The sequence below is a fragment of the Macrotis lagotis genome, chromosome 1, assembly GCF_037893015.1.
Source record: "Macrotis lagotis isolate mMagLag1 chromosome 1, bilby.v1.9.chrom.fasta, whole genome shotgun sequence".
NCBI lineage: Eukaryota > Metazoa > Chordata > Mammalia > Peramelemorphia > Peramelidae > Macrotis > Macrotis lagotis.
Genome location: NC_133658.1, coordinates 184,700,082 through 184,815,960, shown reverse-complemented (window position 1 = coordinate 184,815,960; position 115,879 = coordinate 184,700,082). Strand labels below are relative to the sequence as shown.

Genomic DNA, 115,879 nt, shown 5'->3' with positions numbered 1-115,879 from the left:
GTACCCTCCCCAAATACTACAAAATTTCCCTTCTCATACTATATCAAAATTTCTATTTGTTCTTTCAGTTTCCTTGAACTTAGCCAAATGTTAAGAGAAACCAAGGTAATAAAAACAATTTATACTGAAGAGTGAATCATCTCATAGGGTAGCAAAGTGGTCCAGTGGATAGAGCACTGGATTTGAATCAAAAAACTCATCTTTCGGGGCAGCTTGGTGACTCGGTGGATAGAGCACTGACCCTGGAGTGAGGAGGACCTGAGTTCAAATCCAGCCTCAGACATTTAATAATTGCCTGGTTGTATGACCTTGGGGCAAGTCACCTAACCCCATTGCCTTAAATAAAAAGAAAAAAATTGTAAAAAAGACTCATCTTTGTGAGTTCAAATCTGGCCATAGACACTAGCTGGATGATCCTGGAGAAGTCACTTAACTCAGTTTCTTCATCTGTAGAATGAGCTGGAAAAGGAAATGGCAAAGCATTGCAATATCTTTGCTGAAAAAAAACAAACAAACCTTAAAGAGGGTCACAAAGACTCAGACACAACTGAAAAAAACACAAGAACAAGAATAAACCTCCCAGGGTCATTTGAATCAGTTGAATGGCAGTTAGTGGATAGAATGTAGGCTCTGGGAGTCAGGAAATCTCAAGTATAAAATTGTGCAGTGTTGGACAAGTAGGGATAATAACAGCACCTTCCAAGGCTCAAATAAATTAACACATATTTCTAAACCTTAAAGTGCAATGAAAATGCCCTTTATCTTCATCATCGTCATCAGTATTAATTATAGTAATAGTTGTAGTAACACTTTAAAGAAGGTAACATGCATTTATTAATCACTGTACTATGTTCTAACTAATTAAGAAGACATTAATTTACTCAAATGAATTTTTAATTGGTAAAATTCCAGGCAGGCTTATGAAGTAAATGGGGCAGATGTTTTGTGAGCAAACTACAACATAAATAATATACAACTGCCTATTAGAGTTGGAATGACTCTCGAAGATAATCTAATTTAACCCCTTCATTTTACAGAAGATGAAAATGAGGTGCAGAGAGTAGTAAATGACAAAGATGAGATTCAAACCCCTGGCTCAGAACTCTAAATCTAGAGTTCCCTCCATGATAAATTTAGTTAAAAACCCAAAACTATGAGTAGAATAGCAAAGGAGCTAGCGATTCTATTTTTCTGGCACAGAATATGTTGACATTTTTTTCCACAGATGATATATTTTCAACCTAGACAGGTAAGGAAAGACAACAAATCAAGCCTTGCTGGTGTATTTGAAATTGGCTGTGTTTACTCTATGACGACAAAGCAGTCACATAAAATGAGGAGATCAGTAGGATTTTGGTTACAATGGTTGTAGTGGTGTTGGGCCCTTGGTTGACCACTTTCTTTGTCTCAGGGAATTCTTCCAATGAACCCACTACTAAAGGATACTAGGATACTAGTCAAACCGTGTGATCAATACACTCTTAGAGTCTGAGGAAAGATAGAAAGATTAAATATGAAGGAATCCCTGCTCTCCTTGAGCTTGCAGTATGGTATGAGAGTTATGATGCAAATACATCCGTATAATACATAAGACTCCATCTGTGCTTGTGAACAACCACAGTAAGTTGAGTGTGTCTATAAAAGTCGCAAAGCTTAGCATTCTTTTTATTTTTATTTGCCCCAGGAAGAACAAGGGTGGTGACTTGCCATTTAGCAATCTGTTATCCTAATAGATAATATTTATAAAGACTTTAGTATATGCCTATATACAGTAAGTATTTAATAAATACTTCTTTTCTTTTCCCCTTTTTCCTTCCTTTTTCCTCTCCTTTCCTTCCTTCCCCTTTTCCCTTTCCCTTTCCTCCAATCTTCCTTTTCCTTCTTCCTTCTTCTCTCCCTCTTTCTTTTATTTCTTTTCTTTCATTTTTCCTTTCTTCCTTCCATCTTTCCTTCCTTTCCTTCTTCTGTCCGTCCATCCTTCCTTCCTTCCTTCCTTCCTTCCTTCCTTCCTTCCTTCCCTCCTTCCTTCCTTCCACAGTGGGGAAAAAAAGTTCTAGATTTGCAGTTTGAAGACCAGGGTTGGAATTCTGGCTCTGTCATGAATTACCTGTGGATCCTTGGCTAGTAAGTCATATAACCTCTTTATTTCCCTAAGGTAACATTCAGCTCTAAATCTAGGATTCACTAATTAGGGTTTATCATAAACAAAATACTAATGAGGCCTTTTAAGCAAGTACCAAAAATTCACTGGTCTACCAAATGTGCTAGTTCACCAGCCCATGTTCTCCCACAGAGATACTTGCATGATAAAAGAAGAACAGTGGTCATGGTGGTGGACTGCTAAACTTTGTCTCATTCAGTCACCAACTACATTTTCTTTAACCCTGACTTTCCCCCTTTGTGTGGGAGAAAGCAATGCCTTTATAGAGGGTGATGGTTGGGTTAGGGAGAAGAGGTAGGGTCCATCCAGTGGCTGGGGAAAACTTTTCCTTCTTCATTTGGCAGCTGTGGGAATCCATAAGTAACAAAGATTCTTCAGAGAATGATCCAATCTGTCACTGTGTCACTGTGAGAGGAAATCTTGATGTGTATGTATATACATATATATATATATATATATATATATATATATATATATATATGGGGGCAGGAGTAAATATGGGTGCAGTGCCAATAGTCTATGGACTTGATTCTAGGGCCACCTGCACATCCTGTTACTGCTGGCTAATGCTTAAACCTCCTTTCACAGGGGACAAAGACTTTGATTCCACAAGGAGTGATAAAACAAGTGCTCTCAGGAGCGGAAACAATTTCACTTCAATTTACTCTAAAAGGGACTAATATTGAGCCTTTCTTGAGAGCTAGTTTCAATAGCAGGAAGAGCATGAGGAACCTGAAAGTAGAGGGAGGGGAGTATACATAGGCACAGTACATACTATAGAGAAGGGAACACAGCCAAGATTAAGTTGGGGGCACTAAAGTCAAACTTTTCTCATTTCACAGTTTTGTTTAGAATTGATATTAGTACCCCCAGATTTGCTGGGTCCTGGAATTCAAAGATAGAATTTCATTTTATAAGGGGTGACACATTCCCAAACCCATGAATAGTTGGGTGGCATGTCATTCCTTCCTATTCTCACATCATCCTCCTTGCAACCCTGCATAGTCACTTTGGAGATAATCTTTTTCTCCCGCTTTGTAACGGTTTGATGAGAAAGGGGAACACAAAAATGATTTATTTAATGTCTTTTTGTCCTTAAAGAGACTCCTACTAAGATACAGACATAATAGCCTCAGAACAAAGGTAGAGAAAGGGTGCCTATCACTTCACCATGAGGTGGGATGATAATGAATTTAAAATTCAACCCTCCCATCTTCAACTTCAAATAATGTGACCATCTGGGCCCTTTGGTGAGAGAGGGTAAGGTACAGTAGCTTCACTCACTCTGACCTAAAAAGTCGATCCTCATTTATTTCATGGCAAGTAATTGACTGTGAGTCATTTCTAAAAATCACTGAAGACAGCCCAGAAAGAAAGCTGCATAGGGATTGCCAATTAAAAAACAAAGTAATATGTCTTATTACATGGACTGTATGTTACTGGCAGAACTGGAACTTGGAGATTTGATATTTAAAGTTCTGAAGAAGACATGTGTTTCATAAAAGGACAAGTTTTGCTTACCTCTGTGTTTGGCCATCTACCCAGCTGAAAAACAAACACTTTGTCTTCTAAACATTCCTCCCCCCCCCCCACATTAATTAGAAGACAGATGGAGGAAAAGAAATTGCAGCCAAACCTCATGAATTCAGACCACATTGTTTGGGAATTTGTGATAACTCAGACAAGGATGGACAAGAGATTTGCTAAACAATTAACAGTGTTGACAAAATTATATGGGGGCTTAGGGGTGGTATTTACTGTCCTTAAAAGAGAAACTATTTCTGAATTTTTTTTTTCTGACCGTTGTAGAATCACTTCCATGCTCAGTTGTAAGATCTTCAGGTCAAAAGATCTTAGTACAGCAGGAGGGGTTCAGGAAGATATGGTCCGGCAAACTTCTAGTTTTTCATTTTCATTATTTGAACTTAATTAAAAAAAAAGTATGTCTGTACAAGTGAAAAAGTTGAAAGAGACTTTAGAGATCATTAAGACTGAACTTATTTTGTTGATAAGGAAACTGAAGCCCTTGAAGTTTGACTTCCTCCAGAATCATTTAGTACCAGTGACAGAATCTGTACTGGAACCCAGGTCTCCTGACTCCTAGACCATTGCATTCCAGGATACACTTTGTCATTCTAATTGGTCATTAATTCAGACTTGCTTCCCTCCCTTCTCCCTCCCATTTATTTTTAATAACTGAGGCATAATAGTGTGTACCAGAGTTAAAGAATATGAGGACTTGGAAAGGGCTTTAGGGATCATTTACTGTAATTCTCTTACCTCATTTTTAAAATCAGAAAATTAAAACCCAGTAGCTAATTGTGTCTACTGGATCTCTTTGTAGGTAATTGTCACTTCATAATTGGCATAGTGAATATAGTACTTGAAGAACCCTAGGTTCTCAGTTCCATCACAGACATGGACTGGCTGTGTGACCCTTGGTAAATTGTTTAAGTAATTATTCAGTCTCAATTTTCTCATTTGCAAAATAAGAATAACAGAATTTAATCTCACAGGGTTGTAGTATCAAATGAGATGAAAATAAATAAATGAATGAATATATCAAAAATCACTTATTAAGAACCTAGCATGTTTCAGATAGGCATTGTGCTAAATCCTAGGGTTACAAAACTACGCAAGAAAAGTAGTTTTTGCCCTGAAGGGGTTTTATATTCTAAAAAGGAGAAGATAGCACATATTGGTATGGTAGTAAGGAAAGAGTGTTTCAGATAGGGAAGTCATATTGAATGGTTCCTAGAATCATAGAAAAATTGATGCAGTCTTAGCAGAGCTGGAAGAATTGATTTTTAGTTTTCTCAGGGATAGCATTGTAAAGGAGGGTGGGAAAAGTGTGTGTGTGCGTGCACACACACACACACACACACACACACACATATAAAAGACAACATGGTGGGAAGATAACCAAGTGGTGGTGTGTTACGGTGGGTCTGAGATGGAGGAAACTTCTCAAGGTCAGGTGAATTTTGAGCCCAGAGGTTGACCTTCAAGTAATATGTCTTTGTCACCCCTATCTAAATATTAGCAAGTTTTAATTTTTAGCTCCATTTTTCTAGGAACATAGTATAGCATAGTCTACAAATGCTGCTCTTATAGTTTTGTGTTTTGGCTACCTTTTCCTTTGAAATTCTAGGCAACTTAAAATTGCTCCGAACCTCAGTTTCTCCTTCTGTAAAATGAAGATTTGCAAGATTGCTGTGGGAAAAACATTTCATAAATTTTAAATAGAAATGTGAGTTATTATCATTTCCATTCTTCTCAAATCGAGGCTGTTCACATATCTCAGCAAGTTCCCTGCTACAAAGTAGAGAGGCCTCCAGGTTACAGTTGGGTAGAGTTATTCCAGATTCCATCATGTGTAACTTCTGACCTTAGCATTAGAATATGCAAAATGGACACATGAAGGCAAGCAGCCACAGAGATGCACAGCTGTTCCCAATTGCACAGGGAGAGCCGTGGGTTATAGTTTGGCTAAGGTAATAAGTAAGGTTTGCAGACTAACTTTCCCCCCCATCCAGTCCCCACTTGGGAAAATTGGCCCAGTATGTCATTTTGAGTTTGAGAGTCTATTTTCCAAGAATCTTTACATTGCACAGGTGCAGCCCCAGAAACACCTTGTTTGTATTAATAACTTTTGTGTTATCTATCATAACTAATGTGCTGCGAATATTGAACCGGGTAGCAGCTGGATAACTGCTAATATCTACCATAAACAAAGAACTAGTGTCTATGCAAAGAAAGGGCTCGATTCATGGGTTATACTTTTAATATAAGAAATTGAGCTGGTTGCAAAAGTATCTCTAGGATGGTGGACAGATTATACAAGTTTTGTAGGTGCCATAGGATTCATCCTCTCTAACTCTCCTCATGGAACCATTTTAAATTCGATGGACCTTTGGAAACAGCTGTGGCCTTTTCCTACATTCTGTAGGTCAGCCGCTTGACTGACAGCTGAGTCTTTGTCTGAGGCAATCAGAATGCAGGCTACACTGGTGCAGACAGGAGGGAAAAGGCCGAGGAGGCAAAACCTGCAAGGCGTCCTGAGACTGGGAGATTTGCCACCTGTCAAGTTTGGGGTTTGAGGATTTGAAGAGCACTGGGGCCAGAGGAAAAGAGCAAGGCTGAGGAAAAGAGGAGATGGGAGGTAGGAAGCCAGTTGCAGGAGGCCAGGGAGAGGGTCCTGAGGAATGGAAGGCCTTGATGGGGAGAGACAGAGCCTAATGTTCATGTCTGTATGCAAAGAAATCTGCCGAGTCTTAGTGTCGGAGCAGTCGGGGGAAATTCCCCAGAGGAAATTGTGAAGTAGATGAAAATGATTTTCAGTGCTGCTATAGCAACCCCGATACCCCCAATATACACATTGCTTAGCTCACCTTATAGGTAGCACTTTTATTGAGAGCCCCTCCCTCCCTCCTCCTCCACACACTCACACACACTCACACACACTTCCATACACCCCTTCAGTCTTCCACACCCACACCCATACCCACAAATACACACATACACCCACCCATGTACACACCCACACACCCCTCAGCCACACACACACACACACACACACACCCCACAAACACACACCCATACACCCCTCAGACACCCCCCAAACACACACACACACACACACACACACACAAACCTTACCCTCCAGGTCTGTACCCCAGATGTAGAACTCTTTTCTCCCTCATAAATGCTTGTCAGCAGCCCCCTTTCTTACAGTTAAGCTCTATTCCAGGGAAAAACTGAAAGTCAATGGATAGTAAAAGGGCTAGGGACTTGCTGAAATGAACTTCTTCATATAGATAGATATATTTATATATACACATATATACATGTATATAACCACACCAATACCTATATATATATATATATATATATGCATATGTATAAATGTGCTCACATACATAATCTATATGTATACATTCTAGTAGGGGTGACAACATAACATAACAGTATCTATGTGATATCTGTTTTATATATCATGTGTACTTGATTTTCTTATACATCTCACATATACTATGTGTGCTGAGATGTATATATACCACATATATAATATATGTATATACTACTTTTTTTGGATGTTGTCTCATATAATAGAATGTAAGCTCTTTAGGGACCATGTTTTTGCCTTTCATTATAACTCCTTCATTTAGAGTAGTATCTGCCTCAAACTAAAGGATTAAGTGGCTGCTTCACTGGATCTGTGATTCATATAAGGGTATGAGGAGGAGACTTCTTCTATCTTTGCTGCATAGCACCTTCTGGACACTTTAAAGGAGAAATGGCTTATAATGGGATAGGACATTACCTGTCTTGCTAACTTTTACATTTTCACGGTGATATTCTTGACTTGAGAATTTCAGTGCCCTTGTAGGGTTGATAGGAAAGGATATTTTTCAAGGCAGAAGCTTTTTCCAATGTCTCACAAATCACATAGCAAAGATAGCTGCATCTTCTACTTCTGTGCAGAGCCAATTTTTAGAACTATACTTCCTCAAGATTCAGCCCATGGTTATGAAAAAAAAAACCCTGGATCTGGAATATGATGACCTAAATTTGAATTTTGTTTCTGCCACTTACTCCCTATGTGATCTTTCCCCTATTCTAAGGCTCAATTTCCTTTTCTGTTAAAAAAAGGCCATTGGATAACAGTATCAAGTTCTTTTCCAGCTCTATGTCCTGAATTCTTATACTAGGGCAGGCATGGTTAAGAAAGATGGACATTGCTATAGCTAAAATTCTCTAGAGAATACATGTCAAGAAGTAATAGAACTTTTGTTTTTTGGTTTTTTTGCAAGGCAATGGGGTTAAGTGACTTGCCTAAGGTCACACAGCTAGGTAATTATTACGTGCCTGAGGTCAAATTTGAACTCAGGTCCTCCTAACTCCAGGGCTGGTACTCTATGCCCTGAACCACTTAGCTGCCCCAGTAATAGATCTTTTAAATAAACCATTTTAAGATAAAAAAACACTTTTTCTAGAACAACCCTTCAAAATTTTATTACCTTTTCATTGCAGATGAGGAAACTGAAGCTTATATATAGCAAGATATTTAGATACAATCAGATAACTAATGAATGATCAAAACCAAGTTTTGAACTCCAGTCTCAGTTTTCTTTCTACTACTTTCCAGTGCCCACCGTCGTTATTGAGAAGAGAACTAAAAGAGTTGGAGGACAGCATCAATTATTTATTATTTTTTTTCATGGGGGGTGGTGGTATGGAGCAGGGTTTAGACATGTAAGGAGTCCAAACATCATGATGAGTGATGAAAATAATCCTGAATTCTGTAATATTTCCTTTTCATCACAATCTGAATGAGGGGGGTTTCTCTAGGGTTGTACCCACCTAGAGACTGAGCTTCTGCCAGGAGAATCCAGCCTTCTTCAGTTCTGATGCTCATTGGTTCCGTTACTGAGTCTGGGGATGGAAGAGGTTGCTTAGGAGTCAGCCAAGGCACTCCCTCTGCTCTGGGGGGAGAGGGTGCTGCCAGCCCGTCTGCTTCCTGCCAGCTTAAGGAGCTCATGACTCAGATTCAAGCAAAACATTGAACTGTAGCAAAAGAGAGGGAGGGAACCTCAGCACAGATGAGGGATCTGGTGCCAAAGTGCATTACCGAAGCATTCAACTCAGGGGAACCCATCACGCCAGAAGGCTGTCTGAGCTAAGATGGTTTTATTTTTATTCTCTGTTTTGAAAAAAAAATCCCATCAGAAAAAAAAAATCTTCTCCCCCTCCCAAACACTTGCTTTCCTGCCCCTCTTGGGATTCCTCCGCTGTTGTAGCCCCCTCTACAAAAAGTTATTCCTGGCAGATTGTAAAATGATTAAGTATCTCTCAAGTTGCGTAATAGAAGAAAAGCTTGAGCCAGATGTTATGATTAAGCTGGTGTGTCTCTCTGGGCTCCTATGTCAGTTGTCCATCTTTGCTGTGTGTCACACTTGTTTCCATTCCTCATGTAGGGTGGTGGTGGGGAAGGGTTTCAGACATTTCAAATTGGGAGTAACACTGAACCCCAGAAGTGTGTGTGTTTCAAAGTACTTTGTGGCTCTGGTAGCTTCCTGGATATTGCCATGGTTCTTGAATTGCTGCCCATGTTGATCTTGTTGGTCATCATTTAGAAAATGTAGGGCCAAACTCTACCCTCTCAGCAAAGGTACTAAATGGGATAGAGAGACCTATGTTCTATGCTGACTTTTATCTAGTGCTAGTTAGTCATATTATTAAGTAATCTTGCTAAAGCACAAATCTGACCTTGTGACTCCCTTACTGAAGAACCCTCATCTGCCTCAGGGATAAAACCTCTCAGTTAGGTATTTGAAGTCCTTCACAATCTGGCCCCAATCTACTTTTCCAGGTTTATTTCATAATCCATATCTTGCACTGAATGCTCCAGTCAAACAGTCTACTGGATATTCCTTTAATTCAATATTCCATTTCTTTTTAATTTATGAGGCTGGTTCTCCCTATCATCCAGGCTGGAAGCATTTAGTACCCACTCAAAGAACCACTCTTGCTGCTGCTCAGCCTGGAAGCTTTGACCAGTTTCCTTTTAGATCTGAGCTCTCTCAAATCTGATTGATCAGCCTGTTGACCCCTTATACCTGGAAGCTCACCATCTAACATTCCATCTACTTTAGCATTGCTGCAGCTCAGAATTCTAAACTTCCAGAGATCTATCACCCTCAGCTTGCATAGTAACAAGGTTGACAGGGATGCTCCGCAACACCTGGCAGCAAGGTTGACAGGGATGTTCCACAACACCTGGCTCAGTATTTTGTCTTCCAGAGATTGGAATACCAGTCCTGCAGTGCCATTTCTTATTATTTATCTTATTTGTTTATTTACATATGCCCCACCCCATCAAGATTATAATCCTTTGTATTCCCATTGTCTAATATAATATTTTACTTAGTTGTGGTGGTTTAGTCCTTTCTGGCTCTTCATAACCACCATTTGGGATTTTCTGGTAAAAATACTGGAATGCAAAAAAAAAATAAAAAATAAAATAAAATAAAAATGAAGGACAAAAATACTGGAATGCTCTGTCATTTCCTTCTCAAGTTCATTTTGCAGATGAGGAAATTGAGGCAAGCAGAGTTAAGTGACATACCCAGGGTCACACAGCTAGTAATGTCTGAGATCAGATTTGAACTCAGGTCTTCTTTGATACCAAGCTGCATACTCTATCCACTGTGTCAGTTAGCTACTTAGTAGGTGATTAATAAATTCTGATGACTAGTTTGGATTTGATTGGAAGTTTCCCTGCAAGTGACTCCTCCTGTTGTTTTGACAGCTCTCAGCAAATGACATCAAGAGTCCTTTTGCCAGAGAAAATCCTTTACTCTTATGGGCCCCCAGCTACCACTGCAGAGGGAACGACATCAGAGTTTCCCTGCCTTGGCAGGAGACTCCCTGAGTCACATCCTTAATACAACTCCAGAGAAGACTCCCTCGCCCTCACCTCTGGAATTCTGCTTAGTGTTATGGTTCCCTGCTGTCCTCTTTTCTCCCAGAAGTTCATCAAGGATCAAGAATGCACTAGCCCACCCTCATGTCTGTGTAGTTCTTTGTCACTGATATCAGGTTCAAATAGTTATTTCAAAACTTGAAGTTCACTTTCTTTTGGACATCTACTGATTCAATGACAAAACACCCCTAATTTATCCTCTATTGCTTCTCAGATTTCATAAGTCTCTCTCTGACAATGACTGATTATCAAAGATTATCAAAATTACCTCTAGTACCCCACGTGCACCTAGGGTGGAAAGATGGGCCAGTAGTCTTCAAAAGGAAGGTCCAAGAAGTGAGTAGACTAAAAAAATCCTCCCCCCACAAAAAGATAAAATTGTCCAATCATTTACCTTGTATACATATGTGAATAATATATCAATCCAAAGTAAATGACCCTCTTAAAGAACTTGAGATCTTAAAAATATTTTGTTCCCTTAAGTATTTTCTACATGTTGCTTTCAATCTTGCTAATTTTTTGTGCTCTGAAAAGAAAGAAATAGATAGGTAAAGAAAACTTTGGCTACAATTCAAATCATCAAACCTTCCTTCCAAAAATTTAAACATGCATGTGATGAACATTCACACTATTGCCCCCTCTACTTCTCACACAGTACATAGACACATCATTCATACTCTTAGCAGCCCACTGGTTCACTCACTTCAATTTGGCCTAATACAAGCAAATATGGGGTATCCCAAAGAAAAACTATCACTATTCAGGTGTATTCATTCAGACACTTTTAGGGGCCTAACTATAACCCTGGTGCAGTGTGATTATTCTCCCCTTATTCGCCACTATTGTTATAAAATCTCCACCAGCATTCATTTATATAAACATAGCCATTCACAATGATTACCTATTAGATCTTAAACATAACCATTTACTTAAAATAATTTGAAAGTAATAATATGCATCAGAACATCACAGTTCCTCACAGTAAGGAAAATATCAGAATAATAATGCATTCATTGTCTATGGGGAAGAATATATATATATATATATATATATATATATATATATATATATATATTTAAGCAGAAAGATGGTAGGAAAGTACATGAGTGAGAAAAACCCATGGGTAACTCACAAATTGTAGAACTATAAATCTGGTATCTTCTTTCTGACTTAATGATTGTGTATAAAAGTTCCTTGATGAATATAGCATTTGTGTCCTGGGCATGAGGCCTAAGTCAAACTAATCAGTCCATTGTATGACTTCTGATTCTTTATTCCCCAGCTGTTCCTCTGCTGTTCACCTGAACTTACTCCTCAGTAACTACCAAAGCCATCATCACTACTGGCTTCAGTATTAGATAATACCTTCTGCATAAGTAGTACTATCCTAAAATTGGCAAAAACCTCTCAAACTCTGCAGGATTCTTCTTTTCCTTCTTCATCTCTTAGCAATAACAAGTGATGTATAGAGAATTTCACTCTCTCTTTAACATACCTCTGAAATCTCTCTTCACTTCTCTCTCTGTCTCTCTGTCTCTGTCTCTCTCTCTCTCTCTCTCTCTCTCTCTGTCTCTCACTCTCTCTCTCTCTCTCTCTCTCTCTCTCTCTCTCTCTCTCTCTCCCTCTCTCTCCTCTGTGTGTATGTATGTTTCTCTCTCTTCTCCTATTCTCCATCAATGTTTTCCTGGATTCTAACCCTTGCTCCTTTCCATGAATAACCACTTTAGTTTATGGTTAATAACTAAATTCTCAACTTCTGTCTATAATTAGGTAAATTACATTGTCACATGACCATAGAGCAATTCCCTAGGTTTTTACAAAGAGAATTATCCAGTTTTATACATAAATTATAAATTTCTGTTTGTTCTAGTAATTTATAGTCACTTCCAAAATAGCAATTGCTGTCTCAGAAAACTAAGTCAGAGTAACTGCTCATTTTATAATTTTGAGAATACTCATGCCCTAAATCAAAGGTCAACAAACTATGGCATATGGGTCATATGCCCTTTTCTTATTTTTATATGACCCTGAGAGCTAAGATTTAAAAAAAATGCTTAGCTCAAAGGCTATACAAAAATAGGTAGAAAATTAATTTGGTCCACATAAGAATCACTGCAACAGCATTGTCTTAGAAAAACATATGCTCCCATACAGAGGAAGAAAAACAAAACAAAACAAAAAAAATCTTTCAGAATCTGATGAACAGGTTATTTAAAAAAATCTCTTATGTATCTCTTTCACTTAATCCTAATTCCTCATACCAAAGATGATGAATATGTAAACATGTTTATCAAAAGTCTGTATATACAATACTAACCTGACTGTTCACCACTGAGGGGAAGGTGGTGGGAAGGGATGGTAGAAGGAAATTTTGTAACTAAAAAAATTTATGTGCATAAGGATGGAAATTTTTTTCAATTTAAAAAATGAAAAAAAGAAAAAATATATTAACATACTCTAACTACTATTATAGATACCTAGATGGTACAGTGAGTAGAGCACTAGGCTTGAAATTAGAAAGATATCCTCATGAGTTCCAATCTGGCCTTATACACATATCAGCTTTGGGTTCTTGGGCAAAACACTTAATTCTGTTTGCCTCGGTTTCCTCATCTATAAAATGAACTAGAGAAGAAAATGGAAATTCACTCCAGGTGCTTTGTCAAAAAATGGGGTCATGAACTGAAGCAAGTCAAAATCAAATACTATTGTAGTTTTTTCTTGTTTAAATTACTTTGCAATTTTATTTTAACCTGAGTGCTGAAAGTTAAATTACTTGACCAACTCTGAGCTAGGAGCATCAGGGTGGGTTTGAAGCATGAACCTTAGGTGGCTACAAAGGACTTTAAAAGATATTGAGCAAAATTCCTTGATCTTACAGATTAGGAAACTGAGGCCAATGAATGATATTCCTTGCCTAAGGATTAGAGGTGTACTGGAGCTAACTTGAATAAGCTCTAGAGAACCAAATGTTAAATTTTCAGAATAAACAGTTACACTTCAGAAATCAGCAAACACTATAAATCAGAGTTTGATTTATTGTTTAGATGATTGTCTAGACTAAAAAAGTGATGAGGAAAACATTAACAATGCAGGTTTAACTTAAAAGTGTGTCATGTGTTCATTTTTTTTTCCCCAGAGAGCCAATTGTTAAACATTTAACAACCTCAGCTAAAGTTACATGGCAAGTTAGTAGCTGATTTGGAACTTTAAGTTTAGTCCTTACTCTCTAGTAAGTGTTTTCCTTGGGACTTTCTGCTAAAGGGTATTAAATGAAAAATGGGGAAATATTTCAACCTTGCACTTTAAAATTTTAACTGATCTTATGAGAGAGAAGGGTCAGAAATAGGAAAGAGTCACTTTAAAAATTCTGCTTATAAACTTATCTACTTGTAATATCTGTTCTTTTTCCCCTTCACCAAGACATCCCTTCAGCTGCATCATATTCCTACAAAGATCACAAACTTGAATTCCTTCCTAATTAATTTGTAATTTTTTTATGTTTATTCCCTCACTATTCAATAAATTAGAGAAAATTGGTCCAACTACATGAAGAGGAAGGGAAAGTAAACTCTTCTTCTTCATAGAATCACAGATTTAGAAAAGAAAACACATTCAAAAAATCAAGTCTGATAGCCTAATTCTATGAATGGGGAGACCAAGGCCTGAAGGAGTAAGTTACGTCCATGTGATCTAAGTATAAGAGAGACTGATGAATTTGATGAGTCCCCCAAATCGGTATGAGAAAATTTTAATATTTCTTTAAATCTAAAGGAACAGAGGATAAAGCTTAGCTGTTGCTATTACCCACTATGTTGAACTTCTGTGTGGGGCCCTTCCAGATGAATGGAGCAGAAATGTTTTATGGCTATTGCTTGGCACTTATTTTATTTGGATCTCCTACCAGTCTCCGTTAAGAGGGGATTATGAACAAAAAAGGCATCAATAAAACATTTTTAATAAGTTGAAAATAAATTAAAAGATTTAAGTACTGTGCCACTTCTTATACCCTCTTATGTTTCTTACATTAGGTTTTTCTAATAGATGACATTCAAGGGAATAGAGGAAAAATATCCCTAATCTTTTGGTGCTTATGTCAGAGTGAAAAACTATACCCTCCTCCCACTACAACCTGGGCCTTTTGACTCATAGTTGAGTGATCTTTCCCTTATATCCTGGAGACCTGGGTCTTATAGGCAAAGAAGGATTGGAATGTGAAGAAGTAGCAGGAAAGGACATTCTGCCACAGAAGAAAACAAGATAGTGGGAACTGCCATACTATGTTTGCTCCATGGTTTTGCCAAACAAATATCCTGTCTCAAACAGAGGAAATATTTATGCTCCCTGAAATCACTATCAAAAGATTAAACATAAAAAAATCAAAATTTCTTTTATAGCTAATTTTGGAAGCATCTTTTTTAACAAATTTTGTAATGAAATCAAATTCATTTTACTAATATTTTTGGTTAAAATGATGTCAACTACAAGCATTTTAAGTGGTTACACAATGTTAAGCACCTGTGGTAAAAAAAAAGCTTTTGAATCTGACCTCAAAGAACTCATTTTAAAGGTATAAAAAATTATGCAACTTGGTGTGTGTCTATATACATATATATATATGCACATATATGTATATATATATATATATATATAGGCTATATGTGTAGGTAACCATTTAAGGTAGAATTTTTCAGACTATCCCACACAGTCCTAGGGACAGATAAACTCTTTCACAAGTACAATTGAGTTTTGGGCATTTTAATGAGTTTTTGAATTGTTTCAATTTTTTTTCAAAATTTTTCAACTTTATGTGTGAATATTAATTCTGAATTCAGTTTCCTTATCTTTTTTCTATCTCTAACTCTCATCCTGGAGTAGTTCATCCTAAAAGCAATCTAATATTTGCAAATAGTACAGATGTTTCTAACTATAGAAGAAAATGTGCTATTTTATAATCATACCCCACATAAGCAATGATATAGAAAGACATTTGTTCACAAATCCATCATGATACCGAGCTCCAACTTTACTTCCTTAATATTTTCAAATTATTGTCTATTTTATTAGTTATTTTCTATTATTGCTCTTTCTGCTCAAGTCCTATTCAGATGCCTCATCAAGGCATGAATAATCATGGAATCAACAGAATCTCAGAATCAGAAAAAGTCTCAAAAGCAATCTAGTCTAACCCTTACATGAACAAAAGTATCCTCTATATATAGCAGACCCAAAAAATGGTCATCCAATCTTTTGTCACTCATAGGTTAATGATCTCTAAGTTTTGTACTCAAATGCATTAGTTAAATGCTATTTGTTGACCTCAAAAGTATCAGCTCCTCTCTTTGACTCTTTCTTTTCTATATTTAATCATGGAAAATCTCCAAGATAAAGATTAAACATGACTAGTGATTAGATTTAACCAAATATAGATAACAATGTCTCCAGCTCCTCAGCATGCACGAAATGCTCAACAGAATCTTCAATTGCTATTTAACACTCCACAGCAAAGAACAAGAATATGATGAGATTATAGGTGTGCATTAATAGAGTCAGAAACATAAAGAACCCAAATGGCCCATTGATATTCTCCTGGAAGGTGAAGACACTTTCTCTTCATTTACCTTCTGCCTAAAATGACCAGCAATTCACAACATCATGAAAAGTCCCAAATATTCTACCCATCCTGATGATGCAGTTCTCCAGTTGTTGTAGTCTTCATTTTCCCTCTAGGAATCTAATGCTTAAATTATTAAATTCATCTCTTAAAACTCCTCAAATTGGCATGGAAAGTTGATTCTTAAATTCTAATCTACAATTAGAAAAGGAAACAGAAAGACATAATAAAGTGACCAGGAATTGGAGGTCTACAAACTCCCTTTTAAAGGCAGGATTAAAAGCATTAAAAATGTGTTAATTAAGTCTCACCCTTAAGTTCTGAACTTAAATTCTTCGGAAGGTCTTGGGAAGGTTTCTCTTCATCTGGGTTTTGCAATGCTAACAAAAGTTTGTTCCCTATGATTCTGAGTCATCAATCAGTTTGAAAAATATCCCGGGCAAAAGGAATTCCCTATGTCTTCTTAGCAAGATTCCAGGGTCTCTCATCTACCTCTACTGGAATGCCCAAGTTGATTCAAGGATTCATCAAATTCATTGAACATGAACACTTATATCAGCGACCCCTAGTGAAGAAGAATTTCTATTTCCCAAAGCAAACAATTCTACTTGTGTATAGTTCTAATTCTCAGGACATCTTTCCTCATTTAGGCCTAAATTTGTCTTTTTGAAAATTTTATTAGTTGCAAATTTAATACAAATTGCAAATTGTATTAATATAAATTATAAATTTACTAAAAATTTATTAATCACCCAAACTGCTCCTAATTTTGCATTCTGATAAGCAAGCAGAATAAATCTATTTAGTCAATCATAAGACAATCCATCAAAAATATAAAAACAATATTCATAGCCTCCCCAAATCTACAATTCATAATCAAGTATCACCATTCCCTTGCACTGAATCTTATATGACATGATAGGGAGGAGCTAGATGATAAAATGGATAGAAAACAAGGCCTGGAATCAGTAAGACATCTTCCTGAGTTCAAACTGGCCTCAGATGCTGTGTGACCCTGGGCAAGGCACTTAACTCTGCCTCAGTTCATGAGCTGGAGGAGAAAATGGCAAACCAATCCATTATCTTTGCCAAGAAAACTCCAAATGGGATCACAAAGAATTAGATATGTCTGAACACTATTGATCAACAAAATGACATGATATTCACTATTCTGGTTGTACCCTGAGCACTCTTCTGTTTATTGATGTCTTTCCTAAAATGTAGTAACCAAAATTTAATATAATATTTCAGATATAGTTTGTGTAGCATAATGCACTAGGACTATAACTTCCATGAACTATTTCAACTGTCATATCATGCTGTTGACTTACTGAGATAATCCACTAAAATCCTCAAATGCTTTTTTCAGATGAACTATTATCTAGCCAAGCCTCCCCCATTTTATCCCAACTATAAAACTATACAGTTCCATCTTCTTGGATATAGTCCAACATTCTAGCCTGTTAAGATCGTTTTTGGATCCTTGCTCTGTGATCCAATGTTTTGGATATTTTTCCTAGTTTTATATCATTTGAAAATTAGAAAAGTATATCATCTATTCCTTTATCCAAGGAATTATTTTTTTTTAAAGTTAAACAGTACAGTGCCAATCACTGATCACTATGGCACAACACTGGAATCTTCTTTCTAACATAACATCATTAATAATTGCTCTTAAGATTCCAACATTCAACTAGTATCAAATTCACCCAACTTTACAATTTTCTGGTCTAAATTATTTCATCTTTTCAATAAGAATGACACAGAAAACTGTGTCAAATGATATTTGACCCTAAAATGTAAGTTAAACTACATCTACAGAATTCCCCCGAACAGTTAGTAGAGTGGCCTTTTACATAATTAGACAAGATGAATCTGCTCTTGATGAAATCATGCTATTTCTTTAAGATGGCTGTTTCCTTATTCAGAACTAACCATCCACTAACCATTCCTTTATTAATGCATTCTAGAATATTTCCAGGCTTTAGATCAAGATTATTATAGTCTATAATTTCTATGTTCCACTCTCTTTGTTTTGGAAATTAGGAAATTTGCACATTTCTAGTCCTTTAGAACCACTTTCATTTTACATGATCTTTTAGAGATTGCTGATAATGGCTTAGAAATCACATCTGCTGATATTTAGAACCTTGGAATATATTATATCTGGTTTTGGGACTTGAACTCAACAAGTCAACTAAATATAGTGCAACAAAACAGACTGCTAAACTTGGAGTAAAGGGGAGTATGTGCTAATAGTATTTTGTTTGGTCTTCACAAGCCTGGGAAGTGGGTACTATTTTTATCTCCGTTTTGATGTTGGGACAGGTTAAATATGTCTAGTATCATACAGTATCATACAACTAATAGCCCAAGGCTAGATCTGAATTTGTCTTCTTAACAAGTTATGAACTACCTAGTTGCCTGACTAAAGAAAACCTATCCATTAACTAATTGTGTAATTCTGTGCAAATATTTTATCTCCTCTGAGTCTCACTTTCTTAACTATGAAATTGTAATAACACGATTGTTGCAAGGATCAGATAATAAATTATGTGTATAAGCATCCTATAAATATGAGCAATAATTATTGATATCTCCTTTTTTGTAAGGCAATAGGGTTAAGTGACTTGCTCAAGATCACACAGCTAGGTGATTATTAAGTTTCTGAGGCCAGTTGAATTCAGGTCCTCCTGATTCCAGGGCTGGTGCTCTATCCACTAGATAGAGCCAGCTAGCTGCCCCTTATTGATATCTCTTTACTAATCATGAACATGAACTACCTATTAATTATTTGTCCCCAGTTCAAAAATCATTTTCCTTGGCAGAGAAAAGAGAAACAAGACAAGACTATCAGTGGAATGTAAGCTATGGAAGGTCTTAATAAACTAAAAATGCTTCAACAATGAACTTGGTAATGGGCCACATGCCCTTTGTTTAAGGATTGTTAAGTCAGATGTTCATCACCTGGTTCAGTACAGAGTGATGGATTCAGTCATTTTCTTTTTTTTAGGTTTTTGCAAGGCAATGGGGTTAAGTGGCTTGCCCAAGGCCACACAGCTAGGTAATTATTAAGTGTCTGAGACCGGATTTGAACCCAAGTACTCCTGACTCCAAGGCTGGTGCTTTATCCACTATACCACCTAGCCACCCCATTTTAATTTTCTTAACAAGTTTTTGTCAAAATTCTTACCCCAATAACTGAAATCTTTGTGTTAGTTCAATACTAATCTACCAGAAACATTTATCCTGAGTATAAATTTTCCCATAAACCTTTTCTGCACTGAGTCATTCAGCTGGACATTTGAATAAATCATCTCCAAGCACCCATTTCCATGTAATGTACAACAAAATGTCTTCAGTGATCCTTTACTAAATAAATTGAGACAAAGGGGCCCAGGCATAAATTTCTAAGTCCCTTTATCATAGGACACCCAACCAAATGTAGCTTAGCCCTTACTAGGATAATCAAGTTATCTTAAAAGGAAAACAAATTCAGAAAAGCTCCAGAGCTTTTACCAAGGGGGTATCTAGTACAAATAGTTAATATAAAATATTCTCTTCAAGGGGCGGCTAGGTAGCATAGTGGATAAAGCACCGTCCCTGGAGTCAGGAGTACCTGGGTTTAAATCCGGTCTCAGACACTACGCCACCTAGCCACCCCTGGATTCAATCATTTTCAAAGACCCTTCAGAGACGGGTTTTATTCTGAACTGGTGGAGAAATAACCTACAATGTTGAAATCACAGAGCCTTGAAGTAATGAATTATTATCATCATTATTGTTATCATTATTAATAACTTGGTTTCTCCTTTTCTTCCCACTCACCTGATAGACCAGTGGCAAGTGGACGGGGGGAAGGAAAAAGCATTTTTAAGCACTTAATATGAGCCAGACACTTTACAAATATTATCTCAGTTTTCAGAGGTCAGTTTGTTTTGGTTAGTGTGTACAGTATATAAGGAATAAGTCATGTTGCAGAGATAGAAACAATAACTGACATATATATGCAAACTATATATATATATATGTACATATGTATATATATATATATATATATATATATATTCACACACCAGAAAATTAGGAACACTGTATATAGTGGGAACACTATATAGTGGGTGATACCAAGGTTCCAAACCTTGGAGACTGAAAGAATGGTGCTATTTTTGAAACACAGAATTTAGAGGCACGAAGGGTGAGTTTAGTGGGTTCAGTTTTGGATCTTTTGAATGAGTGATATCTAAGGGATATCTGAGTAGAGTCTTAGAACATAGTGATTGGAGATGTGGGATGAGGAGAAAAGAGAAAGTTAGATACCAAGATTAAGGAATCACCTTCATAGAGAGTATAATTGAATGCAACATCAGAGGAAATCAGCAAGAGAAAGAAGGAAAAGTGAGAAGTCTCAGGATAGAGCTGTAGTATATACCAAGCATAAGATTCAGAACACATATAGATATCCTTCAAAGGAGACATCCTGGTGAGTTCCCAGACCAAACACCAAGGTTGCTTCTCGGGGGAATACACCAATTAAAAAGATCATGGCCAAGACACTATTCTTGCTAACATTTGGAGAAATGTTTCAGAAGAAGCATTGAAAGGTCTACCCTGAGTATCTTCTTGATAAGCCAAGAAATGGTGGGGAAAACATCTTCCTCTCTTGTGAGACACTCCTATGATCATTTAGCCTAAAATGATTCCTTTTTGGTTTTGTTTCTCCAAGTGGTAAGGGAGCAGTAAACAATGTGCAATCTCTTCTGATAGTTGATTTGCTGTCTCAAGCAGAAAAGAGAATCCAGATAATAAGTCTTCTGCATAGCCATGCTTGACAAGAGCCTTGGAAAGTTAAATAGCTTTGAAGAAAAAAATTCCTAAGAAAAGTGGGAAAACTACTGAAGAACCAAGTGTAGAGTATTATGTAGTCATAGCAGACATACACAGTTAATATATTCACAGCACACACCAAGCATATCTGCCAAGGCTAAGAAATTTGCTGATTCTCTGCCTTTGCTCTATCTATGTCTCTCTTTTTCTCTCCCAATTCCACCCTCCCCAAACCAATAGAGAAACACCGGGAAAAATTTATAATTTTTTCAGATCTTTCTATATTTTCATTTCAGCATTCCTTATTGACTATGGAAAGTTAAATCAACAACACAAGCTTGAATTAGCTTCAAAAGATATTTGAAAATATAAATGTCTGTCTGCTCTCCTTCCCACCTCAGCCACTACCACCTGGCTGTCCACATACTGTCAGCTACACACTCTTGTAATAAGTAATGTGTTGGGGGGTGGGGAGAGGTGGGTAGGTTAAACAGATGCTTGGATTTCTATTTTCATTGGTGTACATTTTTAAAAAGTAGTTTTTTGATCCTTCCCATTCATCTTTAATCAAAAAGGCCATTCCTCATTCATTTTTTAGTTCATACACCAGAGAATTAGGATAACCATTTAATCAGTTCATTTTCTTTAGTGAAGTTAAATTGCACTAAGACTTTTAGAATTCTCTGTTATATTTGCAACTATATGTACAATTATCAATATTACAATATATAATACTATAATTATTTATTGTAATTGTTGTACTAAAATGACTATTTAAAATAAAGTGAAATGAAACATGGGTTCAAAATTTTCCTCTGACACTGGTTATGTGACTATGGAGACGTCATTTAACTTTTCTGAGTCTCAATTTCAATACCTGTAAAATGAGAATGATAATACCTTTAATATCTACCAAATGGGCTTGTTGTGAATGGAAAATGAAAAGTGTAAGTAAAACGTAAATTTTAAAACATGATACTAATATCAGGCTACTACTTTTTGCTTCCAGTATCATTTTCTATAGCATTTATGCTGAGTTGTTCTTGTCAACTTGATTTGGTCTTTGTTCTGACATGCTATCTTGACTTCTAAGATGCTAATCATCAGGCAACAAATGGCAGTGCCAGGCCCTGTGCACATTGGGGTTAGAAATATGAAAAAAGGGGCAGCTAGGTGGTGCAGTGGATAGAGCACCAACCCTGAAGTAAGGAGGACCTGAGTTCAAATCCAACTTCAGACACCTAATAATTACCTATGTGACCTTGGACAAGTCACTTAACCCCATTGCCTTACAAACCCCCCCCAAAAAATGAAAATGAAATATGGAAAAAAGATAGTCTCTGCCTCAAAATGCTTACTATCTAAAGAGAAAAATAATAATAAAAAAGGAAACAGAAAAAAGGAAGGTGGGAAGAAAAGAGAGGTATTCAATTTGAAGGCAAGATAGCAGTCCTCCTTAGGTGCCCTCCTTAAATGGAGGTTTGGGGAAAGTCACTATGTTCAACTCTCCAATTAGCCAGGCTAAGTGTACTGAGGGTACTTATGAGATGTGACTACCAAGGTTGAGACATAGAGAAGACAAAAGGGGTACAGCTGGGTGGTAAGTGAATAAGCTGATCATTGAAGAAAGTAAAGATTCTGAAAGAGAGAGCTGATGAAAGAATATATCCCAAAGAGAGGTTATCTCCTTTATGGAAGCACAAAGACCAAATCTGGCATGTTGAATTCAAAGAACAGCTGGCAGGAGAGATCATTAAGAAGAACACTGTGAAAAAATTTTGGAAATGTAAATTGAAAGCAAGTTATGAATGACCGGAAATCCCAGAAAAAATAGGCAGTAGGAAAGTACTCACTTTCTCAGCAAGAAAGGGCCGTGGTTGGCTTCTGAATTAAACTATATGAAAAATAGATTAGTTAGGGAAGAAATTATATACAGGTAGCTATTTTAATAATACATGCCAAAAAAATGAACAGCTGATCTTAGGTGTTAGCCCTGAAAATGGAAAGGAGGAGATAGATGAGAATGCTGTTTAGAATAGAATCTGCAATATTTGGCAACTGCTTTTCATTTCCTCTGAATAAACTGAAGAAGGAGGTCCTAGGGAATAGTGAAATAGGCAAAAGACAAGACAGTGAGAAAAACAAATAGAAACAAATAACTTGACGATTAAACCCCAAATGAATAAGATTTGATTATTCTTTCTCAATTTGACTTCAAGAAATAGTTTTGGTGTTTTGTTCTTATATCTGAATTGGGCCTGAAGTCTCTCAAGAAAAAAAACAGATCTTATGATTTTAATTGAGTTTCCTATTGCATATTCTTATAATGATTTCTTTGAAACTAACGTTTTACTAAAAATTAGCTTAGCCCATATATTCTCCTCATTTTACATTTTTTTTAAATGCTCCTTCATTGACTTGCTCTTTCTTTGAACCATTTAAGCTGCTATATGTTGAGGAGCAATTTGCAATAATTTTCTTTAAAAATATGGCTCTAGATACTGTGTGTTTGATTTCAGGAAAAGGGTTTCCCTTTCAGAACCCCATGAATGTACAAGGTTCAAACAAAGTACGAGGTGCTAATGAACAGACTTTGTTTTCCTGTGCAGGGTCCCGGCACATAATGATTTCATTCAGCAGCCGCTGCTCAAGCATGGAAAGTGTTGGTAAAGGAATCCCACAGAGTTCAGACGACCTTTTCCTAACTTTGGGGGGGGGGGGGGTTGTGTTTTTTTTTTCCTGTTTGCCTTTCGGGTCCATGCCAGGGATAATATAAATATTCATCAGCTGATATTTGCAGTAGCTATGAAGTTATGAATGGAGCCAAGCGGCTTTCCTCCTTCCTTGTGTGCAGAATGGGAGCTTCTCAACTGTGCTCACGGCCAAAGGACACTTTCTGAAATCCCCAAAGTGGACTCACAGGGCTTTTCAAATTCAGTCTTTTTTTTTTTAATGCTCAGAACCAGAAAGGTTGTCTGCCTAATGTTTACCATGGGATTACAGGAGCAAAAGACACACGTTGCTTTTCTGCGCTTTAAACGTTGAGATGCCTTGACGTAATAGGCAAAAGTGTTGGCAGCTCAGAGTGCGGGTTGGGTTATTTCGGTGGACAGGGCTGCTGCAGGCTTCCTCTCTGAATCAAAGACCAGACGGACACTTGAAGCATTCATTGTGCGGAGCGGAGAAGAGGAGGGGCAGGGGCTTGGGCAGCGGGGAAGGCAGCGCCTTTGATCCTTCAATGCTGCTTTTTTAACCACCTGGGTACTATCACATAGAACTACATCGTTGGGAAGCACTTTGAATAAGACTCCTTTGAGTTGCTCTCCCCTTCAGAGTCAGAAAAAAATGGAAATAGCGCTTGTCAGATGGGTTTCGGTCTCCAGCAGGGGGCTAGCTCGGGGTTATTCTTTAGCCCCAGAGAAGGGGGGTTTCACACACACACACACACACACACACACACACACACACACACACACCATGGGCTGCTAGATTTGGAGCCTCCTCCACTTCCAGAACTTTCAGATTCTATCCACCCATAAGAAACATAGTAAGAGCTGAGAGAGGCTTTAATGGTGATGAATGAATGAATGAATGAATGAATGAATGAATGAATGAATGAATATACTCCAATAGAGGCAGCTAGAGGAAACGAGAATGTGCTAACATTTTATTGACTGCCAATCCCTAAACTGAGAATGAGCTTTTTTAAAAAACCATTGAAGGTAAAAAAAATAAATAAAAATAGACGCAAGGTTCTTTTTACTTTTTTTAAGTATCAATGTACCATATTCACCTCTTTGTGCTTTTTATTGGGTTTTGTAGTCACCTTGATAATTCTTTTATGGAACTGAAGGCATGATTCATCCCTCTGTAAATTTTATCCATGTGAAACGATGCCCAAAGGGCTATAAAAGTGTGAGTACCCTCTGATCCTGCAATGCCACCATTAGGTCTGTAGCCCAAAGAGATCATAAAAAGTGTAAAAAAAATTCACATGTACAAGAATATCCGTAGCAGTTCTTTTTGTAGTGGCAAAGAATTGGAAACTGAGGGGATACCCATCAATTGGGGAAAGGTTGAACAAATTATGATATATGAATATGATGGACTACTGTTCTTTTTTTTAGGTTTTTGCAAGGCAACAGGGTTAAGTGACTTGCCCAGTTTCACACAACTAGGCAATTATTAAGTGTCTGAGGTCGGATTTGAACTCAGGTACTCCTGACTCCAGGGCCAGCGCTCTATTCACTGTGCCACCTACCCACCCGAGTACTATTGTTCTTTAAGAAATCTTGAGGGGGCAGCTAGTTGGGGCAACTAGTTGATGCAGCACTGACCCTGGAGTCAGCAATACCTGAGTTCAAATCTGACCTCAGACACTTAATAATTACCTAGTTGTGTGAAACTGAGCAAGTCACTTAACCCCATTGCCTTGCGAAAGAAAGAAAGAAAGAAAGAAAGAAAGAAAGAAAGAAAGAAAGAAAGAAAGAAAGAAAGAAAGAAAAAGAAATCTTGAGCAGATGAATTTCAAAAAAAAAAGCCTGGAAATTCTTCTGTGAACTGATGTTGAGTGAAGTGAGCAAAACCAGGAGATTATTGCACACATTAACAGCAACATTGTGTGGTGATCAGCTATGATGGACTTAGCTTTTCTCAGTAGTACAATGACCTAAGACAATTCTATAAGACTTGTGATAAAGCATATCATCCACATCCAGAAAAGAACTATCTACTGTTTTCACTTTTTACATTTTTTATGTTTTTTATTTCTCATGGTTTTTCCACTTTTGAGCTGATTCTTCTTTCATGGCATGACTGATATAGAAGTGTGTTTAACATGATTGTACATATTTAGATCACTCACTGTCAAGGAGAGTGGGGAGGATCAGGAGAAGGGTAGAACTATATGAAACTCAAAATCTTACAAAAATGAATGTTGAAAAGTATTTTTACATGCAATTGGAAAAATTTTTTAAGTTTAAATTTTTAAAAAAATTTTAAATGTGTCCATGTGGATTGAGTGAAATGTGTAACTTTAGGATGATTTTAAAGAAGTGTTCTCTTGCACCAGCAAATTTTAATCATTTCTCCTTGAAGATTATTACTGAAATGTACACAGTTAAACGTATGGGTCAAAATTCACCACATAAGTTATCTTCCCAAACAACAAAACAGAAAATGAGGAACAAGAGAATTAGGTTTAAAACAGGTGAAAAGTTCATTTGCCAGTTATTCCACTGTTTCAAACACTAGTCCCTGATGCACATGCAAAAGTTGGTCTTTTCTTACTCCAGCGATATCTGACAAGTAATTGGAAAGAATGTCAAAGGCAAATGTGACTGCATGGAATGACTTCCTTAGTAGATAGTGGCAAAAGATATCAGTTAGTGTAGACATGCTACAAATCATGTTATGTGCACATAGAATTACAAACTTCTCCCTCTCCCCTGGAGTTCTTATGCTGAACTCTGATGGGGAAGAATTCAATTTGATTAAACTCATTCATCTTAAAGTACTTTAACTCTAAAGTATTATTCCTGAAGATAAAACAAAACTATTCTTCAGTAGCAGCTCTTAGTTTCTTGGATTTCATTACCTAAGGTCACTCTGGATCCTGATGTCTTCTCCATTTGCTCTAACTTGGGATTCTTAACCTGTGACCAGTCAACTTTTCATTTTATTTTGTTTTCCAAAATTTTGATAACTGTGATTCATATAATTTATTTTCTTTGTAATCCTATGTATTTTGTGTAGTTCAGTTTAGTTTATACATTTTAAATTATTCTCTGAAGATATTCATAGTCTTCACTAGTTGCCAAAGGTTTCCATGACATAAAAAAGGTTAAGATCTGCTCCATGTACTCTTCTACACTCCATTTTCCACCTTGCATCCAACACATTCATTTGACTCAAGTGCACAAATAGATTTTACTACAGTGCAGAGGAATATCAGGGTACAAATTATTTATTCTATACAGAAGCTATTTGTAGATATTTGTTTGCATATTCTCTCATATTAGCAAACTTTCACTCTTTCAAACTTTTCACCCAAATAGATTGGGTCCATGGTACATAACTATTTGACCCCATGGTGCTTAAGAGTCATCTCCCTCTACACCTCAACTGGTATTCCTTTGGTTTATCATAAGAAATTCTGGTAAAGGGGGCCACTGGTTACTGTCACCTCGGAGCTGGTCGTCTCTGGTCTTGTGCAGGAGGGGAAAGTCTTGAATTTTTCTTGGTTCTGGTGGCAGCGGGATCCACTAGCCAACATGTCGAGCAAAAAAGGCAAAGATTAAGACCGCAAAGAAGTCCCCTCAGTGAGCAACTTCCAATGTATTCACTATGTTTGACCAGTCACAGATTCAAGAACTCAAGGAGGCTTTTAACGTGATTGATCAAAACAGAGATGGCTTCATTGACAAAGATTTGCATGACATGCTTGCTTCCTTAGGAAAGAATTCAACTGATGCATACCTAGATGCTATGATGAATGAAGCTCCAGGTCCAATAAATTTCAAGTTTCTTACTATGTTTGGTGAGAAATTAAATGGAACGGATCCAGAGGATGTGATTCAAAATGCTTTTGCTTGCTTTGATGAAGAAGCAATAGGCACCATTCTGGAAGATTACCTCAGAGAGCTGCTGATAACAATGGGGGACTGATTTACAGATGAAGAAGTAGATGAGCTATATAGAGAAGTGCCTATTAACAAAAAAAAAGGAAAAATTCAATTATATTGAGTTCACATGCATTCTTAAACATGGAGTAACAGACAAAGATGACTGAAAGGAATCTTATTCATGTCAATTATTCCTGTTTCATTTATGTTTCATTCCCAAGACTTTTTTTTTCTTGGTAGAATCTGCTGCATACACTTAGTTTCACAGTCTTGATTTTTTTCTTATATATTTATTCTAGGTCCTTCTACTATAATGTGTCTATGTAAGCAGACTAGAAATGGGGATGATGTTGTAAATTGTTTTGAAAACAGTTTGAGAATTTAAGAAAAATCAATGAATGTGAAAGCCCAGAAAAAAAATCTCAATATTTCTGGTTTTGCTGGGTTTTTGCATTTTTCTAATATAAATGCTATTTTGAAATAAAGATTATGTCAGTTCAAAAAAAATAAGAAATTCTGCTTTTTGCTATTACCCTTGCTGGACTTTCTGCTCCTTGCAAAGATATCACATATACATCCCTGTATATAATTGCATCTGGATGCTTCTTCCTTTGTCTCTGCTGCTGCTGCTACTTCTGAGAAATCACTACAGGATGCTACTGTTGCTTCCTTATTCATAAATGTGCCAGCTGACAGCAGTAGAATTAAGGGAAGTAACAAGGGAAGAAGGAGATTTACCTTGACCTCCACTGTTGCTGTTCCCTTAACAGTTATCATCTCCATCTGACAACATTAACATAGTTTCAGTGTCTAACAATGAGGACTGGTACCCCATTAGTACCAGTAGCAGACTGATAGATTCCAAGTAATGCATCATCATTAATCTGAAATCAGTGAGAGAAATGGAAAATCACTAAACTTGTGGCAAGAAAACCTGCCTTTGAAGTTACAAGTTTGATTAAGGGCAGCTGGGTGGTGCAGTATATAGAGCACCAGTCATGTATAGGAGGAACTAGTTCAAATGTGATCTCAAACACTTGATACTTAATAGCTTAGCTGTGTAACCTTGGGCAAATCACCTAACCCCTTTGCCTCTCAAAAAAAAAAAACAATTTTGATCACTGATTTGCTTGGTGTATGATGATTTTTTCATATTGAGAACCTGATGAATTTTTAAATTAGATGACTTTGGTTGCTTGTTGTCCATCATTCTCGAAGGGGATCAAAATGACTTCTCTATATTTGGGTCAAGTTGTGAGATTGTGAGTGATCAGAGCAATAACAAGCCTCAAAAGCTATTTCAGAAGTTGGGTACAAACAGTCTATGTGAATATTTGGAGATGTCTTTAAATTTGCGCATCTCACGTTTCTTTTGAGCTACTTCAATTCTGTTTTGCTTATAAGGCACAGGATCTTTTTAATGAGGACACCATGGTAGGTGGTCCTCTAACAGTAACTCCCATATCTCACAGTCAATTTGAAGGTTCTTCAGAAAACTTCTATTGCTTCTTGGAATTCCTTAACTGTGATAATAGCAAAAACAAAAGTGGCCTCTGTCATAGGAATTATGTCAGGAAACCAAGAAGCAGAAAGATTAAATATCTTTACTATGTCCATTTAGCTTGTCAGTGGCAAAAATAAAACTTTGTCAATATTATGGTTGCAATTCCATCATTCCAATAATGTAAGGGTCTCTTCCCATGCCAGGATATTAAAATATAATGGTTCCAATCTAGTGTTCTTTCTACCAGAATCACACAATTTTCTCTAGATCTTTAATAAGGATATATTTGCTAACATAATTAGGGAGGGAGGCATGGAGTTTTGAAAGAAAAGCAAGATTTCTTCTCCTACTAATTGTGAATTTGATAGTGAATTTGATAAAAATAAGAATGTCAGTGGAAATTTGAGCTCCCCTACTGGGTAACAGAAAAGAAAAATGATGCATTCAGTTGAGGATCCTGATTGCCTCCTTCCCTTCCTCAGTGGACTCAATCTGATTCCCCACTAACTTCCTGTTGGAACTGTCAAATAGATAATAGATGTGGATTAAATTTAAAATGTACTATATACTATACAGAATATAGTACATCTCCCAGAATCTACTTGAAATAAAGAACTCTATATAAGATGAGGAAAAGACTTTTGGCTTCAGTCAAAAACCTTGATGAACACTCAGAGAGACCTATCAAGGCCTAGGCTATGAAAGTATAGGTTCTTTGAGAAAGAAGATCTTTTTACTGAAGAAGAAAGAAGGAAGCAGTTAATTGTCGATTTCTATTCTTAATAGACATGTTCTATAGATGGGTTCTCTTCATGTATTTGTTGATGACTTTAATGAAGGCACAGATAATATGTTTATTAAATTTTTAGACACATAAACCTGGGAGGGACATCTGTTATTTGGGATGGTAGAACTGTGAAGCCTGTTGTCCAATTCAAATGCTCTTGGACTTGAAGTCAGCTTCTAAATTACAAAATTCCAAATCACCTGTATAACTAACTTTGCTCCTACTTGGTTAGAAAACTGGGAACTTCTAAATTTAGCTTTTTTTTTTAAAGCTTGGTCTTGGTATTCCAATAGCATTAGCTTAACATACTAATTACCCAGGCAAGGAATAGCACTGAAGAAGTAAAACTTTATCAAGAATAAAAGTTAATAATCAAGCAATAAATAATATAACATGTTTTCAGAACCAATATAATTTCATCATCCTTGATCAAAGAGAAATTTCAGAAGTAAGTTTAAATAAATTCCTAGCTGTGGAAGAGTCAAGGACAAGATCTCTGAAATGCAGAAGATGGGAAGGTTAAAGTGGGCAATCTTGGTTATCTGTTTAAATATGACACCTATCAATATATGCAACCTGGGTCTCTCATCAGGCTAATCTCAGTTCCCAAATAGCTCCCAATTTAACTATGTGCTCTACCCCTCCAGGTCAGAGACCTTCATCAATCCTCAATTCATTAACTCTCCTTGATCAGTTCTGCTTCATCCAGAGATCACAAAAAAACATAGGAATTAACAGAAAAATACTTTTAGACTGCAATCTACATTACAAAGCAATAATTATCCAAAGCATTTATTCCTGGTTTTAAAAAATAAAAAAGTTGTAAAAATGGAACAAACAAAAATATCAACAGCAACAAGAACAACTCTAAGCTAACAATTATATCTATAACTTGCTTTGTTTTATATAAATTGTCTCATTTCATCCTAATGACACTCATCTACATTTTACAGACAAGAAAGCCAAATCTAAGGAATTTAAGTGACTTGCCTAGGGTCAGATAGCTAGTAAAATATTGAGGCAAAATTAAAACTCCTTTCTTTCTGACTCCATGTCCAGCACTCTATGATTAAAAAAAAATAATAATAACAACTTAATGAAGCCTGTTCTATCAAAATAAAAAAACATAAATCAGCAGGAAAGATTTTTTTGACAAGAACAATGGAAAAATGTTCAGAAAAAATGGAAAGCATCTGACAGAAATTAGACTAGACCAGCACTTCAAATATACAACTATAATTTTAAGTGAATCTATGAATGAGATATTCCAGATCATACCTTTTAGGGGGCGTCTAGGTGGTGCAGTGGATAGAGCACCGGCCCTGGAGTCAGGAGTAACTGAGTTCAAATCAGGCCTCAGACACTTAATAATTACCTAGCTGTGTGGCCTGGGACAAGCCACTTAACCCCACTGCCTTGCAAAAACCTAAATAAAAACAAAAAAGATACCTTTTAAAATTTAAAAAAGAAACAGATCATATTCTTTTCACATTTATGGCTAAGAATTGAATTTTTTTAATCAAAGAACTGAATGCAAAAATAAAACAGATAACTTCAATTATATGAAATTGAAAAAATTGATGTATCTAGAAAAAAAGGAAAGAATTCTATTAGGAAAAATCTTTGAATCAGCTTTTTCCTCTCTGATAAGGGTCTAGTATTCAAGATATTTAAATAATCAAACAAAAACATGTGACCAAAAGTCAATAGATAAATGGTCAAAGTATGTAAATAAATAGTTTTCAAGAAAAGAATTGCAAACTATTAACAACCAAATGAAAGAATGTTCCATTGTGACCAAACAAAAGATAAAGGACATTATAAATTTCAAAATGGATGATTTTGATTATATTAAATTAAAAAGATTTTGTACAAATAAAACCAAGGCAGACAAGAACAGAAGGAATGCAAAAAACTGGGAAGCAATTTTCACAGTTGGAGTTTCTGATAAAGCACTCATTTGTAAAAAATATACAGAGGGGCAGCTAGGTGGCACAATGGATAGAGTACCAACCCTGGAGTCAGTAGTACCTGAGTTCAAATGCGATCTGAGACATTTAATAATTACCTAGCTGTATGACCTTGGGCAAGTCACTTAACCCCATTGCCTTGCAAAAACTAAAAAAAAAAAAATAGAGAATTGAATCAAAATTATAAAATTATAACTCATTCTCTGATTGATAAATAGTCAAAGTATATAAAGAGGACCCTTCAGATGAAGAAATTGAAGCTATTTATAGTCAAATAAAATGTCTCAAATAATTATTGATTAGAGAAATACAAAATAAAAAAACTGTGAGATATTACCTCACTTATCAAATTGGCTAAGATGACAAAAAAGGAAAATGATCAGCGTTGGAAGAGGATGTAGGAAAATTGGGACACAATGCATTATCTGGTAAAGTGGTAAACTGATCCAATCATTCTTGACAGCAATTTGGTATTATGCTCAAAAGGTATTCTCTATGTGTATACCCATCCTTTGATCTAACAAAACCACTACTAGGTTTGTATCTTGACAATATCATTAAAAACGGGAAAAGTTCCTCTTGTTCAAAAATACTTATAATAGTTCTTTTTGTAGTAGCAAAGAATTGGACATTGAGAGGATACAAATCAATTGGGGAATGGCTGAACAAGTTATGGTATATGAATGAACTGATGCTGAGTGAAATGAGCAGAACTAAGAGAGCATTATACATATTACCAACATTATGAGATGATCAGCTACGATGGATGCAGCTCCTCTCAGCAGTTCTGTGATCAAGACAATCCTGAGAGACTTGTTATGGAAAATCCATCCATATCCAGAGAAAAAGCTATGGAATCTGAATGCAGAGCATGGCATACTATGTTCACTTGTTAAAACATATGTTTTTTCTCATGTTTTTCCCCTTAGTTCTAATCCCTCCTTCACAACGTGACTCATATGGAAATATGTTAAACATGATTATACAGCTACAGTTTCTACCATGGGGAAGTGGGTAGGAAGGGGATGGTGGCAGAAAATGTGGAACTCATAAACTTGCAAATGGATGAATATTGAAGACTACTTTTGCATGTAATAGGAAAAAAAATTTTTTAAAGAATTTCCATAACAAAAATGCCAAATTCAAATAGATACAGGATCTACTAAGCCATAAATAAGGATCCATATAAGTTATATAAAACTACATACTGACATGATTTATGTGTTTCAATTATTTTTAAATACTACTTCTATTTTACTTTTTTTCAGGTACTCTTGGAAGTGTTGTCCATGGCATATTTGACACATCTGTTCCACATCAATATAATAATCAAAATTCAATATAAAAAACTCTGATATTTCCTCAGAATATCCAGAAAACTTAGAAAAAGAGCAAAAGATAGGAATAATCAGTGTTATTGGAGGGAATGCAGAAATACAGGGACACTATCATATTGTTGTTAGATTTGTGAATGTCTGTATTTTTGACTCAGATATTCCCAACTAGGAATATAATCAAAGAAGGTCAATGACCAAAAGCCTAATATGCACTGAATTTTTTATATCAACATTTTTACTTCCAGCAAAGTTCCTAGCAGGTAACTGGAATTGGTTGTGCAATGGTTAAATTGTGGTATATGTATGTAATGGAATATTACTATAATGTAAGAAATGAATTTCAATCAATAAATAAACATTTATTAAGTTCTTACTATATGCCAGTCATTACACTCAGTTTAGGGCAAAGAAAGGTGGCAAAAAACAGTCCCTGCCCACAAGAAGCTAACAATCTATGAAAATACATGGATGTATTAAAAAAGTTAAATGAACTTCTATATAATAAAATAAACAAAACCAAGAAAATAATATCCATAATAATTTTTAAAATGTAAACAGAAAAAAGAAGATAAAAAAATGAATGCCATGAGATTTTAATGACTAAACTGGATCCCAAAGAAGAATCATGAAAAGATTATTCTTCCTCTCTTTGCAGAAGTGAGGACCCTCTGTGTGTAATATCTGACTCTTTTCTTATATTTGTTTTTTGTTGATTTTTTCTGTTAAAAATTCTTTATTATAAGGTATGGCTCTTTGAGAGGAATTGGAGGAAAGGTATAGAAATGTAGGTTATATAATAGCAAAAGATAGCAATCAAATTTCCTTTTATGAAAAAGAGAATGCATACATTTGGGGGGAAGGGAAATAAAGACTAACTATAGGAGGCATGAAGAGTTTTGAAGCTAAGGATCTGAAAAGTAGATTTTAAAAAAAAAAAGGACATTCCAGACATATATTATAGTTTATGCAAAGACACAGAGATAGGAGACAGAATGCTATGTTCAGGAAACATATCATTAGACCAGTATGGCTAGAATGTAGAGTGCAATAAGGGGAGAATTATGAAATAACATTGGAGTTATGGATTGGGCCCGGATGTGAAGAACTCTAAAGATAAGGTTGAAAATTTTATCCTAGAGACCATAGAGAGGCATTAAAGCTTTTTTTTTTTAACAAAGAGTGATCTAAGTTGAAGAAATAGCCTTTTCATTGATAAATGGAAACTGTATTGGAGAGGGGGAGACACTGGAAGAATGGAAATAAATTAAGAAACTACTGTTCAAGTAAAAAGTGATGAGGGAATCAATTGCAGTAGTGATTTATATGCTTGTGTTTAAGTGTTGAAAATGAAAGATGGATGAAACATGAATGTAGGAAGAATTCAAGAAATATAATGAAGGGATATAAATAAGACTCAAGAACTGAAAGGATATTTAGGGTGATTCAAGGGTAATGATGATGTTGCAAAAAGTGATAAGATGTTGATGATGTCACCAATTGTAGAAGTTTGGGGAAGTGTTGGCTTGTGGAAAAAGCTACTGAGTTCTTTTTGAATATGAGCTACCAAAGAGGCAGCTCCACTACTGAGGTGGAGAGAACTAGAAGGCAACAATTGGTCCAAGACTATATAGAGTTCAAAAGAAATTGGGGAATGACTGTGTAGTGATGAAAGTTACTAGAAAAAGCATAAGTATTATGTCACGGAAATTCTCAAATATATTATTTATGGAGAACTTTCCTCATATACCTATGAAATAGACACTACATACATTATTATTATTCCCTCTTTCAAAGATAAGGAATGTGAAAGTCAGAAAGGTTTTGCTGTCTAATCAATCACATGACTTGTAAATTCTTAAATCAAGATTCAAGCCCAGATCTGCTAACTTAACCAAATCCTGTATTCTTTTGGCATTTTTAGTTGCTATTTTATAGCAAGCAAAATATAATATGTGCATACATACAAGATTTCTCAAATAGTTAAAATAGTTCCTTCCTGTTCCTATTATTTTCAGTAGGCAGAATGAATAAAAATGAATTTTAAAAATTGAAGGAAAAAATAATTCAAATTAAGGAATTAAGAGTTGTACTTTATATGTCTATTTTTAATCTTATCAAACACAAAAATGTCAGTCAACCAACCCAATTTTGTTATCTACATAAGCAAGCCTTGAGGATCACCCACAAAGCTTCAGCTACCATGGCAATATTGGAAGAAGCCAAAATTAGAATGGAAAGAGGGTTTTTGAAGAAACAGAAAGAGGAAAATAAATGATGGAATGAAAGGGATGGGAATAGTTTCTCTCCACTCCCAGTACTGCTAGTAAGACTATCCATCAATCCATCTGCAATAAACAAGCTGCTTTTTTTGAGCAATCAGATTTCATGTAGCCAACAAGAACCAGACATGAGAGGAAGAAGTCAGAAGCAGGATCAATTTGGCAAAAGAGAGTGATGAGTGAGGAAAAGCAGTCAGGCAGACACTTCATGTCCTGAGTTCACTAAATAACTTGACATTGACCATTCATTAGATCTGTCCAAGAGCCGAATAGCCTTGGGGATAACTCTCTCTCTCTGAGAAAGATATTGGGGGAGGATACTGTAGAAGGGGGCAGTAAATTTACTTTAAACTCCTATTTTGTTTTACCTATAATCTGATTTGGGACTTTTTGGAGTATGCTAGGAGTGCAGGAGGACAGTCTGCATGTTGACTGTTTTAATACAATTGGATTTTTTAATTCTTTTCCTTTCTATGGTTATTAATAAAGAATTGAATTCAGGGAGATTACACTAGTGTAACTGACTCCACGATGCTATCTGGATGGCTGAATCTAACTGAATCAGCAGCAAAGAGAAAAAGGCAGTGTTTTTCAGGGAATCAGGACACTATAAGACATGAAGTATGGGGTAGGGAAATGGGTGGGCATGACCTTAGATTAATTGATTTGCCTCCAGTCCAGTTGATGAAATTGCAGAAAATAAGGCTTAGGAAACAGAAACAATGAAGAGCGAAGATTTTTGTTTTTCTTTTTGTTTTGTTTTTTTTTTTTTGGTAGGTTTTTGCAAGGCAAATGGTGTTAAGAGGCTCGCCCAAGGCCACGCAACTAGGTAGTTATTAAGTGTCTGAGGTCACATTTGAACTCAGGTACTCCTGATTCCAGGGCTGGTGCCCCCAGTGAAGGTTTTAATGGAAAGCAAATGTGTTAACATTCTTATCTCTCTCTCTCTCTCTCTCTCTCTCTCTCTCTCTCTCTCTCTCTCTCTCTCTCTCTTAAGGTTTTTGCGAGGCAAATGGGGTTAAGTGGCTTGCCCAAGGCCACACAGCTAGGTAATTATTAAGTGTCTGAGACCGGATTTGAACCCAGGTACTCCTGACTCCAAGGCTGGTGCTTTATCCACTACGCCACCTAGCCACCCCTCTTATTCACTCTTTACAAAAAGTGAAGTTCTTAATTAAAATTGATGGAATTTATAAGCAACTAACCATTATGTGGACAAGGATTAGCCAAAAAAACCTGAAATTAATATTGCTAAATATAAATTCATGTATCAAATGAATCTTATGATTATATTATTTATCATTCTTCTATCATTTGGCAAAATAGAAGACTAAGAGATTTAAAAAGACTGGATTAATATGAACTTCCAGGGTTCTGGCACCCAGGATTGTTAAGGTCCTACTACCTACTTCTAACACAGGTATATCTTTAAGATGAAAAAGTGACTTTCAGAATATGCTCTAGGTGATGCAGCATTTGCTGACCTAGGTAAAGTTTTTCTCCACAACAACTCCTCTTAGGTACCGGCATCAGGGATACACACTCTAAATCCCCTGACACCATCCTGAAAGGGAAGGCAATCAGCAGAACACATAGCCATGCCCAGGCACAAAGAACATGCCCAGGAGGCCTTATTGCTCCTTCTGTAGTGCCTATTCATGCTTACAGGTCTCCCTTGGTAGCTTTTTATTCACATAAAATCTCTCTCGGATCTAAAGACTATAATAGTCAGCTTTGTCTAAGATACATCAATGACCTTCATTCTGTCGACTTTCTCTAAATACACTGGATACAATAGCCCTAGATGAAAGTGCCTGAGCTGTCAGCTGGCCTTGCCCCGATGGCCCTCATCAAGGTGAAATGCTTTCTCTGGGTAGAGTTCAGGAAGTTGGAGCAGTCCTACTACGCATTCTTTCTTGCCTCCATATCCCACTGGGCTTTTATTTTTCCCGCACTATACTTACAGCCACAAGGATGATTTTAAGTCGCAAAAAGAAATGGAACTTGTCTTCCAGGAACTACATTGGAAATAAATAGGTGATTAGTACTAAAGGTATTAATTATACTATAAAACGGGAGGTTTTTAAACTGTGGGTGGTCAAAAACTCTGTTTCACTAATTTGAAATCAAGGAATCTGTTGACAGGTTTATGAGTAAATGAGAAATGCAAAGGTTTGGTAACAGTGTTGTCAATAGTAGGTGTTGGGATGGGGAGAAATATGTCCTTATGAGCTGTCAATCAAGAGGTACTTTCCATATTAAAAAAAAAAAGTAGACATGGTGGCAGTTTCCAGATGAATTTCATCTCTCTCCTAAAAATACTTGCAAGGATGTGTGTGTGTGTGTGTGTGTGTGTGTGTGTGTGTGTGTGTGTGTGTATGTGTGTGTGTGTTGAAACCACATTTCGGGATCAATCATGTTGGACTCTAGAATCACAACTAATGACTCTGGGACCCCTATCCATTAGGTATACTTTAATGAACTCTCAATGATTCAGTTTCTTACTATCCAACTTATGAATTTTCCAAGATCTTTGTTTCTTTTTCACAGCCTGCCTTTGGGCAGGCTAGGCTTTGCATGAGAAGGTGGGTAGGAGAAGGGAAAAGAGATAAAGTTTAAACTAAACATTTTGACTTAATTGCTAGCAGCCCTGGTTAAAAAAAAAAGCTGAATGGAGAAAGTTGAAGTATTTATCTAAAATGAGGTTTGGGGATATTTTGTGAATTTCTTTTAGGCTAAGTTTACGTGACAACAAAACATCTGGTTGATTCAGTGGAAAGCATCAGCCAAACCAGTTAAACAGAATAGAACAGACAAAGTTACCAGTTTATGTAATTTTTCACTTTATTAACCTGTCCTCTGTCATCTTGTAGTCTTATACACATTAAGCTATCCTCTATTGCCATGCATAATCAACAGCTGAAAGAAATACAAGAATTGAATTATTATTATTATTATTATTACTATTATTTTGGATCATTCACTAACCACAAATTTCAATACCACTTACATTGAAATGTTATATTGTAATCCATGCTGGGTTCATGTCAAAAAAATAGCTTTTTATGGGTAAACCTTTGTTTTAGATTCAGTCAAATGATTTTAAAAATAAAACCATGAAAAAATTACCAAATAATTTGGGCTTTTCCTAACTACTATCACAAAACACCATTAAATCACTGAGGTAAATCAAGATAACATTGATGTCATAGTAATATACATTTCATCAATTTTTTCATTTATTAATATTCAGAAATTCTCTGAGTACAGTAGACACTTGACAAAATGTGTCAAGACCAAAGAATTTAAGATAGTTATTAATCAGGGAAGAAATAACTAGTACTCAAATATTACATAGAAATCTGTGAAATATTAAAATTGGTAGAGGATTGAGGTAGAGTGCATTGAATAGAGTATCTATAGAAGAAAACAGCACAGGATGAAGAGGTGTGATAGCTTACAATGTGAACTGTTAGATTTAATACAGACATCAATGAAAAAATAAATCTAACTACCGACATATCAAATTATCAATGGTATAAGGAAAATTAAAGTCATTTTTCATATCGATATTATTGAATATTTTCCTTTTCACAAAAATGAAACACGGACAGTAGAACCCAGATGGTAAGATGATTCAGAAAATGCTCTTGTTGATTTCCTACCACCATTTGGAAGATGCTGTCACTGGTCCTAGAACTATTAGCAGATATGTTGCAACTTGGGGAAGTTTGTTGTATTGATATGTGCATTAAAATGATCATCTTGTGATCTGCAAGAATTAATGAAAATAAATAGTACCATTCTAAATTGATTCCTTCTAAATAATGTAAAGTGCCCCCCTGTGTGCCATTACATTATATTACTGAAATATATATGCAAAGGAAATAAGGTGAATTATAACATACTCATTTTATATGTGAGATAATTATCTGATAGAGAGATTAGAAGATTTGTTCAAAATATAGTAACATCTTGATTTCCTAGTTCAGCAATCCATGAGATCACATTTTTGCCTTTCTAAATAGTTGTAATAAATGGAACTAGATAATTGAATGTATGTCTAACCATATATAATGGTGCCATATTATTAGGAATTAGGATGACTAAAGAAAATGGAAAAAGCTATTGTTTTTTCATAAATACATTGTAACTGCAAGGGTTTCTTTTAGCAATTACAAGGGTTTAGCTTTGTAGGCAACTGATTTTCCAAAAAAGTGGTCTCGAGTAACAAGTACAGGAAATGATTTAGTAAATCTTGTGGCTGCTTTTCTAGTACCCAGAATGGTTAGAGAATGCAGGTAAGAATCTAGGTTTAGTGAGGACTTATTGTGTTCTCTTTAGCTATTTAGCTAGGAAAGGAAATTCAAATTTATTACTCATTGAAACTTCAGGCTTATTTTAACCATCTCACTAGATTGTTTTTGATCTTTTTGAGTGTGAAAAGTGTGTACACATTCATAAATAAATCATTATTTTATTAGAAAAGAATAACAATTAAGCAACAATAAGTTTTCTTTTTCCCTAACTAGAGGAAGGAAGGTGCCTATTGCTCAAGTAGGATTGGGATAAGGACAGGAAATCCCATCTTTTAAACCATAGAAATAGTCCCCAACATGTAAACATGCGATATCATCCTTCTCTATCTTTTGAGTAACATTTATATTATCTAAAATAAACTATCATTCTGTTGTTGCTCCATAATTGACATGTGACACAGGCCATATTGTAGCAAATATAAGTTGAGTAAACAGAAAGTATTTGCTGTCTTTATGCTATGAGAAACATTCAGGTTTCCTTAAACAGACAAACTTTATTTTGTTGCTATGCAACTGTCATGCAACACAGTCCACTAGGCAGTAAATAAAGAAAAGAATTTTACAATGAAGAGGAAAGTCTTTTTTTCTCTGCTTGAGATCAAGCCACAACTTCCTTTCATGTTATACTATCCCATCACTGTGCTCAAGGCTATTTCACAAACTTCAATGTTTTGGCAAGATAAACAAATGAATGAATAACACAGTGCTGACATGGATACAGTTTGAATATTGCACGCGAGGAAACATCAATGCCAATTAGTTCAAGTCTTCCATACAGGCCAAGTAATTCATGTTCTCCAACAGGCAGGAAGGATTCCACCTCATAGTCCCCTTCCCATATTCTCCCTTGGAGTTCTGTTTATACAAGACTCCAAGGAAGGGTCAATCTCTCTCCCCTTCTAGTCTAGACAGTCATTCCTTAACAGTCTAGACAATCAAAACTTTAATGCAAGGTTTTCATAGGCACTAAAAGGTGTCAAGCAAAAACAACAATACTGTCTTTGGTCACAGAGCTGAAAGGGCAAAGTACCTATAGACTCTTACGAAGGTGTTAAAATATGGGAAGAGGGAGAACTAGAATAACTGAGTAGAATGCAAGTCCCTTGGGAAAGGATAGTTTTGTTTCTGTCTTTGAATCCTTCACACCTTTCAAATAGTAAGTGCCTATGAATACTTGTTGGTTTGGATTGGATTGGAAATAAAAAGGTAGAAAGAGCACTAGATTAGGAAAAAAAGAAACAGGACACATGCTCTAACCCTAATGCCATCATTACCTGGAAGTATGAGATTAGGGAAACCACTTTGATGTAGGAGAATGTTAGTTACCTCATTTGTAAAATGAAAGGTTTGATCAAGATAATCTCTAAGGTCCCTTCTAGCTCTAAGAATCTATGAGTCTAAATCCTACCTTAAATTGTGTTCATTAATTTATTTGTAGATTGTGACATTGATTTTAACACTTCACTAGACAAGATTTTCTCTTCCTATCATAAAGTTAAGTGTTAAGTGTTAAGTGTTAAGATTGAATAGCTTGTCAGAGGAAAGAACTGCTTATAGAAAGGAACAGAAATATAGAAACAATTGTTAATTTTCATTTATCCATTCTCTTCACATCTGCTCAGGTCACCATATGATTTTTTATATTAATATTGCTATAATAGAGCTTGAGAAAGCCAACTGTTAAATTTTCAGTGTGCTCAGTTATAACTTGGAAATTGAAAAATGTTACATATCAGACCTTGATTAATTTTTTTAAATTATCTACCTTCAAGAAAGTGATAGAGAAAATATAAATGACAAAGATTGAATTTAAAAGTTTTCTGCAAACATTTATTTTTCCTTATGGAGATCTAATTGTTAAACATTTACCAATACAACTTGTGGAAATATTCTCATGATGAAAATTTCTAAAAAAAATCTACATTGAAATAGAAGCATGAATCCACATGGTTCTTTGGGCTAAACAAAATAGAAATTCACATTTCATGAGCTAGTTCTCAATTTGCATAATTTTGAGGAAGTTCCTTGATCCTTCTGCTCAAGTTTCCAAGAAATAATTTATTGCTTAATTAGAACTAATCTAAAAAAAAGAGAGATAGTGAAGTTAAAAGATCTTGTTTGTAGTCATGGCCTTGCCATCAATAAGCTAGGAAACCTTGAACCAATCATTTAGTGTCTCTATTTTCTCATTTACACCAAAAAAAATAGCCCCTAACATTTTAGACACTAAAATTATATTTATTATTTAGTAAAAAATTAAAACTTTGTGCCACAGTAGGTATCACATTGGATACTTTTCTATCCAGTATAGTTCTTAGTATATAGTAGGAACCCAATAAATATCTTTTGCATAATAAATTTATTGATGTTGATTTACTCTATAACTCAATTTAAAAAAAATGAATTGGTATAATCTGAGCTCTGTTGCTTCCTTTCTGAGTGCCCTTGGCAAGTCATATAACCTTTCCAAGTCTCAGTTTCCTCAAACATAAAATTAGAGGGTTTCTGTAAAGTCCTGTCCAGTTTAAAATAAAAAGGGAAAAAAATCTTCTGATACAATCCTATAGTATACAGTATTTGCTCTACATGCTTAAAAACAAAATTCTCTAGGAATAGTCACTTTTTAAAATCAAGTACAGTAAATCTCTAAGATAGTGAATTTGTAAGGCTATGGGGCCATTCCAATTTGGAAAGTGGAGAAAACGTTGAAGGATTAACTACTACCTGAAAATATTGTAGACTTATCTATAATGCAAGGATACCTTGGGGGACTACAGCTAAGGGGAAAAAGTGACTTTTCTCAGGGAAAAAAATTTAAACTCATCATTTTGAAAAGTAATGAGTTTTCCTTTAATACACTTTTAAACTCAACATATATGACCACTTATCAAAAATATTATAGAAGATATTTCTATCCTCGGACAATATGGACTGGATGGCTTCTGATGCCCCTTCTAGTCTGGAGACTTTGGGGGTGTTCTCCAAGACTGTAATATTAACAGATACTTTGAAAATAAGAAAGCAACAAAGGTAGAGAAGTCATCAGAAAAGATCAAAAGGATTAGGATAATATAAATCTTTAGTACCCAGAAGGGACAAAAGGAAGGTAGATCATGGGCAAGGGAGGATTCAGTTGTTAAACCAGCAAATTCCTTATAATCTGCCATTAAGTGACACAATTTCAAATAATGCAAAGTCTGCTTTTTATTCATCAATCAGTATGACAGCCCTGGCTTTAATTTTTCTTAAACTCATGACCTCAATTTTAAGAGACACAATTTTTAGGTTATCTCCATCAGTTTGCTTGAGCAAACACCTCTGTTCAATCATTTGTTTGCCAAGGAACATCTCTTTTTACCTTTTTAGAGAACTGAGCTGTTTAAACTCATTTTGAAGGGTTTTTTTTAAAACAGTTAATGTATTCGTTGGGTACAAGTGCATTTTTCAATGATCCTGGGACACCCATTGAAAAGTCAATAGCAATGAACTAAAAGGGGTTTCTATTTTGTTGGAGAAGAACGACGCTCTTTGTATAGTGGCTCAAAATTACAGACTATGGTCACCCTCTGCACAGTGTCTCTTTGTCAAGAAACACATGCTGAAAGAAATAATACAGATGAGAAAAGAGTGTGCACTGTCAGATCTTGGAAACAACCAATGGATTTGTCCTCACCAATGTCTTGTCAATGTCTTTTACATTCCGGCACCCTGAAAAAATAAAACATACATTTAATATAAAATAAATGCAATAATAATCAGTCGGGTAATGGTTTTCCCAAGGAATGTAAAACTTGACTAATGTAAAGTTTATGGTTCAAGGTAGACCTGCCAACTCTTATGTGGCATGAGACCATTTTTATTACCTAAACAGTCCTTAACACGAAATGACTGGCACATATTTTTATTAACACAAAGAGTATATTCTTTCTGCCACATTTAATAGATATTTGGGGACTGAAAGCTTTCCTTTAGAATCTGTCTCTGTAGTAGAGGAAAACTCAGAGTGATGATTCACAGGGTGACATTCTTCCCTCGGAGACTATATCTACATAGGCAAAATGAAGTGGAGAGTGATGCAATCATGTCAAAAATTCAATTTATGTACGCAATCTGGGTCAAAAAGATAAAATTTTTAACTAATGTGTTTAACTAATGTTCCTTTTCCATTATTTACATGGTTTTGGAAATGGAATTATCTGAATAACTATCTCAATAATTCATTTCATCTTCCTTATTTAGATGCACACTGAACGTGTTCTGAATCATTAACTCAGTGTGATTCCAAAATGAAAGAAGAAAAGCAACAGCGGATCTAATAAGGGACCATGGAAGAAGCCATAGCTTGTCCCTTCTCTAGTTTCTGGTTATAGAAAAAATGATCATTCTTTAAGTATATTCAACCAGCATTTCATAAATTCTAATTGAATGTTTCATTATTTCCTTTACTTGAGTTCTACAGGAAACAGTCAACATATTACACCTTTAGGTAACCTACAGTTGCATGGTAGAAAACATTTATTCTATGCCAGAGATTCTTTACTCACCAGCTCTCATGTATTTAAATACTATCTCTATGTTGATGAATCTCAAATCTACATATCCTGCTACAAACTCTCTGCTTGCCTCTAATCTCAGTTTCAGACATCTCAAACTAGATATCCTATAGGCATCTTCAAGTCAGTATATATCCAAAATATTATCTTCCCCCCCCCAAACTCTCGCTTCTTCTTATCTTCCCTATAACTGAGGAGGGTATCACCATCATTTCAATCCCTCAGGCTCCTCAACCTAGTCAACATTCTTGACCCCTCATTCTCTCATTCCCCCATACACACCCATATCCAAAGTCTATCAATATCACCTTTGCATCATTGCTCGAATATGCCTCTTTCTCTTCTCTGATACTTCCACCATCCTGGGGGAAGCCATTATCACCTAATGCTATGGATTACTGCAATAACCTGCTGGTGGATCTTCCTGCCCAAAATCTTTTTCCAGTTCATTCCAACTTCTATTCAGCAACTAACATGATTTTCCTTAAGCACAAGTCTGATCATGTCACCCACCCCAACACCATAAATTCCATACATCTCCCATTACCCCTAGGATCCTCTAGGTGATGTTCAATGTCCTTCATAACCTAAATTCTCCTACCTTTCCAGTCTTATCACATTTTACTCCCCAACACAAATTCTTCAATCCAGTGACACTGGCCTCCTAGTCATTCCATGAGCAAGACACTCCATTGCTCAGCTCCAGGCAATTTCTCTGGTAGTCTTTTCTGTCCGGAATGCTCTTCCTCCTCACCTTCACCTCCTGACTGTCTTTAAATCCCAACTAAAATCCCAACTTCTTCAGAAAGCCTTCTCCAGCCCCTCTTAGATACAATGTTTTCCCTTTCTCATTTATTTCCACTTATCCTGTAAATGGTTTGTTTCTATACATTGTTTGCTTCTTGCCTCCTCCATTAGAATGTAAGCTCCTTGAGGGTATTGTCAAAATTTTGCCTCTTTTTTTGCATCCCCAGGGCTTACCATAACATAGTAGGTACTTCAAAAATTTTATAATATATTTTGACTCTTCTTTTTCTTTCCATTCCTGCTTTTACTATTTTACTTCAGGTCTTAATCACCTATACTACATCAACTGCCAGAGTAATATTCATTTTAAAAAACCATCTCAATCTTGTTCATAAGCTTAAATGAACTCCAATTTTTCTCATATTTTAGCTTATAATTATAGTTACCTTCCCCAGTTTAATTATCAACCAACTTTTCCAATCTTATTAACTATATCTCAAGCTATATTGATCTGCATGACCATGGTACCTGCTTTCTTTCTTCCTCAATTTTACACAAGCAACATTTCCTCCACTAAGTATGATACTTCTCCTTCCTTCTCCCTTCAGTATTCCTCCACTTTAAAGCCCAGATTCAAAGCCCACTTCTTTTATAGAACAACCCAAAATTTTTGAACTAATAAAGCTCATTTATTTTCTCCTGTTTTAAATTATCTCGTATTTTAGCTATTGTTTTATTTTTATGTATTAACTTCCTAACAATAGCAACAATCAGCATGAATGTTTGGAAAGTATTTTGCATAGATAGAGTCTCCCAAAAGGCTTTTGTGAGATTGTGTACTATTTCATTAAAGTCTTACAACTCTGAAATAGGTAACATAAGTATAATTATCCTCATCTCCAGATCATAGGTATAATGGAGAGAGACCTAAGCCTAGATTAAGGAAGAGGAGTTCAAATCTGGTCTCAGGAAATTACTAGTTAATGATACTTAGTAAATCATTTAACTTCCACATGCTTCAGTTTCCTCAATTGAAAATGAGGATAATAATAGTATCAACCTCATAGAGTTCTTGGAGGCATTAAATGAGATAGTATTTCTAAAGTGTTTATTGGTGGCTAAATAGTAAGTGCCGAATAAATTTTTAAATTACAAGTCCAAGATTACACAGCTAATATTAGAGGCATATTTTTAAGCCATTTCTTTGTGACTTCACATCTTGAAACCTCTCTGATAAGGTGTATCCATTCTCCCTCTCTCCTTCCTCCCAAAAAAAAAAGTGAAAAACTAACTAAAATGAAATTAAAGATAACTTCCCAAAAAGATTTTTTAAAAGACAAGTTCCTATTAAAATGAATTTCACTGAAAGGGGAAGTATTCCTAGGAAACTCCCATTTTTAGAGATTCTTGACCTCCTATTGGTTGGTTTGGTCTCTTTGTCTCACGTCTATCCCTATTTCAGTGCATTTTCTACTCATCTTATATACTGATCTTTCTTAAGTACAATTCTGAGGGGCAACTCAGATAGGGACAACAGTGGACAGAGTACAGGGCATTGAGTACAGGAAGCTGAGTTTCCTGAATTCAAATCTGGCCTCAGATACTTCCTAGCTTGTGTGATCCTGGATAAGTCACTTAACTGTTTGACTCAGTTTCCTATTCTGTCAAATGTGCTGAAGAGGAAATGGCAAACCACTCCAGTCTCTTTGCCAAGAAAACCCAAATGGGGCTGCAAAGAGTTGGACATTATTGAAAACAACTGAAACAACAAAAGTGCAATTTTGATCATGTCAGTTCCCTATTTAATCAGCTCTATTAGCTCCTCATTAGTGTCATGATTTGAAAAAACATCTCCAATTTGACTTTCAAAGCCTTTATATCCTAACTCCTTTCTATCTTTCAAGTATTCTCATATCTCAACTTTAACATGAAAGTCTATCTCTGAGCATTTTCATTGTTTGTCTTCCATGCCTGTGACACTCCCTCCTCATCTTTGCCTCTTGGCTTGTCTGGCTTCCTACAAATTTCAGCTAAAGTCCCATCAATTGCATGATACCTTCCTTCATGTTAGTGCCATTCCACAAAGACAACCCCTAGTTTTTCTTATATGTATCTTATCTTTATTTAATTATTTGCTTGTTATTTTTCCCCATAGGTTTAGACTATTTTTTGTCTTTCTTTGTATTCCTAGTGCTTCATATAGTGTCTGGCACAATAGTACACATTTAATAAATGTCTATTGATAAACTGATTGACTGACTACAGATCAGAATATTTATTTAAAAGGAATAGCAAGTTGAACATAATAGATTTGCAGTTTCACGTGCAATCATCTGTTTTATTATACTATATTGTGCCGTAATGAAAATGCTTATTTTATTCCATAAATTAAAACAAGAATACAGTTTGTGGATGTCCCTAAAAATGTAGGTCAAAAGGTCCCTGAATTCCAATACAAATGCAATTTGTGTATATAAATATATAAGTATAATATATATATATATATATATATATATATATATATATATATCTCAGGACAACCTGTACATGAGAGACAGTGATAGTGGATAGAGCATTGGACTTGGATTCATATTGGCTCTATAAGTCCATATATAGACATATATATGTATGCATATATATGCATACATAGATACATATATGCATATGGTAATATGTGCATGCACGTGGTAAAATACATATACATAAATCAGGACAACCTGTACATCTGAGGCAATGAGTTATAGTGGATAGAGCACTGGACTTAGATTCATATTGACTCTATGAGCCCAGACACTTCATTTAATTTTTCTGGTCCTCACCTTTCTTTTCTATAAAAGAAAGTTGTCAGATTACATGACCTGTACAGTCCTTTCCAGCTTTAAGTCTGTGAGGCAATAATCTTTATTTTACCCTAAATAAAAAATTCAAAACACACACACACACACACACACACACACACACACAGTGGAAGCTCAGGAGCCTAAAAACAACTAACACAACACCCCTTGCCACCCACCTTTCCCCAAGAGCAAGATTATTATAATGCCACTCTATTTTTGAGACTTTCCTTCAAGGGAAATTCACTTGGGGGAAATGCTAGAAAGTCAGCTGTCATCCCAATGGACCTGAACGATACAAATAAATCATAAGAGTTGTGAAGAAAAAAAAAACAAACAAAACTCCAGATTGCTCCTTTACCTTGTCATTCTTGCCATTCTTTCTCTCCAACAAAAACTCTCCGAGCTATTTATGAGCAGAGACTATATCTTGTATATGATTTTGGCACATGATTATCAAAGTATCTACCTACAGAAATCATTTGATATATAAATGGTCCTTTTTAGTCATAGGATTATGTTCTGTATTACAAATACATTACCAACTCCTAAAGGACAGAAACCATATATTTTTCCAAGATGATTACTATAGGGAAAGCAGCCTTCTTAGGTTCAAAATTCAGCAGGGGGTACAATAAATGCTACTGACTGCCTTGATGAAAGACTTAAGAGCTCACCAGTAAGAGCCATGGCCAACTGGAATTCTTCTTTCAGCATTTCCAGAACCTCCTTCACTCCTTTCTCTCCCTAGTAAAATGAGAGAGGGAAGTATTTGGCTTAGTCTAGCTCATTCTATACCAGACATTTGTTTATCTAATTACTCAATTACCTGATAAGCCAATCCCCAGATGATGGGTCTCCCCACAAATACAGCCTTGGCCCCAAGAGCTAGGGCTTTCAGCACATCCGTTCCTTTACGTACACCCCCATCCAAGAACACCTCCACCTTTCCCTCCACAGCCTCTACAATTTCAGGCAGGACATCAATCTGTAGAGGAAAAAGACAGAAACCATTATGTCATCTGTCCACTTAAAGGGAACTTTCCCAAGGCCACCCAAAGGCTGCTAATCTCACCAGACCAGGATTTTAGGTGAAAGCAGTAGGCCACAGGAATGCAGGTTTAGGGTCAAGAGTAAAACAATTTCCTTTAAAAAAAAAACAGAAGAGGAAGGGACTAGGAACTAAAAGCATCAACATTCCCTTTCCATTCAAGTTTGGGGTTGGTGGGATAATCTCTGGGAAAGTTTCCTGTAAGGAACCGAGGACTGAATTTGGCCACAGATTTCTACCATAGAGTGAATAAGGGTAGAATCTGGCCCATAGCCCTGAATGGTTTGGCATGTAATGTGAGTTTTTCTCCCTTCCCATTTGGTTTTTGCTACCTTGCCAAACATACTTTGGATCAATTTACATATACACAACTTTCTTCTTATATTCAAGCAAATTACATCAACATATAAGTGCTACAATTTCCAAACTATGATGCAAGCTGTAATTAAGCACATTTCCCCAATTTGTAAGGAGAAACGAGAAAAATATTAACCAGTTTGGGTTCAATGCACATTTTGAAAGCCTATCAAATCGTCTGTTTATGTTATTTCAAACACTGAATATGGCCTAAAAATGACCTAGGAAAGACATTTATGACATGAACCTTGTCCTGCAAAATTGAGTCCAGATTGGTGTCATGTATCTATAGGATAGAATTTTTTATCTATGGTCTGGCATTTTCAACTATAGAGATAGAGTTCGAATTCTACAAAATGTACCTTTCATTGCTGTGCTGTATAAGTTTCAGTGGATAGATTATATAAATAAATTCAACATAAGTCCACTATTTTATGCCCCTATTCTATTTCTTATTTACCAGGTACTGACAAGCTATGATAACAGTCTATTGTTATCTCAGCTTTCAATCCACAAAAAAGGAAAAACATTTTTTGAGTTTAGGTTTAAGATAATTACATATAGTATTTACACTATAGACTATCCAAGAAAATGCAGATATGTGATAGAGAGGAGCTCGGTGACTCAGTAGGTAGAGCCCTGGACTTGAAGTCAGGAGGACAGGAATCCAAAGCTGACCTCAGACACTTGAACTAACTAGCTGTGTGACCTTGGGCAGGTCACTTAACCCTGACTGACCCACATCCAGGTCCATCCATCTCCAGTCATCCTGATTCATATCTGACCACTGGACCCAGATGACTCCAGAGAAGAAAGTGAGGCTGGTGACTTAGCAGCATAACTGCCTGATGTCATAATCTTCTTTGAGAATGAAGGACAAACATCATCATCATCATCATCATCATTATCATTGTTATTGTTATTGTTATTGTTGTTATCATGCTAGATCTGGAAATCAGGAAGACCTGAGGTAGATTCACTCTCAGACACTTACTAGTTGTGTGACCCTAGGCAAGTTGCTTAAATTCAGTCTTCCTCAGTTTCACCTTCTTAAAAAGAAATGGAAGTAATTTAAAAAAAAAGAAATGGGAATAATCATCACAATCTCCCTGGGCTGTTGTGAGGATCCAATAAGATAATATAGATAGATAGATAGATAGATAGATAGATAGATAGATAGATAGATAGATAGATAGAGATAGCACTTTGTAAACCTTAAGACATTATCTATAAATGCTAGCAATTATTACAGTATAATTAAGGGGCACACAAATAGCATTCCTTCATCAAGAGACAACTCAAGTCTCACCCTTTAATGAAATCGTTAGCAATAATTTTTCCACTTCCTGACTTCCGTAGCAAAATATGTTCTCTGTATTGTACTTTTTTTCTTTTTTGTTGTTTTTTTTGGGGGGGTGGCAAGGCAGTGGGGTTAAGCGGCTTGCCCAAGGTCACACAGCTAAGTAATTATTAAGTGTCTGAGGCCAGATTTGAACTCAGGTACTCCTGACTTCAAGGCCGGTTCCCTATCCACTGAGCCACCTAGCCACCCCTGTATTGTACTTTTCAATCCAATTCAAGAAACATTTATTAATCATGTCTACAGGTCAAGCACTGGCTGGAACCTGCCCTAATTTAATCCTTGTTGTTATCTTTCATGATGTCATTTCCCTCACAAGATTATCAACTTCAGAGCAAGGACCAAACTCACAGAAGTACAGACTAATCTTAGAATTTGAGGAGATGTCACAATCCATCCATCTAATTCAACCATTACTTAATGTTTTTCTTTACAACATTCCTGACAAGTGGCACAGTGGATAAAGAGTTGGATATCTGCATTCAGCACAATCAGAGCTTAGATCCAGTGGGACACTTCCTAACTATGTGAACCTGTACAAGTCACTTAACCTTTGGTTGCCTCATTTTCCTCATCTGTATAAGGGGGATAATAATAGCAGTTACCTCCCAAGATTGTTGTAAGAATCAAATGAGATAATAATTGCAAAGACCTAACACAGTGTCTGGCACCTAGTAAGCATTATGTAAATGTTAATTATCATTATTATTATTAATTATTATTATTATACCTTAAGATTTTCAGTGCAGAAGAATTCATTACCTTCCATGGCAGCTGATTTCACCTTTAACAAACTATGATTTTTTCATCTCCCCACCCTTCCTATCCCTCTCCTTCATATAATCACTAAATTTGTCTCTTTGCAGCTTTCACCCATTACTCTTAGTTCTGTACTCTAGAACAAAAAAAAATGAATCTAAACATTCTTCCAGGTATTGGCTATTCCAATATCACACAATATTAGGCAGCACCTGTAAAGTACTTTACAACTATTTCATTTGATGCTCGTGACAACCTCAGATGGTGTGCTCTATTTTATGGTTGAGGAAACTGAGACAGATAGAGATTAAAGAACTTGCCCAGTCAGATAAATAATAATAAATATCTGAGGTTAGATTTGAACTCACATGTTCCTGATTCCAGAGCATTCAAGGATAAATCAAGTGGCCACTTAAGTGGTCATAAGCCTTTTCTAAGTTACATACTACCAGTTAGTTTCTTCTGTCTATCCTCATAGGAAATGATTTCTGGTTGCTTTCCTCTTAACACTCTCTAGGATATCAAGGTCCTTCCTAAAAGTTCACCAGGATGGGGACCAGCAGCTCCCTACTTCCAAATAGTTTATTTCTCTTAGCACAGCCTCAATGATATTAGCTTTTGTGAGTACCATAATCACACTTGGTAGCTATTGAGTTTGCAATCCATTGAAATACCTAGATCATTTTTGACATAGATTACTATCTACTTTGTCATGTACTTACAATGTCCATTTCTAGAACTTTCATTTATTCCTATTCAATTTCATTTTAACAGATTTTTCAGTTCATTCTAACCTATAAAAATATAGTTTGTAACATGAGATCTGTCAACTTTATTTTTAAAAATATTTTGATAACTATATTTCAATATGATTGTAATCCTCTGTATTTTATGTATTTAAAAGCATTATTCTGCAAAAGACTCCATAGGTTTCACCAGGCAGCCAAAGGGAACCATGAAACAGTAAAGATTAAGACTTTCTGATTTGCTTATAAGATTATTTTGGTTTCTATATTAATCATTCTACAAGCTCTGTTCTATATATAGCATAAGGCTGGACATAAAGTAGGCAGCAATCAATCAATAAACAAGATTTTATTAATCATTTATGACGCACCAGACACTGTGCTAAGTTCTGGGTGCTTTCTATTTACTAAGTACTCAATCAATATTAGAAGGTTACTAGATGGTTTAGCTAGGTGGCACAGTAGATAGAGTGCCAGACTTGGAGTCAGGAAGACTCATCTTCCTGAATTCAACTCTCTAGTTGTGTGTTCTTGGGCAACTCACAATCCTATTTGCCACAATTTTCTCCTCTAAAATCATTTGGAAAAAGAAAGGGCAAAACAACTCAGTATCTGCCAAGGAAACCCAGATGTAATAACAAAACTGAAACAACTAAACAATAACAATATCAATAAAAGACTTCCTGGCACTGAACCTCCATTTATTGAAAGAGAGCTCACAGTCCAACTATTTCATACCAGTTAAACTCCTAGATTCAACTTTACCTTTTCATGCCCTTCTACCTGGTACCTTTTCTCCCTGTCATCCCTCCTTAAGCTCCCCTTTGAGCTTCTCCCATTAGAATCTAAGCTCCTTGAGGACAGGGACTGTCTTTTTTTTTTCCTTATCTCTATCTCCAGAATTTAGCAGTAGGTGCTTAACTAATGTTTACTGATTTAAATTGAATTCTGGGGGCAGCTAGGTGGCACAGTGGATAGAGCACCAGTTCTGGAGTCAGGAGGACCTGAGTTCAAATTTGACCTCAGACTCTTAATAATTGCCTAGCTGTGTGGCCTTGGGCCAAGTCACTTAACCCCACTGCCTTAAATTAAATTAAATATTAAATATTAAATTAAATAAATTGAATTCTGCTAGATTTTATAGGGAGAGAAAAAATAAAAAGAATAAAACAATTGGGGCCTTCAAAGAGTTTATATTCAAGCTGGGGAATCTTATAATCTTATGATCTATACCAGAAATGTCAAACTTCAGTTCTGTCATTTTCCAGGCCATTATGACTCTTCATGACCCCATCTGGAGTTTTCTTGACAAAGATACTAGAGTAGTTTGCCATTTCCTTTTCCAAATTTTGCAGATAAGAAAACTGTGGCAGATTTTCCCAGGGTCACATAGTTATTTAGTTTCTAAAGATAGATTTGAATTCATGAAGATGAGTCTTCCTGAACCCAGGTCTGGTATTCTTTCCATTTCACTTCCTCTCTGCCCCCCAAAAAAGTCAAACTTGCAGCCTGTAAAGGGTACCAGTCAAACCAGAATAAAATGCAATTGGGAAATATTTAACAAAATAGTAATAAAACAAAACATAAATAATGACAATTTGTGGTTTTCTAAGTCAATATGTGCCTGAAGGGATCATTTCCTATGAGAGTCTGAAAAGTGATATATATCAAGGATCCTATAGGTCTTTTCCTAGTGGTTATAGCCTATTATCAGATAGATCCAGAATTAGATCTTTAGTATCCACATCTCAATTATCTCTGTGTTAAAAGATACTTGGGACCTTGACTCTGATCCCACAAACCACTGAGTGGGCCATTTTGACCAAATCAACTACTCAATTCATTTGTGAGGAATCAAATGCAACTTACTTGCTTACTAATTAAAGTTAATTCACTAGTCAGTAGTCAAACCATCAAATCACTAAGCACAGGAAAAGTGTTTAAAGAAAGGGTGAGAAGTGGATCATTTTCTTAACCCAGAGACCAATTTAAATTACTTAAGTAAAATAATCTAATCTAAGCATAAATCACAGAATTATAGAACTGAAAGGTACACAAGAAATAAAATAAGTCCCTCATTTTCACAGATGAGAGTATTGAAATATAGAAAATTAGGCAGTATACCTAAGATCACACAGTTGGTAGAATACGGGTCTCCTACCTCCCAGTTTAGTATTTAATTCACAAAGTAGTAAGTTAATCATATAGTACCTCAAAATTTTTGAGTGAGAATAAGCCTTAGAGATCAGCTGGTACATTCATTAAAAGTTGAGTAAATAGCCTGATGACATAATATTCTTACCAGTAAATGCTTGTTGAGTTTAAAAACCATTTGACATATGTTTATATGTGGATCATTATTTGATGGCTACATATACACACACATACACAAAAAAGACAGACCATGATCAAACCAGACATAGAAAAAATGGCTAAAAAGAAAGTGCAATAGAAATTTTGCCAGGAATACTTGAGTACATACTCAAATCACCTTGTTATCAGTACTCACAGTGGCAGGTACTCCATCCAGTTGGCGAGCACCATGATTGGACACCAATATCCCATTGACACCATATTTCACAGCTTCCCTGGCATCATCAGCTGGAAAAACATGATTCGGCAGTGCAGCAATTAAAGCTAAACTGTAGCAAATGTCTCGTGTCTATAAAAAGATCTAAATCCAAGTAGAATTTTTGAAAAATAGATTTTTAAATTTTTTTACCTTAAAATATAGATTTGAGGAATGTTTTTTAATGGATCTTGTATCCTTTCCCCTCTCTACCCCACCCCAGCAGAATGTATTTTTTTTTTAAATAAGGACTGAGAGCTAGGGCAACTGCATTAGACTGGCTGTTCAATTTTAGCCAATGATAGTTAATATAATATAATAAAATGCTCCAAATGAAAAATTCTAATAAATGATTAAATAAAAGAACATAGATCTATACATATACATACATATATATTTATAATTATGATCCCAATAAATTGACAAGATTACAAGTTTCAATTTAAATGAACAGAATTTAGGAGAATATGAAAATGATCTCCAAGTAGTTCAATGGAATTCAAATAGGAAGTAGGATTATACTTGCTTTGTTTGACCTCAAAGAACAAAACTAGTAGCAATGAATAAAATTTACAGAGATAAATTTAGGCTTGATCTAAGAGTAAGGTCGGACTGCCCCCATTGTTTATGGATATTTGTTTGCTAAAGAGGGCAGAAAAAATATTTGTGTAAAGAACACTGATAAAAAAAAAACCCAGTTTGATAAAAAACACAGTTCCACCCCCCACCTCACACCAGACAAATAAATGTTAGAGGAAAAATACAGACTATTCTGAGGACCTGAAAGAAAACTATTTTGAAGAAAAATGTTTTGACTGAGAGGACCTGTTTGAAAGAAAAGCACAGAATTCTGTGATAATGTACTCAATACATTGTAGTATATTGACTCATTAATTGTTTTTAGAGTTTTGAAAGTTAGAGCTGCAATACTGTAACTTCACTCTTTGAGAACTATGGGATAATGATAAGATCTACTCAAAGGCATTAGAAGACAGAGAAAGGTAATCAGAAGAGCACAGGAGATGAGAAGAAGCTGAGAGAGGAGTCAGATTAAACCAGAGATTAGAAGCCTGACAAACTAGAAGACTCCTAAAAGCTGATAGGCAGGCTCTTTAGATGTTTAAAGAGCTTTGTTGATTGGCAGAGAGACATAGCTTTACTGAAGCTGATTGTCTGAAGAAAAGAGGACTTGCTAATGTTATAAAGGCTCTGGAGCTACTGGAAGTTCACTCTAGGAGAGTTGTATTATGATACTCTGCGAAGAGCTCTCTGGGTTAATTTCTGCTAGTACCATGTACAACTTTAGAGAGCAGGAAAAACTCTCAATCTTTATTTTCCCTATAGTTTAAAAGAGGGGGAAAGGATAGAGGGAGGAGCAAGATCAGTTTTGCAGTCATTTTTCTTGAAGCTGTGATGCTATATGTTGCTAAAAGATTATAAGCTGTTTCAGGACCCTGCCAAAGGTGGCTTTGAGCTAAAAGAACTAAGCCAAACTTCAATGGTCTAAGAGTAACAGAGAAACAGTTTGGGTCAGGAAGTGATACATGATAGAGATACATTTTTTTAAAGAAACCAAGGATTTCCAAGTTTACCATTTAATATCATGCTTATATCAGGTCCATGAATTTCCCTATTCATATGTCTCCTTACTTGGTTTCAGTAAGTATGGACTCACTCATGCCCACAGTTATTGTGACTCAGGTTATTAGATAGATTGTTATATATCTTTTTATTATCCCTGATTTTGGTTTTCAGTGAGTAGATGTTATAATTGTTATTATTTGGGATCATTGCTTATTAAATGTTTTATATTTAAAATTCAAAGGTGTTGGGGGCAGCTTGATTGGCGCTATGGAGGACCTGAGTTCAAATTCAACTTCTGATACTATATGACCTTGGGCAACTCACTTAACCCCACTGACTTGCAGAAAAACAAAAAGAATCATTAATGTCTTTATGATTAATTTTACATAAATCGGGGGGCACATTAGTGACAGCCAAAGAGCTATGATGGCAAACAGTAGAAGTATAGTGCCTCCATGCCAAGATTAGCTGACCTATGGTTTAAGTAGTAGCCACATGATCAATCTGTGACCAACACTCTTCCCCAGGAAATCCTCCAGAACTATCATTATGAGTAGTAATTGGGAATAACCATAAGGATGGTATGGGAGCCATGTTGGAGGCCATATCAAAGCTACATCAGGAACAAGTTCCTAACAATTAGAGCTATCTAAAATTTAAAATGAATAGTAGCCTTTTAGGAAAGGAATAAATTTTCCCTCATTAAAGTTGTTCAAGAAAAGACTGAATGTTCATTCACATCAAAAATGTAGTGATGGGAGTTCCTGTTCAAGTATGGATTTGACTAGATGACCTCTGAGATCACTGAAGTATTCTTGATTGTATGATTCTGAATATTCCACATATTAAAACCTCTTTATATTACCCATATTCTCTCTGTCTTTGCTTCAAATTCAAATGATTGCCTAGGCTAATCCCTCCAGTCGTTCTCTTTTTTCCTAACCCATCTTCTCTCCTCCAGGAGATAGCCCCCATCCTTCATTTTTTTCATTGTCTTTTCTCCAGTTTCTCCTTACCCACTTGCTTCTTCCCTCCCTACTAAAACATATTTAAGTCCATGATTTAAAATACCTTCCATTCCCTAAGGCTATCATTCAAAATCTCTATTTACTTTCTCTACCAAACTCTCAGAGAGGACTACTTATGCTATTTCTACTCCTAACAATACACTTATTTCAAGAAGGTCATAAGACACAATCCAGTTGAAGGCCCTCATTTTACAGATAAACTAAGATCCAGTGCCACATAAGTAGTAAGCATAAGAGTCAGGATTCAGATATAAGTAGGTCTTTATAATAATTACAACAACTAGCATTTATATACTGCTTTCAGGTTTTTGCAAAGTATTTTATAAATGTTAATTCAATCAGTTCTCATAACCTTGTGTGATAGATAATATCTCAAGTTAGTTGAGGTAACAATTATTCTGTTTTCTTTTTGTCATTTGAATATTCTGGATCTACACAGTCTCTAGTATATGAAACCTGTTTTAAATGTTTGGCTTAATTTGAAAAGAATTGATTTTTTAAAAATTTTCTTTCTGTTTTATTTTCAGATACCTGGAGCACCATTGCATGGACCTAGAAATGATGAAACGTGGAAAAAATTGTTCACTAAAAGAGAAATATTTAGCTTAGAGAAGAGAAAAGTTGAGGTTAGAAGATAATGACACCCTTCAAATATTTGAAAAGGGCTGTCACACAGAAGAGGGCCTAAACCTTTCCTGCTCCTAAGGGCAGAACCAGGACGATGAGTAGGAATTATATATAAAAAAAGTAAATATTTATCTATTATAAGGAAAATTTTCAAAGTAATTAGCACTAAGTAAATATAATAGTCTGCTTAGGCAATAATGGAGTCCCATTCACTTAAGACTAAAGTCTTAAAGCAAGGTCTAGAGAGATGATCATGTGTCAGAGATGTTGCTGAGGGTATCTTGTTCCTGTGCGTGAGCCAGATTAGATGTTTTCTAAGATGTCCCTTTCAATTCAAAAATTCTGTGATTCTGTGTGTATATGTGTGTGTATAGAGACACACACATATATACACATTCATAAATTTAAAATATATACATATTAGAATGCAGAAAAGATTAATGCTTAAAAAGTGAATTCAAGAATTCATCAATTAACAAAAGTTGCTGGGAAAACTGGAAAACAGTTTGACAGAAACTAGGCTTAGACCAACATCTCACACCATATAGCAAAACAAGGCTAAAATGAGTAAATAATTTAGACTTAAAGGAAGCATGGGAAAATGTATCTGTCAGATCCATGACAAAAGAAAAAAAAAAGAGGATCATGAGATGAAAAAATGATTTCATGAAATGTAAATATTTTTTCAAAAACAAAACCAATGTGGCTAAAATTAGAACTAATGTAGGAAAAGGTTACAGGGGTTTGCAGCAATTTTCTCTAATAAAGATCTCATTTTTTCAAATACATATATAGAGAACTGAGTCAAATTTGTAAATAAAAATGCCATTCCTAATTGATAATTGTCAAAAGAATATAAATAGGCTGTTTTCAGAAGAAGAAATAAAAGCTATCAATAGTGTTCTAAAACACTATTAACAAGAGAAATGCAATTTAAAACAATTCTAACAATAGAAAAGGAAAATTATAAATGCTGGAGGGATTGTAAGAAAATAGGAACACTAATATATTATTGGTAGAATCGTGAAATGATGCAACAATTCTGGAGAATAGTTTGGAACTATGCTCAAAGAACTATAAAACTGTATATACCTTCTTTTCCCAGTAATACCACTAATAGGTTGTATCCCAAAGATTTCAAAGAAAAGGGGGAAAGTCCTGTTTGTAGTGGTAGTTAGGCCTAAAGTCAGGAAGACTTATCTTTTATATATTTAAATCTGGCCTTAGATACTAACTGTAAGACCCTGAGTAAGTCACTTAACCTTGTTTACTTCAGTTTACTCATCTGTAAAATGCACTAGAGAAGGAAATGACATTCAACTCCAGGAAATTTGCCAGGAAAACCCAAAAAGGGCTCTTGAAGAATTGGACACAAGTGAAACAACTGAACAATAACAGCATCTATAAATTAAAAAAATATTCATAGCAGCCCTTTTTGTGGTGGTAGAATATTAGAAACTGAGGGGATGACCATCAGATGAACAAGTTGTTGATGAGTATGATGGAATTCAACTGTACTATAAGAAATGATTAACAGGATGGTTTCAGCGAAACTTGGGAAGACATATAAAAACTTGTGCAAAATAAGGCAATCAAAACTAGGAGAATATTGTAAACAGTAACAGCAATAATGTAATGATTATCAACAGGGAAAGACAACTACCCTGATCAGGACAGATAATTCCAAAAGCCCCAAGATGAAAAACATTATCTTCCTCCTAAGAGAGAAATGAAGAACTCTGAATGCAGATTGAGCTTTTACCCAAAGAATGCAATATTTGTTAGCATGTGAACTAATGACGATCAAATCCTGTCCACATGTATATGTTTGGAGTTTGTTGAAGCTTTCAAAGAGCAGAATTTGACCATAGTAAGAGAGATTGTATCTCAAATTCCATGGTAATATAATGGTGGTAAGGAAACAATGTGTCTTATCCAGAACTCCCCAGCAATCATCCTATATTTCTATAAACATAATCTTCACCTTTATGTTTCAAAGTAAATTCAGAAAAAGATGAGCAACTTCTGGTCAATATAAGTGTAAATATGGATGAGGAGGATTTAATGAGACTAGAATAAATCTGTGAAATGTTGATTACTGAATTTCTAAGAACAGATTTCCTTAAGTCCAAAATTAGCATATGTGTTGCTTGATGCAATTGTTACTTTAAGAAATGCTTTTTGTTTATTAAATAAAAGAAACTAGTTATACAAAAATGCGGCAGAATTAATGGTATGTGTACAAATTGAATTTCCCTGAATTTCCTTAGTTTCACACACATTGTTTTTGAAATGTCTTTCATAGCACCAAATCCAATTTTCAAATGTCTTCTCCTCTCCCTGTCTGTCTGTCTGTCTCTCTCTGTCTCTCTCTGTCTCTCTCTCTCTCTCTCTCTCTCTCTCTCTCTCTCTCTCCTCCCTTATTTGCAAGGTTAAGAAACCCTTCTGAGGGGCAGCTAGGTGGTGCAGTGTATAGAGCACCAGCCCTGGAGTCAGGAGTACCTGAGTTCAAATAGGGTCTCAGACACTTAATAATTACCTAGCTGTGTGGCCTTGGGCAAGTCACTTAAGCCCATTTGCCTTGCAAAAACCTAAAAACAAAACAAAACAAAACAAAACCAAAAAAAAGAAACCCTTCTGATACTGAGCAAAGGGAGCTAAACCAAAAGAACAACATTGTTAATTGATCAACCTCCATAGATGCAACTCCTCTCAGCAGTTCAAAGAGCTGGGACAATTCTAGAAGACCTGCTAAGGGCAATGCTATCCACATCCAGAAGAAGAAAGAAGAAAACAAAACAAAATAAAAAATTTCTCTTTTTTTCTTTCCAATCTCAAGGTTTTCTTTCTTTTCCCTTAATCCTAATTCCTCATACAGAAAATGACTAATCTATAAAAATGTTAAACACAAATGTGTATGTACAATATTCCCCAGTCTGTTCGCTATTGAAGGAAGGAAGGTGGGAAGGGAGGGTTGAAGAAAATTATGTGACTTAAAAATATGCATAAGCATGTAGATGAATGCTGAAAAACTTTCATACATGTAGTTAATAAATAAAATATCAATTAGAAAAAAGAAAACTTTCTAGGTTCTAAGACATGCTGCTATTGTATAATTAATCAGTATTTCATATTCCTCAGTTCTGAATAAGCTGTGAGACCTATGAGAACAACTAAGATTTCTTGAAGTTTTAATGGCTTAATGCTTTAGATACTTGAAGATTAAATATTCTCCTTATTTAAGTCACCAATTCTCATTTAAAAAAAGATAAGGAAAAGAAAAAAGGTTGTCACTATGCTTTTCACACTTGCCTATTGGTTCTAGCTATTAGTTAACAGAACAAGTGGGAAAATTTGAGGCCAGAGGAGGGACAAGGCCTTGAAAATGATAGGGGAGCATGAGTTGGGAGAGAGCATCCAGGAAGGGTTGCGGGGGTTGGGGGGAGATAGCCATTTTATCTTAACAGGAATAAATCCTGTATTTTTAAAGAAACACACTGGATGTCTTTAAACAATAATACAATGACTTTACCATTTGGAGGTGATTTTCCTCCCCCCCCCCCCCATTAAGCATTTCTTTTCAGTTGTATAGATACTACCAATGTGAAGATTCTGTTTGTAGGAGTTTAATACTTCCTCTCTGTCTGACCTATCTTAACATTTAGTTCTAAAATACAGGCTAACCTGATTAATGATGTATGATCCTTCCCATAGTCTTTTGACTGGTCCTAAGTTTCATGACTTGGGGGGCTATAAAATAGTAATTTGCTAAATGAAATCATATATACCAATGTCTTTAAAATGTTCATCCTATGTACAGGAGCTGCTCAACTAATTCTTATGATGCTACTTTCCCACTGTGCAGATCAAGAACATTATATAGGCAAAGAATCTTTCATTAAATAGTAGGAGAGTGTCTTCTTGCTTTTATCTTCATTTTTCTATGTGCCAATCTCTCCATCAAAAAAATCAAATTACATTGCATAGTCATAAAGAGTATATATTTTGTAAAAGTTTTAAATGTTGTATGTTCATAAATGAAGAAATGAATGAACCTCGGAGGATGCCTTTGGCAACAATTGGGAGGGTTGTCAGGTTCTTCAGCCAAGTAATATCTTTCCAGTTAATTGAAGAATCAATCGCATTAGCTGTATACTCTGCAAGGCCACTGTTGTCTCCATAACCCTCCTCAGAAGAAAAGGCCAAATCATTGGTTTGAAAATTTTTCATCCTGAAATAGAGACATAAATCAACTTAAAGAATGGATTTATATTATTACAGAAAGGAACAATGATTCTTTGAATGAAATAAAAATTAATCTTCCTCCTGCATTGAGTTATTAATTTTTTGTCTTCTGTGGTATGCTCTGCCAAACGGTGGGTCAGATCTAACCATTTGGGCCTCTTATTTCAGTTCTGCCAAGTTCTTTCAACTATCTTATATCAATAGACTGCATCTGTACAAAAAAAAGTTATTTTTTGGAAAGGGAGTGAAATAGGCAAGTTGTAACTAATTAACTTGACCCATGTTTTCTTTTTAAAACTTGTTTGTCTATATAGATACAGCTTCTGTACCATAAACATGTCTTCATTAGTGAAAAACATACTGTGGTGGCAGATGACCAACAAATTTCCACCAACTTTTTCAACTATTTTGTCTTCTCTGTTAAGGCTAAAACTGCAGTAAACACGGCTATCTCCATTCACCAACCGACTTTGTACAAACCAAACATACTTCCCAGTAGTTATCATGAAAAAGTCTAATAATAGCAGGTATATAATTTTCCTTCTCCTGTCCTCTTCCCCAAAATTCCCCATATCTCTGTTTCTGCACTAAAATACCTACATTTTGCATCTTTTCTCTTTTTTTGGTGAACTTTCAAATACTCTTATATCCAATTAAATTGTGTATAATCTAATAGATTATTTTTATGAAGTGCTTTTCTACCAGACAAGCAACTGTAGGCCATAGAAAGGCATATGTATGGACTCTTAAGGACATAAATCATTCTAGCTGATTCTTGAGATAATGTTAACAATATTTCCCTGGTAGAAACTTACTATTTGGCACTGTAATTTTATGTACTTAGAAGACCACTGAAAATCATAAAAGAATACCACATTTATTTGTGTCAAAAGTGAAAGTCTTCATTCAGTTCATTAGCTTGCAATAAAGCTTTTTAGCTAACATGCTTAAAGTATTTGTTTTAATCAGAGCATTTGTTGGTTATATATATTATCATGTAGCCCCAGAACTGTGACCACAATAAATTCAATATGTTGATAGTGCAATATGGCAGCCAAAAATTATAATATGATCTAAAACTGCAACAAGAAAGGCATATTATCTAGGTCCAGTGGAGTTTAATCCTGCTATAATATGCCCTAGTCAAACCATAGCTGAAATATTGTATTCAATTGTGAGTATCTCATTTTAGGAAGCATATAGATAAACTGGGAGTCTTCCAGAGGAGGACCACAGGGATCATCCCAAATGAAGATTGGTTAAAGAAACTGAGAATATTTTACTTAGAAGAGAGAAGTCAGGGGGCAGCTAGGTGGCACAGTGGATAGAGCACCAGCCTTGGAGTCAGGAGTACCTGGGTTCAAATCGGACCTCAGAAACTTAATTATAATTACCTAGCTGTGTGGCCTTGGGCAAGCCACTTAACCCCATTTGCCTTGCAAAAATCTAAAAAAAGCAAAAAAAAAAAAAGAAAGAAAAGAGAAGTCAGGGTTGGTGTATATGGTGGTAGTGGTAGGGAGAGAAATAGCATTCTAGGTCTCTATAATCTTTTTAAACATTTGAAGTCTTATTATATGAATGTTTGGATTATTTTTGTGTTTTCAAGCTCTAGTGGGAAGAACAAGGTACAGTTGGTCAAAATTACAGAGAGGCATTTTAGGATGGATAAAAGGAAAGCTTTCTAATAAGCTATCTGAAAACAAAGATGCCTCTGGAGTCAATGAATCTTCCACTTCCCCATCTCTACTGCAAGTCTTCAAGCAAAATCTGGATGACTAGCCATCAGAAATGTTGTAAAAAGAATTCTTGGTCAGTTACCGATGGACTGAATGATCTTCGAGATATCTGTCAATTCTTAGATTCTGTGATTTAATTAATGGAACATTCCTTTAAATAAATGAATATTTTCATGTCCTACAGAAAATTATATGAAAATGATATTGGGAATATGAAACATGTAAATAATCCATTCTTTACAAAGAAGAGAAAGAGGGTGGGAGAAGAAGAAGAAGAAGAAGAAGAAGAAGAAGAAGAAGACAAGAAGAAGGAGGAGGAGGAGGACAAGAAGAAGAAGGAGGAGGAGGAGGACAAGAAGAAGAAGAAGGAGGAGGAGGAGGAGGACAAGAAGAAGAAGAAGAAGAAGAAGACAAGGAGGAGGAGGAGGAGGAGGAGGAGGAGGAGGAGAAGAAGAAGAAGAAGAAGAAGAAGAAGAAGAAGAAGAAGTGAAAAAACACTCTTGTCAATCTAGTTTCTGTCATGACACAAAGAAGGCAAAAGCATGTGTGTGTGTGCTACCCTCCCTTTACAAGCTCCAGGTTTTCAGCTGTAACTTTGTGGGAGGGTTTGATGGGGAGGGGGTACTCAGGGAGAGGGGGATGGATAGGAAAAAAACAGAAACATGGATAAAATTATATAAATAACTGTTGTTTTTCTTGGAATGTGAAATACAGATCAACACTTGAATGAATGTTGCCTTACAGAAATTTCTGTGCACAATGGGACCTTGTTGTTACTCTCAAACTTTGTTCAAAGTCAAGCCAAGAACAAGTTTTCAGATATCTTTTATAGAGATGATCAAGTATTTTGCTGATAGTTCTGCAGAAAGTCTCCATGAATGCCATTTTATTTGAATTATGGCATACATGAAGAACAGAAGAAATTGCAATTTTCAAGTATTTTATTTCATTAAGAAAGGACAAATATTAAAATAAATGACATAGTTTGGAGGGATCAGATTGCTCAAGAAACATTTGAAGTTTCAGATCACACAGGTCCTGCCTACTCTAAGACACAAAAGTAATAACATCCTTTGGCAAGACAATCCTCAGCATTGTTCTGAAAAATTATTATTTCCTTCAAATACAATGTTCACCTAATCCTTCCAAAGACATTGCCTTAATACTAAATAAACTTGTTAAAGAATAATTGCATGACAACAGCAATAGTGAAAGTGATAATTATGATTGTTTTGTTCTCTTTTTATGTAAGGATCTGAAACATCAGAGTAGGATACTCTTCATGAAGAAACCCCCTCCACCAATATGTCTGCAAATGTTCTGCAGTTTATAATTTTAGAGAGTTTTAGGGGTCACTAAGAAGTAAATGAATTATCCAGAGACACACAGTCAATTGTATTAAAGGCAAAATTTGAACCTAACTCCAAGACCAGTTCTCTCTCAACTACATTATGCTGCCTTTCAATAATGCACACTTCTGATGAATGAATGAATTAATGAACAAATGAATGACAACCATTTATGAAACACTTACTAGTATAGGCCCAGCACTGTACTAAGAACTAGGGATAAACATGCAAATGCAAACAATCCTAGCTCTCAAGGAGTTTACAACCCAGTAGGGGAAGTCAACATCTAAGAGGAAGTGGTAGCCAGGGAAGTGTGTTTTGATTTAGGAATTTACAGGAATGGTGAGTAGGGTAAATTGACACACCCTTTGCAAAAGAACTTGTAATATTGATTCCATTAATATCTTCACAAAAAAAAAAGTGGGAAAGGAGGGAAGAGATGCATGTGTGATATAGGAAAGATGTCAAGGAAATGGCTGGGGAGAATATTTGGTTGGGATAATTAATCATCTATTGAATATTGACAGACAGCATAGTATAGTAGATAGAAATCTGACCTTAAAACAGTGAAGACCTTGGTTGGAGTCTTTCCTCTTAGACATACTAGCTATCTTGGAAGTTAGGTGGTACAGTGAATAGAGAATTGGCACTGGAATCAGGAGGACCTGAGTTCAAATCTGGCCTCAGTCACTATACACTTACTACTGTGTGAACCTAAACAAGTCATTAAACCGCAAATCCTCACATCCAGGACCCTCTCCAGTCATCCTGATTCATATCTGGCTCCAGAGGAAAAAGTGAGTCTGGTTACTTAGCATAGCTCCCCCTCAACTCAGATCCATCTCATGTATTTGTCATGGCATCACTCCCTTGATGTTGTGGTCTTCTTTCAGAGTGAAGGACAAATAACATTGCCATGGGAAATTCATTTAACTTCTTGTTGGTCAAGGTAACTCTAAGACTAAATTAGAAATGAGTTGTGACCTGAATCAATGAAGTGGATTTCAAATTGGGAATCTGATGAAATCACAGATACAGATACTACCAAACCACCAAAACAAGTCACTGATATCAATTCAATGTACTACTAAAAAAAGATTTCTACACAGAAAGAGATAAAGCAAAAAATAATATAGAAGAGGTAACTAAAGACCCTAATTCCTCAATCTGTTGGTAAAGATAACTGTCACAACTTGTGGCAACTACTCAGGGTTTGTCTCCACTTAACCTTTTTCTAGGTTTGGTCATCATCAGAGTAAACTTAGAGTCACTCTCCCAATAAATACACATTTATGGAATAGTTGACAAAATGTAGTGATACATTTTCAGGCCAAGCCACTTAGTTTATCATTATTTTGTTGTTCAGTCATTTCACTTGTCTGACTCTTTGTGACCCATTTGGGATTTTCCTAATAGAGTAGTTTGCCATTTCTTTCACCTGATCATTTTTATAGATGAGGAATTAAGGCATAGTTAGGTGACTTACCCAGGGTCACACAGGAGGTTGGATTTGAACTCAGGAAGATGAGTCTTCCAGATTCTAGGCCCAGCACTTCATCTACTGTACTACCTATTCCCATTATACAACATTAAAGGTCAATGTTAAAACAGATGTGTCATTTTTCTCTTTATCTTAGTTATTTTTATGACTTTTTAATCTTCTTTAACCTTTCTGATGTTGGCTCAACAGCACGATCTCAACTCTGGATCTCTCAGACCTTGGACAATCTCCACAGGATGTAGAGAAAGAGGAGTTTTGCCTAAGGGCCTGAGGAATTAATTGGTTGAGCTGACTTCATTCTCCTTTCTTCCAAAAGCAGTTAAAACCCCTACTCTCCATTCTCAGGAACATGCTCCCATTCCAATTTCCACATGCCTATCGCATATGTATTCTACAGATCAGCATTAAAGAGAATCTCAAATGCTGTGAACCCTGCCACCCCACCCAGGTGCCAAGATGAGGCTTCTCTTCCTCTACCATGGGAGGTGGGGAGGTGGAGTGGAATGTAAGCAGCAAAGCCTGGAAGAAACCAGCTTTTTACAGACTCTTTCGTTCTCTTCTGGATTTCCTGTCTCCCCTGCCTGCCAAACCTCACATTTGAAAAGCCAGGCTTCACCCCCTGTGAATAAGGTCAGTAGCAGAAATAAGACAGATTTCATATCAGGTTGAAACGAATGTGCTCTTTGGGTGGATGGAACTTCAACGGAAGCCTGTGCCTCCCATTAGTAGAGTGAAGTCTGCCTGCGAGAGCGGGATGTGGTGTGATGAGTAGCTAAGCAGAAGGAGCTGGCCCTCCACGTCAGCCTGGAACAAACAGAGCCAGTGTTCCCTTCACGGGCCAGGGTGAAGGCGGCTACGGGGTGTTTCCTGTATTCCCTGTAACCTGGATGTGTTACTAATTATTCGGTCATCTTCAGATGGGAGATATGACAAGCTGCGGTGCCTTAGGTACTCTGGTAAAAACCTGAACATAAAAGGGGGCTTTGTCTCCAAGCTATTCACGTCATCTGGGCAGGAGCCCAAGAACAAAGTGAAAGGACAGAGAAGTAACCCTTCCAACTGCTCAGAGTGACCCTCCATAGATGAAAGGGAGCAAGAGTTACAGCCCAAACGCTTGATAAATACACTGTAATCTCTCTCTGTCTCTCTCTATCTCTCTCTCTCTGTCTCTGTCTCTGTCTCTATCTCTCTCCTCTCTTTCCTTCTCATTATTTCTCCCCCTCCCCTCCTTTCCCCTCCATCTCTATCACAACATCTGTCTCTGTCTGTCTTCTTTCCCCAGTCTCTCTCCTTCTCTCTGTCCTCCTCTCTCTGTCTCACTTTCCTTATCTCTGTCTCTGCCTCTTTCTCTCTTTCTTCTTCCTCCTCTCTCTTTCTCTTTCTTCATGTCCTCTCCCTGTTTCTCTCCCTCCCCACCTCCTTTCCTCTCTGTCTCCCTCTCTTTCTCTCTCTCTCTGTCTGCCTCCCTCCCTCTCTTTCTTGGTATATTTTTGTGTGTATATTTCTTTTTTTCATAATGCATTGTGCATTTATATATATGTGTGTATAATATTATACATAGTGTCTACATTAGAGGCAGCATGGCATAGATAGTAGACCAGTTTCAAGTCAAGAAGACACAGGTTCAAATTGACGATGATGAAGATGATGACAGCTAATATTTATAGTACTTACAATGTGCTATACATACATATATATAGAGATATAGATAGATAGATAGATAGATAGATAGATAGATAGATAGATAGATAGATAGATATAGTGCTAAGCACAGCAACCCTGGGAAGTAGGTGCAATTATTATCCTCATTTTATAAATGAGGAAACTGTAACAAACAGAGGTCAAGTGACTTTCCCAGGGTCACACAGTCAGTGTCTGAGGCTGAATGTAAAATCAGCTTCTCCTCACTCCAGGTCCAGTACTCTATTAACTCTATTAAACTCAGCTGCTCCTAACATGCCCTACCTGTGGTGACCCTGGACAAGTCACTTGACTTCGCAATGTTCTAGTCAGTCCTAAAAACATGAAGATGCACAATTTGGAGGTACTATCCTATACCTATTGGATTAATAGGACCAAAAGAGAAAATGACAAATGTTGGAAGGTATGTAAGGAAATTGAGACATTGATTCTCTGTTGGAGGAGTTGAGCAATAATTCAACAATCTGTAGAGCAATTTGGAAATTTGCCCCAAGGGCTATAAAACCGTATCCAACCTTTGGCCTAGTGGTGCCACTGCTAGGTCTATGTTCCAAAAAAGATGAAATACTAGAAGAAAAGAGTCTATATGTAAAGGGACATTTAAAGTAGTTCTTTTCTGGTGGAGGGGGGAGCTAGAGATTGAGGGAATGTCCAGTGGTTGTGGAATGGTTGAACAAATTGTGGTATATGATCAAAATGAAATGCTATTCTGTAATGGGAATGAACAGGATACTCTCAGTAAAAAAACTTACATGAGCAGATGTGATGTACTGTCTACAAATACCAGCAATATTATGGATGATCAGCTGTGAATGACTTTTCTTTTCTCAGTAATGCTGAGATCCAAAAGAACTCTGAAGGACTTATGATAAAGAATTCCAAAGACAGAACTGATGGTGTCTGAATACAGACTGAAACATATTTTTTCCCACTTTATTTTCTTGAGATTTCTCTTTTGGGGGGGGGAGGTGGGTTATGTTTACTTTTCCAACATGACTATTATAATAATGTTTTTCATGACTACATATTTTTAACCTATACCAAGTAACTTGCTTTCTCAATGAGGGGGGGGGGAGTCGGAGGGAGGAAGGGAGAGAATTTGAAACTAAAGGTTTTGGAAGTGAATGTTGAACTATGTTTTTGCATATTATGGGGAAAATAAAATAAAAAAGAGTAAATATAAATACACATACATATATATGTATTTTTTATATGTGTAGAAGGAATATGGTAAATTAGACAGCATACTATATTTGTTTAGCAGATAGGGTTCTAGGTTCATATTCAAGAAGACTTAAGTTCTTATCCTATCTCTTATTCTTAACCAGGCAGGCTGAGTGCCTTAACCTCTAGTTATCTTGGGCAGTTCTCTATGTCTTATCCCTTATAGAAGAGAAGAGGGGATTCCCACATATGAAGTTCCCAGTTAAATCACAGATCTTCTGACCACACATTCTTCTAAAATATGGGTGTTCAACCTTTTAGCTCTTTTGGGTTGCATCCTCCAACAAAAATGTGTCAAGGGCTGCATATAGAATTTAATATTTTTGACTACAATGTAACCCATATTACCATTGAGTATAATAATAAAATGCACTAACGGCACATGAATGGGCTTTGGGGGCCACATGCAGCCCTGCGAGTAGTGGGTAGAACACATTTGTTCTATGCAAAATGTTTTCTAATCTTTTTGGTTCCTAGTGCCAAACTCTCCAGATTACTTTGAATATATTTTATCTATATCAATAACAGAGATATACTAGGAAATATTTAACCACTGGCTCCCTAAAAGCTGCCAATAAATTTTTAGAGTTTATCTGAATTAACATTTTCTCTATTATTTTATGAAGTTCAAACAACCAAAAAAACCAATAAATCAAGTCCCAATTTGTCTCCTTAACAAATTTCCAAAATGTAGATGCTCATATTGAAATTAAAGATAATTTGGAATTATGTTTAGAAAGTAACTGCCTTTACACCTTTTTACCCAGACATACATCACCAGTAGAAATACAGCTCAAGGAAGTAAAAGAAAAAAAGGGGGGGGAAATGTCCCATATAAACCATAATATTCATAGTAGCATTTTATTCTTATTGTAGCACAGAAGTGAAAACAAAGTCAAGGTCCTTTGACTACAGAATAATTAAACTCTGAGACTTGAATATCATGAAAGAAGAGAGATACCTGAGATGTGGTGGTAATTGGAATCTGTTACGCACATCATCAAAGCGATTGCCCAAGTAAGGAGTATCTACAGTCAGAAATATGCCTTTGAAGCCATTCTTCTCAGCCCGATTTACAAGCTGTTTAGTGACTTCCCGGTCTTTGTAGATGTACAGCTGCATCCAGCGAATACCATCAGGGACAGCCTGACCAACTTCTTCAATGGAGGAGGTAGCCCAGGTACTTAACATCATACCTGTTCCCACAGAGTGGCATGCTGAGGAAGAAGATGAAAAGTCAAAGTGGCCATGATCTTAAGACCCAAGTCAAAAGGCAAAAAATAATAATAATAATTCAGATATTGACTAAGTACTCTAATTTGAGAACAAGGAAAAGATCCATTTTATTAAACAGTGGCAGAGAACATTAAATACACTGATTCATAAGCTTTCAATATTTTATCAAATGGAAGGTAAATAAAAACTGGGATGAGGTTGAATACATAATAAATCAGAAGAGCTGAAAACAACATCAGAGATTATCTAATCCAAGTTATTCATTCTATGGATAAAGAAACTGTAGACTAAACTGTTGACATCAAGATTACACAAAGGTGAGGCAGTTAAGTGGTGCAGTGGATAGAGCACCAGTCCTTGAGTCAAAAGGACCTGAGTTCAAATCCTGACATTAGAAACTTACTAATTACCTATTCATGTGACCCTGGGCAAGTCACTTAACCCCATTCATTGCCTTATTAAAAAAAGAAAAAAGATTACACAAAGGTCAAAATATGAATCTCATTCTTTTGATTCCATGGTTTACACACTACAGAGTCACAGATACTTGGATGATGCTCAGGGCATAAGGAGGTGTGATCTTGGGAAAGTAACAATCTCGTGGAGCCTCATTTCCATATCTATTAATTACTCATTCCCCAAGTTTATGAAAGGAATAAAATCAATGAATGCATGCATTTGCATCTCTCCGTCTTTTATCTCTTATTCAGGCAGTTAGGTGGTGGAGTAGATAGAGTGCTGGACCAGGAGTCAAAAGGATCTTAGTTCAAATTCGGTCCCAGATAATTATTAGCTATGTTCCTGGGTAATTTACTTGCCTTAGTTTCCTCATCTATTAAATGATCTGGAAAAGGCAACCATTCCAGTATTTTTTGTCAAGAAAACCCTAAATCAGATCACTAAGAGTCAGACGCAACTAAACAATAAGAATGTGCCTTTGTCACATTCCATATTAATTTATGCTTACTATTTGACAGTAATGTTCCATGAAGGAATAATTTCTTACCAAAGTCATATACTCTTCTAATAGACCAGTGCTCTGCATATACTATGCTTTAAATAATATTGTTAAACTCAATTAACTCGAAAGTACAAGTACAAGGCAAGAAAAACTAGGTTGACATTACTATCACAAGACCCTAGTTTGAATCCACTCTAATACTTCTTATCTATGCAACCCTCTGCAAATCAGATAAATCCTTTTTGTTCTTAATGTCAATGATTTTTTTAAACATTGTTGGCATTTCCCAATAACCTTCCTCCAATAGAACTTTGCCTTTTAAGGAGAAGTACAGTTAATCCAAGTAGTAACACATGGACCATTGACAATATCTGACCTTAATTCCTCAATAGTAAGAGTAATGCTTCCCTCCTTTCTCTGCTACTGAATCTTCCCTCTTTTAAACTAAAGAAAAAGTTAGCTAAGATCATGCAAAACAAGAACCATTTCTGTCCTTATTTGCCATTCTCCTCCCTCATAATGTCCCCCAACCTCATCTAGTAAGAAAAGGAAAGAATGTTTGATGATCTCATCTATGGAATGAATTTTTTTAAATTTCTTGTAGCCTAAGTTCAGTCACCTTTTTTACTTTGTTGTACACTTGTTCAGTTGCCTTTTTACTTTGTTGTATATTTTGTTCAGTTGCCTTTTTACTTTGTTGTATACTTGCATTGTATATATTGTTTTCCCATTTCTGCTTACCTTTCTCTGTATCAGTTCATTTAAGCCTTTTCTGAATTAATTATATCAATTATTTCTAATTGTTAAATAAAATTAAATTATTTTACTATGCCATGATTAATTTAGTCATTCCCCTTAAACAACAGGCATACCTTCATTTGTAGTTTATTGCTACCACAAAGGGCTGCTATTAATATTTGGGCAAGTGTGAGATTTTAATTTTTTAAACTTAGAGTACATGTTCAGTAGTAGGATTGTTAGATCAAAGGGTATGAATAATTTAGTAATTTTTACATAATCTCAAATTATTTTTTAGAATACCATAACAATTCAAGTTTCCTCCAACAGTGTATTCATGTGCCTATCTTCTCACAATCCCTCCAACATTATTTCAGTATTATCATCCTTATTAAATCGAAAGATATAAAATAAAACCTCAGGATTATTTTAATGTTCATTCCCCTTATTATTAAAGATTTGGAGATCCATGTGATTGGGGACAGTTTTAATTTCTCCTTTTGAAAGCTATCCATATTATTTGAACCAATTATCTACTGGGGAAATTGATTTTTATATCTGTACCAGTTCCCTATATAGCCTGGAAATTAGACTGTTATATTTGATGATAAAATTTTCCCTCACACATGCTCTATCAATTCACATTTTAGCTTTAGCAATTTCAATTCACCAAAAGTTTTTAAATGATATAAATAATCAAAAAATTGTCTATATTGGGTTCTTTTATCTCTTCTATACCTAATTTTGTCAAGAATTCTCTTCCAGTTGTATCTTTTAAGGTATCTCTTTCTAATCCCAGTTTCAAATCATTTAATTGTTCTGATTCTCAGTTTCCCCATCTATAGAGTAGAAGTAGTAACACCTGCAACTCCTTTCTCTCTGAGAGGGAACAATGACACATATCCCTTTTCTTCATTATAAAAATATTAACCATTTAGCAGCTGAGAAGGATAACAGTGTTAAACAATGTTTTAACTTCTCATAATATAAGTTTGATCTCCTTTAAATACCTACTATTGTCATTTTAGAAATGTTCGGCTTTGTTTGCTCCTTAAATCTAAGAAGTAGATATTTTCTGCCATTGCTTACTCTCTCTGTCTGTCTGTCTGTCTCCCTCTCTCTGTCTCTGCCTCTGTGTGTGTGTGTCTCTGTCTGTCTGTCTGTCTGTCTCTTTCTCTTTCTCTCTGTCTCTCTTTCTCTCTCTCTGTCTCTGTCTCTCTCTGTCTCTCTGTCTCTCTCTGTCTCTCTCTGTCTCTCTCTGTCTCTCTCTGTCTCTCTCTCTCTCTCTCTCTCTCTCTCTCTCTCTCTCTCTCTCTCTCTCTCTCTCTCTCTCTCTCTCTCTCTCTCTCTCTCTCTCTCTCTCTCTCTCTCTCTCTCTCTCTCTCCTTCTTGAATTGCCTTCCACAGGAAAGAAAATAGCTGCCCACCCCAGCAAGCATTAGCCTTATCTTGCCCAGAACTCTGACTCCACATTATTTCCTGGCCATTTCCAAAACCATGATGGATGGATTGTCTGCATATCCTCCTGTATAGTCTGTAAAAGAATGTATCCTGTTGTAAAGGAATTATTATTACTCTTTATAACATTAGAGGAGATCTCAATTCCCTTTCAAAAGAGAGAGGAAAAAACTATCATAAAACTTTGAATTTATGTGAGCGTAGGCAGATATGAATAAGAGAATGTCCTTTGCCTTTCATTGGTAGAAGCTATTCTATGGAACAGCTATGTTCTATGTTCACCAGTTTGTATAACTCTATTCATTCCCAGAGCAAAGAAAAACTAGAAAGTGGAAGAGCTTGGGCAAAAAACTCTTTTTACAAAAGTTCTGTTGAGTCATTCTGTTAATATTACATACTCCATGTTTTCAGCTTCCACTTGTCTTTAAAAAAATTATCAAAACTCTATGTACATAACTGCAATAGTATGAATGGAGAAGAGGAGAGAGAGAGAGAGAGAGAGAGAGAGAGAGAGAGAGAGAGAGAGAGAGAGAGGAGAGAGTCAGAGACACTGAGTGATACAGAAAGAGAAGGAATTGTTATGTTTGAGTGAACAAAACTACCATCCTTACAGAAGTTGATGATTATAGTATTAATCATTGTATATACTATAAGCTATACTATCTGTATATATTACACAGATTCAATTGATGAGTAATTATTCTTGAACACTTTTCTTCTTTTTTCTTCTATGTTTTGTAACAAAGCATAGCTCACTGGGTAAGTAGTTTAGGGGAATTATTTATTTAGAGATGGAATAGATGTGAAAGCAAAAAAATGAATAAAATTTTAAAAGTAATAAAACTTTAAAAATATTTACATATAAAGGGAAAATATCACTTAACTATATGAAAATAATAAAATGAGATTAACATCACTGACTGCTTACTTCAGTACTAGAAGGACCTGTGATTTACACAACTATATCCACAGTTTAGTTAGTAAATGGTATTTCTAGGATGCTCTGTCTGGGGGAAAAAAACGCATTACCAATCTTCCAAACTTCTAAGAATAGGCCTATACAAACTTAGCTATCCAGTTTCTTTGACCAGAAACAAGGGGATCTTGCACCAGACCTAAACTCAAAGGTTTTCTAAATATAGAGTACCAGAATGTGTTCCATTAGCCAACCTATTGTCATACCACCATCTGATTCTTGTCACACCATATATTAACACAGATATGAGAATGTGGGCTATCTACAAAGCTATATGCAGTTTATCCTAGCCTGATTTTTAGAAAGCAAAAATAGCAGTAATAATTCCTTCTAAGGTATTTTCTTCCTAACTCAGATTTGTACAGAATGCCAGTCAAATCAAACACTTTCAAATGTAATAAATTCATAAAGCAAAAATGTGGATATAACATGGTTAGCTTGGAAGCTGAATGTGAGTTCTTATCTCCCATGACTAATATTATAAAAGGGCTTTACTTAATTATGAAAACACCATGTTTTACATGTAGATCACGTTAGGCATTGCTGCAAATTACCTCTATAGTGAAAAATCAAATTGCATTGTGACTTAACAAGCCAAATGCACACATATTTCTTTCCAAAATAAGCTGAGCTGGCAAATCTCCACAAATGGCTTAGACCCATAATTATGCTCCTAGAGTTTGGCAAGGTTTTTCTTTACATCAAACCTTGATAAAAATGTTTATTTTCAATTCAGAAATATTGGATTAAGGAAAGTGGAAGGAAACCTAATGGAAGTTAAAATTTCAGGCCTCACCAATGAGTTTGCTAATCCTGATCCAATTTTGTTTTTTTCTTTTTGTTTGTTTGTTTGTTTGTTTGTTTGTTTGTTTGTTTGTTTTAACCAATTCTACCAGCCTTTATCTGGCACCTATTCAGTATAAAGTGCATACAGAGGGATACAGCAACCAAAATTTTTTTAATCAATCCTGCTTTTAAAGAACTTACCTGGGGAAGGAGTGGGGAAGGAGAGATATAGGGGAAGGTTATAATATGTACACTAAGTAAATAAAGGCATATCCCTAAGAAAAATTCAGGTTAGAAATCAGACAAGCAACTATTATACATTTATTATGTGTCACACTGTATTAGAAAGGCAAAGTCTCTGTCTTCAATGAGCTTATACTCTAATGGGAAAGAAAACAGGCAAACTATGAATCTATGAGATATATATAGTGTAAGTGAACAGTAATCTCAGGAAGGCATGGGGTGGAGGGGTGCTGTATGTGTTGGGGTTGGGGTGGGTTGGGGAAAAGTGTACCAAGAAAGATCTCTTGCAGAAGGTGAGATTTGAAAGTGGAGTTGCACGGGGTCAAACTGTTCTAGGAACAAGGTTAGGTAAGAGTTCCCAAGGATCATCTTACCAGCAAGGAAGTGATTCCCATAACTCATGATTTCCCTGCAGCAGGCAGAATGAGCCAAGATTCTACAAGTGTCACTTCCCTGGGAGCTCGTTCATGGTCCTTGGCAAGTTTAGGGCTGCCAGTGGATGATGGAAGTCCAAACAAGATAAGCTTCCCCTGCCTCCCCCCATAAAAAAGGGAAAAATGGAGGCAGAAACCAGTTTGAGGAAGAGAAAGAAATTCTCTATCTCCCATCCTGGAGGTGTTTTTAATATCTATAGAAGTAACTGTCTCTTTTATTGGAATTTAATATTGTTTTAAGCAATAACAAGCAATATTAAAATCATTTTTCTGTAGTGCCTGATTCTTCATGAGCCTGCACATATATTAAAAGAATTTAATTGGTGAATGAATGAATGAGTATATCTCTATATATACATATATATAATATGTTTGTGTATATGTTGTCTCCTCCATTAGATTTTAAGTTTCTTGAGAGAGAGAGAGAGACTATATTTTTGCATGCATATACACACACAGAGAATATATATATATATATATATATATATATATATATATATATATATGATCTGTGGTATATGATATAAAAACCATATTTTATATAATTATATGTAATTGTGTACTTTTGTAAATATCATCTCCTATGAGTGCAATAGACTCTCCCATATCTCCAACTAAAATTGTTTCCTTCTTTCAAAAGAAACCAAATTAGGTTATCACTGGAAATTTTCCCAGATCTCCCCAAGTATTTCATGCCTAACTCTTTGACCTCTCCTATGCACTTAAGTCAGGACAATTAATTTTGTCATCTGGGAGGTGGAAGAAAATGGGATTATATAAATAACAAAAGACATCACTAAAACTAGTGGTTCTATTTTTTTTCAGCTTTTATTAGTTATTTGTACATGTGACTCAGCCCCCTAGTAGATTTTATACTTCTTGAAGGCAGGAACTCTGTTTCAGTTTCCTCTTTGTACATTCAATGTTTAGCACAATGCACTACATCTAGTATTGGAAGCATATTAACTTGGCTGTGGTTAACACTGTTTCCTTCCTAGGATCTGAATTATGCCTTTGTGTGGGTGGGTCATAAATGACTTCCAGGCTAGTGCTCAGTTAACCCAACTTCACGTGGTGATACAACATTGCTCTGATTATTACAAAAGGGGAAAAGAGAAAAATGTTGAGATTCTTTATTCTTGGCATAAGTATTTTTTGTTCATCTATTAAGCTAATATCTAAACCAACACTTTCCTCTGACTCTACTCACATACTCCAAGGAAAATGGGGTCTGAGAACAATAAGAATGAGGACCAAAGAAAAATATCTATTTTTAATTTGGACCAAGATATGTTCTTTATTGTAATCCTGCCAATAATCTAAGCATAACATGGTTCAGAAATAAGAATATAGTGAAAGAGACACCAAAGGGCACAAGTTTAGAACAATAAGAATGGTTCATTTTGTGAAGGGACTTTGTTCTGCGTAGAAGTATGGAAAAACCCAACTAAGTGAAAGAACATCTTGTGATACATGGAAATATCACATAAACACCCAAAGAGAGAGAAGCTAGATCCCAGTCTAGAACTACACGACAAGAAAAAAGAAACTTCAACATTTGGGAGTTCCCTATGGCAAGGAATTAGAAATTTTCCCGATATCAATTGAGCTCTGTGACAGAGTAATAATGAGCTTAACATTGCTACCAGAAAGAATTTCATGAAAAAAGGGAGGAGGGGAGTAGTTGTGTCAACACACGCATCCTAAAACTTAAGAGATACCAGGAAAAGAAGAAATTTCCTTAACCAAGAAGTAGAGGAGTACTGACTAGACCTGAGGAGTAGAAAAGTATTCATTTGGGGGGCATGGAAAATAGAAAAAAAGGATCCAAGTCAAGGCCTTGGGTTTCCCCTTTAGCTTTTCCTGTGCTTTCCTGGATAATTGAATTCTAAGCCCTAAGTTGGGAAAGAGGAAAGAGGAGTTGATCAAAGCTGACATATGAAGGATTGACTACAAAGGAGGAAGCAAAAGAAAGCCTACTGCAAAAATGCTAGGGGCTATTTGGTGTACAGAACAAACAGTCCTCCACACTTCTGTATGACCCCCAAGTTTACAAAGAGAGGCCAAATTATGTGTGATAGGAAAAAGAGGACTAGTCTTTCAACAATCAATTAATCACCAAGTATTTATTAGACCTTCCCTTTGGTGCCAGACAATGTGCTTTGTATTTGGGCAACCAAATACAAAGAATAAAACAATTCCTATTCTAAAGGTGCTTGGAAGGAGTGCTAAAACCTTGGGTTATAAAGATGCTGCACCAGTACCCATAGAAAATTAGGAGATCTTGAGGAAAGCCTAGATGGATCCTCTATGTAAGATTTTTGATAAGTGGATAAATTATAATTTGCTCCTTTGGAGTGGCTGCCCACATTGATAAAATTACAGAGATATTTAAATATTGAGATGTACTTTAAATAAGCAAGGTGGTAGGTAATATGCAGGTTGTCTCAAAAGACTTAATAAAGTTTTGAGTTTTAGTAGCTTAAAACTGCACTAATACTTCTGGGACACTCTATTTGGAAAAAAAGTTCCCTTCAAAAATAAAGTACAATTTTTTGAGTCTTAGGGCTTAGAAGCATGAGCTCCTATGATGTGGAAAATTCACTTCTGTGAAACAACACCTCATAGTGATGCCAGGTAAATGAGGCAATACTGTATTTTGAGTTCACATGGTTTCTCTGGAAGGAGCCAACATTTATGGGAAAAGGGAGCCTCATTTCCAAAGTTGTGTTTTCTAAAGGGGGAGAAAAACAAACATGTTTGAAGTGCCTAAAGTTATTTTCTTGATGAAATACATTTGATCAAAAAACTCCTGCAATGACTTACTCACCAAAACAGCTGTGCCGAAAATAATTTTGTTGAGAAAATGCATTTTGTCATCTGTGCAGGAAGTCATTATGTAATGGGAAAAATATGTAATGACAAAGTACAAAATGGTTGTGTTGATCTAAACTAAGGGTCTGTCATTCTGGCTTGTTTGTATAAATGTTCACCTTAAAGTCCATTGAGTGTGTCAGCTTTTTTTTTTCCCTGCAGGAACTGTGATTATGAGGAGTAGCTCAAAACACAATTAACATTGTGTACTAAATGAATAAAATTGTGCTTGAGATTGCCCAGAAATAAAGTTCTGGAGTCAGTGACCTAATGGGAAGAACAAAACTTCCAACTATAATCATGCTTGAAATACTCAGAAATGGTCAGACAAATCCCAGTTTGAAATTTGGGGAACTTAATCAATTTAAACACTGCCAAGAATGGTCAGGAAGCCCGACATAATCTTTCCAGTAGCTTTCTGATGGTCCATTGTCTAAGGGTATAACAGCACAATCTGAAGCTGCCAGTAAAGCTCTAGGCCTGATTTCTTCCACTTGGGAAATATCCACTTAGAAGTGCACACCCAAATATAACTTTCTCCTCCCTTCTTTACCTTTAAATGGCACATCATTAACTGTGTTGGCCTTATTGTGCCCAGATCCTTGGAAGAGCTTCAACTGACATGCCCTGAGACAGATCAACAATAGGCATCTTTCTTTGGTCCTTGTTCTTTCTTCATGTATTTAAGATCCCTAAATCATGGCCAGAATTCTTTATCTTGGATTGTATATGTTGGATTAAGAATTAGGAGAGAGTGTTGGCTTAGATACCAGTTTAATAAATCAACCAAAAAATATTTAGGCAAAGATTATATAAATCAACACATGCTTTATATAATTATCAACATATTCTTTTTCCTCCTCCTATGGTATTCAGAGTAATGTTGTAATGTAACAACAATGGGTAAAGAGAGTAATAAGTGGTCCTCCTGGGCTGATATCCTACAGAATTATCTTTACAATTTATAATTGTAAAGTTGTAAGGAACTTACATAACTTGTTTGGAAATCACACCACAGTAAAATGCCTTTTAATTAGAGCTTTTAGATAGTATCAGGTTTATACATGACAGCCACAACCATCCTAACCTTTAATGTCTGAATTCTGATGGGAACTTCAGAATTTGCAGCATCATGGTATGTAATTAAGCACAATGATCATTCAGGAGTAAAGCAGTTTGATGACTTAGAGAAAGTATTAACAAGGGCTAAAAACTTGGAGATTAATACTAGAAAACTTGTTCTTTAAAGTTGGCCATTCACAATTCTTTTGATACTTAAGATTTTCTACTTATCACATGGTTTGCCCTCAATTTGTCACCTATTTGTTGTAATAGGCAACAAAGAAGACAAAAACTTGTACTAGTTTAAGAATATATTTGGCATTGAGAACCATTTAGAAGTTCTCATCTTCTCTAAACATGAACAGGAATAAATATTTGAACAAAAGTAAGAGGTGCAAAAACTGATTCTTTCTTCTGCCTGCAATGAACTATACCTCCTCATTATCATCTAAAATATACAGAAATTCTGAGTAAAACCCTTTCTTGATCTTCTTCTGGTTTGTTTTTAATCCAAAATAACAAAATCAAAAACAAACCTTCTTCTGTAGAAAAAGAGAATAATAGTCAAAGTATCTCAGAGGCAAAACATTAACTTGATCCAGTCTAGGCAAACTTGAAACTCACTGGGGTGTTCTCCATGGAAATTTAGGAATAGTAATGTATGTATGTATGTATGTATGCATATATATATATATACATATATTTCTATACCTGGTCACAGAGTGAAATAAATAAAAATATGTGTATACATATATGTATGCATGTATATACACATATATGTATATAACATATATAATTTTTAAAATACATTTTGCTGGTCTGAAGCAAAGGAAATTGCTTTTTTCCCCCCTTCATTTTAGCAGTCTTTTACTTGATGTTAAGTTTGAGCATTTAATCATGGAAAATCCAGAAAATTCGACAGCCAAAGGGTCTCACCTTCACCCTAACTCAGCACTTCAGTATCTGTATGGTTCTTTGTATGGCTCTACATACCCTCCCACCTGTGCCTTAATAGGTGGCCCACTCAATAGCTGTGTCTAGAGCTTTCACTTTGGAATGTCCTGGCCTTTTAGGTTTAAAAAGAAAGTGTTTGGATTTAATCATTTTATGGTCCATTCAATCCTGTGTGGTAATCTCTAATTGCATCCAGGGGCAAGAATTTCTTTAAAAATTTGACAGTTTAATAAGAATTTGCTAATGTCCCAAGGACTGCTGGAATGCATTATGTGGAATTCCCGTTTTTCATTTGAAGTCCCAGAGCTCCCTCATGTGGGACATTTCTATTGAACAATTCAAAAAGTACAAGATAAATGAGGCTATCTTTGATTTTTTAACATTTCTGTCCCTCTTTTTTTACCTACCTTCCCTCCCACCTTATTTTCCCCACTCCCTTTCTATTTTCCATTTTAATCAACTTTACCTTAGGCTATTCTATCTCTAAACTATTGAAGTAGTTTTCTCTCAGCTGACAAATTTTCTTAAATGCCCCCTTTCTAATAAAATCAAAAGAAATTTATATTTTAAGAGCCTGAGGTCCCTATTTATTCTTTTCTGAGAAAACGGCAGATTATTAATCTTTAGAAAGAAATGAAAATTGAGCTTACCAGGTGGAATAACACAAGAAATGCTGGTTTACATATTGATTATTATTGTTCTTTTCTTTCACATTTTGACTATTAAAATGAATGATTTTGTGTTCTTTCTCTGAAGCTTTCAATAAAAATAAACAAATTTAAAAATCCAATACATAATACTTAAGTTAGTATATATGAAAATCAAAATAAAGTAGTAATATAAATAGAGATAGGTTAGCCTTAGGGTGAGGGAGAACTGGGTTCAAGTATAATATCTGACAAAAGCTCTAATAATCTTTTTTTTTGGTAATGTCTGTAGCATTCATCACTTCTTACCAGTAACTTTTCCTGAATATTTTCTTTTCCTGGATTTTTCTACCACTCTTCTACTTTGAGATTCCTTAGCTGGTTCATCATCCATATAATGCCATTGACATGATTATAATCCAAGCCCCTGACTCAGACCCTCATATCTTCTCTCTAACTTTCAGTGATCTCATCAAGCCCTATGTATTTAATCAATATATCTGTGCTGATGATTCACAGATCTATGTATCCAGTCTCTCTTTTGAGGTCTGTCCTATATCACTAGGTGGACATTTTAAACTAGGTGATCTATAGACATCTCAAATGCAACATTTCCCAAGCTGAACTCATCTTCTTTCCTTAGTAACTTACACATCTATCAAATTTCTATTATTTTGAAGGTACCACCAATCTTTTAGGCTCCCACATTTGTAACTTCATTATTATACTTGACCCCTCACTCTGCCTTAACCTCAAATATACAATTAGATGTCAAAGAGATCTTTCACATCCATTCTCTTTTTAATTGCCTACCCAGACAACCCCTTAATTTGGGTGCTCAGGGCTCCTCATTTAACCTTTTGCAATGAAGTGGCTCCACTTGCAGACTCTCCCCCACTTCATCCTCCACTCAGATGATTAAAAAATTTTTCTTAAATGTAGATCTCCTCTACTTAATAAACTCCAGTGGCTTCCTAATTATTCCAGGAAAAATATAAATTCTTCTGGTTTCCCCAATTTATTCCAACTTATCTTATTTCTCTTCCAACACTCTGAATCCAACCGAATTCTATTTGGCCTTTCTATTCCTCATACATGTCTCATATGTGGGATGCACTTTGTCCTGACACTCATCACATAGAATCCCTTACTTCATTCAAGCACACTCAGGGACCATCTTGTACATGAAGTCTTTCCCGATCCCAACTGTTAGTGACATGATTCTCTAATTATCTTTTCTTTTTATATTTATTCTTCACATGTTTATTCTGGATACACACATATACATACTCACTTACATATGTGTAGGTGTGTGTATATATATAAATATATATATATACACACATAAATATATGTAATTGTGTATACAGACATGTTGAGATATAGTTAAATAATACATTAGACAGAGTGCTGGGCCCAGAGTCAAGAAGACCTGAGTTCAAATTTAGTCTCAGGTCCTTACTAGCTATATGACCCTAGGAAAAATCACTTAATCCTTCTCTGGCTCAGTTTCTTCAACTGTAAAAGGAGAATAATGATAGTACTTGCCTCCCAGTGTGGTAATAAATGAGATATTTGTAAAGTGCCTTATAAAGCTTAAATCATCTAAGAATGCTAGCTATGATAATGATTATGATGATGAATTGTTTCCCCTGAGATAATACAAGTTTCTTGAGCCTAGAAATAGCTTTATTCTTTGTCATATCAGAACCTAAAGTAGGTTGATAAAAAATTGTCAAATGATTGATGGTGCCTACTGAAACAATGACAAGATTCTTAGCCCAAATCACAAGGTGTTAAAAACCATAAAATGAACAATACATACAGATACTAGGTGAGAGTGAGAGGCATAGTCATTAATTCATAGAAGGGCAAGAAGTGGGGAGCAGGAGGCTAATGGTATTTTTCCTCCACTGCTCCAGTCTCTTCATAGTTGTTGACAATAACAGACACAGGAGGAAACTTGATCTTTGCACTGGAAGTGACAGAACAAAATTGGCTAAGGGAAATAGATACCCAAGATAAGTATTCATAGGAGTCATGGTGTTCATTCCTGGTCACAGGAAACATGACAAGGAAACAGCAAAGAAATGGGAAGCTGAGGTCCATGAAAATAGACTTAAAAATATTAACTAGAGAGTGAAATACAGGGATCTCAGAGAGTCTTCCTTGTCCTCCCAAAAACAGTATTTCCCTGATCTGCCTCAAAGTCTACAATTTTTACAGCTGAAGTCACTCTTGATTTTATAAAGTATTGTTTCCATGAAATTTTGATACAAGGAGTAGAAAAACATTATTGAAATAATCAATAACATCTTGGAAGAATGCATTGTTAAAACTAGTCTCCTGGGGAGGCTAGGTGGCATAGTGGATAAAACACCAGCCTTGGAGTCAGGAGTACCTGGGTTCAAATCCGGTCTCAGACACTTAATAATTACCTAGCCATGTGGCCTTGGGCAAGCCACTTAACCCCATTTGCCTTGAAAAAAACCTAAAAAAAAAAACTAGTCTCCTGATCAGGAGGGTAATTGGTCCTCTTTTGGACTCAGTGAAAAGTACCAAATGCAAGCTATCTAAGGGGTTTCTGAGATTTTCCCTAAATGAATATTTATGGTTTATATCAAATGTGATATTGATCTGGCTATAAACCTTTTCTGGTACCATAATCAGGAGAGAGATATCTCTGACATGGGGTACCAATGAGAGATGCCACGGAGTAGTCTTGATCCAGAAGAAAAATTGAATGGATGCAAAATTTTGTTCCATGCATGCTTCTGACTCTCTCTTCAATGTTTTCCAAGCATCACCCTCCCAGATGTTTAGTGTTCTCAGTTAGGCAGCAGTGTTTGACTGCTCCTGGCCCCACACTACAGATTTCCTTAGCCCTCTTAAAACTTCGGTCCTGCCCTGCCCTTCCCTACCCTATCTCTTTCCTTCAGGATTTCTATTCTCACACTTATCTAAAAAAAATTAACTTACCCAAGATATTATTGATTGAGTTTAATGTGCTTTTTCTTCCTAGGACAGAAGTTTGGAACACTAACACAACAGAAATTTCAGACACTGGGGCAGACCACACACATGTTTGATTTTGTCTTAGATCACTGTTGGTGAAACTATTCATTCCAACTTTTTGACCTTCTCTCTTCACTTTTTATCTTTTCTCTACAAACTTCTTTCTTTCTCTTTTCCTTCTTCCCTGTGTGTCATTTTTTTTCCTTTGACTCTTTTCTTTGTTTATTTTTCCCATTTCTGCTTTCTAAGTTTATGGTTTGAAATTTGTATTCATTGACCATTGAAAATAATTAACAATCAGATTTTAGAGCTAGAATCAACCAAATAAACATTTATTAAGTGCCTACTATGCTCCAAGCACAATACCAAATAGTCAAGATGCAAAAAGAGAACAGTCCTTGTCCTTAACAGCCTATCATCTAATAATGGAGACAACAAACAAATATGTATGAACAACTTAACTACAGGATAAATGGGGAATAATTATAAGGGGGAAGTCACTAGAATTAATAAGAGGTTGGGAAAGACTTCCCATAGAAAGTGGAATTTTATCTGGAAATTTAAACTAGTCAGTAGTCAGCGATAAAGAGGAAGAGTAGTCCAGGTGAGGGGAGACAGCCAGAGAAATGGAATGCCTTGCTTGTGGAACTGCTGGGAGATCAGTGTCACTTGTTTGAGGAAGTGGTGGGAAATAAGGCATAAGAAGACCAGAAAAGTATGAAGGGTTTTGAATGCCAAGCAGAAGATTTTTGTATTTGATCCTGAAGGTAATAGGGAGCTACTGGAATTTGTTGAGTAATGGAGATGACCTAGTCATATCAGCACTTTAAGAAAATCACTTTAGTGACTGAAAAGAATAGATTAGAGTAGAGTGAAGCTCAAGACAGGCAGACCAACCAGAAGGCTTTTTATCAAGTTGGCAATAATTACAATAATTATTGCAATCGTGGTAGATAAAGTGTGAGTTGATTAGGATCTCTACCAAGATAATGGCAGTGTCAGGGAGAAAGGAGCAGATGAAGAAATGTTGAAAGGGAAAAACTGGAAAACTTTGGCAATATATTGGATATGGGGAGGTTAACAGACAGTGAAAAGTCAGGGACAACTACTGAGTTGTAAACCAGAAGGACTGGGAAATTAGTGATGCCTTATACAATAAAAGGGAAGAAAGGAGTAGAAAAGAATATATTAAGTTTAAGATTTTTATTGGATGTCTAGCTTGAGATTTTTGAAAGTCAATTGGAAATGCAAGAATGAAGGTTAACAGAGAGATTTGGAAATCATCATCACAGAGATTCCATCAATCTATGGGAGCTGATAAGATTCCAAGTGAAGTAGTAAAGAGGGAGAAGAGAAGAGAGGAAATCTGTGGGATACACATTAGAGGACATGACCTGGATAATCATATAGCAAAGGAGAATCAGAAGGAACAATCAGATAATTAGGAAAAGAACCATGAGAAAGTAGTGTTGCAAAAGCCTAGAGAGAATGAAGTATGAAGGAAGAGAAAATAATAAAGAGTGCCAAAGGTTGCAGAGACGTAAAGAAGAACGCAAATTAAGAAAAGGCCAATGCATTTGACAACTAAGAGATTATTGGTATATTTGAAGAGAACAATTTTGGTGGAATGATGAAATCAAAACATGAATTGTAAGAGGTTAAAAAGAGACTGGGAAGAAAGAAAATGGAGGCATCTACTATTGATGATTTTTTCAAAGAGTTTAGCCCACAATGGGCAGGAAAATAAATATAGAATAGTAGTTAGCAGGCATGGAAGGATCAAGTGAGAGGTTTTTTCCGGTTGGGGCATATTTGAAGACATTTGAGAATGAGTCAGTAGATGTGGAGAAATTGAAAATAAGTGATGAGTGGGGATAATAGAGGGAAAAGTCTTGGAGGACATGGAAAGGCACTTGGGACAAATTATTTAATTTCTTGGAATTTCATTTTCCTAATCTATAAAAAGGGAATTAAACATATGTACTTTATCTCAGAAGGTAATTGTGAGCACAATATGAGAAAATGTTTATAAAGTGCTTTTGTAAATCAAAAAATAGTATATAAATGTTAACTATTGTTGTTTTTGTTGTTATTATTGCCTCTAAGCTCCTGTGACATGAATTTTGATGATGTGGGCAAATCAAACTACACTAGAAAGAATGGGAAGGAAAGTCCCCACCCGTTCTGATTCTCAGAATTAAGGCATTTTAAAATACAGTCTGGTTCCTGCTCCTTTGACCTTTATTTCCTGCCCTTTGGCATCAGTATATGTCAAAAGTACAAAATGTAAGTTCACAGGATCATATTTTCAAAATAATTAGGAACCTTAGAAGTCACCTGATCCAACCTATATCTGAAAGGAATCAATCAACCACTATAAAATACTCAAATGATTAACCCAACCTTGCTTGTAGAATTCCAGAGAGGACAAAAAAAAAATCGATCATTTCTCTAGGCATATTTCTAGTTTTGAAATGTCTTGCTAAAACTTTCCTGACATCAAGTTTAAATTTGACTCTTTGAAATTTCTACACATTACCCTTGTGGCCAAACAAAATTCTTCTAATTCATCTTACCCATGACAGACATTCAAAAACTTGAAGGCAATGTATCAAGCCACCACCTCTATCATTTCATTCCCCTGACCCAGGCTTCTCCAGGCTAAACATACCCAGTTCCTTCAACTAATCCTGAGATCACATAGATTCATAGTCTTTCATCATTTCAGTTGCCTTACAAAGTACAGAGATATTATCATTTCGTTATTCCTTTCTACAGAAGATTTGCCTCTCTGCAAAACCCAAAACTGAATTAACTTTATTAGTTGCCACATCATACTATTAACACGTTTTTTAAAACTTTATTGAGGGGCGGCTAGGTGGTGCAGTGGATAAAGCACCGGCCCTGGAGTCAGGAGTACCTGGGTTCAAATTGGGTCTCAGACACTTAATAATTACCTAGCTGTGTGGCCTGGGGCAAGCCACTTAACCCCATTTGCCTTGCCAAAATCTAAAAAAAAAAAAAAGCAAAAAAAACTTTATTGAGGTGTTTTTTTGTTTACATTATATACTTTTAAAAATTACTCACTTCATGAGAGGAAATCATTGCAAAGTGCATGCAATACTTAACTCCATAGCAGACTTCCATACCTTTATTTTTAATGAACAGAAATCTATTATATCTCTTTCCCATCCACTGGAAATAAAAAATTTCTTGTGACAAATACTGATAATCTAACCAAACAGATAATTAATGTGTGTTTGTGTGTAATATACACACATACATATATGTAAACATATATACATGTATATATACACATTACATACATAAAATTAAAATTCAATACTCATAACAAAGATATGATAGATTTAGGGCACAAAAAGAAACATGCATACTTATATAATTCAATATGTACATAGTACTTGTGAATATAGATATATATTTTATATATACTTATAATACATTCTTATAATAATGTATATAGTATATACTAGGGAGTATATATACTATAAAGATGCACATAGTCTCATTCTGTACACAATCTGTCATATCTCAATAATGTATATTAATTTTCATTATCTATATTCTGGAATCATTGTATTGCTCATAGTCTTTCAACTTTCAAAACTGTTTGCTTTTATAATATTTTCATTATTATATTTAAAAAATCTCCTATTCTGCTCATTGAGCTTGCAGTCCACACAAATCTGATCTTTTTTCTTTAGATACCCTAATATTTTGTGACTCCCTGTCCTATAGCTGTGAATCTGATTTTTTTGAAATTCAAGTATCCCTTATCCCTATTTCATTTCATCCTTTTAATCAGTCCAATCTGCTTGCCTGACTATCTTTTTGGATTTTAATTCTGGTATCCAATGTATTGGAATATACCATCTATATTTTTATCCAAATTATTGATTTAAAAAAATGTTAAATAACATAGGACTGATTATAGATCCCTGGCAGATTCCACTAGAAACCTCTTGCCACCATAACTTTTTTAGTCTTTCTACTCAACAACTTTCAAATCACAAATTATTATGTATTATTGTTGAGTCCAATTCTTACCATATTTTCCATAAGAATAGTATGAAAAACCTTGTTGAATACCTTAATATCATCTAGGTAAAATATGTTTATATTCCCTTGGTATGCTAATTTTATAACCCTGTCACAAAAATGAAATAAGATTAGTCTGCCATGACCTACTCTTGATGAAGGAATGCTGGCTCTTTATAGTTACCATTTTCTTTCTTTTAGCAGAGTAACTGGTGTGAGGATATTCCCCCCACTCCTTTCCCCAAAGTTGCTGCATCGTGGGAGTTCATTTGGAATATCTTGAATACCTTCTATTACAGGAACTCATTGCAGAAATTTTTTCACCCTATGCAATTGAATCCCTAGGGGAATTTTTCTCTGGAATTCCATTTGGAATACCTCATATTTTTGCAGGATTCATTGGAGTTTTTGGGTCTCTGTGTGCTAAAAAGATTTATGGAAGAATTTTTACCCAGGACAGTTTGTTTTCTCACCTGAAGATACAAGTGGAATCCAGTTGATTCCATGTCTCCAGTTCCTTTTGAAGAGTCCTATGAGCTCTAAGAGCTCTTTTGGGAACCAAGGTGAGATCTTTCATTCTTTTGGGGGTTTCTTCTGCCCCTGACTATTGTGAATTATTTCTCTATAATGTCCCTGCAGCCTTCCCCTCTTGCAGCCCCCTGATCTGATTATTCAATTTGTCCTTGAAATCTCCATTTTAAAGACAGTGCCTGTCAGTGATGTTCACATCTTTATTCTACTCCAGACTTCACTCCTGACTCCACAAATATCTTTCTCTACCCTGCCCAGGATGGGTATCTTCTTTTCCCTTTCCTCCTTTTTAGTTCTGCTTTATATGCTTTTCACCTATTTGAATTCAAGTTCCTTGAGGATAGAAACTTTCTTTTTACTTATATTTTCATTGCCAGTGCTTATCACAGTGCCTGGAACATACTAATTGCTCAATAAATGCTTGTTGACTTGTTTCACTTCTCCTGAAAGAGTAATATTTCTTTGGTATTTATTTATATTCATTTTCATTATTTTCTTTTCTAATTTTCTTTCATGAATCATGAAAGGTGGTAACTGGAAAATACTATAAAATTTTACTTATTTATTAAATTTGTATAATCATATTTTCGAGGGTCTTTGGACCCATCAGCTAAAATAGAAGGTCTAGACAAGGAGTTCTAGTCACTAACTATATTGAGTCTAGATCAGGATTGTGTCATGGACATCTTAGGCAATCTCACAAAATCTACGGACCTTTTTTATGGACAATTCTACCTAATTAAATTAATTGTTTCATGCCATATCAAATCAGAAAACCAAATAACTATTTTACTGAGCTGAAAAAATGGTAACAAAATTCATCTGGAGTAATAAAATGTCAAGAATATCAAGAGAACTGATTAAAAATGCAAAGGAGGGAAGCCTAGCTGTACCAGATCTAAAAATCAGCAGTCATCAAAACTGCCTGGTACTACTTAAGAAATAGAATAATGGACCATGGATTAGGATAGGTACAAAAGAAACATTAGTAAATGACTATAGTTATCTACTGTTTGACAAATCCAAAGACATTAGCTTCTGGCATGAGAACTCACTATTCAACAAAAATTTCTGGGAAAACTGGAAAATAGTATGGCAAAAACTAGACACAGACCCACATCTCATACCCTGTACTAAAATCAGGTAAAACAGGTACAGAATTTAAATATAAAGGACAATACCATAGACCAATTAACAAATCAAGAAATGCTCTATCTGAAAATTACCAAATCATTTTACTGATCTAGAAAAAAATAGTAACAAAATTCATATGGAACAACAAAAGGTCAAGAATATCAAGAGAACTGATGAAAAAAATTGTAAAGGAGGGTAGCCAAGCTCTACAAGATCTAAAACTAAAATATAATGCGGCATCTTCAAAACTGCCTGGTACTAATTAAGAAATAGAGTAATGAATCACTGGATTAGGATAGATTCAAAAGAAAGTAGCAAATGATCACAGTAATTTATTGTTTGACAATCCCAAAGACATCAGCTTCTAGGATAAGAACTCACTATTTGGCAAAAATTGTTGGAAAAACTAGAAAATAGCATGACAAAAATTAGGCACGGACCCACATCTCACACCCTATACCAAAATAAGATAAAATGGGTACAGGATTGACATCTTAGGATGACATCTTAGATAAATTAATAAACCAAGAAATACTATAGCCATCAGATCTATGGAAAGAGTACAAATTTATGACCAAGCAAGAAATAGAGTACATTATAAACTGCAAAATGAATGATTTTGATTATATTAAATTAAAAAGGTTTTGCATTAATAAAATCAATGCTGCCAAAATTAGAAGGAAAGCAGAAAGCTGGGAAACAATCTTCACAACTAGAAGTTCTGATAAAGGTCTCATTTCTAAAATGTATGGAGAATTGCATCTAATTTATAAAGTTGCAAGTCATTTCCCAATTGATAAATGGTCAAAAGGATATGAATAGACAATTTTCAAAAGAAAAAATTAAAGCTATAATATGATCATATAAAAAATGCTCCAAATCACTATTGATTAGAGAAATGAAAATTAAAATAACTCTGGTATTACTTCACATCTATCAGATTGGTCAAGATGACCAAAAAGGACGATGATTAATGTTGGAAAGATGGTAGGAGGATTGGGAGATTGATGTATTACTGGTGGAGTTGTGAACAGATCCAACCATTCTGGAGAGCAATAGGGAACTATGCCCAAAGAGTAATAAAATTGTTCCTATCCTTTGACTCAGCAATTCTAATTCTATGCCTATAGCCAGAAGAAATCATTAAAAATGAGAAAAGTATCACTTGTTCTAAAATATTCATGACAGGGGTGTCTAGGTGTTACAGTGGATAAAGCACTGGCCCTGGATTCAGGAGTACCTGGGTTCAAATCCTGTCTCAGATACTTAATAATTACCTAGCTGTGTGGCCTTGGGCAAGCCACTTAACCCCATTTTCCTTGCAAAAACCTAAAAAATAAAAATGAAATAAAATATTCATGGCAGTTCTTTTTTTAGTAGCAAAGAACTGGAAATTGAGGGGGATGTCCATCAATTGGGGAATGGCTAAACCAGTACATAAATGCAATGAAATATTATTGTTCTATAATAAACCATAAATTGTTGAACTCTAGAAAAGTATGGAATGAGTTACAGGATCTGATGCTGAGCAAAGGGAGCAGAACCAAAAGAACAATGTACACACCAACAACAACATTATGAGATGAACAACCTTGATGGAAGCAGCTCCTCTCAGAAGTTCAGAAAGCTAGGACAACTGTATTAGACCAGTTATAGACAATGTTATCCCCATCCAGAGGAAGAAAAACAAAACAAAACAAACAACAAATCCTCACTTTAAAAAAAATCTCTTACTTATTTCTTTCTCTTAATCCTAATTCCTCATACCAAAAATAGTTAATCTGTAAACATGCTTAACACAAATGCATTTGTACAATATTAACTTGACTGTTTGCAACTGAGGGGAGGGGATGAAAAGGGAAAATTGAAGGAAATTTTGTAACTTAAAAATACACATCATAAAATGTATTTGGAAAATTAAAATATCAATTAAAAAAGAAATTTCAGATCTATGAAAAAGGGAGATGTTTATGACCAAACATGAAATAGAGTACATTATAAATTGCAAAATGGATGATTTTGAGCATATTAAATTGAATATGCACTAATAAAGTCAATGCTGCCAAGATTAGAAGGAAAACAGAAATTTGAGAAACAATTTTCATAGCTAAAGGTAAATTGAATCAAATTTATAAAGTTACAAGTGATTCCCCAATTGATAAATGGTTGAAAAATATGAAGAAACAGTTTTCAAATGAAGAAATTAAAGCTATATGTAATTGCATGAAAAAATGTTCCAAATCATTATTGATAAGAGAAATGCAAATTAAAACAACTATGAGGCACCACCTTATACCTATCAGACTGGCTAAAATGGAAAAAGGGAAAACCATCAATGTTGGAGAGGTAGGAGAATTGGGGCATTAATACATAATTGGTGGAGTTGTGAACTAATCCAACCATTCTGTAAAGCAATATGGAACTATACTCAAAGAATAAAAAGATCATACCCTTTGATCCAGCAATACAATACTAGGCCTATGTCTAGAAGTAATCATAAAAAAATGGGAAAAGACCCACATGTCCCAAAATATTTATAGCAGCTCTTTTTGTAGTGGCAAAGAATTGGAAATGGAAGGGATACCCATTAATTGGGGAAATACTGAACAAGTTATGGTATATGAATGCTGTGGAGTACTATTATTCAATAAGAAACCATGAATGGTCAGACTTTAGAGAAGCATGGAAAGAATTATAGGACATGATGATGCTGAGTGAAGGGAGTAGAACCAAGAGAACAATGTGTACATTAATAACAGCATTGTGAGATCATCAACCTGATGGATGCAGCTGCTCTCAGCAAGTCAAAGAGCTAGGACAAATTTGGGAGACCTGACAGAGACAATGCCATCCACATTCAGATGAAGAATAAAAGCAAAATAAAACAAAAATAAAACTACAGAATCTTAATGAGCACTGTTCACCCTTTCAAAATTTCTCTTATGATTTCCTTCCTATCCCGTGATTTTCTTTCTTTCTTGTTTTCCCTTAGTCCTAATTCCCCTTACAGAAAATGACTAATATGTAAACATGTTTAATACAAATATACATGTATAACGCTCACCAGGCTGTTCAATGCTGAGGGACGGGGCTGGGAAGGGAGGTTGGAAGAAAATTATATAACTTATAAATATGCATGTGGATGAATATTGAAAAACTTTCATAACATGCAATTGGAAAAATAAAAAAGAATAATATTTTAAATGAACAAAATGAAATGCATAGAACTACAAAGGAAACAAATTGTATTAAATAAAGTTGATTTTTTTCCTCAATCAACTTCAAGGCACCTCTTGAAATCTATTCACAGACCACTTGATAACTGTGGACCCTAAGGAAGAACTCCTGGGCCTGACTAAACCAAAGACTATTGGTATTAATATTTTCTAAAAAGTGTACTTTTTGAACTTTCTTTTGTGAAAGGTAGAAGAGAGATATTTAACCAGATAATGCTTGAGCCTCTCCAACTCACCAGAGAGAAATAGAAAATTGAATATATTAATAAACATGATCAAAATACTCTAGTTTGTATGCTCAAAGGGCAACAAAAATGAGCATACTCTTTGATCCAGTAGTGGCACTAGGTCTATACCCTGAAGAGATGATGAAAAAGGGTAAAAACATTACTTGTACAAAAATATTCATAGCAGCCCTGTTTGTGGTGGCAAAGAATTGGAAATCAAGTAAATGTTCTTCAGTTGGGGAATGGCTTAGCAAACTGTGGTATATGTATGTCATGGAACACTATTGTTCTATTAGAAACAAGGAGGGATGGGAATTAAGGGAAGCCTGGAGGGATTTGCATGAACTGATGCTGAGTGAGATGAGCAGAACCAGAAAAACACTGTACACCCTATCAGCAACATGGGGGTGATATCACGTTCAACCTTGATGGACTTGCTCATTCCATCAGTGCAACAACCAGGGACAATTTTGGACTGTCTGCATTGGAGAATACCATCTGTATCCAGATAAAGAGCTGTGGAGTTTGAACAGATTTCAAGGACTATTCCCTTTAATTTAGAAAAAAAACAGATTATCTTATTGTCTGATCTTGTTATCTACAACATGGAAACAAAATAAAGAGGAACAGATTGCTTTCCGGGGGGGGGGGGGGGAGAAGTAAGATTGGGAGAAAAATTGTAAAACTCAAAACTCAAATAAAATCTCTAAAAATTAAAAGGAATAATCTAGTTCATTGCTAGGGTGAAAAAAATATTAAATTGAGAAGCTGGTGTAGTAAAGAGGGACTTCTGATTGAGTCACCAAATTTACTTGAGGAAGTTACTGAGTAAAACTAGAGTGATCAAGTTTGCATATGAAAGGGTAAGGACTCAAAAAGGGCATATTAATTTTGTCAGTGTTATGGGTGGTAGTTCATCTAGAACTAGGGGACTTGAATTAATCAAGAAAGACTTTGTGTTCTCTTAATATTTTCTTACTTATCTTGGATATCAATATCTCACTAACCATTTTTGTTCTATTTCCTTTGAGACCCAACTAAAATTCTGCCTTCTTTGGGAAATCTTCCCTAATCTTTCTTAATTCCAGTTTTTTCCACTTCTATTAATTAGTTTCTATTTATCCTAAATATAGCTTGCTTTGTTGTCTTTGCATGTTCTCTCCTTCATTAAATTGTAACTTCTTTGAGGACAGGGACTTTCTTTTGTCTCTTTTTGTATCCCCCAGTTCTTAGCATTTGGCAGAAATAAGACAATTAATAAATGTTTATTGATTAACTAGAAAAGAAAATATAAGCAAAATTAGTATTAGTTCTTCTTTCTATCATCAATTCAAATATGCTTCCCTTCTTGGAAACCATTTCTTCCTTTAATAAAGTCAAAAAGAAAACAGATAAACAAAAAACCCACAAACCAACAAAATATTTTGGAGTAGTGGATAGCTAGAGAAAAGCTTGAAGTCAGGAAGACTTGAGTTGAAATTCTACTTTGGCCACTTACAATTTGTGAGAATCTAGGCAAATCATTTAACTCTGTCTCAGTTTTTCTCATATGAAAATGGATGCTTTTAACACTTAACTCCTATGGTTGCTGTGAGGATAAAATGAGGCATCTGTAAAAACAACTTGTAAACCTGAAAGCACCATATGAATGGCTGCTATTATTTCATTATACTTCAACTATCTCTTGTTCTCAGCTGTAAGACTCCAAATAATATTTGGAATAGGACTATGTCATTATCATATTCTTCATATTTTACTTGCTTTTCCTTATATACTTTACATATTATAATTATATTACTTTTTTTAAATCTAGAGTAGATGAGAGAGTTTCTAGTGCATTCACACTGTTCCTTCTCTTCAGATTCTTCCTGGTTCTGTAAATATTACAATCAGCTAATGTTTCTAAAGAGGAAGTCTGTAAAACTCTACTGTTGAGTGGATGTCTCCCAGTCTCACACTACAAATACAATTGTTGCAGGTACAGAAAACAAAACTAGAGAAATTACTATATCAGGACTTAATAAGAAAGACTTTATATAATGGATTGAATTTCTCACCATTATTGTCTTAGTAAACAATAAAATCTATCTGTATATGAGAAGGAATCATGGAAAGAAGCTAGAGCAGACAATCATAAGCCCCATAGTTGAAATCATGACAGTTGTCTCTGTTTCCCCCCAAAGAAGTGCCGTGTACCTTTCACAGTAGCAATCTCCCCATCCACATGAGCCATGCATTGCATGGCTGTGGAGCCAGCACATATAGGCATGCTGATCCTCTGCCCCAAAACAGAGGTACTCAGGTCTATGTTAGCAACATTCCGGAGCATCCGGGGATATAGTTTCAATCTGGAAAATATAAAGAACAAAACAACAATGATATACATTTCATCATCATCATCATCATCATCATCATCATCATCATTATCAGCATTGTTACTATTATTATTACCCTCCCACTACTGCATTGAAAGTTGCAGAAAAGAAAGTTGTAATTGATGTGTGTAAGGATGTGGTATGGAAGACTGATTAAGAATTATGAACTCAAAGAGGTGGAGCCAAGATGGCAGCTTGAAGGCAGCATTTCCCAGAAACTCCTTCCCCAATAAATTCCAAAAGCCATCAAATTATGACTCCAGTCAAACTTTAGAGGGGCAGAACCCAAGAAAGACTGAGTGATACATTTTCTCAGTCCAAAGATAACTTAGAAGTTCTGCAGGAAAGGTATGTTTCACCAGGACTGGGGGGGGGGGTGGAAAAAAGCCCCAGTTGCAGCTCAGCACAGCCCAGAACAGCCCAACCCAGCTCAGAGATGAATGGGAACAGCTTGAGGGGAGGTGAGAGAACTCTGCTGCACCAGAATGAGTGTGGAATGAGGAGGGCCTCAGAGCAGCCCTGTGGTGAGAACCTACAGAGGGAATCTGAGGAAACCTACCTGCACCTCAGAGCACAGTCCATGGATGATAAGGGGGTCAGGGGACTAGAGAAATCTCTCTGCTCTCCCTGGGGCAGAACTCTGTTGTATGCCCACACTCAGATCCAGGTTGCAGTTTGGTCTTCCATACTAAGATAGCAGGGACCCTCCATACAAATCCAGGGCAGAGGAGAGTGCCTCTGGTCTTCTACACATCAAAGCACAGGCAAGAGAACATAAGACCTTGGAGGAATAAAGGACCCATTGAGGTGTCCCCCAAAAAACCCCAAAGCGGATGTCCCAACAATTCTCAAAAACTCAGGAAGCACCCCAAAACCAGGCATAGGCTGGAGAAATGAGTAAACAGAGAAAAAAAAGGAACACCATTGAGAAATTCTTTGTCTATGATCCCAAGAAGGATCAGAACACTTAATCTGAGGATGAGGTAGTACAAGCTCTTGCATCTAAAGACTCCAAGAAAAATGGAAGCTGGGCTCAGACTATGACAGAGCTCAAAAAGATTTTGAAAAATCAAGGGAGATAGCAGAAAAATTAGGAAAAGAAATGAGAGAGATGCAGGAAAAAAAATGAAAAAGAAGTCAGCAGCTTAGTCAAGGAGATTAATAAAAATGTTGAAAAAAATAACAAGTTAAAAACCAGCATACGTCAAATGAATAAAACAGTTCAAAAAGTTATTGAGGAGAACAATTGTTTAAAAAGTAGAACTGACCAGATGGAAAGGAGCTAAGAAAGCTCTCTGAGGAAAACAAATCCTTCAGATGTAGAATGGAGCTAAAGGAAGCTGATGACTTTACAAGAAGTCAAGACATAATACCTCAACACCAAAAGAATGAAAATTAGAAGAAAATGTGAAACATCTCATTGAAAAAACAACTGATCTGGAAAACAGATTCAGGAAAGATAATTTTAAAATTATTGTGATACTTCAGAGTCATGATCAGGAAAAGAGACTTGACCCCATTTTTAAAAGAAATCCTACAGGAAAATTGCCCTGCCATCCTAGAAGCAGAAGGTAAAATAGAAATTGAGAGAATTCATCAATCTCCCCTGGAAATAGATCCAAAAATCCAACCCCCCAGGAATATTATAGCCAAGTTCCAGAACTCCCAAGTCAAAGAGAAAATATTACAAGCAGCCAGAAGGACACAATTCAAATATCATGGAGCTGCAGTCAGGATCACCCAGGACTTAGCAGCAACTACATTAAGGGCTCATAGGGCTTGGAATATAATATTCCAGAAGGCAAAAGAGCTTGGAATGCAACTGAGAATCAACTACCCAGCAAAACTGAACATCCTCTTTCAGGGTAAAAGATGGACTTTCTGGAATCAGCAACAGCAACAGTGGGAAAATATGGAAGTAACTCTTATGATGGACTTATAAAGAATGTGACCCACCCAAGACAGAGCTGATGGTATCAGAACACAGACTGAAATACATTATTTTTCTCTTTACTTTATTTCTCATGAGGGTCTATATTTCTTGGGGGGAGGGGTATTATGTTTACTCTTAAACAAGAATATTTTAATAATGTATAAAAAATATCACTTGTACAAAAATATTCATAGCAACTCTGTTCCTAGTGGCAAAGAATTGGAAATTAAGTAAATGTCCTTCAATTGGGGAATGGCTTAACAAAATGTGGTATATGTATGTGATGGAACACTATTGTTCTATTGGAAACCAAGAGGGATGGAAATTCAGGGAAGCCTGGAAAGATTTGCATAGACTGATGCTGAGCGAGATGAGCAGAACCAGAGGGACAATGTGCACCCTAGCAACAATGTGGAGGTGATGATCAACCTTGATAGACTTGCTCATTCCATTAGTGCAACAATCAGGAACAATACTTTATTTTTCTTCCTTAAGGATATGATTTCTCTCTCATCACATCCAACTTAGATTAATGTACACCAGGAGAAACAATGTAAAGACCAACAGACTGCCTTCTGTGGGGGGTGTTGGGAAGGAAGCAAGATTAGGGGAAAAATTGTAAAAAGTTCAAAAAGAACTAATTATAAACTCCAATGGTTTACTATTTCCTCCAGGATTTAAAGTTTTTCATAATTGGGCCTTTTCTAATCTTTTTGTATATACTTTATTTTGCTCCACAAACTTTAAGATCCAGTTACACATTGGGGCAGCTAGGTGGTGTAGTGGATAAAGCACCGGCCCTGGAGTCAGGAGTACCTGAGTTCAAATCCAGCCTCAGACACTTAATAATTAACTAGCTGTGTGGCCTTGGGCAAGCCACTTAACCCCATTTGCCTTGCAAAATCCTAAAAAAAAAAAAAAAAAAGATCCAGTTACACAGGACCACTCCCTGCAAGCCTGGAATGCTCTCCCACCTCACTCTGATCCTAAGGACATTTTGCTCTCTTTCAAAACTCAGACCAAATCCCATCTTTCATAGAAAGTCTTTACCTCAAATATAGAATATACTTAACATAACTTTTCTTGATTAACTGACTTCCTTCAAGTCATTCTGAACTGATTCAGCTCTCCAGGACATAGTGAAGACTGAAAAAGATTTAGCCTGAGCATAATATGTATACATAAGTACATGTATATCTTCACTCTGCATCTGCTGCTCTGCCTTAGTTTCTTAGTTTCTTCATCCACTTAGTTTCTTCAGTTATTCTTTTATATCCTCTCATATTATTGTCGTTCTCTGAGGAATGTTTTAATTTTCTGAGGTTCAATGAAATTTATATGGAGTATGTTTCCTTTATCAGTAATTTTATATATGTGTGTATATATATATATATATATATATATATATATATATATAAAAATCATACTATCATATGCCCATTATAAGAGTGAGTTTATTTATAATGGGATTCTTATGCCAATGGAATAGAAGACTTGGTTAAAATAATGTACAAGGGACCATATTAGGTACTAAGTATAATACAAAAATGAATATAATATTATTCAATTTTCAAGAAATTTATGATAGAAGTCAGGGAAAAGCAATAGCCATTAACAAACAAGACATTAGGCTAGGGGTGATGTAAGGGAACAAACTTGACAATGAGTTTTAAGAAATTTGATGCATAAAGTACTACTTTCACAGACATAAAAATGAAAAGGTTTAGATTAGATTTACTCCAATGTCTTCCTGTAGCAATGCTTCTGTTTATTTTTTTAAGTATGTTATAATATATAAGTCTATATTCTCTTGATTATTTTTGAATTATAATATTCTTTTTCCTCCTTAGAATTTTACCCATAAATCATTTTCAAAGTTTTCAAATGATTGTTTTTTTTTACTGATTTTCTCCTTTCTTACTATCTTTTTTCTTTTAATAATTGTGAGGATGGTACTCTGAAGGGAAGAAAGAGGAATATGAAGGGGGGGACTTTTATCAATATAAAAATAAAACAAAAATAAAAAAATAAGGAATAGGGACAGGAGCAAAAAATAAAATAGAGGAAAAGTAAGAGAAAAGAATTTGATAAAGAAATCATCACTTTTATAAATACATTCATATAGATATATATATACACGTGTGTATATATATATATATGAGTGTATGTATGCATGTATGTGTATATAAGTATAGTAGTAGGTATGAAAGGAAATCATTTTCCATCCACAGATGATTTTTAGGGTGTATGCACAAAAGAGGAATCTTCTGGACAGAAAAAAAGACACAGACTGTGAGGTAAAATTTGAACTTGGGTCAAATAGCTTCACCTACAGTGCCTACCACATAGAAGTTGCTTAATAATTGTTTATTCATTGATTACTTATTGATTAATTTGATCCTCTAAACAATCCTATAAAATAGTACAGCTGTTCTTAGTCCCAATTTAAAGAAAACAGGGGCTATAAACTTGTCCAAAGTACCCCAGTTAGTAAATGACCTCAGTTTAAAAAATTAAAGTCCATGTCTTCAGATCCTAAGTTCAATGCTCTTTCAACTATGTCACAGTGCAAAAAGTCAAGATATTTCATTTCACCCCCAAAAAAATAATTTGATGGTTTATTATAAAGGACTGCATCTAGAAAAATCCCAAAGAATATGCATTCCCACCTAATGCAATTATGAACAGAACCATAGAATCTTTGAGTTGAACTTCAGAGATAATCTAACTCAGCCTCACAAATCTCCCCTATATTATCCCCAAAAGTATTCATTAAACCTCCACTTGTTCACTTTCAAAGATGGAGAACTCATCCCTTTGAAGCAGCACAATCTATTTTTGACAGCTCCAGATTTTATGAAGTTATTCTTCATCTTGAGTTAACATCATCTCCCTTTGACTTCTATCCATTTGGAAATGAACAACTCTCCCTCCATAAATAGAATGTCAAGGGCTTTCAATAACAGAGTCTACTGCCTTTCGGGAAATGTGGGCTCTTCTCCAGAGGAGATGGAATGAGAAGGAAGATTGATGAGGAGAAAGAGAAGGAACAGAACATATCTTCTTAAATTCAGAATAAGGTCCCCATTGTATTTCAATTTTTCCTTACCTATAATAGTAAATGTCCATGGATTTGGTTATTGAAAAATATAATAAATTTTCTTAAAATTTTTTCTTCTGTGATTTTTTAGAGTATTGCAATTTTCATTTTTTCTTGTCACCCTAAATGTCTTATGATAGTTTTTCCCCTTGAGAGACCTCCACAGCAAAGTTATTTGGAATCTTTTTAGAAGGGCAGAGGGAAAAGATATGGAGGGTTTTTCTTGTTTGTTTTTTGTCTTTTATGAAGATCATCTCTGAATTCATCATCAGAATAACCAAGAAAAGGCATCATAGCAGTTGAGATATGCCAAGGAATGTACTTATTATTTGCATATAGAATCATGAAACAATGAAGACCTTTATATGAATCTACAGAAAAAGTACTGTTCGTTGTTGTACAGATACTTAAATGTGCATGTAAGAGAATAGATTTTGGAGGGAGGAAAAGAAAAAAAACTCCACTTTAGGGAAGGCATAATTTAGTGAAAAGTCTCCTGGACCAGAGGTCAGTAGATTTGGGCTCTATTTGCAGCTTTGTCCTAAATAGCTGAGTGATCTTGTATAAAAGACTTTTTCATTTTTCTGATTCCTAGTTTCCTTATCTATAAAATGAGGTGACTGAGTTCAACATTCTCTCATTCCTGCCAGTCCTAATGTTCCACAATTTTTAGATACAGTAATGTCTTTTTGCATCAGGCTTAATGAAACCCTTGACCACTGGGTGGGACTGTTCCACTTACAACCTTGTGAGCAGCTACTCTTCACAAACACTTCATTTCCCTTCCTGAGCATGATGCCACAGAAGTTATGCCTTCGATGAATATGCTGGATAGTTTCAGATAAATTAATAGAACACAGGATAGAAAAAAACTAAATTCCCTTTTGTTATCTGAACTATGTAATTTTAACAGTATAAAGGGCTCCCAGTGGGGAAGCTTCCTCCCTCAGTTCAGATTGGCCCCTTGTACTGCAACTCAGTCTTTTAGAGAAAGGGTGATAAGACAGATAGTCAAAAGTCAAGATGGTACCTCCAATCCCATCACTGGTACATGTTGGCCATATGAATTCAGACAAGGTGCTTAACTTCTCAATTTTCAGTACAATTTTCCAAGACTATAAATACTTTAGTGACTACTAATATTCTTCGCAATATTTTCAGTATTGAGCTAAAACTGTTAACTCCAGATTTTTACACAGGCAGTTAGACAACTATATGGGACATCTTAAATGCTTCTTTTGGGGTAAGTTTTGAGTTTTTGTTAAATCTCATAAGTGATGTAAAAGATGAGTTAATCATATTTGTTTATCATATTTGAGAATGAAATAATTATGGCTTGCACTCCCTCTTTGAGTACAACAGGGAAACATGGCTAGTGTCAGGTATATCTTACATCCTATCCTCCAACAGTTTAAAGGATACTCAGTCAGAGAACTGAAGCAAATTTCTTACCTTTTAATCTTAAGTCTTGGACTTCCGGCCAAGATGGCGGAGAGAAGACAGGCACAGTTCTAAAGTCTCCTGATCTCTTCCCCATCTATCACATGAAACAAACCTCTTAAAAGAATTCTGAACCAGGAAACCCAGAAAGAAAATCCAGGAGAGGAAAATCTACCTCAGGATTTGTCTGCCGCAGCAGCCTTGGCTGAGTACCGGCAGGTGAGTCTGGGCTCCCAGGGAAGATCAGCCCGGGATCAGCCAGATAAACAGCTGAATTGGAACCAGGAGTCTGAGGGCCCAAGAGCCAGACCTGCTGCATCAGCAGTGGGGATGTACGAAGGGGGCTTGAGTCCACAGTGAAGCAGAGGTGCTGGTGTTGGTGCTGTCCCCCTGGAGCTTGGGGAAGGGGCTGCGGGGAGAGGTCTGGTGCAGGAGAGCTGTGGATGCCATCCCTGGGTGCCTCAGGGCTGAGAACCTCTGAGCCCATGCCTCTATTGCACAGAGGCCTCCTCCCAAACAAATGCAAACTACTTCTGCCTCAGGCCTAGGTGTGTGAGCAGAAGAACCAGCCCAGCTGAGGAATGACCTCAGGCCAGGGTAAAGCCCACCATTGATTGAAGGCAAAAGAATTCAATAGTTCCAATTCCTCCCTTTGGGAAAAGGGAGGCCTCCCAACCAAGGTCACAGACACCCCAGAGAGGGCAACCAGCACCTCCTACTGGCCAGCCAGAGAAACTGCACTCAGTAAAGCCTTCAGCGATCCCAAGCCCAGGTGAACCAGACCCCCCCACCTCCTTAGCATAATGAAGAAGGGTCACCGGAAAGGTGGATCCATAGAAAAATTCCTGGAAGGGAAAGACCCCAACTCAGAGAGACCTGGAACCTCTGAGAAGAATACAATCTCGTCTCCAGCACAGAAAGACTTCCTTGAAGAAATAAGAAAGGTGCTTAAAAATTTGGGAGAGACAATTAATACCTTTCAACAAGAAAACAAAACCTTAGAAAGTACAATTGGACAAACACAAAAGGAGAATAAATCTCTCAGATCCTCAAATGAGCAAATGCAAAAAGAAATTAATTCTCTCAAAACCTCAATTGGTCAAATGGAAAGCTCTTTCAAAAGCAGAATTGACCAATTGGAAAAGGAGTTGCAAAAGGTTAATGAAGAAAACTCCTCCCTCCAAAAAAGAACAGAGTCTACAGAAACTAATGACTCTATGAGACAGCAAGAGTCAGTTAAACAAAATCAAAAAATAGAAAAAATAGAAGCAAATGTAAAATACCTCATCAACAAAACCACTGACCTTGAGAATAGATCGAGGAGGGGCAACCTGAAAATTATAGGACTTCCTGAAAACATTGAAGAGAAAAAAAGCATGGACTTAATATTACAGGATCTAGTGATGGAAAACTGCCCTGATATCATGGAACCAGAGGGCAAAGTACTTATTGAAAAAATACATTGATCCCCTCCAGAAAAAGATCCTAAAATGAAAACACCAAGGAATGTTGTGGCCAAACTGCAGAACTATCAGATGAAAGAGAAAATCCTACAAGCAGCCAGAAAGAAGCAATTTAAATATCAAGGAGCCACAGTAAGGATCACACAGGACCTGGCTGCATCAACTTTAAGGGATCAAAGGGCCTGGAATGAGATATTTTGAAGAGCACAGGAGCTTGGAATACAGCCAAGAATCTACTTTCCTGCAAAGCTGAGCCTCCTCTTCCAGGGAAAAAGATCGACATTTAACGAAATGGAAGAATTCCAAAATTTTCTGATGAAAAGACCAGAGCTAAACAGAAAATTTGGATATCAAACAGGAGGTTCAAGAGACACATGAAAAGGTTAGGAAAAGGGGGGGGGGGGTGCTGTAAAAGGAAAAAATGCAATCCAGTAAGTTGAAACTGGCTATATTCCAGCACGGGGGGGGGGGGGGGGGGGGGGGGGACTCTCATAAATCCTGAGAAATGTAACTCTAACAGAGAGAATACACCTAGCCAGAAATGATGGACATCCATGACCTATCCATGAGACTGTTATCTAATGGGATGTAACTGGCTTTAACCCCACTTGGGAGACAGACTTTAATAACTCTCAGGAATTTTGACTCTATCCAATAGAATATACTGAACTAGAAGGGACAGACACTCAGAATTTTCTATGACCTAGATAGAATGATCTAAAAAAATACACTACCTCCCTAAAAAAGGGGACAGGAAAGAGATGGGAGGAGGGAGAGGATTGAATGGGACAAATCTTATTACATTAAGAGGTACAAAAAACCTATAGTAATAGAGGGGAAGAAGGGAGCAGAGGAGAAACACCTGAATCTTCTTCTCATCAGACTTGACTTAAAGTCAACCTACATATACTCAGTTAACTTATAAAACATCTAACCTTTCAAGTATTAAAAGGGGAAAAGGGGAGGAGGGATGGAGAAAGGGAAGGGGAGTGGAGGAAATAAGGGGAAATAACAAAAGGAAGGGAAAAGGGAAAAAAGGAAAAGGGGAAAGAAAGGGGGGTGTGATATAGGAGGGCAAACATACTGAAGGGGATGGTATTCAAAAACAAAATAGTGAGGAATATGGATAAAAAGGGGGGAAGGGGGAAAATACAAACAGAGGGAAGATAGCACAGAGGGCAATAAAGAATTAGTAATCATAACCTTGAATGTGAATGGGATGAACTCTCCCTTAAAACATAAGCAAATAGCAGAGTGGATTAAAAACCAGAATCCTACAATATGCTGCTTACAAGAAACTCATTTGAAGCAGAGAGATACATATAGAGTAAAGGTAAAAGGTTGGAGCAAAATATATTTTGCTTCAGCTGAAGTAAAAAAAAAAGCAGGGGTAGCAATCCTTATCTCAGACAAAGCAGCAGCAAAAATAGATAGCATTAAAAGAGATAAGGAAGGAAACTTTATCCTCCTAAAAGGTACCATAGACAATAAAGTAATTTCAATAATGAATGTATATGCAGCCAGTGGGACAGCACCCAAATTCTTAGAGGAGAGGCTGAAGGAATTACAGGAAGACATAGACAGCAAAACTCTACTAGTAGGAGACCTCAACTTCCCACTATCAGATCTAGATAAATCAAATCATAAAACAAACAAGAAAGAAATTAGGGATGTAAATAGATTGTTAGAAAAATTAGATATGGTAGACTTATGGAGGAAACTGAATGGGGATAGAAAGGAATATACCTTTTTCTCTACAGTACATGGAACTTATACAAAAATTGACCATGTACTAGGACATAAAAACCTAATGATCAACTGCAGAAAGGCAGAAATAGCGAATACATCTTTCTCAGATCACAATGCAATAAAAGTCATATGCAATACTGGGCCAAGAAGATACAGACCCAGAGCAAATTGGAAACTGAATAACCTCATTTTAAAAAATGAGTGGGCCAAAAAACAAATTATAGAAAGAATTAAGCATTTTATCCTAGATGATGATAATAATGAAACCACATACCAAAACCTATGGGATTCATTCAAAGCAACTCTCAGGGGATATATTATAGCTCTAAATGCTTATATGAATAAATTGGAGAAAGAGGAAATCAATGAACTAAAGATGCAACTAAAAAAATTAGAGAAAGAACAAATCAAAAATCCCCAATCAAATACCAAATTATAAATTTTAAAAATTAAAGGAGAAATTAATAAAATTGAAAGCAAAAAAATCTATTGAATTAATAAATAAAACCAAAAGTTGGTATTATGAAAAAAACCAATAAAATTGATAAACCTCTGGTCAATTTGATTAAAAAAAAGAAAGAAGAAAAAGCAAATTGCTAGTATTATAAATGAAAAAGGTGAACTCACCACCAATGAGGAGGAAATTGAAGTAATAATTCAAAATTATTTTGCCCAACTCTATGCCAATAAATTTGATAATGTAAGTGAAATGGATTAATATTTACAAAAATATAAGTTGCCCAGGTTAAATGAAGAAGAGATTAAATACCTAAACAACCCTATCTCAGAAAAAGAAATTCAACAAGCCATTATTGAACTCCCTAAAAACAAATCTCCAGGGCCTGATGGATTCACAAGTGACTTCTACCAAACATTTAAGGAACAATTGGTTCTAATCCTATATAAACTCTTTGGAAAAATAGGGAAAGTTGGAACTCTGCCTAACTCTTTCTATGAAACCAATATGGTACTGTTACCTAAACCAGGAAGAGTTAAAATAGAGAAAGAAAATTATAGACCTATTTCCCTGATGAATATAGATGCAAAAATCCTAAATAAAATCTTAGCAAAACTACTACAACAAGTCATCACTAGGATAATACATTATGATCAAGTAGGATTTATTCCAGGAATGCAGGGTTGGTTCAATATTAGGAAAACTGTTAGTATATTCAATTATATCAATAACAAACCTATCAGAAATCATATGATCATATCAATAGATGCTGAAAAAGCTTTTGACAAAATACAGCATCCATTCCTATTAAAAACACTAGAGAGTGTAGGAATAAATGGACTGTTCCTTAAAATAATTAGCAGTATCTATCTGAAACCATCAATAAGCATTATATTCAATGGGGAGAGGCTAGAGGCATTCCCAATAAGATCAGGGGTGAGACAAGTGTGCCCATTCTCACCACTACTATTCAATATTGTATTAGAAATGTTAGCATCAGCAATTAGAGAAGAAAAAGTAATTGAAGGAATTAGAATTGGGAAGGAAGAGACAAAACTCTCACTCTTCGAAGATGACATGATGATCTACCTAGAGAAGTCCAAGAAATCATCTAAAAAACTACTGGAAACAATTAGCAATTTTAGCAAAGTTGCAGGTTATAAAATAAACCCCCATAAATCCTCAATTTTTCTATATACGTCTAGCAAGAAACAGCAGGAAGAGCTAGAAAGAGAAATCCCATCCAAAGTAACCTCAGACAGTGTAAAATATTTGGGAGTCTACTTGCCAAGACAGACTCAGAATCTTTTTGAAAACAATTATAAAACACTTCTCACACAAATTAAATCAGATTTAAATAACTGAGCAAATATCAACTGCTCATGGATAGGGAGAGCTAATATAATAAAAATGACAATTCTACCAAAACTAAACTATCTGTTTAGTGCCCTACCAATCAAAATTCCAAAAAATTACTTTAATGAGTTAGAAAAAATTGTAAGTAAATTTATATGGAGAAATAAAAAGTTAAGAATTGCCAGGAGCTTAATGAAAAAAAAATGCAAACGAAGGTGGCTTAGCACTACCCGATCTAAAATTATATTATAAAGCATCAGTCATCAAAACTGTTTGGTAGTGGCTAAAAAACAGAGTGGTGGACCAGTGGAATAGACTAGGTGTAAAAGCAGGAGAGGAGTATAGTAATCTGCTGTTTGATAAACCATAAATCATTAATTATTAGAGAACTGCAAATTGAAGCTTCTCTGAGGTACCAGCTCACACCTTTCAGATTGGCCAGTATGACCAGGAAGGATAATGATCATTGTTGGAAGGGTTGTGGGAAATCTGGGACACTATTACACTGTTGGTGGAGTTGTGAACTCATCCAACCTTTCTGGAGAGCTATTTGGAACTATACCCAAAGGGCAACAAAAATGTGCATACCCTTTGACCCAGCAATACCACTACTGGGTCTATACCCTGAAGAGATGAGGAAAAAGGGTAAAAACATTACTTGTACAAAAATATTTATAGCAGCCCTGTTTGTGGTGGCAAAGAATTGGAAATCCAGTAAATGTCCTTCAGTTGGGGAATGGCTTAGCAAACTGTGGTATATGTATGTCATGGAACACTATTGCTCTATTAGAAACCAGGAGGGATGGGATTTTAAGGAAACCTGGAGGGATTTGCATGAACTGATGCTGAGTGAGATGAGCAGAACCAGAAAAACACTGTACACCCTAACAGCAACATGGGAGTGATGTTCAACTTTGAAGGACTTGCTCATTCCATCAGTGCAACAATTGGGAACAATTTTGGGCTGTCTGCAAAGGAGAGTACCATCTGTATCCAGATAAGGAGCTGTGGAGTTTGAACAAAGTACAAGGACTATTCTCTTTAATTTGGAAAAAAAACAGATATCTTATTGTCTGATCTGGTTACCTCTGAGAATTCTGTTCTCTTTAAGGATATGATTTCTCTCTCATCACACCCAATTTGGATGAAGGTACAACATGGAAACAAAGTAAAGACTGATGGAGTGCTATCTGTGGGGCGGGGGTGGGGGAGGGAAGCAAGATTGGGAGAAAATTGTAAAACTCAAATAATATCTTTAATAAAAATAAATAAATAAATAAATCTCTCTCTCTCTCTCTCTCTCACACACACACACACACACACACACACACAAGCTATTCCAATAGTTTTCATGTTGTTTTATGTTATTAAATTTTATATAATGTATATTTATAAACATATGTAATGTATAAAGTATTTGCCCATGTCTCTATGCCACCCAGATATAGTGGCTTTGAACACTGGATAGGTCAGTTAACTTGAAGTCAAAAAGGATCTAGGTTCAAATCAGTCAGATATTAATTGTGTGACCTTAGACAAGATGCTTGGCCTTAATGTTCCTCACTAAATCTCAGATCCTATGGCCTTCTTGTTGGGCTAGCATTTCTGATCTAATTCTGCTAAGCCAGATTTCCTCTTGTGGATGTCTAATTGAATTCTTGAACAGCCCCTTTTGTCCCTTATGATAATGGATGGCTTCTGAATGTTTTTAGAGAGTCATATACTACATTAACCCCTGGCACTGATCTTTTGGTACTTCTATCACCTAATTTTTTTCCTCATAAACTGAAAAAGATGCCTTCTTTCCATCATTTCTCAGTTTGCACTCAAGAATTCTTTCAACCATTCTGATCCTGGCATCTCTCCTAGATTGGACAGAAAAAAAGCAGACAATACTAATTTTAATAAGTTCATTGACTCCACTTTGGACTACTTTGTCTTGTTCCATGAAATTAAAAATCAAACATTTTCGGAAAAGGAAACTGAGTCCCAGAGAAGTTAAATTACTTGTTCAACATTATTCAACTAATGAAGTCAAAATTATAGTCCAATAGTCTTTTAAGGAAGCATGTTTCAAAACCCATATGCCAAAACTGCAAAATAACCAATGACAATCAAATGAATTTAAAGGGTAGACAATAAAACCTACGAAGAAAGGTACATGGAATTCAAATTTTTTAAACCTGGGTAAAGAATACTCATATTAGATCAGTAAGATATTTAAGAGTGTCCTATTATGCTGGAAGAATTATTTCAGCTTTCTAAATGCATTGGTACCACCAATATAGCATCTGAATATATCTTAAATTTGGAAATGATTCACAGATGGAGATTGCAAAACATCTTTCCACTTGTATTTTTTTTAAAATAGAAGATAGGTTACTGTCTTTGCTGGCAAAAAGTTGAAAAGCAAGGGGTTCAAGGGATCATCTGGTTACCTATTTCTTTGTATCTAAGTGAGAAAAATACTGAAATGTCACTGCATAAGTTCAAATCACCTCCTGAATAATAACTTGAGAGTTTTTTCCTACTCACCTGTTATTTAGAAGAACGAGAAAACCATATCCACTGTAAAAGGCACTATGTAATGTGGTAGGAAAGAGTTTCATAATTCTTTATAAGCATAGGTTGTATTCTTAAATATCTCTCCTCTAGAATTACCTTCCATCAATGACCCTTCAGTTCTGAGAAAACCACAAAAGACGCAAGAGAGTGATGATTGAAAAGGGCACTTTGTCTACATTAATGTGCCATAGCAATAAATTACCATTAGTTCTAAATGTAGCACAGAGAAGGGAATGTGATGCAAATGCTAACAACCTGATATTTGCCCTCTGTAAAGTCCTGGCTTCAGTAGACCACTTTCCTGTGAGTTTGCAGATGAAAAACAAACATCCTTATCCATATTGGCTTTGATCCCTGAACTGAAACTAGATTAAGAGGGTGTCCCAATCAGTAAAAGGGAATGACCTGTACCTGGAGAGCCATGAGGATGACCTGAATGTTTCTGTCTGACTGAATAAATAGGAGTTATGACAGTTGGAGGCCAATCTGTACCAACAAGGGAAATTTTCCTTTTTTGAATACCTTTGCAGTATTTATGGTAGAGAGTCTCACCTTAAACCATATGGTTTAATTTTTTTTCTAATCTTAATTTGAATTTTGGAAAGAAAAAATTACTTATTGATTTCATAGAAGCTATCAACCTAAATGCACCTGATGTTGATGGAAAATTCATTCTTAATGTTTCATGGTCAGTTATTTCTAAAAATGTACCGAGAAAAATAAGAATCATCAAATATTTTATAAGGTTTATAAAAAGCACTTGAAAAAAAGAAATCTCAACTATAAGGCACAACATAGGCTGCATCTTCTGATCATTAATAGCCCCTAAAACTTAAAATAGAAAGAAAAATCTCTAAATAAACTATGACTTCAGTGGGGAGAATTCAAATCTCTCTGTCACTGTTTCTTTATCTATCTCTGCTGCTCACTCAGTAAGCAAAAAAAATCATCTATAGCTGGAGAACAAGTGTATGGATGAATGAATGAAAAAAATAACATACTTAGCAGTTACTTTGTATTGTCACACTGTGCTAAGTACTGGAGGTACAAATTGATGGTCCTCTCAAAATATTGCCTGCCAACATTGCGAAGTAACCAATGATAACCAAAGCAATTTATAGAGTAGATAATAAGATCTATAAATAAAGATGCTTTTAATTGGAATTTTGTAAACCTCTCAAGCATCTGAAGGCCCCATAGTAAATAGGGTACAATGGTGAAATATTTGATACCAGTCAAGATCTTCAAAATTGAGTTTACATCTATCCAATCACTGAGCCACATCTAAAATTTTCTCAGCATTCAAAGAGGTATAGGGCATGGTTCTATTAAGTGAACTGTAGTGGGTTTACAATTCTGTCCAATCCTAAAGACACATTCTGAGATTATCCCAGTATTTGTAGAGGTGAGCAAGGGTACAAAAGTTCTACTAAGTACCCCATAACAGACTGGCCCAAAGTCAAGAATTCTGAAATGTTCCACTTGAAAAACTGTAAGTCAACACTCCACCCCAATCACCTGCAACATCAATCTCGCCTCAAAAAAAAAAAAAAAAAGTTACTTGTTTGGGGAGTGATAGAAAGGAATAAAATGCTACTATGCATAAAGCACTATTAACATTTTACATAAAAATTTTCTTACCTCACCTTTGTAGACACTAAAGGAACCTGTCCTACTGATGAGATAGCTCCTGATAAGGCTATATATAGTCAAAATAAATAGCTACTTCTATCATATGGTCTAAGAGACTATTTCTTGACCTTCCTCAAATCCTTTTAGTCCCTATAATTTTTAGAATTTCTTATTTAAGTTAAGGAATTGTTTTCAAAAGGCCTCTAGGAAAATGTAAATGTTACCTAAAAGTTGTAAAGAATCAGTTCTTTAATATTCATCATCAATCAATCAATCCATAATTATTACAAGAAAACTAGACTGTGGAATCAGGAAAAATGAATCTGAGTTTTGCTGAGGGCAGCAGAACATTAGGGAAAGTCCACAACACACAGCCTACAAGCTGACAAGTTTTCTTTTTAGTACAAAGGAAAAGTCAGTCTCATTGCTCTTTTTTTCCCCTTTTTGGTTTTGGCAAGACAGTGGAATTAAATGACTTGCCCAATGTCACAGAACTACATAAGTATTAAGTGCCTGAGGTCTGAATTTGAACACAGGTCCTCCTGACTCCAGGGCACTACCTAGCTGCCCCTCTCATTGCTCTTTAATTTAGGATTATATGGAGAAAAGCAAAAAGCTGTGCACTATAGGGACACAGAATCATAGACCTAGAGCTAGAAGGGACTTAAAAAGATAATTTGCTACAACTCCTTTATTTTATAAAAGAGAAAACTGAGGCTCAGGAAACACAAGTGACTTACCCAAAGCCATAGTGAGAGTAAGCATGAGGCAGGATTAGAGCTCAATGACAGGATATTAATGGAGTTAAAAAAGCTCTGTCACAGAAATCAGAAAACTTAGGAGCTAGTCATGAAGCTACTACCAGAACTCAATTATTTTAGACAAATCACACTCAATCTTTTCATTTCTCATTGTAACAATTAATTTGGCTACTTCCAGTAATTTTTGTGAAGATTAAATAAAATACCTTTGATGATTTACCCTATAAATAATAAATGTAAACTTGAAATGAAATGAATTTGATGAATGAAATAAAATTTGTAATGAAATATAAATGAAGATGTAACTATACTACATAAATGATAAAATGTAAGTTATGATGATGATAATGAAGTTCATCAAAGCAAATATTTTTATTAAACCCTTAAAAATAGATCCTTTGGGTAAGAATAATATGCTTATCATTTTACAGATAGAAAACTTTAGAAATTTTCTCCTAGGTTTTTAGAATGAAATCAATAAGGACAGTCTTATACTTTCATTTCTCCTTTTTTCTCTCCAAGTACCACTTTTGTAGTCAAATATAGACTCAGAAACATACTAGTTGTGTGACCTTGGACAAGGCACTTAACCCTCTCAACCTTAGTTTCCTTCTCTGTAAAATGAGCTGAAGGAAAGGCATACCACTCCAGTATCTTTGTCAAAAAAATGGGGTCACAAAGAGTTGGAGAGGACTGAAAAATGAATATCCAAACTGGTACATAATATTTAATAAGCACTTATTTGTTTAGTCATTCATTTTTATCATCCTCGAGTACACAATGACATACTTTGAAATATTGTGGATACAGTGCACATATTGTTTTCCTACTTATCATTGTAGATGGTAACAATACATGAGTAGATCACTTAATTCTCTATTTCCTCATTTCTAAAACTGAATGACAGTGAATGAATGGTGAGAGGAAAAGTATCAATTCCATGTAATTACACTGGTTATAAGGAGTCATTTCCCTGTTTCTCAACATTTATCTTTATGATGAGAAGATACAAGTCATCCTGTCAGCTATCTTTGACATGGAAAAAAAATCAAGGGAATCAGCTCTTTTAGAAAGAAAGAGATGAAACATTTGGGAGAAGAGATGAAATGTCTCAAAGATTTCAGATTGAGTATACCTAGAGAAATTGAAATCTGAAGTGTAGATATGCCTAGGCAGCTAACAAAATGAATGATAATTGAATGCTAGTAGAAAGAGGATGTGCTCTCTAGAGCACATTAAGATTGCTATCTTAACACTCAAGGTTACTTTTGAAAAGGCATGGGTCAGAGAGAAGAGCACTGTCATAAGTGAAAGGAAATGAAAAAAGGCTTATCTGAATTTGTTACTATGTTCATATATGTAAAATTTTGACCCTTCTATGTGAAGCAAATACTACCACCTGGTTAGAAAATAAACACATTAAGCAAACCAGGGATAGTTTGGGAATAAAGTTGTTTAAATCCCCTGATTCTGGAGATTTAAAATAAATAGGATAAAATGTTTAGAAATTCAATAATTTTTAAACATTTAACAAAAGGCATCTAGGATGGGCAATATGGATGCGTTGTAATATACATTACCGGAGGGGGAACCCACATTAAGATAACAGATTTATGGAAAGAGGATTTTTAAAGTTCACTTCAGGCTAATTTTATATATATATACCCTAATCTCCTTATAAAAAATAGATATACATCAACAAAATGCACATTATCAGAAAGTATAATTAGACTCATAAGCAAATTTTATTTTTTCAATAGTTGCCATACCTTGAAAATGCTGCAATATTATCAGCTAAAGTTTCTTGTTCGTTAGCACCAGATCGATAGTAATCATAGATGGATTTCTGAAGGACCATTTTTGCATATTTTTCAAAATCATCAATACAAACTGGCCTGGGAAACATTTTGCAGCTTTTAGAGATCCCACTGCCTTCCTGCTTTGCTTCTTATACAATGATGATCTCTTTATTTGTAAATCATTAATATGACACATTACCAAAGTTCAGTTCAGGAATATGTTACTTACAAAAAATGTGCAAACAAGTGACCAATAGGCCACTTAGACTTTGACATCCCAAGAGGACTCACTCTACAAAAAAAATCTATGTCCAATCCACATACATTTTGCAAGAATCTCTCAAAATAGGCTAGTGGCCTTTTCCCTGTAGTCAGTCAAAAAAATTACCTTGGCTACCACCACTTTTGTGCCATTTCAGGTGACATGTCTGCCATTAAAGTCATGTCTTTGGATATTATTATTATTATTAATTATTGTTATTATTATTATTACAGAGGCCAGGTAAAATATGCATATGCTACAAAAGAGGGAAAGGAAGAATATAATTATAGTAGTCATTGGGATAAAATTAAAATTAGAACTTATTTTGAAATCATAGAACTCAGGTTTAGTTCTCATTTCTAATACATGTTAGTCATGTGGCCTAAGCAAGTGTTTTAACTTTGCTGGGCCTCAGTTTTCTTTTTTTGTAAAGTGAGGAAGTTGGGCTAGATGAAAGGAGGGTGGGGTGGGAAGGTCAGACACTGTGTGAAGCGACTGGTTTTTCCAGGTCAGATGTCTCTCAGCTTGTTCTCTAA

The 115,879-nt window shown here is 35.6% G+C and overlaps 1 protein-coding gene and 1 pseudogene across 1 annotated transcript; one reads left to right on the top strand and one right to left on the bottom strand.

Annotated features, from left to right (window-relative positions):
• Window positions 1-23,632: 23,632 nt before the first annotated feature.
• LOC141519672 (myosin regulatory light chain 12B pseudogene) lies at window positions 23,633-27,877 on the top strand (annotated as a pseudogene).
• A 10,305-nt stretch (window positions 27,878-38,182) lies between these two features.
• HAO1 (hydroxyacid oxidase 1) lies at window positions 38,183-115,233 on the bottom strand. The gene is made up of 8 exons (XM_074209481.1): window positions 115,052-115,233; window positions 96,648-96,799; window positions 70,842-71,097; window positions 62,180-62,355; window positions 54,826-54,917; window positions 48,873-49,031; window positions 48,721-48,790; window positions 38,183-43,614 (listed from the first exon to the last, which is right to left on the bottom strand). Exons 1-8 carry the CDS (start codon window positions 115,186-115,188, stop codon window positions 43,544-43,546), a joined length of 1,113 nt encoding a protein of 370 aa, XP_074065582.1. The 5' UTR covers window positions 115,189-115,233; the 3' UTR covers window positions 38,183-43,543.
• Window positions 115,234-115,879: the final 646 nt, after the last annotated feature.

Coding starts and splice junctions, on each gene's coding strand:
- HAO1 (XM_074209481.1), bottom strand. CDS start 115,188: ATGTTTCCCAGGCCAGTTTGTATTGATGATTTTGAAAAATATGCAAAA. Junction 62,356..70,841: donor CAATTACCACCACATCTCAG/GTATCTCTCTTC, acceptor TCTCTATTTCAG/GATGAAAAATTTTCAAACCA. Junction 48,791..48,872: donor TCTGGGGATTGGCTTATCAG/GTAATTGAGTAA, acceptor TCATTTTACTAG/GGAGAGAAAGGAGTGAAGGA.